This window comes from Centruroides vittatus, unplaced genomic scaffold (genome assembly GCF_030686945.1).
Source record: "Centruroides vittatus isolate TY-2023 unplaced genomic scaffold, ASM3068694v2 contig_1427, whole genome shotgun sequence".
NCBI lineage: Eukaryota > Metazoa > Arthropoda > Arachnida > Scorpiones > Buthidae > Centruroides > Centruroides vittatus.
The window spans coordinates 564,686-677,833 of NW_027120893.1; the positions used below are offsets into that span (position 1 = coordinate 564,686).

Consider the following 113,148-nt stretch of genomic DNA (forward strand, 5'->3'; position numbering starts at 1 on the left):
CTGATCTAAATGCTTTCAGTTTGAGGAGATTTGTGAAAGAAATTCATTACTCTTTTTAAAAACTTCTCCGCGAATAACCTAAATACGTGAATACATTAAAGGAAGAAATTTACATTAACTATGAATAGCTTCAATGACGAATCACGACTCGAAAATGTTTGAAGATAATTGAATTTGATAGTTTTTAAATCAGTTTGCTACATTAAAAATAGCTTTTTCCTTTTTCTTTTTAGTTGTTATAACAAGATTTAGTGAGCACAAATAGATAAAAGACAATAATCGTTGTGATAATAACAATCTCAACAGGGTCCTGATTCGATACTAACCTGCATTTTTCCTTTTTCCATCTCGAATATGTTGGGAAGTTTAAAGTATTTATACACGAAAATAAAAGAAATTAATCGAATATAACGTTGTAGAGTGATTTACGACACACAAAAGAATAATCACTAACTCTAATCTCTCATCCAAACACGATCGGAATGTCACAGTTAAGTGTCAAAGGTCAGACTAAAGACAGTCACATCCCGACCCAGTAGAGTAAAACGACAACTACACGTACAACTTCGACTGTTGTAGAACAAATAACAAACCACATCTTACGACACAAGACATCTTAACAGTATATTTATAGTAATACTTTACGTATAAATGAAGGATGATAAAGATGGACTAAACTTGGTCCACTATTACATTTTGTAATTTAATAATAATAAAGTTAGTTAATTAACATCTTTATATAATATATAATATATAAAATACAGTGTAATATATAAAAATAAACTCCCAAAGTAAAAAAAAAAAATCACTAAAAATATCCAAGGATAATTGGTATTAAAAATAAATAACTGTAGTAAACTAATGCTTTTTTTTTTTAAATATTTAAACAACGTTTTCGTTATTGTATAATTATAGCTTGATACTCTAAATATATATATATGTCTTCTTAATAAAACTCTTAAATCACAGTAAGGATATTTATAACAGAACGTGATCTACTTATAATTCTTTACCGTAAGAACTTTGTTCTTGAATATGTCTAACCAATGGAGAATTAACACATCAGCTAAGCGCATTTAATACTTTATAAATGAAATATTTAACTAATTAATTGAATAAATTATATATAATTTACTTCCATTTGAAGTTCTTAATTTCGGGATTCGGGATTTCATTTATAGAAGAAAAACAGGATAAAAAATTCCGTTTTTATTCTAGAAATTTAAGAAATATTCTTATTTTCAATTTCCTTTATCTATAAATAACGTTGTATATATAATACAATATGAATTATAATTCAACGAAAGTATGTATGCTCTGTACAGTACAATGGCACGTGTACTGTACCTGTAGTAATTAGTATAAAGCATAATTACCCGAATGATAATGTAATTTTGTTTTTAAATTCTAAAGATTTATTAAGCTTCCGTTAAATAATTAAGCGTAAAAAATCGAATAATTTGCATTAAAAAATCATATAAACACGTAGAATGACAGCAACAGTTTATTATGCATATTTATCTATTAAAAATTATCCTGTTTCGCTTATAAATTTTAAACTAGTTTTATTTTTAGTCTCGTTATTATGTATCAAGTCAAAATATTAAAAAAAATTACCTTAGGCTGTTTAATATTTATTTTTCCTTCATATTTCCTGATAACTGGATGACAGATATTTATAATTTTTAATTTTATATTCATTATACTGTGTAATTACAAATATATTATTTGCAATACTAGTTTTATATTTATATTATGTATCGGTACTATTCTTTTAATTGTAATCTTATTAAACTTACTAACAAATTTTGTTGAGTGCCAAAACAATTAACCTATTTGTTATAAAGTTTCTTTAAAGATAAATAATACGAAGAAGGTTTAAATAGTTATTAAATAGCTTAAATAAATATGGGTCACGACAGTTAAAGTATTAGCCTACCGCTCTGGGAGATCCAGAATTAAATCCTGGAGAGCGATCACAGGAATTTTTCGTGGGTGGTATGTCCCGAATACGTTAGGTCCCGTGTCTCATCGTAGGCCCGGCTCCACCCACGACGGGCCTGATGTTCATTGAAGTGACTGTATAATGCGTATTAATTTCATCCGTTAACTCGTGTATTAAAACAATTCGGCTGCCATTTTTGAGAATAAAGATGCCGATTGAAGTTGGCCTAGGTTCTCTAAGTTTACAATGGATCGAAAATCGAATACGGGATGCAAATTCTATTATTTTCACGAGTCTTCTAGATTTCCGAACTTCAAGTGGGATGACCTAGAGTAGATTGGAGAAGCCGTGACTATACCCATGGATTTTGGAATGTGTGTGTTGCCGGATAAGGTTGATCCTGATACAATACTATATCATTTTTATGTATGTCCCGACCGTTCCATCTTTTTAGTAAAAAATATTTTTGTCTCTTTTTTAAAAGAACTGCCGTCCAATTATTCTATTTTTGAGTTTCTTAAATCTGCCTTAAAACTTTTAAAATTTGAAAAGGTATTTAAGTTATAAAACCAAAATAGTTTGTCAACATTGTAATGTTCCTTCTCTCTTTGCACATAGCGACTTTAATCAACGTGTACTGTACGCGTGTTAATGGCGAAAAAGTAATGTTTCAACGTACGAAAATCTTAAAAGATTAGTCATTAAGTTCCACTTGAATTTCAATAGAAAATATAATTCTGTAATATAAAAATTTTACATAATCATGCTTCATTAATAGTCAGTTAATTATCTATATTATGGCCAAGTCAAATAATTTTTATTCACTTGAAATTTGATTGAGGAACAACGAATTCTTAATGGGTATGGGCATAACGGCTCTTAAATATATATTAATATATTTAAAAAAATCAAATTTGAGTATGTATTTAAGCGTATGTATTTTACTTTAGGTATAAAAGAAACTATCTATAAACAGGTGATTTTTTGCAAGTACTGTTCATGAATGTAGTAGGCTGGGCTACATTACTGGAAAATGATTCGACTACCCGTATGAATTTTGTGCAATTAATATAATTGACAATATTTACAAACTGTACACCAGTGTGATGAAGATTATTTCATACATTTACCTCCCTCTTCACACATCATATTAAAAGACGATATTACAGATAATATTTATAAAAATACAAGTAACTTAATCTATAAATAACACTTTATTAATACTCATTTAATTAGTATGAACATAATAAAGTTTATCTCTAGCAAAGACAGCAACGTTTTCATCAATTAAAATAATCCATTATGTAATTTTTACAGCCCAAAAGAAAACTTTTTATTTGTTTGATAAAATTTTAAAAAATTATTTATTTATTTTTAATCTCAATTATCTCTTCTGATTCTATTAGCTAATGAATTAAAGTTTAATATTTTTTTTCAGAATCAATATAAAATATAAAGTATATTAAGTTTTCATTCTATATATTTTATTTATGAAAAAAACATATACGGTATGTATAACTTTTTTATAAGAAACGAATTGTTTATGAATGAACAAACAAATAAATATCTATGGTTTTTACATGTTTGTATTATTAAAAATATAAATGAAAGCGTGAAATCACAAATAACTATTCATTTCATTCATTAAATGGCAATGAAATGAACTGTTAGTTTGACCTCAATATACAGCGACTATGAGAGAAAACCTACTTTACAGGAAACATAAATTATACAGGAAAGTTCCTAAAACACTATGGTTCACGTTCTAAACGTGATACGTGGAGCGATATTGAATGGCAAGCGGTGACATTTGGCAATGACAAACTATTAGTAAGCGTGAATTGAATCGACAATGGAACAGACTCCCCTCAAATTTGAGATGTTCCAGTCATCACCCGGACGATCACCGATTACATTCTGAGTTTTGAAGAAAAGAGAGAAACAAGAGGATCTCATCTCCCAAGGAGAGAAGAGGAAGAAGAGATGATGTTGCGACGGTGCAAAGTAGAACTAAGAAGAATGATGTGGAACCAAGATGTAGGGATTTAACCTATCGTCGATCATCTATCATCCACCAGTCTCGAACCGGGTCCTTAGTTCCCTATCCATCTTCCGCCTAATCATCAAGTCGCCATTGGACAGAAAGCTTCAGAAGAATTCTTTAGGCATCCGATCATTGTAATAATATTTAACTTACTTTCTCACTACATTGTTAATTGGCTAATTAGGTACAAATACATTTATGTTAATTACTGTCTTTTTCATAATTCTACACATTTAAAAACTGAAATAACTTAATGAATTACTCTTCTTTTGAAATTACTCTTTCTTACTCTTACTCTTACTCTTCTTCCACCTTCCTCTATATTGCTTTTCCACATGAGAAAGAGTTCGACGAAACCTTTCTCCGTGTTTATTAGAAACATCTCCTAGGTTGGTGGGAAGAAATCTAAATGGGAATGAAGTGACCCAGTGTTTATAGAACGTTGCCATGATTTCCTTATAACTGGTACAGTACATTCCACAGAACCTCAAATAAATAAATAAATAGTTTTTAAGAAAACGTAAAAGTAATTCGGAGTTAATTATAATGTAAATATTTTTCTGCATAAATTTCAGCCTCCTTCAAATTTCTCGAAGAACGAACACGTTTTCAACAGAAAAGTGTTTGTTTTCCAAGTGTGTTCTTAAGGAAATTTCAAAGAGAGCTTCTTCCAAAAATGTTTGCATTATAATTAACTCCCAATTGAATTTTTTTTTCCTGTTGTATACTAGATTAAATAATGCCTGTTTGTTTATTTAAATTGAAAAGTTTTATTTACACTCTCCCACGATCGTATACATTAAATACGAAACTTCATCTTAAGTTCCTTAAAAAAGCTACGGGTGTAAATATCTAATTGCTAGAACTTCCGAAAAAGTTCGCTTAATACATAAAAAATTAGTATTTAACGCAGTGTACAGTACATACTAAAAGCGCTTTGTTAAGTACGTTAAATTAGGCTATTTATTCTTCTTAAATGTACTTAAAACCAGAGAATATCTGTGAATCCTGGCATATCATATAGCTTAATATCATGCCTTATAAAAACATCAATAGAAAAATTGAAAAAATAAATACAAGATTAAATATCTTTCGAATAGTTTCGAAAACAAATATAAAATAATATTAAAATTATAGGATAAAATAAGGAAGATTGATAACGAACGACAAGCCTTACTCATAATTTATCATCATTTTCCCTTATTTTAAAGTAAATAAATAGAAGATAAGATAAGATATAGATCAAGTAGATTATAATAATTTTAAATATAGCAACGATGAAATTTTTGATGTTGAAATATTGTTTACATTGTTAAGAATGAGATGAAATCTATTTTTACCTAAGATAAATGATGACATAATTAAGGTATAATTATATACAGAATAATATTTGATAAAATTCCATTCGTAAATACACGAGCGACGTCGAATTTAATCGTTTTACAAAGGGGATTGACCATTTTTCATCGATTTCGCTATTGTTTCAATTCGCTTTTTTATAAGTAGTCAATAATTTCATCATCAGATGGAGCCACATACTATGCCACTTGGTCTTTCAATTTTAACATATATTTCTACTGGAGAAAACTTTATTATAAATTAATAATTTTTAATTGATTTTAATAAGGATTTTACACCGAAAAATTCTCTTAATTATTACGTGTATAAAAATTTACAATATAAATCAAATCTTATTTTATCGATAATTTAAATGTTTATTACATTTTAAATACACTATTTCATAAATATTTCGAACAGAAACTATTCAAATATTATATTTGAAATTGAAATATGAAAAACATTGATATTAAGATCGATATTGAGAAAATGACCCTTACTGCCATCTTTTGGAGAAATTAAGTATTAAAATAGATTAATAGTAAAAATTGAGTTTTAAAATAATAATAATAATAATAATAATAACACATTAATGTTATTAGTTTTTTTAATATTTTAAATTATTATATTTATAAAATAAATTTTTAGACTTTAAAACTATTATTTTTTTTTATAGTTTTATATTAGAAATATCGAAAAAATAAATTTAAAAAAATTAGAAATAAATCAATATTTATAAATATAGAATTTTTCCTAAATTCCTTACTTATTTTTAAAATTTTTCTTAATTAAAAATTAATTACGGTAATTCAAATATTAAGAAATTTTTAGTATTCTATTTTAAAAACAGATGGAGCCACATTCTACGTTTAGTAACTGTAACGCTTTAGCAACTTCTAAAGCTACAGTTACTAAACGTAGAATGTGGCTCCATCTGTTTTTAAAATAGAATACTAAAAATTTCTTAATATTTGAATTACCGTAATTAATTTTTAATTAAGAAAAATTTTAAAAATAAGTAAGGAATTTAGGAAAAATTCTATATTTATAAATATTGATTTATTTCTAATTTTTTTAAATTTATTTTTTCGATATTTCTAATATAAAACTATAAAAAAAAATAATAGTTTTAAAGTCTAAAAATTTATTTTATAAATATAATAATTTAAAATATTAAAAAAACTAATAACATTTGAATAATTTTATTAAATTTCCAAGCACATCATTTCTTATAATGAAAAATTTAGAATTAAATTTATTAAGAAAAATTTCATTTTAATTAAAAATATTTCGTTTATTTGCACGATACAGAAGGTCGTGGGTGTCTTTCTTATATTTCGATCCATTATAAGATAATAGATATTTTATTAATTGATAAAGCTTATATTTAATATTGAATGTTTTCGATTAATAATTCAAAAATGACGCTTAAGGCTACGTGAGTCTACGAGATAAACTGATGAGATTGTTTAACTTCGTAAATGTTAGCTTTTGAATAATGAAATTCTATTTATTTCCTGCAAAGAATGGATGAAACTTAAGCTGTAAATACAAATATCTTCATAAATGTTAAAATCAAATTTACTTTTTATTTATTCTACGAAATTATCTAATTAATCTATGTACTAATTTTCATTATGAAAGTTTTAATAGGCGATTTAAAAGAAGATGGGAAACATCACCCATTCATTAAATATTATTTTTAATGTCATAGAAAATAAGATCAAAATTTAATAAACAATTTAAGTTTATAAATCAACTGATATATAACTTGTTAAACGAAAAGTCATGACCCACGGTTAATGTTACCTTAGGTAGCCAAGATGGCGGCTCGTCTTTAATTCCAGCAAGGAAACAGTGGGACGCACGTTCTAACCTAACCTAACCTAATAAATTACCATAATTATTAGCAACCGAATTATTAGAATAGGTTAGGTTAGGTTAGAACGTGCGTCCCACTGTTTCCTTGCTGGAATTAGAGACGAGCCGCCATCTTGGCTACCTAAAGGTAACATTAACCTGACCGGACCCACAAATGCCAGCCGTGTGCCGCTATTGGTTTTTGATCTGTCTGTAAACAAGATTAAATCCTATGAATGAAAAGTCACACTACCCATCTGAAAGTCAAGATGAGTAGGGAAGGATGCCCCGTGGGCACTAAGAAAGCCTTTTTCAAGCCAGTAGTAAGTTCGGCCAGTCCAGAATTGGGCGGCTAGGGAGAAGGCCCGACGTATCGGGGAAAAACTACCCCGGAAAATTCATAGATTTGTTTTCAGATTCTGAGTGATAGATTGATGCTTTAACCGCTCGGAAAATAGAGTCGAGCACTATCACGAGATACTTGAACTGTTTCGTTTTACCACACAGAAGGAAGCCAACCGGATGGCTCAGGCAGTTAAAGCGTTTGCTTACCACTTTGGAAAATCAGCGATAGAATCCAGACCACAACTCATAAAATTTGCGGAAGATCTATCCTGGCTATATATGGTTCTCTCTAGAGGTCTATAGTTGGTCTAACCAAAATCCATAATGAATCTGGAAAAGTTCTCTTAGTGTCTACGAGGTAGATGGAGAGGAAAATAAAAATAAAAAAACAGAGAAGGGGCTCAGAAAAAGCCTCTCGAACCCCTCCAGGAGTGAAAGGAACAATCTCAGTTTATTATGCCTGCACCATCTCTGCACACGAAAGAGACTACTTCGAAATTAACGTCCGAATGACCAAGGCAATTAAAGCATCGGCCTACAGTTTTGGGAGAATCCATGCACGCAATTCCCAAGAATTTCTCACGAGTAATCTATACTGGATATGGCATCACCTGGCCGACCCCAATGTAAATCTGGCCGAATCGATAATGAGTATGGTAGAAGAGACGAAAACACAAGCTTCTTTTAAAGGGGTTATCAGAGTTCTGAGAAAGTTCTTAACATCAAAACAGTATCATCTGCGTATCCCTAGGCATACAACCCAAAACTATTAAAATCCCTTAAGAAAGTTGAGGGCAGACTCAATATCAAGAAAAGCAACTAATGCAATTTCTTTGACATCTAGGACTTTCTCATTTTGGGAAACCAAATTGTGTAAACAACACTTGCCAGGTTGGCCAAAGAAGTTAAGGCGTCAACCTGCCGTTTTGGAAACCCAGGTATGAATACAAGAGATCTAAAAAGCTCAAATTTTCGGGGATAATCTTTTCCAGATAATGGGGTGTCGGTTAGTGTTTCTCACATCCGGCACCTATTATGGACCTAAGATATGCCTGATGACCGTGAGTTCTGTTGACCCTTTTAATGTCAACAGGACGAAAACAGTCCAAAAAAGACTTGCTAGGTTAATAAGTGAATTGACGAAAATGGAAAGAAAGTCTATTTAAACGACTGTCCTACAGATGCCTATAAAGGAGCTTCTCGTATTAAGGTTATTAGGCTAATAGGATCGGATTGGGGTTGATAAGATAGGGCGAGGCAGCGGTCTGCATGGGCAATCTACTAAAGAATTGGTGCCTGCTGGAAGATCTATGAGAAACTAGCCTCTATTTAGGTGTTAGGCAGATGAAGAAAACTCTGAAACCAGCCTATTAGGCTACCAATTAGTAGAATCCATGACAAACTACTAGAGATAACAAGATTGAAAGTTTTGGCTTAAGAATAAGTTCTTTTGTCATATTTAGAGATAATTTCCCGAATTACCGCTAGAAAGAATAAAAAAAACCTCAGTTTGAAGTAGGATTATTTAGATAAAATCATCGTGCATCTGGAAGCGAGAGAAACATTAAAATTTCAGGAGTAGAAATTTCTCCATAAAAGTCATTTTGCTTTTCCGAGAGCTTTTGTACTATTTGAAGGTTTATCGTAAAGCTTAGCAATGTGCTTAGATCGGTTGAATAACTTCAGAGTAGAGGACTCATTGAGCTCAATCCTTGTTCCACTAAGAAACCAAATGATGGATAATCTCTTCTCGATTAGGTTAAAAGACTAGTGAATGTACTATTGAACAAAGTGAACAGCGAACTCATTGTCTGACACAACACCAAGTCGGGGAGAAAAGCAACCTATTCTTTATCTAGTACCACCCAATCCGTCCTCCTCGGATTGTGAAAAATTACTTTTTATATGCGGTAAACAGGTAAGGTAAAAAAAAGGGTCTGTAATCAAAGAACGGTTTTATCAGACACACACCAGTCCATCACTCTGCTGTTTAAATCAAAAATCTTCTTCGTTGAGGACTATGCTCAGGTCCAAGTAACTCGTAAGAAGGGAAATGTCAAGGGTACGCAGGAGGTATTACGGATGCCGCGAACTTAAACCGGGTGCGTAAGGCTAAATGTCATCAGATGTCGAGATACTATCGACACTCCATTGTATTTAGCCTTGGGTTTGCTTGGGTACATTTCAGTCGTCGACAGGATGCTTTTTTCTTGGTACTTCCTTTCTTAGTTAGACCTGGCCACAGTTCTCGAGCGAGGAAGATTTTACCCCACCAAGACCTCCACAACAAGGTGGAGACACGACGGAGAAAGAGAAGAAAGAATGAAATGGTGTTAATTATTTGAAATCTAATTTTTTTATTTCATAAATAAACTCAAAAAATAACTTAAATATTTTAAATTCAATACGAAAAGCTCAGTGTAGTATCGTGTTATTAGTTTTCATTCAATAATCCTAATTAACTTTATAGCAATTGATTTGACAATGTAAATTAGGAATTGCCCAAAAGCAATCGTTAGCTCGATGATCGAATCGAGTGTTTATTTGGCAATAAACAAGTCGACAAGATTGCACATTTACTTGCTGAACTCTTAAGTGTGTTCCGGTTTGCTTTAATAATTGGAAACAAATTTATCTTCCGCTGTATTTTCAAGAAAAGAGAATTATTCGGATGAGTTACAACGTGCGTATTATAATTAACGATAACATGTTCTAATTAAGTTGTTACATGATAATTTTTTCTCGTTCAGAAAGAGCACTCGGATGTTCAATAAAATGCATTTTCTAATAAATAATTAATTTACTATAAGCATTATTTATTTAGCACTGTGACGGTTGAATAATGCTAAATAAGGATTATAATAAATAATGCTAAACAAGGATTGAGCTCAATCCTTGTTCCCCTAAGAAACCAAATGATGGATAATCTCTAGTGACAAATTAAATCGTATTTTAATTTAATTCACATTTTTCGTGAATTAATTGAGTATTAATGTTTTACAACAGCAGATGGCACCACAATTAAATTTTCGATTTTTATATAAGGTTTTTTAGGGTATTAAATACATAAAATTTTATAATCAATAAAATTAAAGAAATTTTAAAAACACTACGAAGACATTTTAGTGGATAATATAAACAATAAACGTAAGCATATTTCGAGCGAAGACAGGTTTAAATCACTCGTTACGTAACGTGTCCATTTTGATTCGATGGAATATCCTTGTAAAGTTAGAATAAGAGATGCATCTGTGCCAGATTGACAGCCAAACCCACTTGTCGCGTATTCACGTATTCTGACAACAGCTGAGCAAACAGTATTGGAATATAATATGTTCAAAAGGAACATTGTTATTACACTATACGACATCACACAGCATCAATAGAAGGTTAAGTAAAAATGTAGTATTTTATTGATTTATGTGAATTAAATAAACAAATTTTTATATAAACATATTAATTGATTATTATCTCTTTAAATTAAATAAAAAAAACTTACGTTGATTAATATGTTTATAAATATTATTCTGATAGTTTAGTATGGTATAATCTTAGTTTCCTTATCATATATATACATTGAGATAAGCTGATACTTCATTACGAAAGTTGTGTGCTATTATCTAAATACGTGTTGATCTGTTACATTTTTCAGTATATTTGTTGGATTTAAGAGTAAATGGTTCAATTATCTTGAATATTATTGGATTATTTTTATAGTTAACAATTATATATTATTATATAAAATATAATAATTAATACAATGTTTTAATCATAATAAACTTGTCTAAATATTAAATTATTACATGTATTTCCTTCCATGAGAATGCGAAATACTTTATTCCGAGTTTTTATGATTTATAAGGAGAAAATATAATAAATGAGGAAGATCTATTCGAATATTGTAATTTATACACTTCTGCACGAGTCTATTTGTGTGCGTGTACACAGATATTATTATTATTTTCTTATAACACTCCTTTTCTCAACGTGATTATAAGTTATGAAATAAAATATTATTTAATTATACTTTCATAATATTTTACTTGATATTTTATTAGAAAATAGTTCTAATCTACTGTTGACATTAACATAGAGTGACTGTAAGACACAGATTCGAATACAATGTAGCCCCATTGAGACTCTTTTACTTTAAATTTAAACCAAATAAAAACATGTTTACGATGAAAACTTGCTGATGTGTAGTACATTCTCAGTGGAACATGTTTATCTATATGTTTACATGGTCACACAATATCGATCGGACCATACTTTTTGGTAACTTCCCCCCTTCACTTAACTGAGTTTGGCCGTACACTATACAGTTTATTCGTATATATGGCTTATATTGTCTACTTATTAAGTGTTTTTTTCAATAACTTGTCGGGCTAATTTTTTAAAAAAATATTCTTTTCTTATGCCAATTCGTTACGTTGCTCTTTTGTATTTTATACAAATTAATGTAAATATTATTACAAATAAATATAATTTAATATATGAAAATTATACTTTAATTGGTAGCCTGTATTGTATTTTAATCAAGCGAGCCAAGCGTTACAAAAATTCTCAATGGATTCTTTTTAATTTAATATCTTAGTCTCATTAATATATGATGTAAATTAGATTTACTGTAAACATTTACAAGTTTACAACAGATTTATTCGCTTAATAAAATTAATTTAAGAAAATATTAAATTTCTCTTAAGTAATTTTTAATTAAGTAATAAATTTCATTAGTTAATTTGATAGAATTACTTAAATTTTATCGATAAATTAAAACTGTTTTTTTATTTATTTATTTATTTTATACAGTCAACCTCTCAACAACGTCCACTAATATTTGGGGGTGGCCGCCGTTACAGGTTGGACTGTAATTACGTCAAGAATTTAATTTAAAAGAAATAACGGTATTTATTCTTTTATATTTATTAAAGTATTTATAAAATACGATCAATCTTTAGCCATTATTCGGAAAGAATGCTTAAATATATAGTGAGGAACGTCAGAAAAGTAATTTTTCTATCATATTTTACATTTACTTGATTTAAAATAAATTGAAAAATCCTTAAAAAACTACGCGCTAGGGACTTTGGGCTGGTATTAAAAATACAGTAGTAATAAATAAGAATATATTCATAACTTCCAAACTTATTAATAAATCAAAAGATACGCATTGATCACCGCTTATTACATAAATAATATTATAAAAAAATTAAAAATATATTTAGCGAGGCATCTTCGATTTTATAATTTCTTAGTTATATAGAAAACAACTACAGTTTCTATTATAAGAACAAAATGTTTTCTTTTTTCTGTGATTTTTTCTCTCTTAGTTGTGATATCTGAAGAATTAGCTCTTCCTATTTTTTTTTTTATATATAAAAAAGTATTCAATAGAGTTGAGAAAGAAGGAAAGGAAAAATTCACGAACTCTAATTACATCTCTGTCAATACAAGGGAAGATCCCGGCCGTTTTAATTATAAAAAAACGAAGAAAGAAAAAAAAAAGGACTTGTTCTTCAATCAAGACAAAGCTTTTAATAGCTACCGCTAGATGGCAAAGAACGACGTTGTAAACTACGCATGCTTGAAAGGAGGAAGTAAAGGAGCTCGGACACATCTGACGTCAGTCGGCTGTGTATGGTTGACGGTGCATCTCGTGTCTAATCTCCTCCGAAAGGTGGACAATGTGACGTAATTAACTGGACAGTGATTGGTGTTATTGACGGCGCCATAGACGAAACGCGGCCGGTGACGTCACACCGTTAGACTTTTCACACTATGTTATTGTCAGTGATGACAGGTTCGGCTGTTTGCCGTTCGTTCCCCACTTTATCTCAGAAGAAGCTGTGGTTCTTAACTGTATTCGCTGGTTTGTTACTCTCCAGTGGGTCATGCGCTATTGTGGGAGGTAAGAACTTTCTGTCAGAGTATGTAACTACCGTTCTTTACAGTTTATACTTGGAAAATATATGTGTATATATATATATATAATTGACTCAACTTTACGCTTTAAACAGTTTAAATCCGAATTAAAGATCTTTGTTTAACGAGTACAGGATTTTATTTAGGTCATTTACGAACGTCTTAACTTTTAATTAATTTATGTTTACACTTAGATTGTTATGTATTGAATATTTTCGCGTGTTTTACTAAATAGATTTTTCACTTTTCTGTGTTAATTAAATTTTAACAAGAACGTATTAACTCATATAATAATAACGAAAGATTTAAGGGGGTTAAAAACTTGATATGACACGGTGTTTATCGTTAATGTGTCATTAGTGACGTGTTAATGATGAACACGAATCAACTGACTTCACTAGTAATTATCAATTGACATTTAGTTCATTGCAAAAATGACACGATAAGAAAATTCCAGCAAAATTCTCATTAAATAAAATATAATTTCTGTTTTGCTAATTGATACCTCATAATAGTGAAGTTATAAGAGTGCATAATAGTCGGAGTTTTCATCGAGTTTGTTGACAAAACAATTACGAAGATGACCATTATTTTCGCTTGTTGTTCGGAGGGGATGTTTGGTAAATGGGCGGGAACGTGAACATTCAGATCCGGCTTTGATCGTAATTAACCGCAAGCTGGGTAACCATTGGTAACTCCGCATGGCGCCGAATTATGAGTTCGAAATGTTGGCTATCGCTTGTTGATCGTCACGTGCCAGCTGTCGCCCTTCCCACCACCACCTGCGATAGTGAGGGTTCCAAGCGCCATCTGGCACCGTGTTGGCACCGTTTACATGACGTCACTGTCTGAGCTGTAACCGACTCATCCGGATAACAATGGCTTCGATTTTTCCTGATTTCGAACGCTAATTAATCGTATGTTTACGAGGCATTCACGATGAAAGTTCGGTGCTTTTATCTTATACAAAGTTATTATGTATTTTTTCATTTTTCATTTTTTTCTACAGCTATAAACATTAGAAATATCTGAAGTCCATTATTAATATATTTGGAAATTTCCCTTGTCTGACAAACACGATAAGGTTTGTTGTTGCACATTCTATTACGTCCAAAGCTTTCTGTGACACACACTAACAACATACTAATCACTAGGGCCGATGATTGTCCCAAACATCTTTCTCTCCCTCAAGGCACCTTGTACGGGGCGTCACAGACGAACGCCCCTGTTCGTTTTGTTTGCCGAGCTATTACCCTTATTCATATGACGGAAGAGTAGGTTGAGTCTACTTCCGTTTGCCCAACTCACCTGAGTGCTGATGTCACCGACAGAACGATCGTTACAGATGCTGACTGATATTATTATGTAATATAACACATCGAATTTTTCTTTCGTTGATACTCGATCATAACTTTTACTTACATAACAATAAACGTAAAATATAAACGATTTATGGAGAAATGAACCGGAAAACGTCGATGACATTTCGTAAAAATTTACTCATTAAGTCGGGTATTTAATAGTTTTAATTGAATTTTTATGGCTGCACTCACGTATAAAAGCCTACAATAGAAACTAATTCATTTACTTTTGTACGAAGATATTAAAACTTTTTAAACGTATGATTGAATTAATAGTAGATTCTTTTGTGTTAACGTAGTGTTTATATTGCATTGTTTGACGTACATAGGTAAATAGAACAGTTTAAATAAATGAGAGAAATGAAAATGACGTCATGTTCGGAGCAAACATTTTGTGTTAAATGAGTCGAAATTTCTAAAAGCAAAACATTGTAGCTTGTAATCAAGCGATTTGTAATCCAGTTTGTTCTATTAGATCGATACGATTATAAGTATTACTTTTGTTGTAGCTGGATCTACACACCACAAAAAACTTAGTTAATACTTGAGTAGTTTTACCAAAGATTTAATAATAAATTAATTCACTTATTATAAATTGATGTATAAGAATTGGTCGATAATATTATTAAGCTTAATACAGCCAGCGTTATTATATACAATGTATTAAACATTAAATAAATCATTCCGTGTTATCAGCATTTCAAGGCTACTTTCGACTTAATATACGCAACAATAATATAGTTATTATATTTTAAAATATAATCTAAATATTTGAATTTTTGCTAGAAAAACATAAAATGTACCTTTTGTTTTATTTCCTACTACAATAAATGATTTTATTACTATAAAGTTGCTTTTCTTTTCTTTTTTAAATGAAACTTTAAAGAGAGTTTTTATGTCCGGTATATGATTCGTTATTTATTATTGTTTTCAGTCTTTCTCGGAAGAAAAAAATAAAAAGCTCTATTCGAATATTCGTACGGTTTTGGATTTTTTGATACGTTGACGTGGGGAGTTTCGAGTTAAGTTTTTAAAACGTAACATACTTTGTTGCAATAAGTGTTTTAGCGATTGGAAAGAGTTTATTTGGTCCAGTAGTTCGAGATTGCAAAAAGTCATTTGTCTTTACCCAAGAAAAGAGGGAAACAAAAATGAAATGCTGCTACGAAATGACAGATAGACATTACAAAGAAAGTCGTTAAGCTTAGTTCCTTCAACGTCCGTTAGGCGTCGTACGGTGATAGATGGATGAAGGGAGAAATGATTTAGTCTGAGTTAAATGCTAGAAATTCATTTAAAATTCTTCTTCTCTCTACTACTTCCAGCGCTTTCTTCATGCTAAATTAATTTTAATTTGACAATTGAATTATTCTTCTTCTTTAAAAAGTTCTCATTAAAATCTTAGTAACAAGAAAGAAGCGTTAACTCTTCTCTCTCTCTCTCTTTTTTTTAAGATAATGAAGAAGAAAGACTTAAGATAAAATTTATTACCGTGGTTAATTTGACTAAACTAAGAATTTAACATGTCTTTATTTGTTTCAATGCTATTTTTAACGTCTTGAGGTTGTTAAAAAATTTTTTTTCTTTCTTTCTTTACGGCAAATGGACCATACGTACTTTTAAATAATTCAAAAATCACAAATTTTACTTTTATTATTTAAATGAACGGACAAATCTAAGCAGTTTTTGCACACTCGTTCCTAAGCTCTTAAGCTAGATAATTAGAAGAGATATAATAAGTAATTTGGTGATTGAATTTTTCTTTTCTTTATAATCTCGTTAAATCTAAGTGTTTTATTATACTGTACTATTCAAAATAATTATAACTGTATTGAAATACACGAAAACAAGTAAGCCTATTGTAAACTAACTGGAATCAATCAATATTCCACTTTTTCTCATTTTAATCCAACTTATCGGCACTTAAATATGATCAAATATATATATATATATATATTTTCAAACATTCCGTTTTTATCACTTCCAAACTCATTTCTAAACTCATATTTCTATATTAAGTCATAATATTTTCTTTCCATTTTAAAGATATAAGGCATAAATTCATCCAAGTTTTTAAACTATTCATTTCGTCTCTTTTTCCTTTTATATTTCATATAAATTTAATTCATTCTCTGTTGTTACTGAATAGATGAATATGTAATTGGTAATATATGATAATTTCACGATATTAATATTTTTCCATTTGAAATTCTTTATCTATCAACTTTTATTTGCATCGGATGCAAATTACTTTTACTTTCAGAAATCCGAAATGAAATTACGATAAGAAAATTTCTCTAAGTCTTTGCTGAAAATAATTTTTAAACATTCATTTTTATTGCATTCCTTCGAAATTTTTCGTAAACAATAATATTTAAATGCAAAATCGATTGATTTTTTTTTTTGGTTAATGTTACCTATGGTTCCAAAATGGCGGCTCGTCTCTGATTCCAGCAAATAGAAGGAAACAGTGGGGAATCACGTTCTAACCTAACCTAACCTATTGTAATAAATTACCAACAAAATTACTAGAATAGGTTAGGTTAGGTTAGAACGTGCATCCCCACTGTTTCCTTCTATTTGCTGGAATCAGAGACGAGCCGCCATTTTGGAACCATAGGTAACATTAACAGATTTTTTTTTATTATTTGTAAAGTTTGAAAAATTCTAAATGATAGGTGAGGTTTAAACCGATTTAACACGTGTATCATTTCCTCGGTAAATGTAACCCGCCAGGCAGATGTCGAATTTTGAAAACCATTTAAAATCTTATCTACATAAAGAACAATAAGTTAATTAGAATATTTTCACAAAATTAAGATAAGTCACTTTCCATTATGTTACATGGTGAAAGTGCCATCTGGATTTCATTTCAAAGAAATTGAAAAAGTCTGTTAATCGTGCCAGAATAAAAAGCATAGGAAAAAAAAAAGAAAAAATGGTATATCAACAGCTGCATTTTATGCCGGTTTGCTGAAGATTTGTTTTGTTAAAATAATGGTAAAAAAAAAACATTATTAAAATATCTTAAAACTTGTCAATAAAATAGTATTAATTAATTACATTTTTTTTTTAAATTAAATTTTATGTACGATCGATTATGTCCATAATATATGAATTAATCGCGAATGAATAATGAGGAATGTGTCCGGGCAGACTACCATAACGATGCTAATAGCATGTCTTACGTACAAAACCATTTATCTATATCACCGCTCTAAAATGATGTCGGCATATTACCTATGCTAAATAATCACTAACGAGAACACTTAATAACTTTATGCATTCAGAATTTCGTAAATTGCTTTTAGCTCGGTTCGTTTGATTATGCGATAGGTTATACTTTGTTAAAAAAAAAAAAATATATTGCATTTTTACTTACAGCGGCCGAATTTAATCCCGCAAGTTGGCTCCTTCTCTGTCTCTGTCTCTCTCTCTCTCTCTTTTTATTAGAGGAACACGAGGTAATATTTGGATATCTCATCTACTTTACTGCATCTGGTGACATTCTCATAAACTAAATGTAAAGATCCATTTAAAAGATGTGTTTATTGTTCTAATAGATGAAAAGAGAGCATTTTAATCGACCCATCCCAGAAATGTCTCCACTCGTACTTTAATTCAAGCAAATTTAATCAACTTTCCCTTCAAAAATCAATTTGCAGCATTTTTTTTTTTTCAAAGTTTACGGAACCTTCGAAGAAAAAAAAAATGTTTTTTTTAACTGCTTCTTTCTTCTTTCTCCCCATCGTGTTTGGACCGTAAATTTTGTCTAGCGAAAGGAAAAACCATTTCTCTGTTGACAGAATTGTCGATCCGCTACTGGATTTAAGCAGATAGTAGCCAAACGAAAAATATTAAATTATTTCCAGAAGAACAATCGATATATATATATATATATATTCAATCTATCTATATATTTCTATATACATATGACAAAAATATTGTAACCGTATTGAAAAATATCAATTATAGATTGTATTCCACGTACGAATTTCCATAAAATGAAATTTCCTGTAAAGCTGTCTTCTTTACATAACACGAGTCAACAAGGAGAAGTTCTCTTTTATAATACTTTTATACGCAGATTGTTTTAATTCTAAGTTTTTACGTATTGTTTACAAAGATTACATAATATGATTTTTCATCGTTAAGTACTTTCTCTAACAGATCAATTCAAGAATTCTGTAAAAGATAAAGAAGAGGGGGGTGAAAAAATGCGTAAAAACGATTTAGCTAGTCACGCAAAGAAAAGTTTTCTAAACAATCAATCGACAAAAGTGAAAATAATTACCTTTCTTTTTGTCATTATGTGATGAGTTAATAGCAGAGTCGCTCCTTAGAGTTTGCTTAAGATTTCAGTTTTATTATGGCATCGTTACACGGAAGGATTTTCGGAGGGATAAAGGAAAAACTTCGTTTTCTGCACTACCCTGATTTATCTTACATCAGTAGAGTATTATGAGATAACTTTTTTTAAGAAGACTAGATGGAGACACATATCCTCTTTAAGTTTGTGTTTGTGCGGGGTGAGGATGAGAAACACGCATTTCCCATCTCTTGTACAACTTCTTTATTAATAGAATCCTCTTTACTAACTTTAGAGGAGATTTTACAAAGTATAGGAAAAAAAAAATCTCAAAATTGATCCTTACAAGATTATTGAAAATCGAGTTTCTGGATTAAATTTTCCAATAACTTTTTATTTAATTTAATCACTGTAATTTTGTTTTTCTGTTTATATAGAAAAAATAATTCAAGATATTCACCATCGATTTCTATAAGGGTAATTGAGTTCCTATCAAATTTATATATTTATTAATTCTATGAAAAGAATAATAATTCTGATTTGTTTTCTTATATTCTTTGTACATTTAAGAATTTTTATTAAATTAGAATTATAATTGTTGTTTATATTAGAATTAAAAATGATAAAATTACAATAAAAACTTTATTCTTTTATATTTTCTATGTTGTAATAATAATAAAAAAATGATGTAATAAATCAATAAAATAATACAAAATTCACAATTTTCAGATAATATAATACTTAGAAACATCTGGATTAAATGAAGCACAATAAGAAAGATGGTTTTCTCTTCAGATTACTGCATTTATTTTCCATAATAATATTCTCGATAGCTTCGGATTTAAATATTAATATAACAACGAGTGGAATAATAAGAATATCGCACAGGATTATTAAATTAAAATAATTGATGATGTATATAGTTAATATTCATGTCGATTAATATTATCGTTAGAAAGCTGTTATTATGATAATTTAAGTCACCTGTAATGAGAAAAATATCTTTCTGTTTTCAAATTTTAACTGTGTTAACTGATATCAAACAATTAATTTTAATGTATCATTTAATTTATAATTATAAATTCCTGTAATATATATGTTAATCGTGTTTATTTTTATTTATATACACACGTAAACAATTTAATTTATAACAAAGACGAAGCATGCATATTTTAAATACTTAAATGGTTTAATATATACAATACTCATACTATATATAGCATGTGAACTTTATATTATTTATATAGCGTAGGCTGAGTAAGTATTTCTCTGAAAAATTTCCATAATTGATTGGAAAATTCTCTTCACATGTGACTAATAGGGGAGTCGACTTTCCCTACATCGTTGAATTCAGATCATTATCTTTGGATTAAATATATTCAGTCTACATTTAAAGATTAACTTTGTTTGTATAGAATAATACCCTCAAAACAAATTTGTAATGATCATTATCCTTATAAACATCATTAAAACGATGATATAAAGAGGTTTTAATAAAAACTTTTTCTTGTTTTAATCGCGCGATTACTAATTATATTGTTCTTTTTTTTCTTTTTTAAAATTAAAATACAGCTTTTAAAATAAGTATATTATATTAAGAATTAAAATGACTATAAATATTTTATAAAAACGTTCAGTTTATTTAGCTGTGCATTGTTAAATGACTGGATAAAAACTCCGTGTAAAAGTATATAAACTTAATACACTGTTAACTGAAAAATTGAAATAATTTAGAACGTCATACTCAAAATATTTTTTAAAAAACATTTTCGATTTGCATGTGAAAGTTATGGTGTGAATTCGTTTCTGTAGTTTCCGATATATTTGACAGATAGACACATAGACCGACAACCGAAAATGCAATATTTTGTATTGTAAAGAATTCAAAAACTGTTTTTTTTCAAAAGAATTGACAAAATTCTGTAATCTACACATGAAAAATTCAATAAAAATATCATGTTTGACTAGAAATTTATTTATTTTTTTCTTCTTTATAAAATTTCTGTACATTGTTCAAATTGTCAGTTTAGAAAAATCATTAAAATACATTTGAGAGGATGGAAATTTTTATTAATTCTGCTGAAATAATTTTTGAAAGATTTTTGACAGTTTGTATTGCAATGTACATTAAATCATACTTATCTCGGTTCCAGTGTACATCACGTTTCTATCAAGTCAATACACAGACTCTACCCAAACAATGAACAGCGAGTGTCACAGACAAGCAAGCTGATCCAAAGTACAATGACTCTAGGTTTGAGATACAACACAGGAAATAAATTCAGTTGAACCATGAATACCAAAGCTTCATTTTCGTGATAAATACTTAAAATTGAATCAATTGACTGTAATTTATCATGTTTGTTTATCCTGTTTATGACACACAAATAAATGTTTTACCCGAAACTTTATCGAGTAACTTTTAATTTAGAAAACACTAAAAATATTTTTCGATACAATACGTATTAATGAGTAAATAAAATAATTTTTACGTATATTAAATGGTTCATTGCACGTAAATATTTTAACGTAGCCTGCTTATTTTAAACTTTCTATTGATCTGATTAATCTCTAAATAAATATCTACAGGTTCTATAATTCTTTTTAAAGAAAATGGTTTTACTTCGGTAGATGTTTTGGATAAGTCGTGGTAAATGCTCGTAAAATAGTTGGCTAAGAAAAACATATAAAAACGTCGAAAGAGATCTTAAAAATCGAGATTTATGATCCCTGTTAGAATCAGATCTTTCGAAAACAAGTATTTCTAATAAATTTGTTACGTTTTCTCCTCGTATTCTTTAAAAAAATATAAAAAAAATAACACGAAAACTATCCCCATTACGCTACTTCGAATTTGTTCTGCACATTAATAAAATATATACAGTCATACAGTCATCTCATACACATTTATTTACTGTAGATATTAATCTATATATAGATTATACAAATGTAAATTTATCTAAAGCAGGTTAGAAATAAATGTATAATTTATAAATCAACGGCTCTTGTTTAACATTTTGAAATTAATATTTTATATAGACATTACTTATCTATTTTAAATCATCAGCTGTCTAGGAAACAAGTGATATGACCTATATTTTCTTCGTTATTCTGCTTTCTTTTTTTTTTTATTTTTTAAATAATTTATATACTGTGTTAAGTAATAGCAATAGGATAAATTAAATAAATATAACTTTAAATAAAGTTTTGGTAGAGTTTTAAATTGGATACGTCAGATTTGCAATAAGCCAAATAAACTCCCTTCTGAAAATGTCTAATTAACTACAGGTATACCTATAAATTGTACATAATTTAGGACAGTGAGCTTAATTAGAACAAAGTCAAAAATTCTTTCTCGGTTAAATCCGTCCGTAAGTTTGGAAAATTAATGAGGCAGAATCAGTCAGAGTCATTCTCTAGACTTAGTGCAAATTGCACTGGGAATACCACGCTTGCGGTCAACATGCCACCACCAACTTCATCAATACATTGAGCTAATTGGTCGGCTAATTCTTTACCATGGTAAATTTCTTAATTGAGCCTTAAAAGAGTTAATTATTTTTCAAGAAGTTGGTGAAAAAATATATATATATATATATATCCATTGATTCGAAAGTTATGTGCTGCTCAAGTACGGAACTATGGTAAAATCGATTCGGTGTTAACGTTTAAATTATTTACAGCAATACCGTATATTAAAACGACCATAATCTAGTTTAATGCATGACATAAAGCAGTCAGTCAGAAAATGCGGTGTTATTAATTCTTAATTAAACAATAACTTAGCTGCAAACTGTAAGATAGCCGGAATAAAATTCATATTATAATTCTGTTTATAATACACGGAGTAAATAGTACGCTAAGTCGTCGAATAAAATGAAGTACACGCATTTAATTACGTCAAGATAACGACTGATGTTAAGTGTATTCTGCTAATTAGGAAAGGAGATGGATTGTTATGAATTTACCTGAAGCGTGATATGTCATCGTCTATCATAGACCGAAGTTAATTGGTAGATTTATACAAAAATATATTTAAAAATAAAAAAAAAACTTTTTTAAAGGACACTCTTCTATTTTTAACGGAGAGTAACACAAAGCGTGTTACGGTTACATTAAAGTTTAAAAGATATACAGCACGTATATAGATGTGTATACAAGTTTTTATTACCTACTGCAATTGTTTGCCAAGCGAGATTTTATTGTATACAATAAAAATCTCGGAAATAATTTTATTTTTTAAAAACTTATCTTCTTATTTATCATTTTTCAAGAAGATTCGGCGCTTAAATAAAATGAAAATGTTGCTTTAGACGTATCAAAATGAATTACAGATAAAGAATAGTTTATGACGATCCGTTCTATTGTTTATTGTAATTGCGAATTAGCTTGTTTCTTTTCTTAAATTTAAGGTAAAAATTTAACTTTATAGGATTAATGTTTTTAATATTATATTATATCCAATGGAAGAGTAAAGAAAAAGCAGTTTTACTGTGTCGAGTGAAAAATGATACGCGATCAGCTACTTTATTTTTGTAAGCGTATCGGTTTATATCTTATCAAATTTAAAAGACTCAAGCTTATTACAGGCTACTGATAACTTTTAAAGTATTTTAATACTTGCTGTCATTTTTTTAAAAATTTAATCTTACGTTTATTCTCTATTAAAAGCTCAAATCCGATATAATAATTAAGTAATTTTGTGAACTATTTCACCTTAAAGTTCTTCTTTCTAATGATATTCTTTAAATACATATATTTTTGTTTTAAAATCAGACGGACGAAAACTTAAATTATTACTTGTAGTTTATATAACCAGGGTTTTGTTTTTGGATTATAAGAATGTCTTGCTTTCTATATCTGTTTGCAGTTATAAAATATAGAGTACTTTTCCCTTCATGTTTTTTTTTTTTTTCCCTCTTGTCTTTCTTTCGGTGTGATGGGCTACAATCAAAATTTGTACGTTGTTCTAAATTGTCGCTATTCGAGTTTGTCGATAACTGCAACTTGTCTATCTGTTTCTTTTTCACCCCGCTATAATCGACAAGATCAAAAAATATAAAGGGAAACTTACGTCTCGCCAACGATTTTCTTTTCCACTCGAAAGAAAACAAGAAGAAGAAGAAGAAGAAGAAGAAGAAGAAAGAAAAAATAGTTGTTCGTGTCTCTTGTAGTTTGGCGGTATAGTTAATTTCTTCTAGGACGATTTTATGACGAAGAGTGTGGATCAAGAGGCGGTTTTATGATGTCTTGACTCCGTTTTACGACAAACTCTCGACAGTATAGGGCGTTGTTCGACGTGTAATACTATTCAAAGAAGCGTGCTTTATTAATACAGTAATAAAAAATTTGCTTATGGATTCTTCCAAATTTCCAGCAAATCAAAGAGGATTGGGAGGAGAAGAAACTCGAAGTAAATGTTTTCTTAGTTGTGTTTGATACTATCGTAACGTCCGTATTAGATTGAGATTAATGACTAAAAGTATAAACACGTCAAATCAATTTTAGATTTTCTTTCAATAAATCTCTCCATTTTAACAACGGTCTTGTTCGGTATTTTCTATCGAAAACTGTTATCAAACAGAAAAAGCTTCATCTTTATCGTCTGGATCACTTCCCGGAATAAAGCAACAATTTTCCATTTTGCCAAACACATTTTGCTTGAATTTATTTCTTGAAAATATTATTTTTATGCCATGAAATGTACCGACAGAAAATATTCTATTTCTAGATATTTTATCTGTTGTTTTTCCACAGTTTCCTTTTATTTTATTTCTCGAAATCTACTTCTTATTTTAATAGCCCAAATGATGATAACAACACTATTCAATTGACAAGATAACAACAAACATTATTTTTATTTCATTTAGAAAATTGTTTAATAATTAAATAAAGGGCAAGAATTTCTCGGAAATATTGAAATTAACTATCTTAGAATATATATATTCTTCCTTATGCTTCACTTTCAGTTTAATGAACTTCGTTTCACCATGTCTTATTCCCAATAATCAGTTACAAGACAAACAAACTGACCCGAATCAAATTAATTACAGCAATAATGCAATATGCAATTATCATTTACTCATATTCCATGTTTCCATTGTTCCATTGGGAAACGTTGCACTCCTTAATCTATTATTTACTTAATGCATCAATAAATTGCTGCGTTAGAATTAATTTCCAAGGAATTGTTATAAGATGAGCTGTTTCTACAGAAAATATTATTACGTAATTAAAAAAACAGAATAACAAACCGAACAAGTACATAATGATAAGCAATACAATATAAACATAGGATCAGTGAACTCGGGATTATTAGCGATCTTCGACCACTTTGGTATTATGAAGTGATATGAAGTTGAGTGGCAAAGCTGGCTTCTTGATAAAATTTTTATTAAATTATTAAAGTAAATACAATAAAATAATAAAATCCTTCTTTATATAATTTTATAAGAATGATTATTATTTTTATTTACTTTTTAACTTGAAGATGTCTTGTAGAAGCAGATGTAAATGCAAGATTTCTATGTTAATTTAATATCGTTTTTTACAAATATTTAGCTATATTATTATTTTTATTTGTGCTTTATGTTTTGTTTCATTTAATATATTAATGTTTTCTTTATAATATATTATACGATTTAGTAAAATAATTAGAAGAATTAATATCGTGCAGTTACTATGAAATAAACACGTTAGGAAACATTTATTATATTATTGAAAATACAGTCAAACCTCCGAACAATGGACGTTGAAGGAAAGATAAAAAACAGTCCGTTGTTTGAAAGTTGTTTTATATGCAATTTTCTCCAACATTCTTGAGAAAATGGTCTTCTTTTAGAGGTGGCCATTATCGGAGGTTCGACTGTGTATTTATTGTATTGTTTAAAATATATTTAATCCAGGTATATATTATTAAAAAAATAAAGTTATTTCATAAATTTAGGCCTATATCAAATGAATATTCAATATTTAATGATGAATTTTCTTCCATTGAAGTCGATACACTCGAAATTAATTGAAAAGGAATAAATAAATGTTTCTTCTATTATAAGGGGATTAATCAAAAGAAATCCTTAAGGAAACCTTTCTGCGGGTAGGTTATTTCTTGCTTAAACCGTTTTCTGTTAAAGAAGAATCCGGAGTATCGACATCTTAATGGTATATGAGGGCCTCGTAAGAAGTTTTGGTGAAAGGCCAAAATACCGAGGTAAAGACTGAATCAAACAAAAGAAAGTTTGGATGGATGCCAGAATCTCAGAAATATAACCATATTGATATATCGAATGTTGAAGTCATAAACTTCTGTTTATGGCATCTAAAATAATACAATAGAAAAAAGATTAAAAAGAAGGGAAAAAAGACTAGATTCTTACTTAACTGTAATCCGATTACGCCTATATAATATTGTTAAATAATAGAGATTAAAATTGAACAGATCTGTTAAGTCTAGATACAGACAAAATGGATGGGCTCGTATATAAAAATTAAAGTGATAAATAACATCGTAAAATACAATTACGGCCTTATAAAATTTACTTACTACAGTACTATTATTTGTTTTTATAACATAACGAAAGGAACAGATATATTTTCCAAGATATTAAATGACTTTGTCGAATTTAATTAAATTGTTTATATATATATATATATAAATGATTATTTGTTTACACTGACTGGTGAGAAGTTATTTAGGTATTGCTTGAAAACCAAATAATACTCTTTGAATAAGTGATTTTTCAATTTTGGAGTTTGATCTTTCGTGATTTATAGACAATCTACATAAACTTGCATTCGTTTTTCGGCTTTTTATGGTGCCCCATTCCATCTGGGAGAACGTTTAGATAAAGAAACATTCTTTGTTTTATGATACTATCTTACTAGTTTTAAGTTTATTTAGTCGTGATGCAGAAGAGGCAATTGTTTCTTATATAAATCCGAGTTGAAACTTCATTCGAAAACACTTTCTCTACAGTATTTGAACCGATAGATTTCAATATTTGTCACTTTATATTGCGTAAAAATGGCCTTCGAGCGTACTAGTAATAAACCTTTTAACATATTCGATGTTATTTTTCATTTTCAGAGTTTATTTGCTTTAAATTACTAAATAGCAGCATTCTTGTCTAGAAAATTAAGGCATTTATTCTTTTGATTAATGAAGGAAAATCGTATTTTATGTGATGTAAGTTTATGGCCATTTATATTGGCTTCTGTGCCATTATTAATTTATCTTCGGATGAATTATTTGACTAATTTAAAAGCAAAGAATATACCTAAATGTTAAATCAATTTATTTGTTTAATATGTATAATTTAAATTGTTTTCATCGAGTTTTAATTTATTTATTATATATTTCTGAAATTAATCAATTAATTAATATATAGTTAATAAATCTTTAATGTCGTTCTATAAGTCAGAAATAAATTGTTTTAAAAACCTAAATTAAACTGAAAAAGAAAACTTTCGATTAATAATTATAATAAATACACTGAGATTTCGAGTGCATTCATAAATTTAATAAGTTTATATAATATTTTAAATATTCCTATGGCTTTAATTAAAAATTGCTTTTATTCTATCGTTAATTATTTATAGAAATTTTATTTGTCAACGGAGCTCTATAAAGATTTATAGATATAGAATTTATATTAATTATTATAAAGAATATGATATTTACTTTCGCAAAGGTAATGATTTAAAATGAAAAGATAAAATAAAATAAAAATAAACATTCGAAAAGGTAAAGAAATGTCGAGATTAAAGATTATTTTGAAATTTACTTAAAAGCAGATTGAAAGAAAAGTAAAAAGACGTTTTCTTTTATACAATATAATTTTAAAATATTTACTCAATGTAAAGACAGTTTCGTTAAAGTTATATTAAAATATTTTATTTCCCATTCAATTGTTTATACCTAAATATAATTCAAACAGACAAAAGGATGTTTAGCTCATATAAGACTTTCTTTTCTTTTGATTCCTGATTGACATCGATTATCTAACCTTCCTTAATTCAGTTCTGATGCTTTCATCTCTTGGGAGAAACAACTGGATTTCCCAATGGACAGAATAGGAACCCCCCTTTATTGAACTGTCACAATCATCCTTTGAAGCACTGCTTTTTCATTGGTTCACCTCCATACTAATAGTTTTGGAAAGCAGTTTTCCCGTAAATTATATCTTTCTTATCTTTAACTTCATTTTTTTCTTTTCCTAAAATTTCTTCATTCTGCAGCAACTTTCTCACTTCCAGTCTTATTGTTTATATTTATATATATATATATATATATTGCTATTTGAAACCCATCTTCTGTAGTAATTGAATTTCGTAACTGTATCTATGAGAAAATAATCACGATTGTATTTTTATTAATAATATAACAATCTTTCATTTTATTTTTATTTTATTTTATTACTGAAGTTGGTCAAAATGTTTTGATTTAAAAATTTATTTTTCTCTAACTCGATAAAAATGTTTGATTGAATGATTTCTGATTTTAACTCTTATCTATTAATTGATAAAAAATCCAAATTGATAACATCGTCCAGATAATAGAGTATTTCTAATGGAAAAGTTAAGGATAAGTTTCTCGAAGGATAAAGACTTTATCATTCCTATAAAGATTTTCTTTAAGATAATCTTTATCTTAATCCCGTAAGAATAATTACAACAAACTTAATCACGAATTTGGTTTATCCTTCTTCTTTTCTTATCGACAAAAAGTATTGATTCTTTATTCAATAAATGTGCCAAAAAGCAATATAAACTTATATATTTCACTCGACCGAAGAACAGTTGTTCTTTCATTAATTTAATAGGGTAATTGCTTAATTTTTAACAAAACTCAGTCTTAAAGATTTTAATGGTCTTGTTCCCTCAACCTAACAATATGTATGGATCGAAACAAACTGTTTGGATTTATGCCAGAAGTAGTCCTCTTAACCTTCTATGTATTTGGTTCATTAATTTCTGTTGTTGGTTACACAATGGAATGCAATTTTCTCTTGCATATAACGTCTCAATTCATTTCCCTGTAAGGATTCTCTCTCTCTCATTCTTCTCTTTTCTTTGTTTTGTCTATGGTATTCCTACATGAACGAATGGGTGACCATTTATTTCTATAGTTATTCGCTTGGAAATAACTACCGAAACAAAAGTACAAATGAAATGTTTGACATAACTGATCCTCATACTGATAAACGAATGCATTACAACAGTATTCCATGTAATTGTTGAGGCTTAAAGAATCGTTTATTATAAATGTTACGTGTTAATTTAGTGAAATAATTCATGAAAGAAACTGAGGCGTACACTTTAATATTCTTGTAAATCGAATTAATTCTATTTTTTCCTAACTTGAAAAGTTTCGAGATGACGTGCAACGTAAAATTACATTTCTGACTACTTTTGAAAAAGTAATTCTCCGTGTTGATATTTATTTTATTTCTTGCATGTAATATTTTATGGGATATTTTCCGACAATCTAATATAGAAATTTTAAAATTAAACTCTGATAATATTGTTCCGTTTGTTCATTTTTTAAAATTTATTCCAGAAGTATATAATTCGAATGTAAACAAATTAAAATGGCGATAGAATTTAATGAAGACGAAAAATATCGAAGAGGGTATGGGAAAAAGAAATTTTAAATCGTGTTTACTTCGCTTAAATTTGTACTTCAGAAGTCAATTGAATGTGACATAAGACTGAGATGTCAAAGAGTTCGGCTTAAATGGATTTAGAAGTTACAATCGAACTGATGTCTTGCACATCCCTCGGGTCAAGATGCTGTTGATAGTGATGTGATTTCGTTCAAGATGCATTTGTAAATGTTAAGCGGATCGATGAAATTGTTTGATTCAAACTCTCTAAAGATATTTCTGTTGCATTCGACTCGACCTTTGTGATTTATTCGCACAATTCTCGTAAATTTCAATCTTTCTTCCTTTTATTTTAAATTTCTCGTTGATACGAAGTGATCCGTAACAAGATCTGTTAACACCTTAAATAAAAATCGATAGCCGATGCCAATATTATGATTGAAGCAACTTTATTTTTATATAGAATTTAGATAAAATTAAATTTCATTTAACTTTACACGACAGAAACCTTTCATTATTAAATATTTAATCAGTCAATATACCAAATTTTTACATCGATTATTATTTTATACTGGCTTGGTTGTAGGAAAAGCTTGTTTACTTTAAATATTAATAAACTCTCAATATAATATAATATACAACTAACATCTAGGTAAAACAGATAACGTGTTTTTTTATCCATTCGATTTTATTTGTTAGTGAAGAAAAGAAAGTTATCAACTAAACTTTGTACAATACATGTTTAAATAGCTCTTTTTATTTTTCATTCTACAGTATTCATTTTTCTCCGGGGAATTCTAACTTTAATAGAGAAATGCGGAGAAGAGGAGCAACTGCTTAGTAAATGTTACTATGGTAACGATTCAGTGATAGAAACATCACTACCACCTACTGGATAAGCGTGATTTCCATTAGAGAATCAAGTAAAATGCTTGATAGACAACAGGGCGTAATCCTTGACGACTTTCATTTGGAACATGGATTACTCTTTAATGGACATCAAAAGGCAATGTTTGTTATTCTAGGATTTATCTATTTGGAATCTCTTTCGTGTGCTACTTTTAATGGTCTTTCGTGAGAATTTCTTTGTTTTTGTCAGGGTCACATCAATATTCAATGTGACTTTGTCAACTGTGTTGACAAGTTCCCCTTATGAATAATGCATAGAGTTTTTGTTGCAGTTTCAATCCCAACTTCTTCGAATCTTATTCTGAATATAAACATCATTCATTCATTGAAAATAATTTATTCTGAATATATTAAGTGAATATCGAATTATTACTTTATTAACACGTAATTGCTATTTTAATCACATTATTATTATGTTTTTTTTGTTTTAATTACGTTTTATTTTTCCTATATATGAATATATTCGTTTTTATATTTAAAGTTATTATAACACGCAATATATATGTAAATTAAGTTACTTAAAAAAATTCTCTGGTGAGTTATTTTTAATAACTGTAAATTGTGTTTAAGAAGCAATCAAAGGCTGTATAATTTTGATAGATTCCCATAGGAGAAACCAGGAAAATTAGGCCTTTGGCTGATTGGCATTAATCCATTCGTGCTTCTGGTACCTAATAAATAATTGAATCGATTGTAACGTATCTAATGGAGAATCGAAGTTATATTAACGCAATTTTTAACTTTGTTTTCAATTTTTTTCAGTAGAATATAGCATAGGATACCTTTATATATAGTCCTATATATATATATTTTACTCGAAGCGATAATCTTACAGAATCGCTGCAGGTAAATTCGTCTAACGACTTTTGATTTCTCCGATCGATTTGAAACGAAATTTAGCAAATAAGCAGAGGATTTGATATTGTATGTGAGATTTATATATTCTACAAATGTAGCCAGTTACGAAGAAACATAATCCCTATTTGCACAAAAATTTCTTCTTTCTTTCTGAGGGTTCTATTTCCAAAAATTGACCATTATTTTGTAGAAGTCGAATAGAAATATAATACAGACATCTCCGAAAATCAAACTTCAGGTTTTATTGATTTAGTTGCTCGATGATCTGATTTAGAAAAAAAAAAAAAAAAAAGTGGAACGGACAAGGATTTCAAGATGCTGGAACTACAATAAAAAAATGGAGTTATTAAACATTTTCTCAACTAATATAATTATAATTCTTTGAAGTTTTTATTAAAATATTTACGATTATTTTCTCTTTTATATTCTATAAAATATCCAGATATTTTGTTGGAAAAATTTCTTCTCCAATTGAAAATTATGTCGAATATCAAACCCAATATTTTTTTGCTCGTACTTTTAATCTTATAACTAACCGCTATATATATTATAAGTATGAAAAATAGTGAATATTTGAAGAAAATATATTCAATGATCGGAGAAAATATACAAGACGTATTTTTCAGTGAATGGTACTCAATCTTCTTTCATGCAATGCTTCCATATTTATATATCTTTCAATAATGGTACCTTATAGATTTTTATACAAGAATGCTAAGAAACATAATAGTAAATGTGGACTAAATACAGTATTACCTTCGTCGGGTTAACGAAGAGTCTATTTACACTAAACTAGCCACTTTAAATTATGGAATTTCACCAATACGAGAAGTTATTTTAATAAGCTTAATACCATTTAAGCTAGACTACAAGTTGTTATTCACGCATCAGGTGACTTTGTCGTCAGATGAACAAAGTACCTTGATTCTACTAAATATATAATGATGCTATTAATGTTAATTATATAATGCCACTATTAATATTCCATTAGATTATTCAACTAATGTTATAATTACGTGGAATCGTTTCGGCGCATCAATTTTTTATTTCAAATAACTACCGTTTAAGACTATTATTACTTTTAAAGAACTTTAAAAATATATATATATTACAATAAAGAATATTAAAAATATATATTTTATTCTTGTATTTATAACAATAAGTAATGAAGGTGATTCTTGTCTTCGGCATTTTACTTCAATTTTTACTACTAAAAAATAAGTTTTCATTCACTTTAACCTCTAAAAAGTCTACGTATTATACTAAAAGAATATTTTATATACATTAATAGATATATAAATCTATTTTTAATCGAGGACTTACATTTTTTTTCGTAGTTATAAACAGTACATACGCATAATTTTCAATTGCATTATAGAGTGTTATCCATTTCATACATGCACAATAGAGGATAATTATAGCACAGCCATATGTATTACACAGTCCTAATTATATAAGGCGCAACTAATATACGATTCATGAGATATAGAACTTTTTTTAGGGCAGTTAAATCTAGGAACCACCCAGAATTTAGTTCTTTATTGATATTGAAAATTCCACGAAAGTAATTTCCTCTTTCACTGTATGTATCTTAAAGCATGCTGCATTCTTTAAAATTATAAACTTTCTAGGAAATTCTCGTTATAATTTTGTGTATAAAGGAGTGTTTTAAATTATTCCCATCGCTTCTAATTATCCTTATTGTCATAATGCGACTACGGAGAATAATTATGATATTTCGTAATTTTAAGGATTATTATATTAGAAATTGAACCGAATATTTTAAAGTAAATTTAAAATTATCCAACATATTAAACAAATATTTGATCAAAATATTAAATAAGTTTTAATAAATTAAAATTCAACAAATGTTAATTAGTTTACAGTATGATAAATATAAAAAGTTTTAACGTGTGTTATATTATACGAAGAACTTTTCTTTTCTCTAAAATGACTTAATTTTATAAAATAAAATGTACGATTTACATTTATTAATTTTAAAATTTTGGATTTTTGAATATTTTTACGTAAATATTTACGTTGCAAGCTAATAAATCTGGCTGCTTTCTCGCACAAAAGACTCGAATATCCGCTTTAACGTCTAGGCTATAGGAGGCTTTATCGTACTATTGACTAATACAAATGACTTATTTTTTTAAATAGATTCTTTTTTAAATAGTCAGATTCAAATTTTGGCTGTAAGCGATTATTTTGTGATCGAAGGAAAAGTGAATAAAAAACACAACAAGGACATCAATATCGCTAAAAATAAAAATGCGATAGGATATTTGACGTATGTGATGATTATAAATTTGGCTTGTTTGTCTCATAAAGTAAGTTTTTTCGAGTGATATCGATATCCCAAATGTAGACATCCCTATCTTATTCACAGACGAATTACATTAAGATGTGTAATAAATCGTAATCAGAATTCCTTACTACTTAACTATCACTTTTAAAGTATTTTTTTTCGATTGCTTTATACGCTTTTATATGTATTCTCTCATTAAATATAATCCATTTAATGAGCATTTTCTAATATATTCACGACTTAATGATTTTTCAATAAATCTTCTCGAGGCAGTTTTATTTTCTTTTAAAGGTTATCGGCTTTTACACATTAAATATTCAGTTTTAAGTGTTGCGAACTTCTTATAAATGAACAAACATGCCACTTAAAGCTGCTTTGTGTAAAATGTAACTATAGCATTGTTAGCATTCTATTTATTTCTAATTCTTTGCAGATGCAAATTAACTACAAGCTTTAAACAGGAAACGAATTTCTTGCTTTACCGTGTTTTTACTTAAGTAGAAGTAAGGAATAAGTGGAGAACTTTGGTACACTCTTCATTATTAATTCACAGAATACTTGATTGGAGGTTTTTTAATTTTACACAGGAAAGGCAAACAATGATTTTAAATCTCATGGGGGTTCTATTTCTTCTACGATATATATGTTTTACGCATAATTTAGTTTTTTTATACTCTATATTCTTTATTTTTAAAATGAATTAACGCCTTTAAAATTTTATTTATATAAACTATTAACCTCCCCTTTTTTAATTTTCAATTTAAAAAAAAAAAGTTTTTACACTTAAATTTTATTCTGTTAAAATACATTATTCATTGGAAATTTTTATACGTAGCTTTTACATTGTTAAATTTACAGGCATATATTATAAAACTCTAAATATTAATTGTTTATATATTATATTTAAAAATGAAATTCGATATTGTTGTTAAATTTATTCATATTGTTCCGTTTTCTATATTCTAGACAGTTACTTCATGGCTGAATATACTAATTAAAATTTACAGTTTAAAATATAAAATTATAATTAACAAATCAGATAGTAAACATCTCTGTAAGTTACTATCAATGCATTTTTAATAACCAAAGTATAATCAGTTTAAACCAGAGAGTGTATATAAATAGTTTGATGATAAGCAGTAGAATTTATTAATATTTTGGTAATAAGTCTATATAAAATTAAAATTAATAAACTAGATATAAAATAGGGTCTCATTTTAAGTTTTTGGTGAAAATTATGGAAAACTTACTCATCTACATGTAAAAACACTGTCAGATAGGTCTGAAGAGGTGAGTGAATGACATTTCACATAATTTTTTGACTCATATAATTAATTATGTTAATATATTATAAGCTCCATTGTGTTTTAATATAGAGAGAGATATTATATGTCGTTTGCTGATGCATATGTGATACAATGTATAGTGTTCCATAACCCCACTTTGAACTTCTTTCAATGAGAGCTTCTAGAAGATCAAATTCTTCACTACTAGGAATTTCGAAAGAATCTTATTTATAGTGTTAGAATTCAAACAGTTTTTTTTTGTGGTTTTTAGCTAAAAGATGAAGAATTCGAAACTAACAGTAGCGATTTACAGATTAAATTCGTATTTTATGTATATTAAAAACACGTACGTAGACATTTATAAAATGGTTTCATACTTGCTTTAAATGAGGAGAGGAAACATAAACTTTTCTTCTGTTTAGCATCTTAGCTTTGGGAGACATCAGTGACGGAATATAAAAATGCTTAGGAAAGTTTTTCCTTTAACAAGGGTCTTGCAGCGTTTGGTGCAGTGACGTGAACCGCATTCCTTTAGATTTTGGACGTCGGTGTTAGAGTTAACGTGGCGGAAACTTTCCACTCGTCAGAAGACACTTGTTCACGGTAGGGAATCTTTGGAAATGCGAGCCAAAAACTATTTTTTTTCCTACTGTATTGTCTGCCGTCTCGTCTGCAGAATCTGATCTTATTCAATGTCATTTTGGGAAGCTCCCATGATAGATGAAATTCGAAATTTAATATATATATATATAACGTTTTATCATATATCAAAATCAATAATCATTAAATTAACAGGGTAATTTACTTTGGCTATTTTTTCCCCTCTCTGTAAAGAAAAAAAAAATCGAAATATCACCCGCTACATTCATTGATACTTATGTGATTTATTAGTTCCTTGCAATACTTCAGTCAAACTATTAAGTTCCTGTCAAAATGATTAATTCCGATTTTATGTAATAAGAATATCGAATTTTATTATATTTAAGGAAAATTTATCATAGTCACTATTGATTTCTTTATTAGAAACTATTAAAAATTTATAACATATTAGTCAGAATATATAATATATTCGAAATTTTGTTATACTGTAAATATAATATTAATAATTACAAATGTTTAAAAAAATAAATATTTTAAATATTTATGTGTTGAAGTGAATAAATATAAATATATTCATCAAGTAACCCATTGCGGTTTAATTCTTAAAAAGTAGGGGGAAATATACTTTGTTTATCTTTGTATGTGTTTGAGGAAAAACATTGAGTTCCGACTGGCAAAACAGATGTTACGAGCCACGTGCCATTCGATCTGCCTTTAGATAAGCCTATTACAACATAAGATTTGGTCTTGTTGGCTCCTCTTTTATATTCTTAATATCCTCATGTGGAACCGTGCATGTCCGGGATATCTACTTGTAATCTCGTCCTGGGTGGTCCACTAAAGCCTGGAACGAGATTTTTCCTATCGATTTTATATCAATAATATATCGATAGATGTAAAATTATTAATTGAGTGACGTTTTTAAAGTCATATCGAACACAAGATTAGCATTTATTTATGTACTTATTTTGCAACAATTTTTATAAAAATAATAACTATTAAAAGTTTAAAAAAGTAGAAAGAACTTTTTTATACTTTAACGAAAGTAACTGACGCCATACGAGATGTTCCATCGACGTCTAATCACGAAAGTTGACTTTATTCGACGTGTTCGGAATATATCGATTAGGTAGCCATTACGACGAGAACGGTAAACTTTTCGGAAAAGATTTTGAGAAATTTAAATATGCTACCGAATACGTGACTAAATTTATAGAGAGAAGTCAAATTAACACGCGCCACGTCACACGATTGATAATCAAAGTTAACCACACCAACGAGAAGCTCGACGACAGGAAGCGTGATATATATAGTGTCGGGTACGTTTAACGTTGTGACGTGGTGGTGATGCTTGCACTGAGGAGAAACAAACGAGTACCTGGTTACTCATGCCTCCTGGGAAGGTCTGAGACAAGAACCATTAAAAGGCCCCAGCAGGGCCCTCCGATAAATCGGAGGGGGGCTACAAGAAACAGGCATAGCGCGTGAGGCCCGTGTGACGTCGCGTACTAGTGGCGGATGGAATCTCACGCGCTATAGTTGGAAAAGCCCTTGGTTAGCAGCCTGAGCTCGATGTGCAAGGTGACAGCGGTTGTTGTCATAACTCAACTCAGACTACTCCACTTCCACGTCCTCCATCTTTTTTTTTTTCATTTTATTTAAGCTTAGAAGAGTTCAGAAATTAAATTGAACTTCAATATTTTCCCACACGGTAACTTTACACTTGCCAAATGGAAGACTGTTTTTTTTTTTTTCCTGGTGTACTCTACCGAATTGTTATTATTATTTTTTATATATTTTTCTTATAAGATAGATATGTGATCGGAATGAGTTTCTTAGAGTTTTATATACCTTTGGTTTTTCTAAGTGGTTTGGTAGCATTTAGCACTAATCGATTACAGAATCAATTTGCGATTATTTATTAAATAAAGTAAGTAAATTTAATTTTCTACCATGGAACGAGGGCAAAAAAATTACTTTTCTAGGCTTTAAGCGATAACGTGTTCGATAATGATATTAAGTCGGGACAAAATATCGGCAAATATAGGTTAATCTTTTAACAAGTTTTTATGTTTTGAAATAATTATTAATTACGTGGAAAAAAAATACAGACGTCGTTTGTCGAATATTTTGTAAATTTACATTAATTTACAATGTATTAACATAATTTTTTGAATTTTAATATTACTTAAAGCCACTATTACACTTAATCTACTTTTTGTTTACTTGTTGAATATTTATATAACATACATATCCGGTCAATTAACCATTGTTTACTTGCAGTTGTTTATTTCACACTTTTATTAATCCCGAGTATAAGTTACGATTTGACGCTTTATGTATTTTGCAATCTTTTTAACGTGGGACGATATAACGCATCATTTCCTATGCGGTAAAGGTCATATAAATAAAAGAATATCTTAAGAATGTTCTGTTTGTATTTAGTTCGTTTAAGTTTAAATATAAATATTTAAATAAATTATTAATTTTGATATGTTAAATTAATTTTTTATAAGGAAGAAATGAGTATATGTGTTGTCCCATAAATATACGAAACTACTGCATTCTATATTTGTTTCCTGATTAATGCCTTTGTTTAATGTATTGTTAAGTTCGTATACTAGTAGTGCCATCTAGCGATTTAAATAGAATTTACTGTGAAAGTCGTAACATGTTGTACGACAAATTTAAACGTTCAAATAATAATATTTTATTATATTTTAAGCGAATACTTAATTATAATATTACTTAACAATCATAAATAACCATTTTATATATTATTATATTACATCCTGTCTGCAAATTTAATAAACTATGCTTTTTATTGTTTGAAAACGAGATAAAATTATCGTTATTTCAATAAGTGGATTATTATCATTATTTTTTTTTTAAATAACGTCGTAAAAAGTGTTTAAACGATGTACAATTGGTTATCTAAAAATAGAACTTTATCATCACTTCTACAATAATACTTACTTTATTATTATTATTATTATTATTGTTATCAGAATCTACAAGTTGTTTAACTTTATTCTTTATTCCGAGAAAAATTGACTAAATGGAGTATACATAAGAGAAGTTCACGTTTAATAGTTGATAATAAACATGCAACTAAACGATTAGAGACGGTTAAACCATGTTTGGATTGAAAAGACAATTTTTGAAGATAACTAAATAGAGTATTTGCGTGTCTAAATTTCCTACTGTTTGCTGCATTTAGAAAAATCTTATCTGAATAGAATCTTTTAAAATATGAATGACTTCATTCACTAAGTTAAAACATGCTTGAAGATCAAGTAAACAATATTAATTTTTGAACGTTACAATCACCTTTAAAAAATTCCGTATTTTATTATAGGCTATACGTTAATTATAAGCTTTCTTTTTAAAATAATTTAATATATACAGTAGAGCGTCGATAAGTGGAACCAATTGGGGACTGGGGTCCTTCCAGTTAATGATTTGTTCCAGTTTCCGACTTTGTACGAAAAAATACATTAACCTGTCCGATGTTCAAATTTTTCTCCGTTGCGTGTCGCTTCGCGTTGAATTTTCGTCGATTTTAAGCCTAACGAAAATTTTTATAATAATCATCGAGGCTATCGTATCGTTAAAAATTATTTCTGCATTTTGTACAAACAAAATAAATATATTAAAGAATATAAAAAACATGAAAATTATACTTTAGAAGTAAATTTAGTATCAAAAACATTCGATTCAGCACGACACAGTCCGACTGAAAATCGTTCCACTTTCCGGCCATTCCACTTACCGACGTTCCACTTATCGACGCTCTACTGTATATACGAAAGCTTTCTAATTATATAAATTAATTAAATTTAATAGGGGGGTATATCTAACGAAATGCCTAAATTGTATATCCTATAATGTATCTCCTGTAACTAAATTATTATGTATATATAATTCTTTCTTTTACGATCATTTACGTTTCACCCTGGAGGATCGATCAAAAAATTATTCATTAATCAAAATACGTTATTGTTTTGTAATGCCGCGGGCTAACCTCTCGCATTTTTAGAGAACTGATGAAAATGATGCATCATCATGTTCATCAGTCAAGTTCATTACGAAGAAGAATAGACAGATTGACGAACATGATGATAAATCACGATCTTATCCAGTTTTTAATGTCGTGCAAATGTGACTAATTAAAAATGAGTACGATGTTAAGTAATTTGTTGAGAAAAAAGGGGTTAGAAGAATTATCGAATTAACGTAACTAATAGTACAAATCGCATCTTACAATTTTCTAAGTAAAACTTAAGTAGGAAATTAATTTTAAACATACGTATTCAAAATTATTTTGTTATTCTTCCCAATTTAGAAGATTTGGCGACAATCTACTTTTATGATGAAAAATTAAACCGTTTTACCCGTTTTACATCTAACAGCATCAATCGAAGTTAGGGATGCTCCGGCGCCTCCTTTCTTTAACTGATTCCATTAGTTAGAATGATAAAATCAAGAAAAAAGAAAATAAGGGGGAAAAACAACGGAAAGAGTAGTAATGAGTTTAATCTTTAAATCGTACATTTTATGTTTGAAGATGAATTTTATTCAAAAATCATTTAATATATTTGATAAATTTATTCAGTGAAACGTAAAAAAAAAAAAAAAAAAATAAATTAAGTAGACTACGCAAAATTTTGTCCACTGTCTTCCTTTATTTAATTTTTTTTCAGAGAAAAATAAATAAATAAAATCAGAATAATAAATTAATATCTTTTAATATTTTATATAGTTTTTAAATATATATATGATTCTTTGATGTGTTTTTATTGTTTTAAAATGTATTATTAATTAAAGAAATCAAAATTATATAAAATATCATGAAAGATTTGGATGGATTGTTTTTAATAATATCTTCGACGGTAATATATGATGTTAAATGTTTTTTTATGTCAGAAATGAAACATCATGCAGCTAGTAGGTCTAGTAAAGGTTTCAGAAATGACCTCATGTCTTATACATGAAAATATAAAAATAACGGAGGTTAGACGAAAGGTAACATCTTGTGTTAACTGCTACTGATTATACGTCATCAGATACGTCGCCTAATCCTGATGACGTATTTCTGATACGGCACATAAAATTTATCAGCAATGAGACGGCAGAGTCAAGAAGTTTCGTCATTAATCTATCAAAGGCTAAAATTTATCAATACGTAAGTATAAACTGGATAAAATCTCGAATTCATTAAATATCGTTTCATAAAGCTTGCAAATTTACATAAATTAATATAAAAATAAAGGTAAATCGTTAATATAGTTTGCATTAAATATGGATTGTATAGTTTCAGTGAGTGGCATTTAAAATAAGTTCTGTTTAACAGCATGCAATGCTATTTAACTCAAATATCGTATGCAAAATATGTCGTAATAAGTTTTATTTTTTTAATTTTTCTGTTTAAAATATAATTATTTTATTTTAAATTAAAAATTAACATGATTTTCGTTCATGTAAGTTTATATAAGCGTCGAACAAACGTTACCTGATGGAAGGAGTTGGTGGTGAATTCCGATTTTTTTTCTAAAATAATTTTTCTTGATTTCATTACTTTATATCAGAAAGATGAAAAAAGAACCTTAGCACGAGTCGTGAAAAGTATTTGATGAACAAACAGAGTAGAATTACGTATCGTCATCGTATAAAAGGTAGTTTTCGCAGCCGCAATGTGCTAGTTTTTACACTCAACAAACACGTCTTCTCCGGATTGATTAGACCTATACCAGGAGAGCACATGTACTAGAGATCGGCTAGTCGCGCCAGGTAAAGTGCCTGAGGTATGGAGACCAATAAATCTGTACCTTGCTTGTCGTATTCCACGTTCCATTACACAGCCATTGAGACTCGCGTTCTCTTTCCATCCCTCTCTTTATATACACTGTCACGTGATTAATACTGAGCGAAGGCTGCATAATGGAATCCAGGAGAAGACCCCCTCAGGGCTCTCAACTGTTATTAGTACGTCATTAAAGTCGTCCATAATGTTCGAGTAAACGGTTCTTATCTACATCTATGGACAGAACAACAGATACTTTTGTGATAAAATAAGATGATAACACCATCCTTTTAACACTCTCTTACGAAGCAAATTATTTATTTAAAATAGTTTATATATTTACTGATTAATATTATTCTGTGCATTAGTATAAAAACATCATCTCCGTAATAATAAAAAAGTAACATTTCGAAGAATTTTCTGGACCATACCCAAAACCGCGAAAATATGCTTAATCTTTCACACGTACTTAAATAGTAATGTTGGTGTTTTCAAGATTAATATGTAATATTTATAAAAGTCTTTAAGAGTTTTAAAAACTTCTAATTAAATTTTAGCTAGTGTTTTAGGATTTAATTTTTTTCTTATGTCGATAAACGGATCTTATTAATGAGGACGAGAAAGAAAATTAGAGAAAAGTTGAAAGTTAGCCTGTGGGCGAAAATAATTAAAAATTCATTACTTTGAAGCTTCGTAATTGAAAATGCTCAAGTTGAAGAGAACATTAACAAACACAAACGAGTGAATTTGGACCCATATGTGATGGTTTTAGGTACCAAGTAAAGTTTAGGAAAGGAAAATAGAATCTTAAATTACACTTGATTATTTCTTTTTAATGCGAAAATACAGAATTAAAAACATTAATTAATTATTTAACACACATTAGAACAGATTAGAGGGAAAAAGTTAAGAATTTCTACTCGGCAACAAAATTAATTTGTAACTTTCTTGTAAAGATGGTTCATAAAATCAATTATTAAATGTACTCTGGTGAGTTGATAGATAATTACATTAATAACTAATATTTTTATGTCGATATATTACACACGATATCTAAGACCACAGCTGCTATAGCCAAAGTTTTGCTCGACTTCACCTGATCTTTTAAATCTTGAGAAATGTCCTCCTCTTTATATTTGAAAGAAGACGTGATTACAAGAAGCAATCAGAGTCAAACATGACCACCGCTCTCCTAGTACCAATCACACCATCGAAATGCGACACCTGTCATCTATAACTTTTATTATCATACTCGACTTAGATCAATACACTCGAATGTAAATTTCAAAGAAAATGCGCTGGCTGCTTTTAAATAATGAATAAAATAATTACAAAACAGTATTTAGTATTTTCGTAAAATAATTTGCATAATTAGTTATAGAGAAAATTCGATTTTTTTTCTTCTTTTCAATTGCATCGATTTTTAATGTATTCATTATTCTTTTGCTCTCATTCTTCAGAAATTAATATTAATTAAAACTATTATACTATTATTTTACATAAAAGGTATTTACAGTACGTTATTTTTATGTAATTTTATTTTATAATTAAATTAAAAAATGTGACGATAATACTACTATTTACATATAACAATATTTATTATAATATTTACAATATTTCCCATATTTTATATCTACGTATAAAAATAACAGCAGATGAAATACATTTATATAGATAAACAATTTGTATTTGTATATTTTATCCCTATAGAATTAATGGAATCATCAGTAAAGGTTCAGTGAATATACAGAAGAATGTATGAATGGCGTGAACCTCACTCCATTCACAGAATATCCTATTGAATATCTCGCCCCATTCTACCGAATAGAGTAAACCATTCAGTAGATGGTAGATTGCGACAAGTTGAATTTATAAAATCTGCAGCGAATGAACGATTTGGTGTTGATTCCGAGAAAGAATCGTATTGACATTAGGGATGAATTGAATAGTCAACAAAAAGCTTAAAATAGTGAAGATTATCAAAGAACTGATATGAAACTGAAGTAAAAATAGTGTTACGAATTGTAATGGTTTTATCATTTTCTGTATTTGATTTTGAATGATTATTTTGCATTCAGTATAAACTGAATGCTGGTAGAACGAGAGAATTATTTTCCTGCTTTATTATTACAAAATATTAACATTAACAGATTATTTTAAAACTAATTTGTGTTCATTAAAGTCAATTATAATATGCTCATTTCATTTTAAATATTTTTATAAATACTATCGAAATTTTTGGGAATTAATATCGTTGACCGAAAAAAACATGGCATATCAGACAGGTATGTAAATGATTGTAGTTGTGATCCGGTTGTTTGTTAGGTAATTTCATCAGAATGCTACGCCCAGTATCTTATAAAAAGGCTCGCAGAGGCTCATTGTGTTCAATTTTTAATACCTTTTGTTTGGAATCCTCGACGTCAACAATGTCTGGACGATGCAATCAAAGACATTACGCACAGCTGACGAAGTTTGAGGTTTCTGAGGAAGCACAAAGGCAGTTTCACTGAATTGTCTGTTATCCGGACCGTTCTGACCTGCCTGTGAAGTGTTGGGGGAATTGGATATGTTAGGACACACACGACGGCTAAGCTTTGAAAGTCCCAGAGCATCATCAGAAGAGATGATCGTGAGACAAGCGCGAACATCTCCAACGGCGTTTTTTCCCACCTCCAGAGACATGCGGAAGCCTCGCTACGAAACTGTTTCTTTCCGAACCATTGGTAGACGACTAGCATAGGAAAATTTGTATGCTCGGCGACTGCTATGAGCCCTAACTTTGTACAGAGGTGCCATGACAGAAAAGCATGGACTGCTATAGAGTAGAAGCGTGTCTTTAGTGACGAATCACGGTTCTGTTGGAAACGAACGACCACCGCGTTAGAGCCACTAGTGAACACTTCAATATCCTTTATTGTTGAACGGCACACTACCCGCACTGCTGGCATGCCGGTCTGAGGAGTCAACTTGTATGAAAGTCTGCCGCCTCTAGTAGTGGTTTGAGAGACATTGATGGTACGACATTCAGGAAATCCTGCCGCCTTACATGTTGCCTTTTATGTCACGTCTTTTAGATAGCCATTTTCATACAAGAGAATGCTCGGACGCACACAGCTAGAGTTTCCTAGGAATGTTGCCAGTTGCCAGACTTCCTTGGTCTGTCTACTTTCCAGATTGGTCACCCATTGAGCATTTATGGACTAGATGGGATGCCAACTTTGGCCATCCGTAAGTGTGAAGGATTTGGAGCTGCAGTTGTAACACGTGTGGACAATTCTGTTGGGTATATGCTGCCTGCATACCCGATCGCCTCATGTATCCAGGCACGAGGGAGTGCTACAAAGTATCAAAGGTTCGTTTAAATTGTACCATAGTTTGAAAGTTGCTTCTCCTTTGCTATGATATTGTAATCACTTATTACCATGACCATAACTTTTTGCCAATGAATCCATATTCACGTAAGTTTTGTGATAGATTATAAAAATAATTTGTCATTTAATGGCAACGAAAAAGTTATCTTGAGCTATAAGAAAGAAATTAATGTAAAATTAACTAAAAATATTCTGAAACTTAGAAACCTGAACAGAGATGAAAGAAACTTGCATCAAATGCATTTGTGCATGCAATATGTGCAATTAAAATTATATTATAAGGCTATACTAAAATGTTGATGTAAATTTAAAATATACATATATACCAATTTCTAAAGTATAGATTTTTTCCCCGAATATCGGTGCATTTTTACAATATATTTCGCTTCATTTGTTTATATTCTTTCCGTCGTTTTTTACTATCAATATAAATTTAAAAAATAACTTTAAGATCTCCAAATATATGACAGCAAATATTCTAGAAGCTTAATTGAATAACGAATTGAAAAAAGAAAACCTCTTAATGCCATTATTCTTTCGAAATAGTTAACTGGTTTAGCAAAGTCCAATTCATCACTCTTACGTCCTTCAATCAATCCAAGTAAAAATGAACAATTGCAATACTCTGTAGGAAAAATTCTAAATTTGATAAGAATCAGTTCTATTCACTTACACTGTTTTTCGTTTTCTTGATAGCTGTTCTGTTTGTTCTTGAAAATTGTTTCGCTTTATAAAGCTTATTCTTTTATCCACAATTGAGTTCATTCTGATTCCTCTCTTCTTAACATTCTTTCACTAGAACTGTTGAAGTGAGGAATAAAGTTTTCTGTCGTCTAAGTTATTTTTAAAAAAATCTCTCAAACTTCCATTTTTAGAAATTTCATTAATAAATTGATTACTAAAGCATTGACATTTTCATTTCTATGGTGCTGTAGTTTTTTAAATTAATCATCACCGTTCCTTCTCGTAAAAATGAAATATTTACGAACACACTTTTAAAAATTATAATCTCTAAATCTAATTACACTAATTGCGGCATCTGTAATGCCAATATAAAATTGTGAGAAACTATTATATTTTAGTGGATATTGTAATAGTGGATAATTTAGTCTCTCGAATAAGAAACTTTCGAATGTAAAGGAGTTAATATACTTTTAAAAAATCGATGAATGATAGAGAACAAATTTATCATTAAGCAGAAACATATATATATATAAAAAGATCGAATAAGTACGAATAGTTTCATCTCAGTTTGCAATCAAACACAGATTTTGATATAGAAAGAACCGTCTTTAAGTTCGTGTGAAATAAACTTAAGGTTGATGCTTTCAAAATTTTTAGTTGGTTAACCGAATGGCATCACTGTGATATTCCTTCAGAAGGATCTAGAATCGATACCAGTTGATCCCTATTCTTCTATTTCCTTCTGTCATCCCCACTACGACCGGTCTCAGGTGGTTGAATATTCCCTCAGGCCTTCCGATATATATATATATAACCCATTGTGCAATTTAGACTGTCATAAAGCCCTAAACAACCAACCATCAAAGATTTTTAGAAAGGCACAGAAAATGCAAATATCGAAATTCTAGATTTATCATTGTTAAAAATAAAATACGTTTTCGATAAGGGAATATGATCCGTTCTTTATGGATAATATCTCTGATCTTCATTGCTTTACCGTACAGCAAAACAAAAGATCTTTTGAAAACTTCCAATTAAGTAATGGTAAATACATAGAATTATTAATAGAAGCAATACTGAAGTTTTATTTATAAAGGAATTACTAGAAGGGATTTTTATGGAAAACTAAAATAGGATAAGAATATAATATATAACCCATAATTCTATTATTACGTTGAGTTTTGTTCTTATACCCCAAGCTTTATACTGATTGAATTATCGTCGAGAAGAGATCGGACGGAATATAATAGCAATAAAGCAACGTCTGATACACTATTATATTATAGGAATCATATTATTGTTTGTTACGAAGTCCATGTGATGAAATTTTCCCAGTTTTATTGGCATTAAAGGTTAATAATAATGGCAATATGCAATTGTTATCTTTTAATGTTAATAAAATTTAATATTAACGTTATATTTATAGCTAGGTTTTATTTCTTCGATGCTCAATAAAGCTGTATTTATCTTGTATTTATGAAACATTTTTCTGTATGATAAATTCCATAATATCAATTATTTTCTGTTCGAAAACCGAAAGTATGACTAACGTTTTAAGTAAAATCTTTGGAAAAGTTTGTATAGCAGAAATTTATGCGTTACAGTTGTGTTATAACACTTATAACACAGTCATATTTTTTCATATATCGCATTTTTGATCGATCAATACGGGGAGAAGAAGAAGAAGAAGAATTCCTTCGAACATTTCATAACTTAAATATATTGATAAATTTAATAAAAACATCCTAAATCGTTTATGGTTCTTGGAAAATTAAATTCCAAAAATATTTATATCGATATTTTATTGATTTCTTCTTGATACAATGCATTAACTAATAGGGCATGACGTAAATAAATTTTATAAATACTAAATTAAAATATCTTATACAGAAAAGATCGGTATGAATGGGATTTTCGCTTCAGTGAAACGTAGAAAAACAATGCTAAAATAGATAGAAAATATTATTTATTTTTTAACATTTAATTCTACATTTTAGCATCCGAGTATCAGATTTAGCGTTACTATTAAAGAATTATATATAAAGTTATAAATTACAGCGGAATTATAATTAAGAGTGGAAATTAACATTAATTAAAGTAAATAATAAACGACAGGAGAAAAATGCAAGGTGCTGTACAGAAAAAGAATTTTTATAAATAAAGACGTGATTATAATAAATATTACACGAAAGAAATGAATTATCTTAGGAATAAGACAAATAAACTTGAAGAATGAATGGTGAGTTTCATCGAAATTACTTTTCGTAAGAAACAAACAAAAAAAAAAAAAAAAAACACCGAAAAAGATTGTGTAAATGTGTTTGTATTCAACATATAAAGAGGAAAAATGATTGTTTAAAGGAAAAATATCTGTACGAAGAGATAATATTTGCTTTTTAAAATAAATAATACAGTTTTTGATGCAAAAAATGTAAAATTACAACGATAATATATTAATTCAAATACACTTGAGATAAAAGAAATTCTACGTCACAATACTTTTTAAACAATTTGTTATTTCTACTAAAAATTTTGATTTTTTTCTTTTTTAAAGTAAGTTTTAATTTACATTTTAAAATCTGAAGCAAACTTTTATTAAATAAAACTTAAAAATTTAATTAATTATATTAGAATTTAAATTGCGTTTTTTTTAAATGCAATTTTATTACATTTATTTAAAAGACTTAATGGAATTCTGGAAAGTAATACGAGATAATTTTACGTAATATACTGTAATTTATAAGATATTAAAACTCGATAAGTATTCGTGAATTTTGAAGAATAAAAGGATATTTCTTGGTGATAGTTGTGGAGAAGAAAAATTCTTTCGTTCATTTTTAATATTAGTTTATTTATATAATTTCGTTTCATAAATCTACAATCTTATTTAACAAAATAATATTTACGTTAGACAATTTAGAAAATTCTAGGGAAAAAAGTTAAATGAATTTAATGAGAATTTTATTATCATACATTATTCTTACAAAGATTTCTTTATTGCAAAATACAATACGCGATTGCCTTTGGCAAAACATAATATATACGTCATAAAACTTCCTAAGGCGACCTTCGATCTGTTGTAAAAATGCAAAAATTTCAACACCGAATAAAACTTTCGTAAATAATGCAATAATAAAAGTTTTCCAATGAATAGTAAATAGAAAAGTGATAGAAACAACCCGTTTTCGGGATAAACGAATGTCAAAGTTTTAGTTTATTAGATTTTTTTAGAATTTAAAATAAAGTATTTATTAGATAAGAGAGAAAAAATACTAAGGCCTTCGTATTGGAAAAAAATCGTATTGTTCCAAATATAGCAAGATTCTATCCCAAAGGAAATTTTCTTTTCTTTTTCAAAATCGAAGAGTTGCAACAATAAGCAATGGAGGAACTGTCAGAGTCTGTACAAATTTTACTAGAAAAATAAAACATTTTACTATTAATTTAATAATAATTTGATATTTAATATTAGTCTATGATAGTTGAGAAATGTTTGGAAGTATTTTTCAAGTAGGACCTAAAAAATACTAATGTCTCGACAAAGCATTACTTTTGTGAATAATTTATGAAGTATTTCCCATGTAGAAAGTACTTTCCTTATCTTAAATTATCATTCATGCATATCTAGATATAGCATTAGAATAGATGAATGTCTAAAAACTATTATAGCCAACCGCTAAGGTTTTTCTTTAGTAATTAGAGAAGAGATTCCACAGTAAATGTTCGTTTACTGATAATCCAACTAGCAAGAATGATACTAAACAAAATTAAATAGACATTATCTACATTTAACAGTCGGTAATCAGATTCAAAGTACACTAAAGGAAGTCGTTAACACAAAATGTGAAACTACTTTTGGTAATGTTTTATCTACTGCATCTTTATAAATGTTCAAAGTTATTGGAAATGCTTCCTTCTGGATAGGAGGAAAGTTGGTATGTCATTTCGACTAGAGGTTGACTGTAAAATTATCATTTCTTTTCTTGGAATTTTATCCGCCATTGCTTTCTAGAATAATAATATTCAAACATTGGATTTCCGTGCAAGTCCAACTTGGTGGATGAATTGTGAAAGCGGATTTATCAAAAACCATTTCAAAGATATTTCGTGAGTTACTCACGATCTTTAGTATGCTCTTTTCCTCTTGAGATTTTAAATTTAGATGATATAAATTCGTCTTCAGGAAGTACAAGCCATCCATTTTTGTCAGCTTTCTGTGTATTTGGAATAAGAGATGCGCTACTTTTTGCTAGAGATTTACGGTATAAGAACTATTCTCAGTTTAGTTGTCTAACAGATATTTTGACAGTATAATTTATTATCTGTTTACGAAACTTCTGAATAATTAAATTTCTTATTAATCTTTTAAAAATTTACATTACATTTGACTCCATTAAACATTATATTTGTAGAAGAAATATTGTGGCAAGAAAATTGATTCATGCAAAATAATAATCAATTTTCTCACGTTAGCATTTCTTATTTCAATATTTAATTACTTTGCTTCTTGTTAGCTCCAAATTATGTAAATATTAAATTATTAAAATAAAATATTTATTTTACCGATATTAACTAAAAATATCTCTTTATTAAAAAGGAAGAAACTCGACACCGGTTGGCCGTTCATTAGATTCTTTTTTCTTATCATTTGTTATTTTAAGACACACTTTCATCTCTCTCAATCTTCACATCAATAACTACACACCATTCTCTATCTTGCTATGTGTTAACACATCACATCCGTAAATAAGACGTGCTACACATCGAATGCAGAGAACTTCTACGATCAATCGACATCTGTCAGAAACAGAAGAGAAGTGCATCGTCTAATGACTTGACTCTAGAACAACTCTTCTTTTGATGCTGATATTACTTATTGCTATCGGTTGAAAGAAAGAAAAAAAGAACCACAGCCACTATGGTTTTTCATTCTGACATAAGTGATGTGATCTTTCTCGTTTAATCAATATAAAATATTTGCTAAAAGTTAAAAACAGAAAAGTGTTTTTAACTTTTTCTACTGGCAAAAAACGAAATAATGTAAATGCCACGTTTACATTATTTAAATCTTAGTTTAGAGCATATAAAAATAAATAAATAAATATATATTTTTTTAGTGTTTTATTCAAAATACACACAACAAATAGATAATGAGTATTTTATATGAAATGTAAATTATTTTTGTAGAACCAGTTATTGTAGAATCTCCAGTAAACAGGACAGTGGTGATGAACGACAATGTTATTTTTTCGTGCGGAACAACTGGAGAACCTCGACCTCAAATATCCTGGCACAGAAACGGAAGAAGTTTGCACCACAATGGACACGCCACGTATAAAATCTTAGAAAACGGATCTTTAGTTCTTGAAAATGTCGGTCCAGCCGATGATGGAATGTATAGGTGCATTGCCAGGAATGAAAAAGGTGCAGCATATTCGGATCTAGTACGTCTCAAAGTAGAAGGTAAGTCAACACATTAATATATTATTCATATCGTTATAGACATATAAATATAAAATATCATATTTCGCTTGTAAGATACAAATAATAAATGAGTTGTTTCGAAAGAATGTCCTTATCTGTTCAGGTATTTCCTTACAAAATAATGATTTATAAAATGACATTCTTATGACAATTTTCTTTCAGAAAAATAAAAATATCTTTGTATATTCGTATTTCGTCCTTCTTATTACAATATATGTGTATCAAATTTCAACCGGAAGCTTTAAATTTGCTTAAGAATAGTATTTATAAAAGGCATTTGGTTATTTTTTCGAATAGTAGAACAATTTATTCAGTTTAACGTACAGATTTTTTCATACAATCACTAAAATGCTACAGGAAACATATTCACTGAACAGTAAGGATGAACTCACTAAATCAAAATTAAGAAAACATCATAATCTTACGAAAATATTACAGATTTGTGTTGAATAAACCTTCCATTACACACAGAATACATCAAAATTCGTATCTAAGTCCCTACTTCTTAAAATAAATTCGTATATTTTTAATAATATATGAACAAATTATTATTTTTTTCCTTTCCATTGTTTACAAAAATGATTAATAAATTATAAAGATTCAATTTAAATATTTAAAAAATATATTAAGTTTCGCTTTTATTTAAGAAAATTTTGTATTATTCGAGTACAGCAAACAAGTAATTTAAAGAATAAATATTTTTCTATTTAAATCGAAATCTTTACAATAAAATTCTTTTATTTTTTTCGCTTTTTGTTGTTAATCATTATTAAGAGTAAACTTAAATCATGATTTTTCAGAAGTAGAATCATCTTATAAATGGCCACAAATTTACAAAAATTATCTGTAATTTAAGTTATGATGGTAATTATACAGGAGAAAAATATAACGTACGATTTTCTAAAGTCAGTAGTTTACATTTATTCGAAATTATCATATTATTTTTTGAATAAATTTCCAACGTTACTATGGGCCTAGAAGAAGAAGAAGAAGAAGAAAGGTATTCTTAATGCCCACAGCCAGGAAAGAGTCCAAAAAAATATTAGATTTATGGAAAATAAATTCATCACCTGCTCAAAAAAGTTTATCTGGAAGATTTTATCGTGTGTATTTTATTATTTTTTTTTAAAGAAAAAATACTATAAAATGCAAATAGTAGTAATGATGAAACATGTATAGGCTAAATAAATATCAAACTTTTGCTTAAATTTAATTCATAAACATAACAAATTATAAGTATATAAAAATAATTTATATTAGTAATATTAATAATATTCATTACAAAATAAAATAGTAGATTACATGATTTAGCGATGGCCTATATATATATATATAAAAGAAACACTGTCATTGAAATTAATGAAGGATCCATCCCACAAATTAAACTACTCTCCATATATCTAAGTAATCCGAGCCTCCCTTAGGATTCTAATTATCTATAATTGGGTAATTGGAAACAGCAATTTTTTTCCTGTATTACATTCTTGATTTGTCATTTTGTTCCCTCATAATTCAAAGTTTGAAATATGCTGTAGCTCGTAACTGTTAAAATTTAACCCCGTAATATAAACTATTCCTATCTCGGATAGTTTGTACGTTCTTTTATCGACGAATGAAGTGTTATTCTCTATATTTAACATTTCCTAAATGTACTTTGGTACCTGCTTTGGTCATTCTTTGAAGTAATGGAGCCGTAAGTCGTTCTTTATGCCATTAACTCTGGTGTACAATTGATCATTATTATGAGAAAATGGCCTTCTTGAACTCTAGTAGTACGTAAAATCACTTTTAGTAGAACATCTCCACTAGAAGACATTTTTTTTTTTTCCAGTCTTGTAAACATGTTTATGTGGCATGCTTTAACTCACCTTTCGGATACGGATAATATCTCTTGGGATTGCTAATGCTTTTCGATGAATAATTTCGCATCATATATAAATATCACAGAAAACTAGAAATCTTATATACCACTTTTTCGGGTGATATAGGGCCTTTCTGTGTCGTTGTTTGAAAAATAATAGTAACTACATCACGAAAAGAAATGGAATATCACGATACCTGCTATATTATCATTCTCCATAAGAATGAAAAATTTCAACCATCTGTCATCATCAAAGCGAAGAGTAGTGATCATCGATAACGATGATTACATGATTTTTTTTTCGAATAGTATTTAATATAAAACTTCCATCACAATGTATACGAAGATATAATGTGTTATCATGCAATCTATTCGCATAAAAAAGAAAGAAGAAAAATCGATCGCCACTCTTCAAAGAAGTCTTACTCCCAGTGTTTAACTTTATGGAAGCTGAAGTGAGCTTTTTGTGCAAAAACATTTTTTATCTTTTCATTTTTTTCTTCTTCTTCTGAAGATACGTGATGTTACCTGTAAGTCGAACAAGATGCTTGAAGAGATTAGAGAGTATCTAAGCAAGCATACCTCATAAATTACAACTGAAACGACTAACAATCGTGTATAGCAAGTAGATAGGTTGTCGCAATATCTTAGAGTAGAGGAAAGTAAATCTGATTTAAACCTTAAGCAAATTTGTGACCTACCTTGGTCTTGTTGACTGAATATTCTCCGATATTTATGATTCCTGCGTACACCATAAGAAAATTGTAAAGTGGAACTGTAATCGCATTTCTCAGAAGCTTGGGTTTTTTATTCCTTCTTCTTCTTCTTCACAATCTTTATTCAAATAAAAGCAGTTCTTGTTTGGAATTTAATATCAATATGTTTACTGCCGAAGAGTGTTCGACATTGTATTTACTTTATCAACGTATACATTTTCTACATTACTCGAATAATGTAATAACAGAATACATTGGAGTTTTGCATCACCTAAAAAAAAGCAATAATAAAGCATTAATGCTGAAATTTTAATAAACCGTAAAAACTGTTGTTCACATCTCGTGTTTTTTTTTGTTATAAAAATTTCTTTTGCTGACAGTTTGTCAATATAGTGATTGACAGCTGTAAAATATTGGCTGAAAACGGCATCATTTTTTGATAAGTTGACAGGAATACACTTAAATAATATACTGTATTTATAAATTTACATTATTAAACATCCCCCCCCATTTTGTAAAGTTAAAAACTGCATTTATTATTCGAAATTATCTAGTAAATTTAGTGATTTATTGTTACGAGTTTATGATTCGATAATAAAGATTTAATATTAAATGGGATAAAGTGATAAATTTGTAACTGCAGTGGATATGTAGAATCAACCGAAACATTCAATGATAATTTCGAACGTTTTAAACAGTAAATCATTAGTAAACGACAAATTAATCAGATACGAGTTTTGTTATAAAGACAGCTGTGCCATATATTGAATTATAATTTAATTTAATTCATTACAGTGGGTACTTCATATAGGCCTACTCGAATAAAAAAACATATAAAACGTTTACGAAATCTTTGTTAATTTATTTTATTCACGAATTTATAAAAAGAAATCTAATAAAAATAATTAATTAAAAGATGATTTTAATTAACTTTGCATATAGATTAAGTTTTATTAAATATTAAAATATTGAGATAATAATGTAAATAGCTGTATTGCAAATAGCAGGTTATAATGCATATTTAATTGGTAATTTCAGTTTCATCTCCTATCTATAAGCTATTTTATCGTTGCAATATATTTAAAATTATTCGCTGCCTTCGTAAATAATTTCGATTTTTGTTTACTGTGGCAAAATTTTCCCAGCTTAATGCTGAAACAAATGTCGTCTTAACTGCTGCATGGACAGTTATTTATGGATGTAGGCTTCATAACTCGGGAACCAATATAGTTTCCATAAAAACAGTCATCATTCCTTATCATCAAAATTTCTTGATCGAAGCGGTCCGATGCACCAGGTGGTCTTGACGCCTCTTTCTCTTACGAGCCACGCCAGTCGTCAGTAAGAAGACAGAACTATTTTGCTTGGAAGAATCTTTCAGCTATCCTCTAGGCTATTCATCCTCCCGTTTCGTACGTCTCCAGTCACCGAAATATCCCGCCTACTCTATTATATAACGACAATACGATTCGGCCCGTAGGGTAGGGGGGAAATTCTTTGTGTAAATCGGGTGTAAGTTAAACTTACAGGAGATGAGGTAATTTCCTTTGCTACCTAAAATCCCATTTTATATTTCTTTGATCGGAAAATCGGTGATGTTCTTGAGATACTAAGTTGTGATGCACTACTGGAGACGACGACCTTGCTGTCATTACATATTTATCCTCCTTTTTTCCCCCCCTTCGTCTTGTATCTGGATGTCTCTCGTGCCTTGTCATTTCTGTCAACAAAACTGGGGTTACGTTATTCGAGAGCCCGGAGACATGCCCTCATCTATAGAATCAGATTGGCTGTAGAAGTTTTTAAAACGTTAACAATTGGTTGTGTATATACAGAAAAAAATAGCACACAATTTGTATTAAATCTTCGACAAAGTTGCATTAGTTTAATTTCGGGGATGCCAGAACGTTCAATTGTCTTGTTATACAATTTGTACCAGTTGGCTGAGATATGAATAATAACAATGTATCATCGCATTGTTTGATTGCAGTAAATTACACTAAGCTCGTGTTTATTGTTAGATAAGTGTTGATTTGAACAGAACCGTATAATAGTATAATAAATCGACATAGGAAAATTTATAATACATTTCAATTAATGAAGATTTGCTTAAGTCATTTAAAATGATCCATCGACTGGAGTGATAAATATGAAAATTATACCATTTACATCCAATTTTAACCCTTATTAATTAATTATCTTATTGAAAATATATTACTGTGTGGCGAATACACAATGGATACGTTACGTATTTAGAATTGTAGACATAAAAATTTATTTTATTTGATTATTTTCAGCAATTTTTCTGAAATATAATGCTTATTTTATATAGGAATAATGTAAAGCAATAGGATAATGCAAGTTAAATAAGCTGCGGTTAAATGATTATGTACATTAGATAGTATCCTTAACAAAGCAATATAAAACATCAAAGAAATACAAATAAAATTGGAAGTATATCCGGGAAAGGAATTGTTATACTTTATTCGGGATCCTATCTTCTAATGTCAACACAAGACGTAATTAAATATACGACACCACTGGATCATTCAAAGTGGGAATTTGTCTTGCGTTAGTTGTGGCCGACGGCTGTTTGCGTTAGAAGAGACAATTGGATACGCCGAATACTTGCAAATTACTTACAATGTCTTCAAAATGGCGAAAATATTCGTTTCGCTCTAGTGGATATCCTGAAGAAAGCTCTACAGCTCCGTAAAAATTAACCGTTAAAGAAAGTGTATGTTAGAATATAGAATTGAAAATGAGATTCATTTGATCTCTGGTTTATCTTTAATTTTCTTTTAATCTCATTTATTAATTCATGTGAAAAATCGTTGAAAAAATTGGCATTTTTATATCTTCGTGATTTATTGGAAAAATTTTTATACTGCTTACTATAAAATACACTTAGAAATAGTAGAATTTCAGTGATGTAAAATTTTTATATAACTCAGCAAAATATGTAGTTTATTGCATTGGCAAACTATGTAAGGTAAAGTTGTACCGAATATACTTTTTATACCGATATAGAAAGATATTGAAACGTCTACAAGCGGGCTCTTATTTTATTTTTCTTGGAGAAATAAAAGAGAAGTTACTTTCTTTAGAAAATTCAATATGCTTAGTTAGTAGAAATTGCATAAAGATTTCTGTAAGCTCAACATTTTTTTCTTTTTTTTATTTATAAATGTATTAGAGTGGCGAATAAACTTAATTGAAAATTTTTCAAAAGTGAACGGCATCGACATCATTTCTAATGTAAACTAATGTAATTCAAGTTAGGACGATGCAATTTAAATATATTTATGTTGTAAAGAAATTGGACTTTCGAACGTAAGGAAGTTGGGAAAATTCAGTTTAAATAATGCAAGAATAATGTTTAAATTCGATATAATTTTATTTATTGCAATATGGAAATGAGTTTAATTGCTGTCCGTTCTCTAAACTATTTAAATACTAACCGAATTTTTAGTTTAAACAATTTTTCTGCTCGTAACGAAGAATATACATTATTAGCAAAGTTTAAGTCGAATTTAAAGACAAAGAATTATCACTAACTCAATTAAAAATTATTAAAACGCTGCGTGTAACATAATTAACAAGTTTCACACGGAATTTTATCAATTTATGCAACACAGCGTGCTTAATGTAGCTTAACATTACTTAATGTAAGACAGAAAATTCCAACTGTGCATACTTTGTCGCTTCTCATTAGTCGAACACTACATTAATTTAAATACGGTAAGATCACAGGCAGAAAACTTTTGCATAATATAAGCCTTTTTATTTTTAAATAAAAAGGGAGTTTTATTCCATTATTAAATGAGTTAAAAATGAAATAAATTTGGTTGTAAACACCGTGTTAAGTTTAAGAAATTTTCCTCTTTGATGCTTCGCTTGTCTGCAACTTTCCTCATCATGCCTCCACTGGGAACAATAGAAAGAGAGAGGACAATGTCTCCAGAGTTGTATCCTTCTGTGCCAATGACAACTGACAAGTAGCAAAGGAAACCTGGTTGGGGCTGGCTTTAACATTGACAACTCGGCGAGTTTTAATTGCCAGAAAGAGTGAAGTTAAATACTTAATTAAACCCAATAGTACATAAATTCTTATTAATCTCATTTTAAGCATGAATTCGTGTATTATCAATTTTTCTCTTGGTTAAATATTTCTTGAAATTAAATTGTCTCGATCAAATCGAGTTTCCACGGCTTTATTGAGTTTCGTTTATCGGTACGATTGAATTTTATTTGATTCATTGCGATTAATATAAACAAAATTGAACGTTCTTGTCACTCCAATATATTGGATATCCGTAGAAAGGAAAGTAGCTATTTATTAATCACGATATATAAATATATGAAGGATATTGCTTTCGCACTTTATATATTAATTATAACACAGATCTTGACTTATATGTATATGTTGTTTTCTTTAATTTCGTTTACTATTACAATTTTTTCATTTTTATACTAATAAATAATAAATATATTTAAAATTATTTCCATTTAAATGTAAATATTTTTAATTTCTCCATATGTATTTTTCACATTAAGCTATTTTCTTCTTTCTTCTCATTATTCTTCTTTTATTGCGCTTCAATTTTATTTTTATTTTTAACATTGATTTTTCTAATTTTTACCTTTTGTCCTCTCTTCAGCTTCTTTTTTCCTTCTCTTTTCAGCTCCGTAGATCATTGAGATTCTATTTACTTACGTACAGTTTTGCCTCTTTCTCTCTAATTAGCATCTCATTCTTTACCCTTTTTTACTCTTACTCGGCACAAATATTCTGTAATTATTTTTAATAAATTTTTATTTAATGAAATAAATAACCTTATCGCGTATGATATTATAATTTTCTTCGTGTTTTAATTTATCTGCAAATGATTAGAGCCGTGAAAATACGTTTCTTCTTAGGTTTTGCTCTTCGTGTATAAATAGTGATTGATGCCATCACTGGGAGAACTGACTCACCCAATAATCATCACAGTTTGACAGTTGAAGTATCGAATGTTTTTGATGGATGAAGTTATATTCTTTCTCTTAATAACGTTTTCATGCATTTAATTTATTTATCAGATCGAGATAGAACACGAGCTGGAAAGGAAACGAGTCAAAGCAAATGATGTGTGAGCTTGGTTTAAATCTTATTTGAAAGTGATTGATCCCCTAAGAGGATTTAATGACGTTTTTCTAAATTTACAAGGAGCATTTGGGAGAGACTAATAGTTCATTAATATCTGGGATAAGCTTTAGATGTGGCGGATGACTCATAGATTAACCCAGGGAGGCGTTACCTGAGGAAAGTCAGGATAAAGTAGATTTAGGAATGTGAGGAATGAAGATATATTGTACACATGTGGCTTGCGAATTTGACATAATTGACACGAGTATATATTGAGGTTATTTGGAGACAATGGATAACTTATAATCGATACTCGTCCTGCAAAAAAAAATCTCTAGTTCGTTTTATTTTTATTTCAGAAAATAGCTATAATAATTATCTTATAATAAATTATTTTCGATCTTTCTTTTCTTTGTGTGTTTTTTTTTTCTTTTGTATTATTCGAATTATTTATCAACTCGCTAAATTAGCTTTACATGTTCTCCTTCTTTTCTAAATCACACACAAGTATTTATAAAGTTAATTACGTATTATGTCTCTTAAATTAATTACTTTCTTTTATTGTCCAAGACAAAACCCACTACGGCTATTTTTTAATGATGATTAAATAGAAGTGAAAGTAATTTTACCGCAAAAATTAATGAAGAAACGTTGGAAATTGTCATCTACACGTTTATTTACAGTGTGATATTTTTTTTTAAAAGTTTGCCAAGACAGTAATTATTAACAATTTTTGTTAGATAATTAGCTGTTATCTCGATAGAGAAGGGCGAAAAACCACGAGACGATTTTTAATAAACCATATAAAATTTTTAAAAAAAGTTCTTAAAATAATAAGTTCAGGAATGCTATTAAGAGACGTGTAAAGAGTAGAACAGATGTTTTTGAAAGGAAAATAAGAAAAAAAAAGACAAAGAGCAGATAAATTCTGTGAAGAGAAAAGTGGATTTTCAGATTAGTTCTTCTGTCTGACTTCATCACTGATTGGATTTTCGGAGGCGTCTAAAGGCATAACAGAGCTAAAACGAAACTTTAAAGTAAAAAAAAAAAGAAGTATATTTATGATGATCGATGATTACTCAACTTTTAAATTCATTCATATTGATTATTTTAATTGTATTTACCCAGAAAAACCACCGAATATATTGCATACGAATTGAAGTAGAACTAGAGATTTAGTTCTGGTGTTCGTCCATCCATACATTGTTCAATATTTCTTCCGAGCGACTTCCCAAAGTGACACATCAAGTTTTATTTTTCATAAGAGGCGAAAAAATGTGAAAGTATTCAATGATAAATGTATTCTGACATTTCTAAAGTTGATGGTGAAATATCGAAGAGAGGGGGAGGGAAATACCAGTGAGAATTTAGAACATTTAAATGCGAACTTAACAAAAAACTCGTTCCGTTTTTTCTTTGATATATCTACATAACCATTATTCGCATTATCTACCAAAGATTTAATGCTACGATATAAAGAGAAAATCATGATATATATATATATAAAAGAATTACTTTTTGATGACCAAAAATTACGATTTTTTCGAGATTTCCGTATATCCACTTAAAAACTACCAATAATTATTGGGAATTTACATCAAAATATTTCACTTTTTACTCTTATTTATCAGCAAAATTTCAAATATTATCATTAAAATGATTAACTGTTTGTTACTTAACGTTAAAATATATCTCTGGCTGTCGATATCTAACATCAAAACTTTGTTTTCATCTCGTTTATCATCGACGTTTTCCATTATTTTATATTGAAATATTCAATTTCTTTTCCTGCTAATTATCATTTTAAACATTATTTATACCTAATTTTTGTATATAAATATTTTACGATAAGGTTTTTTTTTTTACATTGGTACACGAAGCATCGTGTCTTTATCAATGATAAAGGAGATTAATAATAATTTTCTCGATTTAAATATTTGATATCCGTAGTTCGATTACTCGCTTTTTATCCACATTTGTAGGAATATTCGATAAAGTATTGATAGAAAATATCATATATTATTTAATGATAGTGGATCTTGTTTCATACATAATTTACTACTTTGGTCGACGTCTTGCTTGTAAATATTCGTAAAGAAGAAAAAAAAAAGAATAATATTTTTTTAAGTTATGGAGAAAATATGATTTTACCAATATTTTAAAATAGCACCTGCTTTTCTCAATTATTCTACACTTCCATTATTTTTCTACTGTTTTATTTATTTATAATTTCTAACGAAAAAGTTAATGTTACGTTTAGGGAGTTTAAATATATTAGAAAAAATTTTAGATATTTTTAAGTAAAAAAATAAAAAGGAATTTTTTAAAGTTTAAAATCCCATATAAACGTTTATTATACATCGATTATTTTTTAATGTATTTTGTTTTTATTTATAAAATCGGTAGATTTATTGAAACTTTTTGCTAGTTTTTACTCAAAATACATTATATAACTTTTAAAATAATAAAACACCGAAAAAATATTAAAAAATAATTATTAAATATTTATTTTATTGATTATTATTATTATTATTTTTTAATAGTAGATATATAATTCTTTAAACTTTAACAATAAAACTAATAAAGAAAAATCTGATTAAGTTTTTAAAGTATTTTTTGGTTAATGTTACCTATGGTTCCAAAATGGCGGCTCGTCACTGATTCCAGTAAACAGTGGGGACACATTCTAATCTAACCTAACCTATTCTAATAAATTACCATAATTATTACCAACAAAATTATTAGAATAGGTTAGGTTAGGTTAGAACGTGTGTCCCCACTGTTTCCTTTCTTCTATTTGCTGGAATCAGAGACGAGCCGCCATTTTGGAACCATAGGTAACATTAACTTATTATTTTTTTAAAATGTAATTTAATTTAATGTTATTTTTTCTAAATTTAATATTTTAAAATACTTATCGCAGCTTTTTATGTTGTTTATCTTCAAGTGTAATGTCGCAACATATGATCTTTTGAAGAAAGTTTTTTTTTCTATTGAAATCAATGTTAAAAGTTAACTAAATAAAAAAATAATTGCGGTTTTTAAAGCGAGAAAATTTTGGTATTTTTATTTTTTATCGTGTTTTTTTTTAATTTAAAAATCAGAAAATATGAAAAACTATTCAAAGAATAGAGCTTCTTGACTTTCTAGTTCATTTAATATTTAGAAGGTAAGACTTTTTCCAGTAAACGTTAAATATAATAGAGGGGGGGAAAAGTCTTAATTTCTAAGTGAACAATTATGAATCGACGATGTTTGTGGATTTTTTCAAAGATATTAATGAGATTTGTCCCTTTTTTTAGTCATTTTTCTTGGTATTAAAGCTTAATTACTTAAAAGTTACATTACAATTAGAATACTTACTTTATTTTTGGTACACGCAATGAAGCAAAAAAAAAAAAAATGAATAAGTAAATTGTTTATTGCTAAACTTTAAAAGCAAAAAAGGAGTAAATCTTAGGGAAAAAATGCATTAAAAGGATTATGTAAATAATTGAAGTTTATGTGATAAAAATATGCGATAGTTAAATCAAAATTTAAAGACGACGTAGTACACTGTTAATGAGAAAATACGTGAATTTTTCTTCACGTAATCATCTTTGTTATGTTAATCTTCAAAGAAATCTTAATATGCTTTAATACATAATAAAATACATGGTGTATGATCTCAATTCTTAAAATTATATTTCTTTTTCGAATTAATATGTCGGTTTTCTTTTCTTCTTTAATAAGAAACAAGATGTCTACAGAAAAGGTCAAATTTTCTTCAAATTTTAACTCGACTCTCATCAATCGAAGACAGTAGTCGGCCCCCTAGGAAAACACTGCTCAGCTTTTCTATATGCTGTTGGCAAAAGAGAACTTCTATCATCTCATATATTTGTTTCTTGTCCCGCTAGACGAGGGGAGTAGTGGATCAATAGACAGGCTGATCTCCCTGAGGAACTATAAATGAGTTGTAGTAGGCTGTTCTTTCAAAGAGGATCCACTTTTACGAATTCTTTTCTTTTTAAGTTACAGATTTAGAAGACGTTTAAATAAAAATAAGACTATTTTTTCTTTAAAAAAAAAAATTAATATTAATTAGTGGTGATTTAATTACGAAGCGAAGAAAAAAAATGACGAGCGAATAGATTTAAATTAAAATCGATATAAAAATTAACACTGTACGAGCGTATCGAGGGCTAAAAACATTTCGGTATTTAAAAAAAAATATATATATATATATATATGTTAAATCTTTATTTTATGTTAAACTAAATTAATTTTTAAAGAGAAATTATGCAACTAGAATTAAAATGCATCTCTGGAATACTGAAAAATAAGTGAAGTATGAAAAGTAATAAAGAAAGGACAAGAATTAATGATGGTGGAAATAATCGTTTCTTTGTTACTCCACTAGAAATACTTCTCTGAATGCATTTTATTTCTTTAACAGAATTATATTTTTCCTTTCTTTTTTATTTCTTTTTAAAAAGTTTTGTTTTTTTCCCCTCTCTTGATTTTAATCTCGATTATTCTACGATTGAAATTCATTTGTTATTTTGATTATTCTACCACGACATCACAAATGAATGATTTCTCTCCTACAAAGAAACTACCCATTTAAAAGTTCATTATCTTTATTTATAAGCAAATAATTAACTGGAAAAATATTAAATGCATGCTTAAGAATAATACTAAATGAAACTGTGACACGTTTTATTTAGTTTTGTTTTTAAAAATTCATTTAAAAGTTTCTATAGTTTAAATTATTCTTCTTATCATGGAATCTAATTACTTTATATCAAGAAAAGTTCTAATTTCATGCTTGTTGATGTAATTATACAGAAGTAAGCAAATGTACGCCATTATCTTAAGACAATTACAATTATTTCTTATTTAAAAATTAAAGAAACGACGAATTCGAATAATTAACGTGGCTTTAGTTTGGATTTTACATTAGAGAGTGTCAAATTAGAACTCTGATGATTAATGAATTATTCTTCTAAATCCTTTAAAAATTTTAATAGAAGTTAATCTTGAAAATATTTTATCTATAATGATTGAGATGATAAGCTTCTTTGTTATTAAATATAACCATTTCTTGCCCAAAAAAACAGAGTTAAATCAACAAAATGATGTTTAAACCAAGTTCAATTTTAAAATATGTTTATAAGCTGTTAACTTAATTTTTATTGGTTTAAATGGTTTTTTTTTAAAATTGATTTTAATATCATTAGTCAATATCCTAAAGAAAATTCCCAGATTGCTGTTATTATTGATTTCTCTCGTCAATTATCAATCTTTAAAAAGCTTCGACAAATTCTTATCGTAATTCGATAATAAGTGTTGATAAGATATGAAATTCGATCATTTCATTACTTATTTTTGCGATAGGGATGCAGAATTTCTTTACTTTCATCGTAAATCTTACATAATTTGTACAAATATACATTATCGAACTGCTTATAAGTAACAGAGATGGGGATGAAATCAAGCAGATTTATCAATGTGGTAATTAATTGAGATTAAAAATCATTCATTAATTCGTCACGATCAATTTAATTTTTTAAACAACGTGCGAATCTTTTATAAAAGAAATTAACTAATGCCAAATAAATTAAAAAATTCACGAAGTTTATTATCGGTCGTGTCGTAGACTGTATCTTAATTCTCTTTTCGTACTTGCGAATTAAAGTATATTTGATTAATTAGAGAAATAATAATAAAATATTTTTTTTCGCACTAAAAACTCTCTTTGACTGACTGACTATAATGCACTTACTCCAAGCTGCATCTTATCTGACATCCGAGAAGTTTAACTGTCCTCTAGAAATACAGCAAGCACGTTGTAGTAGTATTTATCACTTTTCAGCAATGGAGATTCGAGTGTTGATGTCGTCATAAATTGCAGTCCTTTCGAGTTATAATTTGGGCATTAACAATAACAAGAATTTTCGACAAATTTTAGAAAGAGCAAAAATTAGATGGTCTCTCCGAGTCATACGATCCGCATAAGATGATCCCTCGACTTCTCTGTTGCCAAGGCAACGCAGTTCACTAAGGCGGGGAATCTGACACTGGAGATAGTTTAGCTCTTTCGTCGTCGACTTCTCTACCATTATTCACCAAAGGGGCTTTGACTTAAAACCTATCAATACTAAAAATAAAAAAAATAAATAAAAAAGTAATGAGAATCATTTGTTTTTACAATGCCAAGTATTTATTCTTTTTGGTGTCTTACGTTTGAAAAGAATTTTCATATGAAGATTTGAATTGGATTCATCTTTTCTCCTACAGTGCATTAATGTAAGAGATATCGATGCAACAGTTTATCATACTTAATTGTAGAGGAGATACAACGATAAATTCATTTTAAAATCTTCTAAAAATTTTTTTTTATTGGAAAAAAATCGTTTATGCTGATAAGTTCTCGTCATCCAATTAAAAGTTCCCGATTTCCACAACCGAATGGGAGAGAGAAGACCCGCTGTTGACACAAATCTCCGTTTCTCGATTACCCATAATCCACCTTGGGCTATTGATCACGTGATCTAACCCCTCTGGCATTTGAGAGGCGTCAGGGTAAATATAATTAATTCTTTTCCTCCCTTCCTCCATCTTCCGTTTCAGCAAACGGCAAACGAGGTCTGATAATGATAATTTCGAAAAAATTAGAATTTTTATTTTTCAAAAACATTTTTTTTTTTTTTTTAAACATTTCTCTTTCTTTAGCTGACTTTTTCAGTTATAAAAAAGTCGTTTATATACGTTTTTTTACCGTTAGGAAGAGAGGATTGATATTGTAGCAAATGATTTATCCATAAAATCATCAATTGTAATGGTTTTAGATAAATTTGTCAAAAGTAACGAAAAGAATAATAATTTTTACATTTTAAATAGTGTTTTCAAACGTAAATACCTTCATTGAGAGGATTTATATCACATACAATTAGTTTTGTTAATGCAGTGGTTCCCCTGATAGAACACTGATATTCCAACTATAACGGTTGATTAACAGTTTCCATTAGCCAATGAATGTTGTTAATAAATCATCACAATCAAGTAAAGTAGATTATTCTGTGTTGATCACATATGGTCTGTTATAAATGATTCATTTATCCCTACCATATATATTTATGAAGATTTAATACACCTTTCTCGCTTTGATATAATTAATGAATTTTTAGGGTAATACCTGTAAATAATTTCCTAACCTTTTATATTTTTAATTATAAATACTATAAATAAACGTATACAATAATTATTTATAAATGAAGAGAATCCGTTGTTTTTATTAGCAGTTCGAGAGATGACGATGCTAACGAGACATCTTAATTGATTAATTCAACATCCCTAGAAGAGAGAAAATTATTTAGTTATATTTTAAAACGTTATTAAATTTTCTAAGAACACCAGATATTGATAGATTTATTTCAAAAATATTCTGTATCATTTGCAGCAGATTCATATATCGATTTTTCTAGCATTGTATCTTTTACGAATTAAAACTTTGAAAAAAAAACAAATTATTTATATATAAATAATTATTCTTTTGGAAAAAAAATTAAATGTTTTTCGAATATATTTTTCGAAAAAATTAATTTTTTTAAAGCTTGTTATAACGTGAGACACGTTTACAAGTATTTCTTTCGTCATTGCAAAAATGTTTACTGCAATTTCTTTTGACGAGTTAAATGACTGTATACAAGTATAATCTTTTAAAATATATAGCGTTGAAAATCTTACTTTTTATGCTGTCATATTTAAATGTATAGTATACTTATTCAGAAAATATTTTTCTAGGAAGAATTTATGTATTGATTTCTTCAAGCTTGTTTAGAAAGAAGACATTTTCGTATTTCCTCTCTTTTGGGTTAGTGAAAAGTTTTATATCTCTGAGTCATAAAATAAATTAAGTCGGCATACCTTTATTTCAATACGTATAAGGGGGAAGCTATAATTTACCCAATGATAATTAAGTTTATTCTTATCCAAAGAAGTTCTTGAGCTGCCAGTTTTAATCTTTAGGATTGAATGGATCGTTCCTGTGAAAAATTCTAAAGTAATTAATTAACTTTAATTCAATGAGAAATAATATTAAAAGGATATTAATTTCTTTATCGTTACGTTTTAAATTTTCTAGAATAAATCTTATTCTTCGTCACATAATCTCTAAGTTAAATTTTTTTTTCATTTATTGAATGATTCTTGAGTGAATTATATGTAAAAAAAAAGAAGAAGAAGAAGAGAATGAGTGAGAGGATCAATACAGTTGATCGTAACAATAAAGAACGAGAGAAATCCAATAAATACACTCGATTTTATTGAATGCTCATATATGTGGCTTTCTGTTTGAATTAATGTATGTAGAAACCCGAAAAGTAATTTAAAACGTTCGATAGTTTTTTAATACATTGATTTTCTATTGGAAGACAGATATGGATAAAAGTGATGGAAGACCTTCCTCTTTATTTCTAAGCAGATTTATTGCAGAAATTCTTTATTTTAAAAGAAAGATTTTTTTTAACAAATAGAATGACCAACCTTTCAGCTTAAAGCTAGTCTTTGGAATACAATAGGAGCTTCTGGATCAAACGAAATTTGTATTAAAGAATGCCCAAGATACGATCACCTCCTTGTTAATCGGATTACAAGTTTTCCGCCTCCGGCTTGATAGATATTTTAATGGGAACTTTTCCGCAATATTCTTTACCGCTTTTTCTTTTTGTCCTTTTTTTTATTCTCTTTATCCAATAGGGAACATCGAGGAATTCAATTAGTGCTGCAAAACTAGTCTGTCTCCATTCAACTTTTGAAAATTCTCATATTACAATAATCGTTTTATAATGTGGAATTTTTAAGAATTTCTACAGTCGAATTAGGAATATTTATTATAGTCGAACAAAGATTAAATACGTTATTTATTTTTGTAAGAATCATTATTTTTCGAATCGTTAATGAGATGTGTACTGAAAGGACGTGATTTATGACGGAAATTTATTTTGCTACGTTTATTGCAAATGATACTTTCAACTCGTGAATTTCTTTTTATTATTTATGATTTATAATCAAATACTTAATTTCTTTACTTGTAAAAATGTATATTTTTTTTAAAAAAAAAAAAAGCAAATATTTGAAATTATTAAAATAGATATTTGCATTTATAAAGAAACTCTTAATGTCGAACTCTCCAAGATGATTCTTCAAATTAAGTAATGATTACTAAATACTCTTAAACTGAATAATTTGAAAGATAAATTTCTATATTATTTGTATCAAAGCTTTATTTTAATATTGTTTTTTTAATTTAAAAAATAAAACTTCATCATTGTCAAAACAATTGTCGACGAATTAATGGTGCAAAAGTAACTTTAAAATATAATTATTTTATGCTCTTTGTTCTTAATTTTTAAATTAAGAAAATTAAACAAAACTTTCAAAATTTCTTCTCTAGAAATATTTAATTTGATATTTTCAAATAACTCGTTATTAAATTTCTACACATAATCCTATCATCATATACGTAATCCTTTAACAGCAGGAGAAGTAAATTATAAATTCTTGTGCACGAAAATAATTTCTGTGTAATGTTATGTAGACAGATACTACACTGGCAAAGCTGTCAGCAATACTAAGATTCAAATAACGAAAAAATTATACATAACAAATAGTTTCAGAGACAGAAAAGCGACATGCCATAACGTGTTTTCATTTGATTGAAAGCATTTTTATTATTTTCGTCATGCAGAGTGATCTTCCGATAACGTTTTTTAGAAGTGTAAGTGTGGAGAAGTGAAAATCACTAAAACAATACATTCCTGTCTCATCCTTTCTTCTCCTTTTTTCACTTTCTACAGCTTGTTTTATTGAAATGGCGTGGAATTTTTACATCTCAAAGTAATAAATATCTTGCTAAATGTTATTTTATACTTAAAGAACGGGCTCAATCGCCGAACTGTCGACTACTCCATTCGTAATTTAGAAATAATGATAAATAAGTGTTCGGAATAGTAATCATTATTGTTATAGTTAGAAAAAATATTAGATTTGTCGTTATCTTATGTGCGAAGGACTCGATATTAGAAGTTACATTCGAAAAATGGTTCTTCTTGGTTATTTATAAAAGATTTTTTATGAATTTGTTACTTACATTTTTTTGCTGATATTGCATCTATGTGTACGTGACTGTTTTACTCGCAGTGTTTTGATTTATAAATGATTTATGTATTTAAATAAAGAAATTTTTGAGTTTTATATTGGAATATTATACAGTTATATTGTATCTTGTAGATGACTTGTATAATAAAGCGATACAATTTTTAAATGGGTTGTCTTACTTGGAGATCACATAAACATTACTATTTAGATGAATTTTAAAGAAAACTGTAAAGATATATTTATAAATGATTTTTACTTAATCTAATTTTTTTAAATACAATACGTGCTATTATATGTAACAAGATATTTACTCTGTTTTGTCAGATTTTGTGGGGACATCTCCATGTCTGTAATATTTATGGTTAAATATATTTACAAATTGAAACTTCAGAATTGTCAAATCATTAATTATAATTAAAATCTCTTCATTCATTAGCACTTTCCTGCTAATGACTAATTTGATTAAGTAATAAGTCAATCCTCTTAACATTTCTGAAGAATTCTCTCTACATTTCTAATCTGAGATACTTCAAAGTATTTTCTGCAAACAAGAATGTCAATCCTCTATTCAATATTATACGAATAAAAAAAAAGAGATTTTATTCATTATAAGCATATTTATACAAACAAATCACTGAATTAAGCAGAAAACAGAAACTTACTTTTCTTGATGAATGGAATTCGAGTCGTTCATAAATTAAACTTAGATTTTCGAACTTTCTGTAAATTTCAATGGCTGGGAAATGTCTCTTTTCCGTTTCCGTTATCATAGATAAGTTTAATTAAAGACATGGTCTAATTAGAGAAAATGTGAACCGATGACGTCAACAAATGGGGCTTTTCAACTGTACCTCATTACTATATTGGTTACTATCTTATATTTGATTTTGCAAGTAATTAGCATAAAACGAGTCTTATCTTCCTTCACTAATACTGCTTTGCCACCGGTATCTTTCCCCTAGGGAGCTGTTGTGTTACCTGACATTTTCCATGATATCTTAATGAATTTTTAGAATATTAAGAAAGACATTTGATATTAAAAATATTAATAAAGCGATCATTTATAGTCGAAGGTATTCTCGCTAATAAAAGCGTAGCTTGTAATATATATATATATATATATATTTTTTCGAATTTACACGTACTACAGGTGTATTTAGTTATTAAATTTTCATAGACTTGTAAAAAATAATATTGAGTTTTTCCGTTTAAGTTATTCATTATGGATAAAATTCAGTTAATTCGTTATGATTAATAATTGAAACGATATATCGCATTTAAAATAGATATAAAAGAACTGAAGCATGCATTATTATAATCCAGAAAGTAACGCTGTAAGCATTAGACTGTCAAAAACGTCACACGGAAATTTAATCATTCACAATGCACATTTTTATTAAAAATTTCAAAGATAAAGGTATCTCAGTTCAAGGTATCATTGGGTGAATTATATATTCAGAAACAACAGCGATCTTAAGACTTTTCTTTCAGTAAAGAAAGCTTCCTTTACATCATTCATCTTTTGTCGATTAAGTTCCATACTTCAAAGATAAATTTTAATGAGATATTAATCCTCTTCTTAGGGATAATTAAGGACATAACACTTCGTTCTAAAGAAATTAGATCGATAGACGATGGAAAAAAAGAAAAAAAAAAATTCTGATAAAAGTGATGTTCTATCAAATAAATATCAGAAGTCTTTTATAACAAACAATTATCAAGTTGCCTTACTATCAAACATGTCAACCGATGAGTTCCATTACTCATATCTTACTGACTCACTATCCATTCTGTCATGGGACGATATTACAGGAGATGGCAATTAGGAGACATGTGGCATTAGTTGTGTCTGGGCGGTTAGATAATACATAGCCATCGCCACGTAACAATGTTATAAGCAATTGTTGGGGTCGAGTTTCGGTTCGTTGGTCGAAAAGGCAAATCAGTTAAGCCAGGATAAAACTGCGGAAAAGTAATATTTTTGATGCAAAATATTCGAGTTTTAATTGTTGTTGCTACAATAATTTGCATTATGTATTAATTTGATCCGAAAATGTTTAATGTTGGAAGAGAAATGATAATGAATATTAAAAGCAAATCACTCAAATTTCCATTTAAATTAAAGGTCTAAATTTCTTGTATACAGAATATTAGAACCGAAATCTTCATTAATGGAGGTATGAAGAGATAAAATGCTTTTTAAAATATTTCTTATAAATAGATCTACTGTATAAATTATTGTATTATTAATTATTAATTGTATAAAGCCTATTATCCGATTATAATTTTTTTACAATGATAACTTCTTTATATATAGGCCTATATATATATATATTCAGTATACTGTTTTGAAAAAAACATTTCAATACTTCGACGATGTAATATTCTTTTGCAAAAATTCCAATTTCTCGAGATCTTTGAATATTTATTAATTTAAAAATTCATACTGGAAAAATCTCACTTATTCAAATTGTTTGCAGGAAAATAAGCGCTTGGCAGTTCTTTTCAGTTTATTTATTGATTTCTCTTCATCGAGAATTTTGGCATCCCAACGGGCGTGTAGAGAGATTGACACTGATTTGTCTTTTGAGATGTTGTTGGATGTTTAATGTCACTGCCTTACATTCACTATACTAAATTAAAACAAAGAAAAATGTTTCCATTCTTATACCTCATAAAATCTTCCTTGTATAAATAAATTTTTATAATTTCCACGAGTGTCTGGAAGATCGCTGCCTCTTTCTGATTTAATTTGTAAATTAACTCTATTGTTTTAAACGTTAATCACACATTACTCTCATCTAGGACAGTGATTCCCAAACGTTGGTCTGAAGATCTAGCACCAGTCTATGATGAAATTTTCTGCAGAGTGTAATTAAAAAGTACGATTTGTATTCTTAAATAAATTAAGACACATTCAAAGTTTTTTCTTTACGAATCTCTACTCTCGACAGAAAGGTAATGATAACAAGATACTCTTCGAGTTGCTCAAAGTTCTAACTTTTCAGTATCATCAAATATGAAAACTTATAAAATAAATAAATAAAAACAAGTACTTAAAACGTAATAGTTACTGAACTCTGCAGGTTATTGGTTGATTTTTGTAATTGTTTTCTGTGTTAAAATACGTTTTTTCTTTCAAAATAATAAATAGTAACGTTGTTATCAATGTTTTTTTATTTTGAAATTATATCTTTTCTAGCTTTTTCTGTGTTAAAATTGCTTTTTCTATGCGATTATTATAGACGAGAGCAGTTAAATAAGTACATATAAGACGTAAAATAAAAAGTCAAAAAGTCTTGCCGGTCTGCAATGTGTAGAAATCTAGGAACTACTGGTCTAGGAAGTAGTTTGTATCAATATTATTAAAATATGACAAAACAGTGATTAATAAATAATTTCAGAAGAGCATGAAATATTGCTCAGACATCCATTGTAATATTTTGTCAGTCGATGTTTGTTGAAACATCTATTAGTAAAGCTGGCAGAAACATTGACCAGAAAAGCATGTTGAACCATCGGTCAAGAAAGTTTAGTAGTTCTATATGAAATTACCAAAATTTGTTTCTGCTGATTCCTTTTCACATGGGAGCACCTAAGGTCATTACTACGTTGACCAACATTGTTTAGAAGATAACTTTGAATTCCCCGGAGTGATTAAAGTAAAGGAGATTATTCATGAAGGCGTTTTCAAGAAGAAATTTCCATTGAATATAACTTAAAAGTTTTGGAATAACTGGAGAATTTCTTCACACTTTATTATAAATCACATAAATTATTAGAAAGTTTTCAGTTATATCGCCCGCTTATTTTTCCCCCCTGTTTAAAAGCTATTCTGTTATTGAAATTTTTAAGAACTTATATTAAAATTTCACAGTCAAAAAATGATGATTAATCTTTAGTAAATCCACCTGCCTTTAACTGTCGGGAAAAAATTTTACTATTTCAGAAAAATCGTATCTGCTAAAACGGAAATGACTGCAATATAGAAGATATAAATCACTCTTTTAAATTGTAAAGGAAGAATAGTCATTCATATTTTATTCTATTTTTAAAATTTTACAGCGCCTGACATTTACAGAAAGACATGTTCCATTTTTGTGTTCGAAAATTGTATCTTTATTGATTGAAAAGAAAAGTACATATTACTTTATTTCGTTAAAATATTCACCAACAGATGGCGAACGGTTAGTTAAATAAATTGGATTCGTTATCAATAATAAGTTTGAAGTCTGACGTGAGTTGCATATATAATCCAATTATGTTAATTTATTGTTGAGCAAAAGCTTAACGATATCCTCTTCCTTAACAAAGTTCGATATTTCTTCCTCTCGGGCTTTCTATGTTACTTTAATTCCTTCCTATTCGTAAATCATACACAACTCTTACAAAAATGTGCATTGAAGATACACGGAAAATTCCTTTTCTTCAAAGCTCATTTACTACAGTTTAATTGACTTCTTATTTATAAAACTCTTTGAGATGTAAACTCAATTGAGCCTTCGTGAGTAAACGATATAACAGTATTCTTTATAATATTTATTTTTACCATTTTTTACAATAATTGTGCTGCAATTTGAAAAAATATAGACCCGTGATTTTAATTCAAAAATTTTCCCCTGAACGGAGTTAGATAGATATACGGCACGACTCTCTTGCTAACAGGAAAAGTATGATTTACAGGGGCAAGACACTACTAATTTTAGGTGGAGAGCGTATATTTTAAATTAAAAATTGCAATGATGGCACAATAAATAATTGCTCGTTTATATTTACATAGTTATTTTAAAAATACAGTGTTTTATAATTAAATATAACAAATTTTTATTACGTCTTAATTACGTTTTAAATTCGTTGGAACTACAATTACAATTTCTTTATGAAATTAATACCGATAAAAATAAAATTTTTACAGTTTATCGTTTTCAAATTTATTAGTGCAGGATGATTCCAAAATTAAACGTAATAAAAATTACAGAAACTGTTTTTTTTAATTAGAAAAAATTAAACAAGGAAATCATAATCTATATTATGCATTTCGGTAATTTCAAACACTCCTTAAAAGAAGTGAGAAAGTGAAAAAGTTTAAGAACAAGATGGAACGTTTATTAGATGTATAAAAATCTGTTTCTACGACAAATTTATGGTTATTGCATCTCATAAATGTTTTTACTAAGCTCCCTTTATATGTTATTCCATTATTTAATTTTTAAAATTGTTTTAATGGTCTTTTCTCATTTTTATCAATGCTCATGTTTTCTGCAATTTAATTATTATCTTTCATGATTTTATTTCCTGGTAGTTTCATTGTTTTATATTGCCTTATGATATTTTTATCATTTGTCTTGATGTTATTTTCTTTCTTTTTCTCTTTTATTTTTCATTCGCTTAACACGGTCAAGGCTTTTTTTTTTTAATTCTAGTGAATTATTTTCTCACATTGTTGCTTTTGTATTATTTTCCTAAAAGCAACATGCAGTTAATTTTAATTAATTAATTTAATATGTTTTTTTACCTCAAAATAATTTAGAGTGAAGTAAAAACGAGAGGGCCATTAATTTTGAAATTTTATTTAAAAAATTAGTCGTATTAAAATGACTTATTATATTTTATTTTTAATATATATAAAATTAATTTAACGAAAATTTGAAGTTTCGTTTTACTTTGATTAATTACTATTAATATAACTAAGCAATATCATTACTGTTGACTTATGCATATTAATAAATGATTTTATTAATATTTGAAACACGGTGGAAATTCAATCATTTTTGAAAAATCCTCAGATGGCTAAGAACAAAATGTAGTTGAGATACAAAGGATGTCATAGACCTTAGGGCACATATGATAAAGGAAGTTATGTCCCACTGGAGATTTCGCACATATAACTAACTGGAAGCGTAAATGGAATTATATGAGGCACAGGAGCTAGGAAAAAATAAGAAAAATTGCACACGTAATACCATTTTGTATCAAGAACTTTTTGAAAGCCCTTCAGATCGAAGCCCGTATTTCAAATAATAAATTGGTCAATCTAATATCCTTCGAGTAAGAGGCTATCGATATTTTACTTCCGGTACTTCTGCGTAGTTCTAACGATGTCATTAGTGCATCTTGTTACGTCACCATTCTCTAACTTAGTGTCATCCCTGGGCGGAAATCGGTAACGAAGACTTATGGCCCCTCTGTCTCTTTTGCTTTTTAGTTTCGCTCACTGATCCATTAAGCTGGTTGTAGCACATATTGTTACTTACATAAGTATCCCGAGAATAGACAATGCTTTTGATTAATATTACAGACTTATAGAAATAATTCATAATTTAGTTATTTTCGATTTTAAAATGCTTAATTTACATAACTACAGGAGAGTGTATGAAGTTTCAGTAATACGATAGTCTTTACAAAATCACACAATTGTCTGATTGATGATGCATTCGTGTTTGCACTACAGCATTGGAATACACTATTATCAATGAGATAGCGATCTCTCTATTATTTGCACAAGATACCGTGAGTTCCCTGGAGCATTTCTGTTTGACTTTGAGCAAAGTGGTCATATTAACATCTGGAAATACAAACAGATGCATTAATACTTTCGAACATAGTGAAGACGAACTCACTTTTCTTCTTTACGCAGTTTTGCTTGTTTAGACTTACAAAATTATTATTGATTTATAAAATATTATTCAAATTTTTAAATTAAAATCATTTTATTTATTTATTTAGTTTTTAGATAGAAAGTAGCATATATAATTTATTTAGAGATCTCTGTTATGAAATAGTGTTATTGCTTAACTATGGTATAATTAAAATAACAATATAATGGACACAAACTATTAAAATCTTACATAGGAACTAATGTGCAAGAATCATCATTTACAACTTCTGACAGTAAAATATACAGCTTTGTAATTGTACAAATTCATAAAATCTGTTTCATTGTCATGTTTATTCTCATAAAGATTCTAGAATTCTAATAAAATTAGACGTGGTACTAAGATAAATTATGGGTGTTATTATTATAAATTTGCCATGTCTATATAATAGCTCAGAGTATTTTAAACTAAAATCTTACAGACTATATAAACGTTTTAAAAATTATATTTGTAAATAATTAGTTCGAATTACCTGGACTAAATTCACATTAAAATGATATCTTTAGGGTGATGAGAATTGTTCTTAACGATACCTTAACAATCATTCTTCTTCTGTTCAACGTAAAAATAATGATCCAGAGAAGTAATAATCTACAATAAATAAAATATAAGATTTCCAACGTAATGATTATATAATAAATTTTCTGAATTAGTTCTAGTGTGGCCAATTATTACTTTTTTTATTATTATTTAAAGTAATTGCCATGGGAACGAATCTGCAATAAAAGTTAAAAGATTGGATGAAGTAAGTACAGCAGTCTTATACAAAGGAAGAAAGGAGTTGAAAAATTGCAGAAATCACGTGAGTGCAATTCGGCCGATGTCAAAAGACTTCATTTGTGTGAAAGAATCTTCTCGATTTTTGCACCAATGCTACCTCTTGATATATGTACATTCGCTCAAGCCTTCGATTGTAGCGAAGCGTGCAGCGAAAATGCGTGCATGTGTTTCGTAGCCATGACAACGTATCACTAGAATGTCAAAGGTATTGCTAGATCCGTTTTTCCTCCCCCTCTCTATTCTTTTTATTTTTCTTTAAAGTAAATTTTTCACATGAAGAGATATTGGGTTTAGTATAGAGAAAACTAGTACGGAATTTTTTTTTTTTTTTTTAACTTCTATTCGCTTCGGATAAGTAAGTGTGCACCATCTTGCCATTTTCCTTATTACGCGATAAATTATCGCATTTAATTAGTGTAATCATCGTGTTTATTAAAATTAACGATACCCTCTCCATCGTTTTAATGAATAGGTTACGCGGTTTGATAGATTCGTATAAACATAATTTGTTTCTACTGATAGAATTTTCTCACTTATAACAATTGCAACGCAATATAGAAGAGATTAAAGAATGATATAATAAAGTATTTTACTTTAAATAAAATCCCATTCGCTCTTATTTAAGAACATTGACGTGTTATGTGATCCAGAAGGAATCTCTTTATAATAATTAATTTACGAAGATTTCTTTCATATGAAAGCATCTTCGAATTCTTTATTAATAAGTATATAATTAAATAAAAACAATATTAAATATTAAATTATTTTTATCGCTAAAGGTTTTAAATTTAAATAAACTTTTTAACGATCTCGAAAATCGTTTTACGTAGTTTTGAAAACTCGATATTAAAAATTAATGAATACATTTACTCGTTTCGATGTTTTTAAACGAATTCTAAGATCATTTGCCATTAGTTGCATTAAAAATAAATCTCTCAATTCACAGCTTTCACAGATCAATTTAATAAAATCAGTAATGTTAAAGGTAGAGTAAGATAATCCGATTTCCTCCTTGTAAAAAGATTCAGACAAATGCTGAATCAGCCAACAAATATCCCAATAAAATATCGATTTAAAATCCACTAGGAAATCCATTCTCATTCTTAAGTGAGTAATGACGTCATCGATTTCTAATCATTCTTTCTCGGTTTGTTGGAAAGATTAAAATAAAGTATTCCATTTGAAAAAAAAAAGTATATTAAAAGCAGTTTTTCTATTTCCTTAGTAAATTAATTTTATGGTTTCTTTCCTCTTCAAAATCCGATTATTATCATAAAATAAAAAATTGAAATTACAAACAGGTACTGTACGTAGCATAATGTTTAATTGTAATTTGACAATGTCTCCTTGATTTAAACACAGAACAATACAATTAATAAACATATTACTTGTTATTGTTCTCTGTTTAAATCAAGAACTCTTTTGTTAAATTATAATTAAATATTATTGTTACGAACCTGTTTATTATAATTTTAATTCTTTATTTTATGATAATGACCATAAATTATAAATGTAAAATTTAGTAAAATTGTATGATTTTTTTTAATACACTAGGCTCCCCTATAACACGGTAGATACGTTCCGTGTTACATGAATCCGTGTTGTACGAGTCACTTAAATACATGAACCAATCACAGCCCGTGTGCCGGGCTGTGCCGGGCTGTGCCGGGCTGTGATTGGCTCATATATTTAAGTGACTCGTACAACACGGATTCATGTAACACGGAACGTATCTACCGTGTTATAGGGGAATCTACTGTAATTATTAAAATATTTTTATATCGGTATTAAGATTTTCTTTTATTTAATTGACAGATATTGGATGAGAAAATATGATTTTCTCTTCATTTTTATCAAATTGAAAAATAAATTATATAGATTATTATGTAAGCATCCATTATGATAAATAATGGAATTCATTGGAGTGAATGGATAATAATTTGTAAAATGTTATTTTATGAATTATAATCGTTGAAGAGCAGAAATGTTTTTAAACATTTATTTTAATGCATCAAGAAAATCTAATTTTTGTTACATTTATTAAGTTAACTGCAATAGTTTTATGTTATTCAAACGAATTTTATGTACTTCAACAAATGACTGGGATAATAATAACATTTAAATGGATGAATTATGTCTCCACAATTAAGTAATGACTACTTTATATTCGAATTGTTACATTAAAATTTCGCAAAACATTTTTAACTTTTAAAGTTTAAAGAAGAAGATTAAGAAGAAGGAAAAAAAAATAGTTTTAATCTCTATTTTACAAGTCATATTCTGATTATTAAGCAAGTAGTTGTTTAGCATAACTAATTATCTTCGGGTAAATCTCATTATTTTAATCACTTACTTAAATGTTTACTTTTTAATAAAAATTCATGAGTTACAAAAAGTTATAATTAGTTGTATATTGGAAGTAAATGTAATAACCAGAAATTCATGTGAACTAAACAAAATTAATTATCATCATCGAAACTTTGACATAGAATTATCATCATTATTTTTTTTTTTTTCTTATTTTGTTCGCTTGTTAAATTATAAACTATATACGAGTTGACATATTTCGTTTCTTTTCGAAAGAAAAACATTTACGAGATTTAATTTTTCGCTAGAAAACTCAATTGTATTACAGATAGAATCTAATTTTCTTTCTTTATATATATAACAAAATCCCTTTTCTTGTTGATAAAATCTTATTTTCTTTAATAGAAACTTTATATTTTATAACGAAATTTTAATAATTACACAATAAAAATTACCGTGTTGATAAATTTAATATATTTAATAAAAATTTTTTGTTTTTATTAACGAAATTTTCGTAATTTGAATAATTTCTCTTCCTTTGAAAATCAAGTTTTCCTTTCGTTTTATGCATTTTTTTTTAATTTTAAATTTAGTTTATTTTTGGTTGTTTTATTAAAATAATATGATTAAATAATTAAGGAAAAATAAAAATTTATTTATTATATATTTATTTTCCTTTTCGGGCTTGTTTTTATTTATTTATTGATACTTTACGAATATTTTTGAACAATAGGTTTAAAGTATGCATTGATTAAAGCCTATATTTATTTTTAAAATTTCTTTTATTTAATCAATAAGTGAATACATTATTAATTGAAGACTATTCAAAGAAATGACATATTAATAATTTAATCATTTAAAAATATATTGATAATAACACGAAAATCATATTTTTGTAAAATTCATGTCGGACAGGTGTTTAAAGCGGCTGCCTACCATTCTAGGGGATCCGGGAAAGGAATTTTTCTAGGAGTGATTTATCCTTCACCAACTGGCTGCCCCATTAAGGGCCTGGCTGAAAGGCCTGAAAGAAAGCGCTCACAGGGCGGAAAATGTCAAAGAATAAAAGGAAAAAGTGAAAAAAACTTGTTTTAAACAGGCACAAATTTTATAAATTAATTGTTCATCTACTATTTAAGACATTAACATTATTAAAATCTTGTATTAAAAATGTTTTTCAATTTTAATAACGTACTTCATTTTGCTCTACGCATATTATTTAGAAAATAAAATAAAAAAATCCCAAATAGTTATCGATTTAAACATTTTAAAATTAATTATTTTAAGAATCTAGGGTGCCACTTTGTTACCAGACTCTCTTTACATCCCAAGGTCTCGGAGAATTTGTACCACAAGGCACCGATGGGGTAAGTACTACAGTAGGTAATTCGGTCGATCGAGATGGTCTAGCAGTTTCTGGCTTTCTTTCCGCAATCACTGCTCTTCTAGATGCCAAAGAGGATGCGAGAGGAGAGAATTTCGGTGCGAAAACGTCTCGGAATTTCTTCCTTAATTCGCTATTGCAATACATATATATTGCAGGATATATCGCACTGTGTGTAAAATGGCATATCAAGCCGTGTATTGCATAAAATGAAAATAGCGTATATAAACTTGCTCCGGTAGCCATCATTATAGGATATGTTGCTATTGGAATTAATGATAGTACGGAAGAAGCACAAAATGTTGCCGTCGTCACGTCCGTTGTGGTGATTTCCTTCATATGCATATTACATTCTAGAACTGGAAGCAATCTTTCTTTCATATAAACTTTTGTCAACCACGTTAATCCAAAATACCAAACTACCAGTAAAATATGATAAATGCAATCGTATATGGCTACAATTTTCGTATTATAAAAATTTTCTAACTTTCCTCCACACGTATTCGAACCTAGCGGTGGGATATAAATAGAACGTATCAAATAGGGCATCAACGCCACCACCAATGTTACAACAGCCACGATCGTGATATTAATAGGTGAGATTCTATGAAGACTTAAGTACTGAGTAGCGTGTAAACATCTAATTGTAGCCGCTACACAACATAAAATATGAATAGCTCCAAAAAATAAACCGTGACCTAACAATACCACTCTGCAAATTGACCTTTGAATAAAACGATTCGGTAATATATCCGGATCGGCTAAAATTGCTGTAGTTGTAAATAAAGGCAACCACAAACAAGTTAATGTCAGTTGATCAGCACATCTTATCGACAGTAGAATATTAGCGGGGGTCCATAATTTCGAGTCTCTTACAACTGACGTCGTTATCAACCAATTAAGAAATACTCCAATTGGCAACAATAGAACAGATGTAGCAATGATTACTACTGTAATGGAAACATGGCTCCAACCCTGTAAATCTTCTTCCATTACGATTCTTGAATCATTTTTTATACGTCAACTCTTACGTTCTTTAGATATTTAGTAATGGAACTGTATTTCTAATTATTTTCATTCATGAGTTCACGTAGAATTTCACCATTGAAGTAATTCTATCTCTCATTATTAATTTGCTGCTGACTTAGTAATGCACTAAAAACGAACTTAGTTGATGATTATCTTTAAAAATTCTTCAGTCTTTTCAAAAATGTTGTATGAAGGAAAAATTCCTTTTTTTTTTGTTAAAAATTTAATTGAGAATTATTGATATATTACCTTCCACACATAAAATATGAATATCCCTTCGAGCACTGAAAATATCCAATTAAATAATAAGTATCATCTAACAAAAGAAATGACGTGAAGATGAATTTAAAAAATTTTTCTGGAACAATGTTGAAGATATAAATTATAAAGTCCAATTTATTTCAATATTTTAAAGTTCTGTCTTGAAGTTTATAAAAAATTCCTTATGTGCAGTGAATATTATCATAACAAATATATATTTTATATTTTTACTTTGTCTTCGAATCTCGTCGTTTACGATTAAGAGTTAAAATTGAAAATCTTCACGTTTATACTAGGCTAATCTTCACAAAGATTTAAATATTGTTATATAAATCGAACGAATCCATAAATATTCATTTTAACAATATCCTTATTAAAGTTTTCCAGCATATAGTTCACAATATCATTAGATGTAATCTTCAACTAATAAACACAATTGATGTTTGCTTTCAACTCGTTCCTTATTAATCAGAAATTCTAAAGCCGCACACTTGAAGCTTTCTAATTAATCTTCAAAGGCACACACTCGAATAATTAAAAGAAAAATCTTCTATGAAAAGAACACTTCGATTCAGATATTCAAACACAATATTTTTGACAAGTTTACACACTATACTTTTACATTATCTTTTCTTATCCGTCCAATGTATCCTAATTATTTGCAAAGTCATCACATAACTTTTAACCCTTTACGGAATAAGCACCGGTGAATGAAGCAGCTTTCCACTATATAAGGTATTAGTTTCAGTAAATAGCTAATCTTTCTCTGTATGTCCATCGTGTCTTGAAACTTTATAAACTTGGTGCAAAATTCAATCCATTTAAAGCCACCAAATCCTTTGACAATTCACGACACGTCAAATGAAACTTCCCAACTTCTATCGTTGTGTGAAATCCAAACAGCAGGCGACCTCGTCCACCCTTCTAACATAGCAGCGACACCAGTGGCCACTCACTTAACTAATGAACCCACTGTCCCGTGAAAGTAATCAGTGGAATTATCCACTATAACTGGTATGAAGGGTGCGGTCTTTATTGCTTTATCAAGTCACGTGTATACGATAGAAGTCCAAATATGATGAGTACTTGTAATTAACTGGTTATTTCGATCAGACCTTCTGTAGGGAAATGCCATTTCTATATAAGTATCTGCAAAATGTCGTGTTTATCATTTACGCATTGTCTTGGTAGTTAATTTATCAAGTGTCTCGGATCACGAAAATACAGGGTAAGATTCGTATCCTAATCTCAGGTCACGCGAATTTTCAATATTTTAATCAATTATAAATTGATTCTTAAAATGAATTTAAATTTTAAACTTGATTAATACGAAATTCTCTTATGCATATTAATAATAAATTGCAAACGTTACTTGCATAATAATTTCCTCCGTCTCTTATGAATATTTCACATGCAACTAAAATTTCCTAATATAAATTACTTTTTAACGTATAGATTTTATATAAACTGAGGTTTTTCTTGAAAATTTTTACACTTTTTAATTCAAGAAACAACTGATAAGAATTCGAAAAGGATAATAACGGCTTTCCATTAGTGAAAGTACTATTATAAGATTAATTTACTTATGAAGTTAATTGTCTGATTTACCAAGAGAAAAATCAATTTGTAATTCATAAGATTAACCTTTAAGAAGAAGAAACTATCATTTATAACTTTAATATATTGAATATTATACTCATTTTTAATTAATAATAATACCTTTAAAAATAAGGGCGGAATTATTCGAAAAGTTATGATTTTTAACGGGTGATTTAGCAAGAAAAACGAGCGATAAACGATCTTAAATATATTAATTTTAGTAATTAGGATAGAAATCCGACTTTGTGACGAAAAGGTTTAATACTATTATGGTTGGAACAAAGTTATTTTGAAAATAAACAGAAACATAACTAATCTATTACGTCGACTAGAGAGAATCCCTTGGAACCTGAGAAGTAATCATTCTGTTCCATTAACTTACACCTTCAATCTTGTACTAATCAAGATTACAAAGAACTGAGCTGAATTGAAGTGGAAGTAAAGCCGAGTTACTCAGCAAAGCGGCAAATGCGATTAGTGAAGAAAACACTTGAGAATTTTTACTTTCGACCAGCAAAATACAATTAGTCAGCAAATAACCAATTAGTACGGGAGGAAATTGACACCGAGACATTTTTTTAACTTTACATATTAAATTCCTGCTTATTTTACCAAGCTTTACTCGATCTTTTTGACTTTTAAATTATTTTCTCCAGCTATTAACATTGTTCGGATGGATTTAAATTATTTCTTATCATCAACTACTCTTTCACGCCGTGACAGTTTTTGCAAAGGAATTCAATATTGCCAGTCGTGTTCAAAGCATACGAACATACCACATTCTTCTCCTACGTAGAATTTTAAGATGCATATTTTGAGAGTTCAAGAAAATCACTTTCGACCAGAATTTTGTTGAGAATATTTTAATATTTAAAGTTTTAAATTCGATTGAAAAATTTGTTTTTATTTTCACAATGCTACACAATTAAACTAACGTTACTTATCTCTTAAAATTCGTCAAAATTTAATAATATATATATACGAAGAAATATTATAAATTTTATTCAAGGAAAAACATTCAAAGTTTTTCTTTATTTTTCCTGGAAGGGAACAATCTTTATGGTTTTTGTCTTCGTGATCTGCCATATAAAATATGCTAGAACAGAAGGACAGTCACGCATTTATATGAGGTGTGTCAAAATCTAAACTCGAAGTTTGTTATAAAAGTCAGAAACTTGAGATAGAAAAATGGAGCCGGAAATAAAGTTTACCGTCTCACACGTGAGTTGGAAAAAATAAAAAAACAAAAGAAAAAACCGTTTACTTTTGAATTTATTCCTGCAATTATTATTCTATTTTTTATTATAATTAATATATTTTCAAATGCTTGTATAATATATAAATTTGTTTGACCTAAGTAAAGAAAAATACGTGTATCTGCTTGACATTCTTCGAATTTCTGCAGAAAGAATCAATTAGGAATCATCCTCCGAATTTGTTGAAAATTAAATTCCACACTAAACATACGAAATAATTCTGGAATTTATTCAGATTTGAAAGTTAATCCTTGAATTGCATTTATGTAAATTAGTTGTGCAATCTTTACGCTTTTAACTGAAAGATATTTAACAGAATTAGCTCTGAATTATGTATTCAATATCTATGGATTCTGTAAATTGCTTTTCCTTAAAGAGATTGAGAAAATCAATTAGAGATAGTTTCGTTCAAATGCTGCTACTTTAACTCAATTTTACTATAGAAAAATCAAGTTTAAAGGTTGATTTCAATTTTTAAAATTAAATTTGAAACGTTATTTTTTTCAATATATTTATAAAATGAACTTTTTCCAGGTGATGTTTATGTACCGAATTCTTACATTAAGTAATACTGGCGTGAAGAAAATATATCTTTTAGATCTCCGCCCTGTTCTGACGCCTTTTCATTTCTCGACATTCTTTACGATTGATATATGACATGTAATGATGGTATTTTTCTCGGAAATGGCCTCATTTATAATTATGAATAATAGCTAAAATGCTTCTTATCATTAAGAATAAACAAATTTTATAATATTCGTGTAAGGTAGTAAATTATTTATGTGCCATTTGCAATTCATCTATATCCTATCTGTAAGTAAAAATAGATAATTTTATAATCGAAATGTAGTTAATTCCTATAATGGATACGGTTTTCGATTATTTTCAATTATAATATCATTAATTTAAAATGATACTACTTAACCTGATTAAAGTTGAAACGATGCTGATTGTTGCCGATTAATCGAGAGAAATTTGCCGAGAGCACTTTAAGTTACAATACAGAGGAATTTTTATCTTATTTTTACCTGAGTAAAACAAATTAATTCATTTAATGTAATTAAAAAAAAGGCTTTATGGCACCTTTAACTTCCAACTGTACTCGAATTTCATATTAACCTGGATTTTTGCCAGCTTTACTGTTTAAGTATTATGAAAAAAAAAGAAATGAAAAACAGGTTAGGTCTATAACCATTAAGCTATGAGGAAGGTAACAATTTCCATGTAATCAAAAGTTATAATATGGATCAAAAATTCAGTCGGAAGAAGCAATTAAACTAAAAATAGGCTTTTTGCTAATAATAATCATTAACATTTCTCTTTTCTTCTGAAATAACGTAAAGATAATCATGTTTTCAATGCTGGTATAAGTATTTTCTCTGTAAATAATTTTTATAATTGAGTCCTGTTGAACAAAGAGAATTTTGTTTACATTCTTTGAATTTAATTAATTAAGTTATTAATATATTTTTTGTTTATTGCAGTTATATTTGCTCCAGAATTAATTATTGTTGGCAAAAAAATCTTTTTTTTTCTTTTTAAATATTATAAATTGTAGAGACTTTATTACAAATTTTTATAATAAAAATCTTTGTTATTAATATACCGTATTAGATTAAATAATTTTTCCCCCTCTAATGTATACGAAGCCAAATACAACTGGAATCTTTATATTCTAAGTTTAAACTGTCAAAAACATCCTTGTAACATTTTAAAAGTTAATTACATCGATATATAAATATTATTTTTTAAAAAAGAATTATTTTATTTTTAGTTCCTGCAAAAATTGAAGGAGGAAGAACTATTTACAATGTCAGTTGGGGTTCCTCTGTGAGTTTGGAATGTTCATCCGAAGGTGATCCTCCTCCTGTAGTTAGTTGGTGGAAAGGAAATAAACCCGTAAGATATTTTTTATACATAAATTTATATAAAGGATTAAAATATTTTAGTGTTTTTCTTTTGTATTATTAATTGTGGTTAAATAGTTGTCGTATAGATAAATGTAAAATTGATGGATTTCGCTATATATGAGGAATATTTCTGTGGAAAAAAATTCGTCGAAAGGTCATTTAATAAAAACACTTGATTATCTCTAACAGAAAAGAGTCGGTTGATTTTATTGAAGGAAGAACCCAAACTGTGAAAAGAACAAACACATCTCTTTGTGAGAACTGTCACTGGAAATGGTTAAAGTGGTGTTGGTTGGTCTACGAAGAAACTTTTGATTCAGATTGACCATTGGCCATTGATCCACTTCGTCTGAAACAAGATTAACTTTACAAGAATTAAGCTCGGCATCTACTGTTTTAACAAAGATAATCTAGTTTAAAATTTCGCTAATGCAATTTTCCTTACATGGTCCAGAAGTTTATAATCTTAAACATTATTACGCTATGTTTATGCAGTTTATTAATGTCATTTAAGAATCTAGATCTAGATTGTTTGATATTTTTCGTCTTAGAACACTGAAAAAATAAAAAAGATCTTATTAATTTTACAATTTTAACTGATAAAATTTAAATTGATATAGAAGCTATTCGTGTGAAACACTATATACGTTTACATAATAAAACTTTATAATTGCGTTAGATTTACATTTTAAAATTCATATAATTTTTCTGGTGGAGAATTTCTGAAATTTCGTAAATTTATAGTTAAATAAATATACAAAATCGAGCAATTTAGCAATTAAGCCAATGTAGCAAATCAAGTTAATTTGCTGGTAATACAAAGTAGCTAAATGGGTAACAGACCAGCAAGATATAAAACAAAGAAAAATAGTAGAATCGAGAGAAACGTTAAATTGAGGGGAAAATACTCGAGTAATAGAATGCGTTGAATGTGGGGGGTTTGACTCTTACACGCTTAATTTGGGTAAGTTTAGCGATTTCTAGCCTATATTGGATTTGCAATAGAATGGAAGTATAATATCCAAATAGAAGGAATTCTTGGAAAAAGAATGTAAAACTCGTACCGTTGGACAGTCAGAAAAGGATGGTTATCTTGGCAATTCCATGTTATTTGACGCGTCACCAAGTGGTATCTATCGAACAATACCATTCGCTAATTCGGTCCGGCGCTCAGTAAGAAACAACAAAACGACAAATTAAGTTACTCTTCAAGCTGGATGTAACCGTTGCTATGGTAACAGGTCGGACCATTAGTAGTCCTAATTGGACCCTATAGTCTACTTGGTTGACTGCTTCTGATCGAATTTACAGATGGCACATGCAACATTGTGTACCTTTCGGGAAACTTACTTTGTTTTTATCAAACTCTGGCTATTTCCTTTAGTTATTTCTTATCGATTTCCATTGTTCGCGTAGAGAAGTTCGTGGTTTATCAGTTGCAAAGCTTTTTCTGCTGGCAGTTCAATTTAATAATACTTGGAATTGGTCTAATTACAGCATGCGCTATGTATTCTGATTGCATGATTAGTTTTAATGTTAAAGCACGATTCTAAACGAGATTCTTACGCTCAGCTGAAGAGCGGTTTACGATTTCTGCCCCTACTTCCGCTACGATTTCAAACGTATACAAGATCATTAGACAAATTGGATCTATCTAAAGCTAACAATTTTATAATATTCAATTTATTATAAATTTTCTTAAAGTAATCTTATATTAGATTAACTTTCCCACGTAATATAATGAAAATCTTGCGGATTAAATCATCTTTTAAAAAATCCAAGATTAAATATATACATTTTTATTTTCTACGGTTTATATTATAGGCTACGTATTTTCAAACTACAAAAGACAAACAAATATAAGATATTTTCATACAGTAATATCTGAATTATATACAAATTTATTCTGTAAAATATCTTTTCTATAAGCTACAAATTATACACATTTTGTTTGACTTATCTTCTTTTATGCTAATATAAGCATTATTTTATCACGTGGATAAGTTTCACCCAACAATACTGATTAGTTTGTTCAGCTTTATTTAATTCAATTCATCGTCACTACGCGATACTCGATACGTTTCAAGCTAAAATAAACAATCTACGTAACTAAAATTCAATATACTTACTTTCCAGCTGGAAATATATTAATGAACAATGCAAGAGGCAAATAATTGTTTAATTGAAAATTATACGTCCAAAATTCCGGAAATTCACATTATATAATTGTATTTCCGGGCCGCAGAGTTTATTTAATTGTGTCCTATATTAAGACTTGATTATAATTGGTAAGTCGGGAAAACCCATTCATTCATTCCATCATATCTCAAGACAGTTAGATTCTATCAACTTCCTTTTATGTGCCGTACAAAATTGCAACTGTTTCGCTACCAAATAAGTTATAATCCCCCAGTTTAAATTGATATTTTCTGCAAAACTTTCTAACTGGTCACTTACCTGAATCGTCTGACATTTCACGAATTGTTCGGGTGTGGCTTTTACTCACGCTATACAATCATTTTTATTAAAAAACAAATAAAATAAAAGAAATAAGATTTATTTTTGATATAATTTCAAACGTAAAATAAGAAATTTTATTTATTTTAAGTGGAATTTTCAATTTTATTCGCTATTTAAATCGAGGATAGAGCTTATTGAGTACGACAATTAAACATTATAACACAACCTCGATTTAACGACAAACGAAATGTAACAGTTTTGTAATTTGTAAATGGAAGTTTTTACCTGTTCTGTTCACCTTAATGGAGAATGCGATACATTTTTATAGTTCAAAGGGCTGTTATCTATTTGACGTTAATGTCCACGCAATCGATTTTAAAAGTGAGTCGATTTGGGGTCCATTTCCGTTTCTAACTCGTTCCCTGGTGGAAGTGGTAGCCTCCTTTTAGGCCCCATCCATCAATCTTCTGTCAGTACAATCGAAGATGAATCGTAGTTCTCCCTTTCTATACCTTTTTTTTCTTCTTCTTTATTCTTCCAGCACACAATGAATTATTTTCATAGTTTGTTGTAATAAATTAGCATTAAATAAATAATTTGTTTATCAGTTTATTAACTCTTTCTGTTAACTCTATTGTACTTTAATAAAAGACCGTCCAACCTTAACCTATTTACAAAAATGTGACATTTTTCTAGAGAATATAATTTTATTAATGGATATTGTTAATTATTATAATCAGGACAAGGTAATTCAGTAACAATGAATTGAAAATATGCATTATTATAATTACGATGGTCTATTTCTATTAATATCGTGGGGACTGCCGGAATATAAACTTTAATATTTCGAATACTTTATTATTAAAAACTTCTTCCAAAATTTTGATCAAATCTTACACACATACGTGATTAAATTCTGCATTTTTGTTAAGTTTATCGGGTTTCGGGATGAAGAGGATGATGAGAGTGGGATCACATCCCTAAAACATCATTAAAATGCATTGTCATCGGACAGGTAGGTCCTGAAAGTTTCGGCTTTCTATCTTAATTAGAAATTTGAGTTGCTAGATTTGAAGACGTGATACAAAGCAAGTTAAATAAAATCATTTTTAAAAAAAACAGTAGCTCTCTGAACGATCAGTGAAGCATTATCACTTAGGGTGCGAGATCAAGGAAGCTGTGCGTGATCCATTTATAATTATAACATTAATAAGACTTCATGATAGATGATTAAAAGACAATTAATACATGTCAAATATTTTCCATCATGTATTTCATTTTAAGTTACCCAAAAGAATTTAATTTATAATGTTTATTATAATATATATGTAATTAGAAATAATACACGTTTGATTAAATATTATTTAAGATATGTGCACAATAATTAACCATAAGGAGCAAAATAAATATCTCTATTGAATTTTTTTCTGATAAAACTTATGTATACAGGCCTAAAGGAATAAATAAATATTATATATAAGCCTATATATTCTACATAAAACATTTTATTCTATATTATTGGAAACAGAAATAGTTTAAATATATAAAATTATAGATCTATATAAATATATAAACGCTAAACAGACTTCTATTGTACGGGATCAATATATATTATTTTATATTAGTTTTTTAATACTTCTAAATAAGATTCCCTTTTGTTTTTATTATTGAATATTATAGAATTTTATTCTCGAATCTCATATCGTTCCTTATAATTTTTCTATTTTTTTCATATATTGTATCCCTACCAGCTTCTTTCTTCCTATCTATCTATTTATTTTTTTAATGTAAATAGTATTATTCTGGAAGAAAACAAAGGAATGTGTACAATAATATATAAATATAAACAATGTAAATCAATGAAAAGTTTTAAAATATAAAATTTTAAGAAGGAAAAAATAATTAATCAATAATTTGATTAAAGAATTACTTGTTTAATATTTCGTCTAGTTACACGGACAAAAACAGTTGATATTCGATAAGATATCGTCAATAAAGCACAAAGCAAGCACTCGCAATCAAAGTCCAATCTGTGTCTTCCATTTGAAACTTTTCAGTAAACTACAAAAGTGAATCAAAGTAGAAGGGAAAAAAGAAACGAAAGGAAAAGGTATAAAGAAAAACGAGGAAAAAGAATTCCACCCACATTTCCGATTCGACTGATTGCGGTCGATCTTTCTTCTAACCGATAAGGGGACTGCAGTCGAAGCCAGATGGCACTAATAGCTTCAACCGTAGGATTTGCCATCAATAATAATTCCTCCCTGCACTTGGAAAAATTTTAAATTTAACAAATTCTAAATGCTAGATACCATTTACGCCTCATTACTTCACGTATAATTGAATCAAATTGCCATTCTTTTGAGAAGAGAACCGAAACCACCTTTAACCTCTCCATACATTATACGTCTGTTCGGACCCTAGGAAATTAAATTTTATATATATATATATATATATATTTAGAGCTTATAATACAAGTCTTTCGATTTCTATTCTCATTTAATTCACCTTTTCGCTGAGAAATAAATATTTAATACTCAAAGTTGACCGCTAAGAGTTCCACCGGTTGCTGGCAGATGGTACTGTGTTTTCTGCCATGTTTAATGCATGAGGTAAAGTAAGGATAGAAAGGCTTGGATGTAATATGATCTAAGGTAGTTGAAAGGAGAGATCCTGGCCGAATGTATGTGATCTGTCTGGTAAACCCATCTCTTAGGAGAGAAAGAAAATTATTAATCGAAAATGATGATGATCGTCATCTTTAAAAATAGTTTTTCTATTGGATTAGATTAGATAATCAATCATTAACTCTTGTCAAAATTCGAAATTTATTACTATTAAACTTAATAACAAAGTTTTTTTTATTTATATTTAATGTAATTTAAAGGGTTGTATATTATTAATTATTACGTTCCGGATTCCATAGGATTAGATTGCAGGTTTTAAAGGTTAATGTATATTGAAATTAATTCTGAGTTTTAACACGATGGCATCAAATATTGTCTTAAATTTCGAGCAATAAAAACATCCAAACTGATTAAAGTTTCTCGGAGAGGATTTGACAATTTTATTGCCTCTTTTACGGCAGAAAAAAAAGTCATTTGGATCTTTTCAATTAAAACTGCTGACTTGACAAATCGAAAGAAATTTGTAAAACTGTTAGTCGAAGCAGAAAGTTTCAAAATCTGAAGGCATTTAACTGATAAGTTAAATGTTTGATAACGCTATTTATACAGGTTAAAATATTTATAACTTTTAAAAACACTAAAAGTTTTAAACTCAATTGAAGGGACCATTTATCTAACAATTTCAATGAAATATTTAACAAAAAGTTACATTTTTTAACGTATAAAATCATTTACATATTTGAATAGTTTTTTGTGACTGCATTAAAACAGGATAATTATTATAATATGTCTGAAAATTTTTTTATAGAATATTAATTAATGTACAGTAGTACCTTCCATAAAACTTTATAATTGGAACTTTCTTTTTCTATATTTGGAAAATTTACAGTTAAATTATATTAATTTAAATCTTTCAATAAGTGAAAATGAATGCACAAAGTTGATGATACAAAGGAACATCGTGAGATCAATCGAGTGAACACGACTGTTAAACTTAATGGTCGTTACCTCGATTAAGTTTAAGAAAATGTCATTTTCTTTGGGAAGGTCAGTTCGACCATCAGCAAGTACTCACTTAATGAATCGACGAAGACAGCAAAAACTGCCGACTTCTTTTCTTATTTGATGTTTGCCGAAGCCAATAACTATTATTCGCTCATACTGCCATATTTTATTGTTGTGATGAGAAGTATCAGATTACTACAACGTGTTCCGTTTTCCTAGCATCACCTTACTAGACTTTCAGCATTCTCGTGGATTTCCTGTACTGTACGTTAATCCTATGCTAGAAATTAGATTAATATTCGTAATAGCCTATATATATCTTTAAGTAACTCTTATAAAAGCATTGATAAATATTAATTTTATATTTCTCCAGTGAACTGAAATGTTTCATTTCAGATATCCCATAAGGAGACCGTATTTTCTCACTCTCTACTAAATGTTAATGCTACGATGACTTCTATATATACGTGTAGAGCTACTAATTACATCAGTAGCATTAATACTTCTGTAACGGATAGTAAGGACTTCGTTGTTTACGTCTTGACTAAGTCAGGTAAGACATCAACGTTATTAAATTATTTTACTTTCAGTACATTTTTTTTATTAATGTTAATAATTAAAGATTAATTACGTTTTTTGTACAGCTTCACACGTATTAATAAAGAATCTCTTTTTTTCCTCTTTAATTTATAACAAGGCTAGTTATCGCTATACGAGTAAGATTAAGTGGATAAATTTTAACGAGAATCGATGGTCTTGTCTTTTAAAGAGATAACGCCCTTAAATCTCTTTTCTCAACTGATAAAATTGGAAAAGTTAACTTAACTATTGAAGACTACTCTTCAGAATTTTATGCTCCCCCAGGATATAGTTATCTCTCATTTTATCTTTACCTCCTTCACCAGTTTTAGCCTATATGTCCGCAGTTTGAATCATAGAAGAATCGATTATTTATATATTCATAATCATAACAGATAATAAGTTTAATATTAACGAAGTGAAATTAAGTATAAGTCTTATTTTTTTATAGAAAGTTTCGGTATCCTGGAAGAAACGGAAATGTCGGAAGAAATCGATGATAATTTTGAAGAATCTGTTACAAAAGAAACGAGTAAAAACGATGTATCCAGTGGGTATTGTTCCGTATATACGGGAACGATTTGTAAAAAACATCTGAAAGGTGTAAATCTTGTTTTTTATAATTACACAACGGATGGAATGGTGAACGAAGAGATAACTGCGGGATTATGGGAAGAAGTAATATCTTCTTTAATGGAACCGTGTAGAACAGCTGCGGAGACATTACTTTGCACCTACGCTTTTCCTAGGTGCGAGTGGATAAATGGCGTTGCTGTGAGCAAACCTGTATGCAAGTAAGTATTATGTATTAGTCATAGAAAGATCAATTTGTCATCTTCAGAATTTTATCCCTTCAGGCAAATTTTAAACCAATCTGATATTTCCAGCATTGTTGTCACTTTGTCACGTAATTTCAAAACTTATTTTCTTTCGTTTTTCTATAGATTTAAAACATATTTTTCCCCTCGTCATTGTTTTTTAGTGTTTCACTTTCAAAGACTTCAAACTCCGTCTAACTACGTTCGTGATTTTTGTTAACGTGTGTTTACTCGAGAAATCTTTAATTAAAGTATAATTTATCGTAAGAATAAATAATATTTTATTATTTCTTCTTTACGCGCTTAATTTCCAGATAGAAAATTTTCATTCTAATCAGGAATTTTTAAATTTTTATTTATTTTTTCTTAAATTATTACATCATAAAATTTTGCTCTCCAGTTTCCATTAAGAGTTAGGGATTGAACCTCTTTTTTTTTTTTTCTTAACGTCTTACGTTGATAACTCGGTATACTTCGTTTTCAATCTGATACTAAAAATCGACTTGATATGCTTTCAAGTCTTTTTTTTATATATATAGTATCTAGTTCAAATATAAAATGAAAAAAGTATCCTGTTCTCGGTGTTCAATTTTTACATTGGACGTTTAGATAAAACGATTCGACGGTCTTCTACTCTAAAATCATTCACCAACAAAATTGAATTTTTGCGTTTTTTTCACTACCGCATTAATTAAAAATAAATCTTTAAAAATGATTATATAATTCTGTTTTAATTAAATTAAATAAATAATTATTTACATCGTTATTTATTTGAATATTTACAGAGAAGATTGCATCGCCGTTAGAGAGTTATTCTGTTATAACGAATGGGCACTCATCGAAGATAATAAACAAAGAGGAATTTATTTTAAATCTCGGGGTCATTTCCGCTTGCCATTTTGTGATATTTTGCCCTATAGAGTCAATTCTACTAATTCGTGTTCCGATGGGCGCTTAACCGAAATGAAGGAAGATGAAATAACCAGTAAGCATTTTATATATAGTTAATGCACACACACACCACACTCTCTTCAATTTAAATTGTTATAGTCGTTTAAATCAACATTTAACTTTACTCGTTACGTTATATTTGATGATAAATATTTTAACTTTTCCACGTAACTTAAATATTAGAATTTTTCCATTTGAAATATCGCATTAGTACAATATATATCTATATAATTTTAAGCTGACTGCATACATGGACGTGGAAGATTTTACCAGGGAAACGTCAACGTAACAAAAACGGGGATTGCTTGTCAACGTTGGGATTCTCAAGTAAGTATTTATTATTATTATTATTTTTTTTAATATTAAACCTTTTTATTATGAAATCTTCTAGAAAATATCATTTAATTACGCAAATTTGATGCATTTTATAAGATTTTTTTTCAGGTAAACTTATTTGAATGAAATCCATTTGTATAAGTAAATTCGAAAAGTTAAATGGATTATTTGTTTTTATATTAAAAAAATATAATACAAATGAAAACGTATTAAAATAAAGGAAACGATTTAAGAATTTGCCGGTTTTATTTTACGCTATTTTTTACTCGAAAGTATTATAAAATAATAACATTTTTTACATAAAATAATTACACGAGTGATAATTAAAAATAAATTAATCCGAATTTAATTGATTGAAATAACGTTAATTACACAAGAATTGAAGAGAAATTCTAAAAATAAAAAGATTATGGATTTTTTTTTCCCTTCCTCTGTTCAAACCAATAACAGAAAATCTCTTGAACTTTTGTGAAATCTTGGATGCTGTTTATTCTTTAATTAATAGTGTGTTTAGGCTCATTTAAATAAATCTGAAAACAGTTTAATTATTATTTTTTTCATTACCAGTATCTGTAGAGGGTGGTTTTTATCTTTATAGGAACCTCACCATCATAACAGACCGCCTATGGTATTTCCAGAAGTGTCGAATTCCGAAAATTATTGCAGAAATGCCGGAGGAGAAGAACCCGTTCCCTGGTGCTACACAATGGATCCTAGAATAAGATGGCAACATTGCGATATACCACGTTGTGGTAAATAATTATTTTTAGAGACGTTTAATCATTACTTTCCCTTGTAGATTTTATTATGTAACAAAGTTTATTTAGGCATTTCTATTCATTTAATTATAGGAATATCCAAAAATGATGTGTTTTTAATTAAATTATAAGATTATTAATCATTTGACGTGAATAATATAAAATAAAATGATCGAATTTATTTTGCAGAAAACAACAGTTACATCTTAGGCTCCGACTTTGACATGTCAGATATCTTTGATACGCCGACTGAACCAATATTTACTCCTTCGTTCATTTTAATAATTTGTTCCCTTAGTTTGGCCGGTATTGTTGTTATTTTAGCAATGGTATTGGGATTTCGTAGATTACAGAAGTATCGAAGTGGATACAACGCTACACCCACCACCGACGTGGAAATAGATTTGGATAAATTACCATCGAACATGTCTTACCACCATACCAGTGCCCAGCTGAATCCAAAATTAGAAAATCTAGAATATCCTCGTAACGATATCATATATATCAGAGATATTGGTCAGGGTGCTTTCGGGAGAGTTTTCCAAGCAAAAGCACCCGGTTTAACTAAAGGAGAAGAATTCACAATGGTTGCCGTTAAGATGTTAAAAGAAGAAGCTACAGAAGATTTGCAGAGTGATTTCGAGCGCGAAGCGTGTTTAATGGCAGAATTTGACCACACCAACATCGTTAAATTATTGGGTGTTTGTGCTATTGGTAAACCCATGTGTCTTTTATTTGAATATATGGGCCGAGGTGATTTAAATGAATTTTTACGCTCCTGTGCGCCTACTAATTACATCGTACGGACAGCAAACGGCGACATCTTCAATGATGTTCGTTTAACTCACTTAGATTTGCTAAATATAGCAAGACAGATTGCAGCAGGAATGGTTTATCTTTCCGAAAGAAAATTTGTACATAGAGATTTAGCCACTAGAAACTGTTTGGTCAGTGACGATATGGTGGTTAAAATAGCAGATTTCGGTTTATCTCAGAAGATCTACGCTGCTAATTATTACAAAGGTAATGAACACGATGCTATTCCAATACGTTGGATGCCCTTGGAATCTATTCTTTACAGTAAATTTACTGTCGAATCGGATGTATGGGCATTTGGAGTAGTTCTTTGGGAGATATTCAGTTTTGCTTTACAGCCGTATTACGGTATGACTCACGAAGAAGTTGTGAAATTTATTAAAGAAGGTAATATTCTTGTCTGTCCGGATAATACACCCGCTCCTATTTACAATTTAATGAAAGCTACTTGGAATAGAAAACCGGCAAACAGGCCAAGTTTTAAAACTATTTTTAAAACACTCGGAGCAATTTATGAAGAATTGAATAGGCATCAGATCAGAGATCAAAGGGTACACGTTTGAATAATATAAGAAGTATACTGGGTGTAATAAACTGCTTAAACATGGACTGTTTAAAGCATATTCCTGAAATGATTGTGTTTAGTACTGAAATACTGAGTGTGTAGTGCTTGCCCGGTTTCCTGTGCGCATTATACTTTGACTGGGTAGACACAGTATTAAAAATAATGGATAATCGCGAGTGAAACAACGTAAGTAATCCCAGTTGTCTTCCAGCAGGTTAATACTGCCAGAATTTTTCCTTTTTTTTCCTTGCTGAAAACGCTAATATGGTTACTAAACTACTTTTTGTACATATGAAGACGTTCGATGCCAAATTAAAGTAGCCACGATCAAAGCATGATTTGTAGAGACGATGGTGGATTATTATTATGTAGTTTTGTGCACTTGTATATATCACCAACTGTACGTTGTTGTGCTAATATATATGTGTATATTTGTTGTACTGAATCGTATTCGTACGGTAAATTGTATTATCCTTTGTAAAAAAAAAAAAATGTCATATTTGGAGAATTTTTTGTACTTTTGGCGACGATGCTATGTATAAATAAATTTAACTGTTATAAAAAGAAACGAGTCTTGATTACATACATTTTATTAAATAAATATATTTAAATTAATAATAATAATAATAATAATTTAGCAGTTTTGTAATTTTATTCCCATCAAAGAGACCGGTATTTGAATGATTATTTTCTAATTAAGTTAGTATTTATATTAATGTATCCAATAAATTTATTATAATCTTTGCATATGTATAGTTTAGTTCAATTTTTAAACAATTATTTTTAGTAATAATACGATGCTGAAATGGTTTTTGTATAATAATCAAACGAATCAATCATGTTTGATGTAAAAATATCGAGCGCGATTGTGTAAAGCTATTTAAAACTCTAGTTCTTATCAGGTAAACAACTAAAGTGTATTAAATGCAGGCTTATACATCATTTTTCAAACATATCTTGTGTATAAAGTGTTTTACTAAAGAAATTGTGAAAGCTCTGACTAAACAAAACATTAATACAATGTCAGATTGCAAAACCTTCAAAATTTTCTTCAAAACCCTTCTTCGTGCCATCCAGAGCCAACAATAGTGTGATAACGGCTTATCAGAGGTCATCAGAGGGACTTTTAATATTTTGTGCATTTCGAACCGGACGAAAACTTCAATAATAGAATGACACTTCTATTTTACTTTCCTGGCTGTTATATGTAACAGAGGGAAAGTATGGCGATCCGGCAAAGAATGACCCCAAGATTTTTACATTTTTCGACTCAGGACACCTTGAAACGCCGAGAAATGCAAAAAAAGGGGGTAATTTCTGTATGTATGGATGTTAGTGTGTGTAGGGGTCACGATTTTGTTCACCCTGTTTGAAGCTTAATAACTCCTGTGCTTTATGTCGAAAATATTTGAAATTTTGCAGGGAGGTTCGTTTATTAGGGAGATTGATGCTGTTAAATTTTGGTGGTTAAAGGTATAGAGGTGAGGAGATAAAGAGGGTCGCGTGTATCTACAGTAGGGTCAGACTTAATGACGATTTTACTCGTTGTTAGCATTTACAATTTTTTATAGAACCCATTCCTACGCTGAAAATTAAGCTTTTTGCTATTTTATAATAGTTAAAAGTATAAAAAAAGGTTTTTAATAAAATATTATAACAGATGGCGCCACTAACTGTTGCCGGAAAAGTTAAGCAACTCGTTGCTGGATTTTTTAAAATTTAGTTTTCTTCTACTTGTGTGATAATTAACTGTTATCCTAGTAATTATATTTATATTTGTAATAATTTTAGATTGAGAATAACTGAAGAATTTATTAATATATACTAAACTTCTGATTATCCGTTTTGCAGATTATTCGTCAAATTATTTTGTCCACCTTGTGCATGGACAACATAATGAATAGGAAGTTGTATACACATCATCAGTGTGCAAGCAGTAAGCTTTCAAGAACAGCTGACTTTTCAAGAAACGTCTAAAACCTTCACGGGAGTTGGCCTCAATTTTACAAACGAAACTTTAGAAATTTTTTGATAGAATAACACAAGTGAAAAAAATCACTAATACACAATAAACAGCAGATTTGCTATGCAATATTTTTGAAAATGGAAGAAATCTACATTTTATATTTATTTCATAAATATACATTTCAGCTCATGAAACTTGGGACTCACTTCGAAGTTGAGCTGTATATAAATATACTGTAGTTCATTTAAAACCTCTGATAATAGTTTTTTTTTTAATGGTTTAGAAGGCTATTTTGGATTAAACACGTTTTTTCGGTTTTGCGTGCACGAATTAGCACGAATAATCGAAAGTTCGGTGTAATAATATCGAAGCAGAATAAATTAACTTCATAACTCTAATAAATAAACCAACAACGAGTTGCTCAACTTTCCTGGCAATAATTAAAGTTTTAGTGGCGCCATCTATTATTATATTTTATTAAAACGAACAACTTTTATATTTTTAACTATTATTTAATGGCAAAAAGCTTAATTTTTAAGATAGGAGTGGGTTTTATAAACAATTGTAAATGCTAATAACGAGTAAAATCGTCATTAAGTCCGACCCTACTGGTGATACACACGACTCCCGTTATCTCCCTACCCCGTCGACCTTTAACCACCAAAATTTACTAGCATCAATCCCCCTAATACACAAACCTCTCTGCAAAATTTCAGAAATTTTCGACAAAAAGCACAGGAGTTATTACGCTTCAAACGGGGTGAACAAAATCGTGCCCCCATACACACATACACACATCCACACTAGCATCCATACATAGAGAAATTACTCCCGAATTTTTTTGCATTTCTCGACGTTTCAAGGTGTCCTGAGCCCAAAAAAATGTAAACATCTTGGGGGTGGTCACTTTTTGTATTACTTTCCCTCTGTTATAACAGCAACTACATTGCATTTAAAGTAAAATTGAATTTATAAGCTTAGTTTCTTACATGAAAAAGTTCATATGCGCTTATGACTGTTGAGATTTTAATTTATATTCTGTGTCGCTTGAATTTAATTAAAATAAATTAATTAAACAATTAAAATAGGCCGACGTACTTCAATATCAAACTGGATTTTCTCATTACGATTCTATCAGATAATAATATAAATATTTATATATAAAGATAGACGTTGTAATATTTTAATTTATAAGTCAACAAACAATAAATCTGTAATATTTTAGATAAATTTTACAATACGCTTATCATTAATATTTAAATAAACTTTTTAAGAATTCATTCGGTATTATGTAAAATTTCTAAACCTTTCCTACTTATATTGATTTTTTTTTTATCTATTCGAAAAAAATAGTTATTTCTTATTATAGGGTTAGTTTAAAAATACTTTAATTTAATTTTTAAAACTGAAGGAAAGAGATTTTATTCCAAAAAAAATATAATGAAATACCTTCTGTACAAATAATGTTGGTTTTTCCCGCATGTGGTACAGAAATCAAGATTTTTTACAGGCTAAAGCTATCGCGTTAACCGTAAATAAATAGAAAAAGAAAGTGTTTATTTTCTTAAGCCACGTTTTATAATTTTTACAAAATATTTTAAGCATACTTTTCTCTAAAAGATAGTAGAAGATTTTGAACCTTTATTTTAAAAACAGAGCTTTAATTTCCTCGTTTAAATACCTATAAAATGTAAATGAACATTATAAAATTTGAAGCGGATTAATTTATTTTTTGCATGATTCGATTGCGTATAATTTTATTAATATACAAAATACAACGTTAGAAATATTCTACAATCTACAGACAATCGACGATGTCTTCATTAACACGACACGGCAATTTCTAATTTTCAAGTTCGTAAAATGCATTATTACACCAAGAGTTATTATTAAAATTAATAAAATAAATAAATTTTATGATACAAAAATTCTACTCGTTTACGTATATTTTCTTTTTCTGCGGCGTAGAAATTGTTATCCTATGGTCAATTGTTACTTGCATGGCAATTGAATCGTTATTGTTAGTGTTATGGTGGAGATTATGACGTGTTAATAGAGAAGAATCGTGCGGCTCGTTTAGAAACGATCGTACTAACATCGCTACTCTTTTTTGTAACTATTTTTATTTGTGAATTTATAATAAAGTTTATATTAATGAAATTCGAAATGTGTTTTAGAAGTTGATTTCAACGCAACAGTTGTTTATTTATTTTTATTAAATTGCTAGAAATGACGGTAAAGCCATGACAATACTCGACACAGAAACCTTAGCAATACTTAACAACAGTTTTTTTCAAATAAAATAGGTTTCTCTGGATTTAAGAATTTAGCAAAAAACATTCTAATAATAAAGAATGAGAAGAAAGTCAATTATTATAGTTGCAAGATCAAAAATTATCTTTAAGTGAGGAAAAGCTAAACAACACAGCTGTATTGTCGTGTAGGCTATTATAGCCTATATAATTTCCTGTATATATATACTATCAATGCAGAGAATTTGTCCCAAATACAGGAATTATGTAAAAGGTATTTAATTTCTTTATGGTTTAAAAACACTCTACTAATTAATTTCTAACTTTTTCTAATAAAATAAATTTATATCGAAGATTAAAACATATCTTTAATTATTATGTTATGGAAAAATGGCAATTACTTCCTCACAGCCATAAAAGAAATTCTTAACTGCGTTAAGGGAAAAAGTTTGGAATGTTTATGGACCATTAAGATATATTTTTATATTTTCATCTGTTTCAATATAAATAAATCTAGATACGTATAATTAATTAATTAAACGTGGGTTTCTTTTAACGCTTCTTTTAAAATTTTATTAAATTCCCACATGCTTCGAACAGTCTCTCCATCTGTCGACGGAAAATATAATTCTACTTCTATAAATTTATTTTCTTTTTAGAATAAAATGATTAATCTGAAAAAAAAATGGCGGAAAATTTCAGGCACCACTCGGCAACGTAAGCTTATGTGATTAACATAACTCAATAATTAAAGAATTAATACGAAATAATATATATATATTAAGCTATGACAAAAATGTTCTCATATATATGGACAAATTCTCGCCATTTTCTAATTGCATAAATGTATATATGTATATGTAAATCAGACTACAATGGGAAAATAATTCGATAGTATCATCATATACGATAAGAGTTCTATTTGATAATAAATTCTCTTCAACAGTATTTTAATTGTAGTTATTGATACAATAATTTATTTTTGTATTGTACGAATATAAGTGAAAATTTTCGTTCAAATAAAACTATAAACTTTTGTTTCAAAAATGCAATTTTAAAATGTCATAAACAGCAGAAAATAAAATACACAGTTTGAGTTTTTATCGAATTTTTGTACATTTAAAATTCAAATAATTTTTGAATTTGAGAATTTTTTTTTTTAAATACAGTAATTAGAATATGGTAAATTTCAAGGAAAATAAATTTGAATAATTGGAGATATTTAACAAGCCAAAGAGATTGATTTGTGTTTGTCATTAGCAGAATAACACTTTACACGAAAGTTCTGAGTATTTTATTATGCTGATTCTATAATTTCTTTCGAATTTCCGTTTTAATAATGAAGTTTCTCTCATTTTATTTTAGAATTCCGCAGTTATGATACAGTAGAGAGTCGTTTATCCGAACACCGGTTATCCGAACAACCCCAGTCCCCAATTGATTCGGATAAACGACTCTCTACTGTATTTGATTTATTATTATTTTTCCCCCCTTTAAACTCGGTTTTATACGCTTTAATTAAGCTTTTTAACGTTAATACAACACCTGGCCTTTGGTACTTTTAGATAAAAATCACATTTATATATTAAATTCTTCTAATATTTTATATTATTTAAATCATATTATAATATTTATGATATTTTAAAGAATAAGAATTGATTGGATTTACTTGAAAATAGATAAAGTTTTAAATATATTATTAGGTTTACTATAATGATAAATTATTATATAAAAAATTAAATAAGAATAAGAGATTCATATAGAATAGATTTTTAGATAGTTTACGGGTTTATATGAAATTTTCATACTGGAATTGGAATTTTCCTAATCTCCTAAAAAATAAGCTTTTGGTACAAGAATGCACCCACTTGTATAAGGTGAAAGAATGGTTTACACAATATCTAGCATAAAGTCAGACATTGGACAAGGATCCCGAATATAAATAACTAAAATAAACTCGAAACGTCTCATTTAAAATGTATTAAAGGGTTTTTTTTTTTTTCCTCCGAAGATAAAAGTGAAACACGTAAGGAAAAATTTTTCCGGGACAATAGTAAAACAGAAAATGTCTGCTTTTTGTTTTTATAAGAGATATAAAGAGATAAGGTAAGTTGAATTCTTTAAAATAACTAATATTATTATGGAAATAAATATCTTATAGTTATTAAAAAAAAAAAAAAAAAAGGTATTATTTAATCGGATGATAAGTATCAACATGAAAGATAATTTGGGAAAAAATTTAATTTCGACACGTTTAATTATTACTTTTAAGATAAGAAATCTCTTTACAGGCTTTAAGTATGAAATAACTCCTATAATAAATAAGTATGGATGTCTATAGCCCTGAAAACAACCTCTTGCTGGAAATTCCCTTTTCTTAAGGGAAAACACGTATGTGTGGGGGGTTCACGATTTTGTTCGCCCTGTTTGAAGCTTAATATCTCCTGTGATTTTTGTTGAAAATTTTTGAAATTTTGCAGGGAGGTTTGTTTATTACAGGAATTGATGCTATTAAATTTTGGTGATTAAAGAGCGAGGGAAGTAGGGAGATAAAGGGGTCGTATCTCCAGTAGGGTCAGACTTAAGGACGAGTTTTTTTTTTTTTTTTTTGTTTTATAAAACCCATCTCTACTCTGAAAATTAAACTTTTTGCCATTTTATAATAGTTAAAAATATAAAATGCTTTTAAATAAAATATGATAACAGATGGCGCCACCAAACGTTGCTGGGAAAGTTAAGAAACTCGTTGCTAGATTTTTTTTATTTTTGTTCTCATAAACGGGGCTATGCTGCCATACCATACTTCTATCACTTCCCTTTTTGTGGTAGAAATTTAATTTTTTTTAACATTTACAATGTTTGCCAAATAAAAAACTTATTAAAAGTGTTTTGGATATTGTAGAGAATAAGAATAACATGAAAAAATACTCTGTCCTTAAACAAAGTTTTTCGGATTTTCCCCACGTCTCTAACGCTTAAATAGGGGCTAGTTATCTTTAAAAGACCCCCCGGAAGGCATTTCTCCCGGCTCTTCGCTAGTATTTTTTTTTTTTTTATTTAATTAGTCATACTAGGACGAACCCATGATGCGGGAGTACAAAATCAAAACATAACATTTACAACAAAACTAATATACAAATACAATACATAGATTTTACAGAGAAACTGAACATATACAAAAAATAAAGAAATATATTACACAAAACGATAACATTATATATTTAACCAAAATATAAATATATATATAAAAAGAAAACAAATGTGGGGAGAACTATCCGAACAAAGAATACTATATAAGTAAAAAAGTAATCACACCCACCTAAAAAAGAAAAGCAAAAGAGTTAAGCAGTCACGTCTAACAGCGGATAGACTCCCAAAAATCCCTTGCAACGAACACACTTTAAAGGAAAGAAGCGAATGCCACCTTTCGGTCAAATCAAATATTTTAATATGCAAATTAACACAAAATATACGCCAAACTTCGTACAAAAAGTACACTGAAACAATAAAACAATAATAGATTACCTAAAAAATAATTTAATTTTTTGAACAAAATTAATTAAATCAAAATTACATTCATTACCAATGAGGGCCAAAAACTTATCAAACTGAATACTAGGAATACCAAAAATACTTTCACGTATTTTTTCTAAGTTTGTACATCTAGCTATCACGTGAAAAGCATCCAATGGCAGATCGCCCTGACAATATATGCAAATTTCTCTGCGATGGTTCTGTAAAAAATTAAGGGAATTACATCTGATTTGCATTATCGTGGAGCAAATATTAAAAGAGAGATTATTGTTATAAATCAAGCAGTCGAAGAAAGATTTGTTTAAGTGCTTATACCAAACATTATAAGAACTTACATTAATACGACGATTTAAATCAAAGATAAAGTTGTCAAAATAATTTAATTTCAAAGTAGCGCAACAGTGATAATTATTTAGCAATTCATCAAAATTAATACCGTTATCAGCACAAATTTTCCTTAAACCTTTGGACCACAGCAGATCCCTTTTATTTAACACATAACCTAAACACGTTCTACTCCATCGCTTTTCATCCAAATCAATAGTCCTAAAGATCCAATTCAAACACTTATTTAGTATTGTAAAAGACAAAGGTAATAGCGAACATTCCATAAAAATCAAATATCTTGGGGTACAACGAGGCAAACCAAATAATCTTTTAATAAAATTAGCCAGGACCGGATCCAACTCATCAGATTGATAACCCCAAACCTCGGCAGCATATAACAAAGATGATGTGACAATTGAGTTAAAAATCTTTAAACAATCTTTTAAATTACGTAGTTTAGCCGACCTACACATCTGAATAACTCTATCAGTTTTAATAAAAGCATTCCTTTTCACAATCTGAATATGGGATTTATAATTTCCGTTAAATTTAAATACAACACCCAAATATTTATATTGAGAAACTACCTGAATCACATCGTTTCTAAACCACCATTTGTCCGACTTAGCAAGTTTACCACCGTTACGAAAAACAACAACTTTAGATTTCATAAGATTCAAACTCATGTTATTTTCTAAAAGATATTTGTCCAAAATATTAATAAATCCTTGTAAACCTCTAACAGAGTCGGCTATCAAGACTATGTCATCTGCGTAAGCCAATATTTTGATACCAATGCCATTCACCTCTATACCTTCATAGTCAGAATTAGTTATTTGTTCAATTAAATCATTTAAATATATACTAAACAATACCGGACTTAAACACAGCCCTGTCTAACCCCAGTAGCAGTAAAAAAAGACCTAGAACAAAGACGACCCCATTTAATCTTTACATTAGACTCACTATATAATTCTGTAAGTAAAGAAACAAATTTAAAACTAATGCCATATTTCAAAAGTTTTTTCCACATTAAATTTCTATCCACCGTATCAAAAGCTGAGGACAAATCAACAAAGAATGCATATACTTTTCGCCTTTTCCTCATTAAAGTCTTAGAAATAAGGGTATGCAGAATAAATATATTATCTACCGTAGAATATTTTTCACGAAAACCGGCCTGATTCTCAAATAAAATATTGTTCAAATTTAACCAAGTAACCAACCTGTGATACAATATATTACAAAAAATCTTTGAAACACAGTTCAGCAGTGAAATTCCTCTATAATTACTAGGGATTACTTTAGAGCCATTTTTATATACCGGACATAAAATAGCACTGCCCCAATCTTTTGGGACTGCCCCCGTTCTCAAGATTCTATCAAAACTTCTGAGCAGTATCGGAAAAACACAATCCATTCTCCAAAATTCAGAAGGTATACCATCAACCCCAGGCGCAGAACCAACCTTAACTTTACTTAAAACATAGCTCAATTCGGAATCCATAATGTCTACATCCAAAATTTCATCAGACCAACTTAAACACTCATTGAAAACAGACAAATCTACACTATACGGAAGTGCAGAACCATATAAGGAATAAAAATAAGTAAACCATTCCTCCAAAGAAATATTCACTTTACTATTATAATTTCTAATTTTACACAAATTCCAAAACCATTTATTATTTTTACGAAAGATATCCGAATTCTGAACCGTATACAAGAACTTTTTTTTCTTAGCTACACAAATCTTTTTAACCAAACTACGAAATAACACAAATAATTTACGATCCGATTCTAAACCACGTTTCTTAAACGCTCTCCAAGCTCTATTTCTGTTACGGATCATTAGGCGACAATCCAGATCAAACCAATTATTAATATTTAAATAGTCCTTAGGTTTAGAGTTCATATTATGCAAATTAGCTATTTCAACAATTACTTTACTAACACTTGATAGAGAAACCGAATCACAATCTAACAAATATTTCTCAAAGTCTCGCACAAATGTATTCATAGTCTCACAATTCCAAAAAATTCTTTCGTAAAAGCTGCCCTTATTAGTCACCTTAAGTTGAGCAGGATTGTCCAAACATAGTACTATAGGAAAATGATCCGATAAACAACAATCATCAACAAAAAAAGATTTAACACAACCCCATACACAGGAAGTTGTTAGACCAAAATCAATAACCGATGAACCCAAACTAGACACAAACGTATATTCACCGGCTTCATCACCCAACATTCTACCATTCAATATTATTAAATTTTTATCTATACAAAACTGAAGCATCTTTTGCCCTATGCTGTTCACAATAGCATCCTTAGATATTCTGCTTCTTTTAACATAATCAATACCAAAAACATCACCAATGTAATCAGGAATAATATTTTCCGCACCCATCCGAGCATTAAGATCACCCAAAATAATTAGGTTAGAATCTTCATTAAAATGAAAATTAATTAAAATCTCAAAAATTTCCTGCCAATTATGCTCTTGCATATACACAAAACATAACAAAAATTCACCCGTAGGTACTATAATATTAATCAAAACCAAAAAATCATCTCTATAAATTACTTTATAACAAAAACACACTTTTATAAACAACAACCATCCAGCCTTGAATCTACCCCTACTACCATCACGAAAAGCATCACCAATGATACAATTATAATCCGATAAAACTTCAAAATTACTATTATTACCTTTAGCAGAATACCAAGTTTCAGATAAAAAGATTACATCAAATTGCGATATATATTTCCAAAATGAATTCGGCTTATTTTTGATACCGGCGCAATTCCTCGCCACGATAGAGGTAGCCTGGATTACTGGTTGCTATGAAGAGACAACAATAATTTTCCCCAAATTCTCATCATATCCATATTTTACTCCATCAATAAATATTTTATCATAGGATAAACGAATACTATGAGCACCTTCTGATTTCTTCTGTCTTCCAAACACACGTAACTTATATCTAATGTCTCTTAGTCGTTGAGAAAAGTCATCGTTAACAAAAACATTTAAGTTACGCGACTCAATAACTGCTTTTTTATAAGATAATTTATCACTAAGAGAACTAAACTGACAAATTATTATTCTAGGCCTATCACCCAATTTTTTACCGACTCGCCTGGCATCAACATATCGCAACAGAGGCAAATTCAACTTATTCGCAGCAAAAGATTTAACAACCTCCAATGTTTCCATTGCAGATTCTCCGGCTCCCTCCTCCAAACCATAAATAACCAAGTTATTAATTCTCCGCTGATTGTCCATATAATCCATCTCTCGTTCCATTTTCGACACCTTCATACTAATATTATCAATAAGGGAGGAGCTCGTCATCTCCGACCCACCCGAACCAATCCTAGTCTCAATATTAACTAATCTAACCTCAAAGTCAACCAGAGCCTCATCCACATTCTTAAGCCATTCCGTAAGATGGTCGAGCCGCTTTATAAAATCCTCCACTTTACCATTGAGAACCGCATGCATACGCAGTAATAAACGAACACCTTCCGATACATCAAAATTCGAATTTTGTAGTAATTCAGAAACCTCCTCGTCCTGACCGGAACTACTCCTTCTAGGTCTACTTGGTGTTCTCTCCGGAACAGTTGGTGAGAAAGTCTTCCTCTTTACTCCTTGAGACATAATAAAACAAGAACTTACATAAAAAAGAAAAGCAAAGGAGTTAAGCAGTCACGTCTAACAGCGGATAGACTCCCCGGCTCTTCGCTAGTAATTTCGTACGGAAAGCAAAAAGCTTCGGACTATTCTTCGGAATTCGAATTCTTCGAAGCTTCGTCTGTTGGCAAACGACAAAGATCTCCTAGCGAACCATCTCTAAAATCTCAACGACTCGAATATTCTTTTCTTTTATTGGCTTCGTCTACTAATGTACCTCAAAATTTATTTATTTATTTATTTATTTTTGAAGGAGAAATGAAAGAACTTTCTAACTTAAATGTGTCTTCTACTACTCAAACTTCCTATTTATTATATATATCTCATAGATTCATCGTCTAATGAACGTCAGAGAAATAATATTGTTATCGGCGGATCAGAGGGAAATTCGTCGGAAGTTCTGTCTTTGGTTTCCGACATTTTATCATCTCTTAAAAGACCCAATGGCGACTCTATTTTGGTGAAAGATCTTAAAATAGTTTCAAAAAATAATTTGGTGGTGGCTGAACTTGACGTTGTCTCCGATAAAAAAAAAAAAAAAACCCCATTTACCGAAACGTACTGTACATAACATCCGTATGAGGGAAATATGTTGTATGGTAAAGTTTTTTGACGATTTACATTGAAGATCGAGAATTAGGAGGAGAAATCTCGTATCTTTTTACTGAGAGGCTAAGGCGACAGGTAAATCTGCGTTCATGATAGCTGATTGTTTAACAATTGATGGAGATAACTTTACGTTTGACCTACTGGATAACAAGTTGATGAAGATTGAACCTTTTTTATTACCAGGGAAGTCGGTGGATCGTCAAATGGACGAAAATTAAAAACTTTACCCGTTATCCCTTGCTCAGAAGTTTTTTTTTTTTTTTACGTTAAAGGTTTTATCTTGGAATAGTCAAGGTTTATTATACACTAATTTTTCTGACAAGAGTTTTGTTGATTTTGTTTTTTCGGTTAAATTTACCTACGGTAATCAAAATGGCGGCTCGTCTCTGATTCCAGCAAACAGAAGAAAGGAAACAGTGGAGACGCACGTTCTAACCTAACCTAACCTAACCTATTCTAATAATTTTGTTAGTAATAATTATGGTAATTTATTAGAATAGGTTAGGTTAGGTTAGAACGTGCGTCCCCACTGCTTCCTTTCTTCTGTTTGCTGAAATCAGAGACGAGCCGCCATTTTGACTACCATAGGTAAATTTAACCGCCTTTTCATATCGTATTATTGGTATAACCAGTGGTGATATTCAGCGCGTTCGCACAGGTTCGGCCGTACCCGTTGTTAAAATTTTCAGTTTTCCGAACCTTGTTAAACACACGGAACATTTCTCAGTGGTTTTGTTTTTTTTAAAAAAAATATATTAAAATATACGTATTATACTCTGTAATACTACTAACTAGAGCCTTATACCCCGTTCGCACCGAACATTTTAATCTAGATTGTGAGCAAGGTCGGGGACTATGTCTTGACGCGATCTCTCTCGACCGCTTCAATCTCGACCGAAACGAGTTTTAATCGCGATCGATTCAAGAGAGTTCTTGAAACTAGATCCAGTCATAAGAGAGATCCCACAATCCCACGAGCGCGAGATAATACAAGATGGCTGTGGAAGACGCGTCGGGCTATGGACAGCGAAATAAAAAGGATATTGTATTTCGAGAAATGATGACATCTGTCTATTGTCAGCAGTGCCATTTGGGGTGAAAAAAAGGACATTTTGATTGTTGGTGATTCTAATGCTAGAATTGCATCTGAAATAGATACATTGTATACAGGTTCTAATTTAAATTTTTATAACCATAGAGAGTCCAAAGATATGATCTTTAACTATAGGGGAAGGAATTTTTTGAACTTAGTCAAATCTTTTGGTTTGATTCTTTTAAACGGTCGTTTTGTTACCGACTTTCCTGTGAATTTTACGTTTATTTCCTCTTTGGGTGCATCAGTTATTGATTTGATAGCTACAAACGCTGAACTAGTTGATAATATACTGGACTTTAAGGTTTTGAATAATTTTGATTCCGATCATCTCCCAGTTTCTATTGCTTTCAGGTTTGATTCTCTTCTTTTTAGTAAGGAATAGCTTACTGAAATTTGTCGTTGTGTGGAGACCTTCACGTTTGGACAAGTGGTATGTATGTCAAATATGATTGTTTAAGAAAGTTTGTGAAGTTTTGGTTTGACGCTGATTATTTACGATTGAAAAGAGAGAAAAAGTGTGCTTTACGATCATTTCGACGATCAAGATCTAAGCAACAATTTATTATTTATTCTAACTTGGAAAAAAATTTCAAATCCCTCTGTAAGGCCAAAAAGAAAATGTTTTGGAATAAGATTAATTTTCAGATATTGCATATTAAAAACTCTGCTGACTGTTGGAAGATTGTTAATAAATTTAGAACTAACAAACTTGCCTATAATAACATTTCTATTTGTGATTGATCGGATTATTTGAAAATCTATTTCTCTGGACCATCATCTTTGGCTGTACTGTCCATTTGTACTAATGACAATATGGACCCATTACTTGAAAATTTTTCTTTTGATGAATTACAATTTGTAGTGCGTTCTTTAAAAAATAATAAAGCCCCTGGCTTAGATGCTATTAAAGCTGAGATGATTAAATCTCTCCCGATTAATGCTATTTTTTCCTACTATTTGGAAAAATATCTGATTAAAAATGATATATAAGAAGGGTAATCGTTCTGATCCTATGAATTATCGTCCAATATCGCTAATCTGTGTAATTAGGAACATTTTCTTTACGTTATTGGTTAATCGTTTGCGACTTTGGCTTGAGCTAGCTCATGTTATTTCTATTAATCAGGGTGTAGTGAATAGAGGTGTTGGTTACAATGTATTCCTTTTTCTTGGAATTTTGCAATTAGATTTGACTAAGAAACGTAATAAATTATATGTTGGATTCATTGATTTGTCAAGGGCGTTTGATACAATAGATCATATTTTATGGTCGAAGCTTTCTGGGATCTTCTTCTTTTATTAACCTTATAAAACAATTGTTTTCTGATGCCGCTTTTCAAATTGAAGTTAATCGTTGTCTTTCAGAAGCGGTAATTGTTAATAAAGGTCTTCCACAAGGTGAACCACTTAGTCCTATTTTGTTTAACATATTTGTTAACGATCTCCCGGACTTTTTCTTTATAGTCATAATAAATCTATATCACCGGAGGTAGAATTGAACCGATAATATTGTAATATTTTCATATACACCTATTGGTCTTCAGAGGAAACTTAACCTTCTGCAGGATTATTGTAAGTCTAATAAACTACTTATTAACGAGACTAAATCCAAAGTAATGGTTTTTCGGAGAGGGGCAGATTGGGAAAAGCTGATAAATTTTATTTATCTAACTCTGAGTTGGAGATCGTCTCGTCTTACCAGTGGCGTAGCGTGGGTGTCAGCCGCCCGGGGCGGAGGAAAATTTCGCCGCTCCCTTATTTAGGTATTTTTACAAGATGATATTATTTATTGTGAAATTTTGCCGCCCCCTAAAAGTGCCGCCCAGGGCGGGCCGCCCCTGCCACCCCCACTACGCTACGCCACTGCGTCTTACAGATATCTGGGTATCTATTTTACTCCACAGGACTCATTTTCTTTTCACCTAGATAAATTGTTTTTGAAATATAAACTTCAACTTTATAATTTAATAAAGCTCATGGTTAAAACGACCATCAGTGGCCGAGCGGTTCTGTCGCTAAACACTGAGAGTTCGTCCTGGCGCGGGTTCGCGCTGCGCTCGGACGGGCTGGCCACGTGAGTTTTCCGAGTTTTCTCCGCGTTTGTAACACCTGAATAGGGGCCAGTTTCCCTTACAAGACCTCCCGGAAGGCATTTCCTTTTCCTCTCGTATAACATCGCGCCCCAGATAAGGCAACGGAGAAACCACTCTGGATGTAATTTCCTCCAGAATACTATGAAAAAGAATTATTTTTTATAGTTCAGACTTCATGTTATTTCGCCACAGTTTCAACTATTGAAAAAAGAGTAAGGCGAATCCTCTAATTCGTACAAATAATAGAACAAACTTATTATTTGGATAATTTCCTGAATATGACAATACAATGCATACGGTTCATACAACGAGCTAGAATATACTATGTAGAGTGGCTGTAACCGCGATTACAGCGCTCTTGATGGCAACGATAGGTAATATCAACGAGTTAGAATATTGCAACTTATTGCCTTTACACAACACAAATGACTAAAAGAAAAATGGCGGACGTGCATTCAATTTTCCTCAAACGTGGCGTCACTTTAACACTCTATGTAGTATATTATAGCTCGTTTGGTTCATAAGTAATGCTTTAGAATTCTGATGTAGGCCTATTACATAAAAAAATATACGATTTTATGATTTT

The 113,148-nt window shown here is 29.1% G+C and overlaps 1 protein-coding gene across 1 annotated transcript; it reads left to right on the plus strand.

Annotated features, from left to right (window-relative positions):
• Positions 1 to 13,144: 13,144 nt before the first annotated feature.
• On the plus strand, positions 13,145 to 97,550 carry LOC136968284 (tyrosine-protein kinase transmembrane receptor Ror2-like). The gene is made up of 9 exons (XM_067262284.1): positions 13,145 to 13,440; positions 50,741 to 51,016; positions 85,932 to 86,056; positions 92,556 to 92,712; positions 93,190 to 93,532; positions 94,342 to 94,541; positions 94,746 to 94,834; positions 95,442 to 95,595; positions 95,791 to 97,550. The coding sequence occupies exons 1-9, from the start codon at positions 13,311 to 13,313 to the stop codon at positions 96,978 to 96,980; spliced, it is 2,664 nt and encodes an 887-aa protein (XP_067118385.1). The 5' UTR covers positions 13,145 to 13,310; the 3' UTR covers positions 96,981 to 97,550.
• Positions 97,551 to 113,148: the final 15,598 nt, after the last annotated feature.

Excerpts from the sequence above, each read along its gene's own strand:
- LOC136968284 (XM_067262284.1), top strand. The coding sequence starts at position 13,311 with ATGTTATTGTCAGTGATGACAGGTTCGGCTGTTTGCCGTTCGTTCCCC. Across the intron at positions 13,441-50,740 it reads GTCATGCGCTATTGTGGGAG|AACCAGTTATTGTAGAATCT; the intron begins GTAAGAACTTTC and ends TTATTTTTGTAG. Across the intron at positions 94,542-94,745 it reads GAAGGAAGATGAAATAACCA|CTGACTGCATACATGGACGT; the intron begins GTAAGCATTTTA and ends TATAATTTTAAG.